Source organism: Ovis canadensis, chromosome 26, assembly GCF_042477335.2.
Source record: "Ovis canadensis isolate MfBH-ARS-UI-01 breed Bighorn chromosome 26, ARS-UI_OviCan_v2, whole genome shotgun sequence".
Taxonomy (NCBI): Eukaryota; Metazoa; Chordata; class Mammalia; order Artiodactyla; family Bovidae; genus Ovis; species Ovis canadensis.
Genome location: NC_091270.1, coordinates 21,185,212 through 21,329,390, shown reverse-complemented (window position 1 = coordinate 21,329,390; position 144,179 = coordinate 21,185,212). Strand labels below are relative to the sequence as shown.

At 41.6% G+C, this 144,179-nt stretch overlaps 1 pseudogene; it reads right to left on the bottom strand.

The window, feature by feature from the left end:
* Positions 1 to 64,560: 64,560 nt before the first annotated feature.
* LOC138430797 (ubiquitin thioesterase OTUB1-like) lies at positions 64,561 to 129,460 on the bottom strand (annotated as a pseudogene).
* Between the last annotated feature and the right edge of the window lie 14,719 nt (positions 129,461 to 144,179).

Here is a 144,179-nt window from a genome sequence, read left to right as displayed (position 1 = left end):
TGCTGTCTAGATTGGTCATAACTTTCTTTCCAAGGAGTAAGCGTCTTTTAATTTCATGGCTGCAGTGACCATCTGCAGTGATTTTGGAGCCCAAAAAACTAAAGTCTGACACTGTTTCCACTGTTTCCCCATCTATTTTCCATGAAGTGATGGGACCGGGTGCCATGATCTTAGTTTTCTGAATGTTGAGCTTTAAGCCAACTTTTTCCCTCTCCTCTTTCACTTTCATCAAGAGACTCTTTAGTTCTTCTTCACTTTCTGCCATAGAGGTGGTGTCGTCTGCATATCTGAGGTTATTAATATTTCTCTCAGCAATCTTGATTCCAGCCTGTGCTTCCTGCAGTCCAGCATTTCTTATGATGTACTCTGAGATCCATCTCATCTAATGTTTCATTTAAGACTTGTGGTTCCTTATTAATTTTCTGTTTTGATGATCTGTCCATTGGCCTGAGTAGGGGGTTAAAATCTACTGTTACTGTATCACTGTCAATTTCTCCTTTTATGTCTGTTAGTGTTTGTCTTATGTATTGTGGTGCTCCTATGTTGGGTGCGTACATATTTACAATTGTTATGTTTTCCTCTTGGATTGATCCATTGATCATTATGTAGTATCCTTCCTTGTCTCCTGTAATCTTCTTTGTTTTAAGGTCTGTTTTGTCTGATATGAGGACTGCTACTCCAGCTTTCTTTTGCTTCCCATTTGCATGGAATATATTTTTCCATCCTCTCACTTTCAGTCTATATATATCTTTAGGTCTGAAATGGGTTTCTTGTAGACAGCATATACATGGGTCTTATTTTTATATCCATTCAGCCAGTCTGTGTCTTTTGGTTGCAGCATTTAATCTATTTACATTTAAAGTAATTATTGACATATATGTACTTATTACCATTTTCTTAATTATTTGGGGTTGATTTTGTAGATCTTTTTTTCTTCTCTTGTATTTCTTGACTATATAAGTCCCTTTAACATTTGTTGTAAAGCTGGTTTGGTGGTACTGAATTCTCTTAACTTTTGCCTGTTTGAGAAGCTTTTTATTTCTCCATTAATTTTGAATGAGATTCTTGCCAGGTACAGTAATCTTGGTTGATTTTCCCCTTTCAACACTTTAAATATATCCTGTCTTTCACTTCTGGCCTGCCAAGTTTCTGCTGAAAGATCAGCTGTTAAGCATTTGGGGTTTCGCTTGTATATCACTTGTTGCTTCTCCTTTGCTGCTTTTAATATTCTTTGTGTTTAGTCTTTGTTAGTTTGATTAGTATGTGTCTTGGTGTGTTTCTCCTTGGGTTTATCCTGTATGGGACTTTTTGTGCCTCATGGATTTGATTTACTATTTCCTGTTCAGTGTTGGGGAAAAATTTCAACTATAATCTCTTCAATTTTCTCATACCCTTTCTTTCTCTCTTCTTCTGGAAACCCTATAATTCAAATGTTCTTGCATTTGATACTGTCTCAGAGGTCTCTGAGACTATCCTCAGTTCTTTTCATTCTTTTTACTTTATTCTGCTCTTCAGAAGTTATTTCCACCATTTTATCTTCCAGCTCACTGATTTATTCTCCTTCAGATATTCCGCTGTTGAGTACATCTAGAGTATTTTTAATTTCAGTAACTGTTGTTTGTATCTGTATGTTTACTCTTTAATTCTTCTATGTCTTTATTAATTGATTCTTGTATTTTGCCCATTTTGTCTTCAGGTTTTTTTTTTTTATCATCTTTACTATCATTATTCTGAATTCTTTTTCAGGTAGTTTGACTATTTCCTCTTCATTTATTTGGACTTCTGTTTTTCTATTTTGTTCCTTCATTTGTGTAGTACCTCTCTGCCTTTTCTTTTCTTTTTTTTTGAACTTATTGTGTTTGAAGTCACATTTTCCCAGGCTTTAAGGTTGAATTCTTTCTTTCTTTTGGTTTCTGCCCTCCTAAGGCTGGTCCAGTGATTGTGTAAGCTTTGTGTAGAGTGAGATTTGTGCTGAGTTGTTGCTTGTTTGTTTGTTTTTCCTGTGATTGGCAAGGCTGAGTGAGGTGGTAATCCTGTCTGCTAATGATTGAGTTTGTATTTTTGTTTTGTTTGTTGTTTAGATGAGGCATCCTGCACAGAGTGCTACTGGTGGTTGGGTGATGTCCTGTCTTATATTCAAGTGGTTTCCTTTGTGTGAGTTTTCACTATTTGATACTTATTTCTCTGGTAGTCTAGGGTCTTGGGGTCAGTGCTTCCACTCCAAAGGCTTGATCTATGGTCACAAGTGGTTTGTTATGGCATTAAGTGATATTAAAACAAAAATCCAAAAATAAACGAAAGGTGAGCCCTAGACAAATGGCAGTTACAAAATCAGGCAAATAATAATGAAAATAATGAAATATACACATATACATATACACAGATGAGCAAAGTCAAAACAGTCCAACAAAAATAAAGTACAGTAGATTGACCCAGTGAACAAAGGAAATCAAAAATTGTATTTACCAGTTAAGAATACAACTAACTAAAGCACGAATAGGAAAACAACACTAAAGTAAGGTGCCAAGTGGGGAATAAAGCAATGAAAACCAAACTAACAAATATGTTGAGAGGAAAGAAAAGAATGAAAGAATAGATATGCAAAGTTAAATAGACGTAGATGAAGAAGATGTATATACATTAAAGATTAACTTCAAGGAGAAAAGAACAGTAGAAAAGGCAAATAAAAGAATAAATGTAGAAAAAAAGTAATAGGTTTAAAAAATAAAATTATAAAAAAGAGAAAAGAAAAAAAAAAACACAGAAGAAAGAAAACAGGAAAAAAGGGGAAAACTCCACAGAACTGCAAAAGCCCAACATAGAGGCAGGTGTTTATAACAAAAATAAAAAACGTGACTGAGTACACACGTATACATGTACAACTATAAGCGAAATCAAAACGGTCCAACAAAAAGTACAATAGACTGAGTATCCAGTGCTGCCAGGTACTCAATAGAGTGACCCAGTGAACAAAGGGAACCAAAAATTCTATCTGCCAGTTAAGAACAAAACTAAGTAAAGTACAAACTGCACAACAAAGCTAAAGCAAGGTGCCAACTGAGGAATAAAGCAATGAAAATAAAACTAACAAATATGAAAAGAAAGACTAGATATGCAAAATTAAGCAGGTAGATACAGAAGATTTATATATGTTAAAGGTTAACTGCAAGGGGGAAAGAACAGTAGGGAAAGCAAACGAGGGAATAAATGTAGAAAAAATCATAGGTTAAAAAATTTAAAAAGGAGAAAAAAAAATCCACAAAATTGCAAAAGCCCAATGTAGAGACAGAAGTTTGTAACAATAAAAAATGTGACTGAGAGAAGAAAAAAAGCTCAAAAGCTTAATTAAATTTCATAGTGCCAATAAAATAGACAACAGAGGGGAAAAAGAATCTACAGAACAAGTCAAAATATAAGAATAATTAATAAATATTTTTTCTTGAGTCACTGCTGTCAGAGTCCTTTCCCTCCCTGGGAGTCACAGTCCACCTCCCCTCCCTAGGATGCCCTCCAACACTATGCTGGTCTCTGGACCTGCTGTGAGGGCAGCTCAGACTCTAATCTGGTCCTGCTCCTGTGTGTTCTTGCCTCCAATGTCCACAGCTATCAGAACTGATGTGTTTTCTTTTGTGGGAGCTCTCAGTGCCCTTTTATATATTCCATAGACGCAGAGTCTGCCTAGTTGATCATGTGGATTTAATCTGCAACTTTTACAGCTAACGGGAAGGTTTTGGGTCTTTTTCCTTAGCCACACTGCCCCTGGGTTTCAATTGTGGTTTTATTTCCACCTCTGCATGTGGGTTGTTCACTGGGGTTTGCTCCTGAAGCTGCCCTGAGGACTTGGGTTGGCCCCTGTGAGTTGTGGAGGTGGTGCAGCTGCTTGGGTCACAGGGGTTCTGGCGCACCAGGTACTCAGTGGGATTGGTGGCTAGGGCAGCAGGAAATACAGTGCTCTAGAAGAGTATGGCAACCAGTATTGGCCAATTCCAGTGTTCCTGCCTGGAGAACTGTCCTCCCTGACAGAGGAGCCTGGCAGGCCACAGTCTACAGGGTCGCAAAGAGTTGGACACGACTGAAGTGACCCTGAGCACAGAGACGCAAGAATTTTTGCCAGTGGCAGCTCTGCCACAGTGAGAGTTGAGTGTGAAGGTGGTGCAGCTGCTTGGCTTGCGGGGACCCTGGCGGCACCAAGTGGGCAGGGACGCAGACTGCCTCCACCACAGGAGTTATGGCCTTCTCAGTCTTTTTTCGTGGAGAAGGAAATGACAACCCACTCCAGTATTCTTGCCTGGAGAATCCCAGGGACAGAGGATCCTGATGGGCTGCTGTCTGTGGGGTTGCACAGAGTTGGACATGACTGAAGCGACTTAGCAGCAGCAGCAGTCTTTTTTCGAGCCTCTTGTAGCTGGCAATCACAGGGCCTCTTTGGCCAGTCTTTCTTTGTAGCTCCACCTGTTCAGGCACTTAGAGGGCTCCCCTTCCTGGGGTCCTTCTCTGTTGTTCAGTTTGTCAGGCACTTAAAGTAGCACCTTGGGTGGGGTCCTGCTCTGTAGTTCAGTGCGTCAGGCGTTTGGTGGGCCAGTCTCTCTATTGCTTAGCGGCCGATTCTGGCATGCTGGGGAGAGAGGCTATGATGGTGGCTTCACCCACTATGTGTGACTTGGCAGTATTGCCTTGCTTCCATGGCTGCCTGGTTCTCCTCCACAGACATTTCCCACCACAGTCTCCTTCTTCACCTCCCCTCAATCCATCTCTCCATGGTCAACAGTAGCCCTCGCCCTGGGATTTCTCCACAATCCCTAAGCTCCAGCTCCCAGCTTCTGCACCTTCCAGGGGACCTGCATCCCTGTCCAGAGTATGTATGGCTGCGGCAAGGACTGTCTGATTCTCATCCCACTGAGGCTTCCCCAGATCAGCTGTTTCACTCTTAGCCTTAAATATTTCTCATCTGACTCAGACAACTGCCCCGATGTGGGGATTGGACCCCTGCTTCAATTCCCCCACCTGCCAAGAGCAGGTCCAGTCCTAACACTCCTGTTTTCCCCCCTAGTTCCTTCATCCTTCCACATTTTTCATGGTTCTACATATTCTTTTCCATTGGTCAGGTACTCCTGTCTGCTCTCAGCTGGTGTTCTGCATGCACTTCTGTGTCTGAAGGTGTATTCGTGATGTATCTGTGGAGAGAGATGTACTCCACATCCACCTACTCCTCCACCGTCCCTCCACCGTCTTGTTCTCACTACTTGCAAGCGGATTCTTTACAGCTAAGCCACTGGGGAAGCCCAGTCTGTCTTATAAGTATGCTTAAAGACTTAAAGAAAAGAAAGAAAGTGAAGTCGCTCAGTCATGTCCGACTCTGCGACCCCATGGACTGTAGCCTACGACACTCCTCTGTCCATGGGGTTTTCCAGGCAAGAGTACTGGAGTGGGTTGCCATATCCTTCTCCAGAGGATCTTCCCGACCCAGGGATTGAACCTGGGTCTCCTGCATTGTAGGCAGATCCTTTAATTTAGAAACTATTAGAATAATATAATTAGAAAATAGATTGGGGGCCATAGAAGATAAATGAAAGTATCAAAAAAAATATTAAAATTCAGTAGTTTTACATACAGTATTTGAAATAGAAATTTTGACAGGTGAACCTGACATCATATTGGATACTGCTGAACAAGTTATTATTAAACATGTAGCCAGATAAAAATAATTCATTCAATAAGAAAAACAGAAGAAAAATAATGGGGGCTGATCCAGGGCTACAGTAACCAATGATTTATCATCTGTGTAATTGTAGGTCCATAGGAAAGGAAAGAAAACTCAGTGGATGTGAGTTTGAGCAGGCTCTGGGAGATGGTGAAATATAGGGAAACCCGGCATGCTGCACTCCATGGGGTTGTAAAGTTGGACACTGAGCAACAGAATAATAACAACACAGAAAGGAACAGAAACATGTGAGTCAGAAAAAATATTTTGAATTATAATAGGCCTATTATACTAAATTAAATTTCAAAAGTCAGTTTTCAAAGCCAAGAAGCTCAACTGCAATATATACAAAATGTAAATATGTCCAAACAAATAGAAATGTGAAATACAAAACTAAGAAACCTTGGCATATTTTAGTCAATTTGTTGCATGTAAAAGCTAAAGAGATAATCTTAAAAGCTGCAGAAGACAATTGACACATTTTATGCAGAAGAAAAATGATATAAATGATGGATGACTTTTCATCAAGAACAGGGATGCCAAAAGATATCTAAAGTGCTGAGAGGGAAAAGAAAAATAAAACTCTTCAAATTCCCTTTCTTCAAAAGTGAGAAGAAATATATACCTATTCAGTTAAAAAGTTAAAGAAAAAAACCTTGAGAGAATTTATTGCAAGCAATATACAGACTACAATAAATGCTAAAGAAAATTCCCAAGGACTAAAGGAAACTATACCATATGGAAATTACGGCCCAAATAAATGGAGGACACTGAAAATGATGAGTGGATGAATATAAAAGATTACTTTTTTGCTTTGAAAGACAATTGGCATATAACACAGATATAACATTTTATTGGGAGTACATATTTAGAGGTAAAGTATACAAAAATAATGACACAAACTATTGGGAAAGTAGAATTTAATATTATAAATCCTATAACATTTTACATAAATAATACCATGCCTAACTTAAAATAGACTCTATAAGGTAGAAGAGAACTAGGTATTAATACCTAAGCATTTTTTTGTTTGCTTATAAAGATGGGTAGTTCAAAAATCTATAAAGAAATTAGAATTACTATTAAGTTAGCTCACTTAATCTAAAAGAATGTGGGGAAAGAGGAACAAGGAGAAAAGACAGAAAACAAAGCTGGAAAACAAATAGCAAGATTGTAGAAATAACCCCAAATCTACCAATGACTGCTTTGAATGCAAATTTTCATTAAAAGGTAGAAAATTTCAGAAAAGGTACAAAAATCAAGCCCCAAATACATTCTGTACACATAGATGCTCTAAACAGAAACAGAGAACTGTGAAGTGAAATCACTTGAAAATACTTTATGCAAATATTACTGCTGTGCCTCCATTAATAAACTAGTTAGGTTTAAAAACAAGTATTACCAGCATAAAGAGGAAATTAAATGACAAAATTTAAGTAAGAAATAAGAGAAATCCACACTGGAAGTTATAATATTGTCTTTTAATATTTGACCTAAAGAATTATAAATACACAGAAAGTCTGTATACAGTGTTAACCAGTGTGCATGAAGTGTGTGTATGTATAGCACTGAGGACTTACACACCTGTTTTAAGGGCACATGGACTAGAAGCCATGATAAGACCTCATGTAGGGCCATAAGATACGTCCAAAAAATATCAAATACTGAGATACTGTGTTTCTTTTTGCCTATTAAACTAGTTTTTCAAGAAACAAACAAAAGCCCTAACTTGAAGTGTTGTGGATTCCCATGGCAAGTCCAATTTTAAGCTTGCTAAAATCCTGGAGGAGAAAATTGCAACCCACTCCAGTATTTTTGCCTGGAAAATTTCATGAACAGAAGAGCCTGGTAGGCTACAGTCCATGGGGTCACAAAGAGTGGGACATGACCTAGCAACTGAGTACATATGCACAAAATTCTGAATATGTAATAATCGTCTCAAATCAGAACAAACCAGCTCCTGCACGTGCCACTAATAGCACGTATACTAAAGCTATATAGTATATACTGTATGCTGTTATATATATTATATAACAAAACTAAATCATAAATCAACAAAACGCAGCAAAACTAAATTGAGAAAACAATTAAAAATAAGATGTAAAAATGATGCAAATAACTGGAAACTTAAAAGATACATTTATAAATCAGCTCTAGATCAAAATGAAAGGACAAGAGATTCATAAGTATTTTGAGCTAAAACATAATGAAAATTATAATGAATAGGGACAATAAATGTTGAGAAAAATGTATAGTTTGAAAAGTCCATATTAAAAAACAAAATCATTTAAAATCATTTATTTCTATTTTAAGAAGTTAGAAGAAAAGGTAAGCAAAGCGATTAATATATTGTAATTAAAGTAATTAGAAGGAAATAAATGGAAAAGATAGGAGAACTGAAAGAAACAGAAAATGGGAAAATCATAGAAAAAAATTTTAAAAAGCTTATTTAAGGAGGCCAGAAATGCTGTCGTTCTAAAGTTCTACAGGAACATTGCAAGGGAAGAAATTATAAATAAAGATCTTTCCTGAAGTTAGACACAAAAAAATGCATTATAAAATATTAGCAAGTCTAATCAAGCCATATATACCCAGTAGAGAGCATTGCAAGAAGACAACATTGGTTTAACATTTGAAAATTAGTCAATTCAACATAAAGTAGTTAATTAACAACATACAGTAGAAAAATCATATATATAAATAAATGCAGAAAAATTACTTGACAAAATTGAAATTACTCATGATAATATTCTTCACAAGCTAGGAACAGAAGAAAACTTCTTCAGCCTGATAAATAGCATCTACAAAATAACTCTTCCTATAGTAATCATTAAGGCTAATTACTGAACACATCCAAGCCATATGATTATCTCAATAGATGCAGAGAAGGCCTTTGACAAAATTCAACATCCATTTATGATAAAAAACTCTCCAGAAAGCAGGAATAGAAGGAACATACCTCAACATAATAAAAGCTATATATGACAAACCCATAGCAAACATTATCCTCAGTGGTGAAAAATGGAAAGCATTTCCCCTAAAGTTAGGAACAAGAAAAGGGTGCCCACTTTCACCACTACTATTCAACGTAGTTCTGGAAGTTTTGACTACAGCAATCAGAGCAGAAAAAGAAAGAAAAGGAATCCAAATTGAAAAAGAAGAAGTAAAACTCTCACTGCTTGCAGATGACATGATCCTCTACATAGAAAACCCTAAAGACTCCACCAGAAAATTACTAGAGCTAATCAATGAATATAGTAAAGTTTCAGGATATAAAATCAACACACAGAAATCCCTTGCATTCCTATCCACTAATAATGAGAAAGTAGAAAAAGAAATTAAGGAAACAATTCCATTCACCATTGCAATGAAAAGAATAAAATACTTAGGAATATATCTACCTAAAGAAACTAAAGACCTATATATAGAAAACTATAAAACACTGATGAAAGAAATCAAAGAGGACACTAATAGATGGAGAAATATACCATGTTCATGGATCAGAAGAATCAATATAGTGAAAATGAGTATACTACCCAAAGCAATCTACAGATTCAATGCAATCCCTATCAAGCTACCAGTGGTATTTTTCAGAGAACTAGAACAAATAATTTCAAGATTTGTATGGAAATACAAAAAAATCTCAAATAGCCAAAGCAATCTTGAGAAAGAAGAATGGAACTGGAGGAATCAACTTGCCTGACTTCAGGCTCTACTACAAAGCCACAGTCATCAAGACAGTATGGTACTGGCACAAAGACAGACATATAGATCAATGGAACAAAATAGAAAGCCCAGAGATAAATCCACACACCTATGGACACCTTATCTTCGACAAAGGAGGCAAGAATATACAATGGAGTAAAGACAATCTCTTTAACAAGTGGTGCTGGGAAAACTGGTCAACCACTTGTAAAAGAATGAAACTAGATCACTTTCTAACACCACACACAAAAATAAACTCAAAATGGATTAAAGATCTAAATGTAAGACCAGAAACTATAAAACTCCTAGAGGAGAACATAGGCAAAACACTCTCTGACATAATTCACAGCAGGAACCTCTGAATGGGAGAAAATAATAGCAAATGAAGCAACTGACAAACAACTAATCTCAAAAATATACAAGCAACTTATGCAGCTCAACTCCAGAAAAAATAAATGACCCAATCAAAAAATGGGCCAAAGAACTAAATAGACATTTCTCCACAGAAGACATACAGATGGCTAACAAACACATGAAAAGATGCTCAATGTCACTCTTTATTAGAGAAATGCAAATCAAGACCACAATGAGGTACCACTTCACACCAGTCAGAATGGCTTCAATCCAAAAGTCTACAAGCAATAAATGCTGGAGAGGGTGTGGAGAAAAGGGAACCCTCTTACACTGTTGGTGGGAATGCAAACTAGTATAGCCACTATGGAGAACAGTGTGGAGATTCCTTAAAAAATTGCAAATAGAACTGCCTTATGACCCAGCAATGCCACGTCCCCATTAAAATGAGGCATAAGTCAAGTATATCCCCTTCTCATCTCTTCTATTCACCAATATACTTGAGGTTATGGCCAGTGCAGTAAGGAATGGAAAAGAAATACAATATAAAAAATTTAGGAAAGGAGACAATAAAATAAAAATAAAATAAAAAAGACAATAAAATTGCCTTTGCAAATGACATATATATTCACATAGAAGATGGTAAGGTACTTACAAATACATTTCTATAGCTGATAAACAACCATACAAGAATATGTATATTTATTTATGCTGACTACAAATTAAAAATAATGTGAATGTTGATTTATAGCAAGCATGTTCAGTTCAGTTGCTCAGTCATGTCCAACTCTTTGCGACCCCATGAATCACAGCACGCCAGGCCTCCCTGTCCATCACCAACTCCTGGAGTTCACTCAGACTCATGGCCATCGAGTCAGTGATGCCATCCAGCCATCTCATCCTCTGTTGTCCCCTTCTCCTCCTGCCCTCAATCCCTCCCAGCATCAAAGTCTTTTCCAATGAGTCAGCTCTTTGCATGAGGTGGCCTGAACATGCATAAATACCTAGAAATAAAATTAACAAAAATGCAAAACCTCAATATTGAAGATTACAAAACTGTGAAACATTGATGAAGCAAATATAGACCTCAATAAATGGGGAGATACACCATGGCCATAAATTGGGATAATTCAGCTTTTTAAAAATCACTCTCCCAAATTGATACATAGATATAGTAAAATTCTTATCAAAATTCCAGAGAAATTAAGAAACCTGTCAAAAAATTACATGGATAACCTAATACTTGAACTTTTTCACTTCACTTTCAGTGAACAGAGTAAAGGCAGAAAATTCTTTGAGTTTCCTTTCTGAAACCAACTTGTGTGAATTTAAGCAAAGTGGTACTTTCTCTGAGTTTCACTGTTCCTTCTTTTAATTTGAATAGTATAAAATGCGTGTATTGACACTTAAATTAGATAATGCATATAAAGTACCACTATTATAGCTAAAAGGATCCAATAAATCATAATGCTAGGTTTATAAACATGTGTGTATGTATATATATATATGTATGTGCATATATATATATATATATATATATAGTCTGAAAGTCTTTAGCTGAGCTTAAATCCTTACTGGTGAGTAAAAAATTATAAGAAAAAGGATCTTGGTGTAAATGCTAACTTACTGCTTTGGGGCATCACTTTGCTGCTCTATAAAACATGGGGATTGTATGGTCTCCAGCTTTCATATCTTAAGAGTTTAAATGCACTTAAAACTGCCTTCTGAAGACTTGGCAAGTGAGTTATAGATTATTTCTCCAGGGTCCTATGGCAAGACTGTTTCAGAGTCAGCATTTGAACTTGGTGGCCCTCTTTCAAGTCGAAGTTAAGACCTCATCCTTTCTCCAACTTTTATAGCATCCACAGGAAATGGCTGCAGAGTTGCTTAATCAATCTCCTAATGAACCAAACACAAATGCTCAATATATTAATGTTCAGTTTCCTCCTGTGGCCCCCAAACTTTCTTTCTGTTATAAATGGGCAAAGTCTCGCTCACTGTTTTGGTCTGAATTAGTCTGTTTTGTCATGGTCCTAAAAGTATTATAAACACATCATTTCTGTCTTTCTCACTTTTTTTATAGTTGAGTTGAAAGTGTTAATTTCAAAGTTGACGTGTATGCCTTTAAAAAAACAGAGCTGATTGAGTGATTTTCCCCTTGAGTTCTTAAGTTCCTGTGCTTGATGCCAAGAACATTCACAGCTCTGAAATTGTGGGAAGGGTTTGCTGCAGTACACATTTAATAGGCTCTATGTCCACAGGGCTGAACCATTCCCTCATTAGATGTAAACAGCTTTAAATTGGTGTTCTAAATATCTCACAGTTCCCCATGAGACGGTTTGGTTGCTTTATGTGTGTGTGAAAATAATTAGTATCTTAAGTATCACAACTTCAAACTCCTGTTAGAGATGACATAATCACATCTCCCCTATTCCTGCAGTGTAATCAGAGGTGTTGTTTAGTAAGATACTTTTGTCTGGTTGCTAGGGGACGATCCTAACAGGTTCGTTTGGATATGATGTTTCATAATGCAGATATTTTCATATATTTTGCCATTCCATCAGACATGCAATGTCTTTTTATTTGTTAAAATTTGAACATAATTCTGACTCAGTTTTTCAGTTCTCTGACTCAGAGTGACTTCAAAGAAGCTTTATCAAACAGCTCAAACCACCTGAATCTGAGCCTGAGACTGGTTGTTATGGTGTGTGTGTGATGGTGGTGGGGAAAATTCATTGATTCCATTTTGTGACTGTTTTGAGGAATATTTGGTGTGTCTCTTCTTTACTGAGTTTTGTTTGTCCTTTTTATCTAACATTTCACACTTCTTGAAATAAAGTGGCTTATAATATCTTACTATCTTTTGAATTGCTGCAGAATTCCTAGAGATGTCCTATTTTTTTTTTTCCTGCAATTTCTGGTTTTGTCTTTCCTATTTTATTTTTGTGTCTCATCAGAGTCTTGTCAGTTTTTTAAAAAAATTTTCTCCATTGCTTTTGTTGTTTCCGGTTATTCTAACACACAGAGTCTTGTTTACTTGTGCTTGGATATCTTTGACTATGTATTGATTTGGAAAATAATTTTCAGAGATAATTTGAGGCTGAAGATGCAGATTTAAATTTTATTCTGCCCTCTGGTGTTGGGCAGGGGTGTGGGATGCTGAGAGTCGAGACAATCTGCAACTGCTAAATGGCAAATTCTCTGGACCAGTCAGTGGACACAATTTGGTGGTGTACGTTCACTCAAGCGCATGCTTACTTCTGGTTCTCTTTCGCTGTATCAACTAGGAGTAAGGAGAACAAATGATACTCTGATGATTTAAGAGACATCTGTCCTCATAAAGCCGTCGTCGTCAGAAGGGCTGGGGCAACCATAGGGAAGGCAGGACCTGGATTGCATGTGGAAATCAGGAAGTGTCAGGACTCCCTGGACACTGTTATGAGTGACGTAAGTCGCCTACAGCAAAGATGTAGGTACTTTCTGGGAAAAAGCCTCGCAGCTCTTGGGACTCTGGTACAGGCATTCTTTCTGCTGATTTGACAGAATCTAAAATGGACCCCTGCTGGATGAGAGACTCTTGGAAAAGAAATCTCCAGGTTTCCTGACTCTAAAATAAAGAGAAGAATGCAGAAAGGAATGAGGATGAATACTGCACACCAGAAGAAAGTCAGAACTCAACATCCAGCATGCTTACAATTGAGGGTGATCCCCCCAGGCACCCATTTAATTGGTGCCATATCATGATTCTTTCTAACTAGTTGCTTTCAATTTCTCTTACCCTGTTAAGTCCTCAGATTCTTTCTAGTTTCACTGATGTTTCTTCAGGAAAGGCAATTGCCTTCAATGCAAAAGAGAGGTGGAATTTACTCTCAGTTATGCCTCAGTTTTTCTGAGATTTGATTTCATAAATTTACCTATTTCTATAGCTCTTTGATGCTTTTACCTTTTTAAAAGTTTTTCTCAATGGAAATGCTAATATGAGTCACACATGCATTTCTTTACAAGTAGTGAAAGCCCTGCATTCTCTTTTTAAAGAGAGAAATACTATTCATTAATAGAAGGAGGAAGTCTAACTATGTTTAATCATTCTCTCAAATAGGTTAAAATGAAGAGAACATGAAAGTGATGGTGCTAAATACATTTCTGAGTTGAGAAGTCTCAACTGAAAATTGAGTCCAGTATAGGAAAACTCAAGAGTTTTGTTTTAATGAGCTCAGAATCTGTCGTCTTTTTTTTTTTTTTTTTGAGATGGAAGTGATCCAGATGCCTTCATTCAGCTTATTTTCTTCTTTAAAAGATGTTTCCCCAAAACTTCAAAATAAAAGCAAATGATGAGGAAAGAGATGGAAATAATAAAAGATGGTTGAGATTGGACTTAGCCAGAAAAAAATAATTGAACTACATAATAGAACAAAATTACTTTAAAAAGTAAAAATAAGACGATTAAAGCTGAAGCTCCAGTACTTTGGCCGCCTCATGCGAAGAGCTGACTCATTGGGAAAGACTCTGATGCTGGGAGGGATTGGGGGCAGGAGGAGAAGGGGACAACCGAGGATGAGATGACTGGATGGCATCACTGACTCGATGGCCATGAGTCTGAGTGAACTCCGGGAGATGGTGATGGACAGGGAGGGAGGCCTGGCGTGCTGCGATTCATGGGGTCGCAAAGAGTCGGACACGACTGAGCGACTGAACTGAACCGAACCCTTGGGCAGTCTGAAGAATCAAGCTGTCATTACACAAACCTCTTTGAAGAATGGCACACAAATATATGATGCTTTCTGCCTAGAGCAGTTCCCAAAAACATTTTAGAGCTTCTAGAAGAGTCATGAGAAAAGAATCATTGAACATTGAACCACATAGTTTCAATGCCAAATAGTTCCCAAAGCTGCATCATTTACAGCCAAAAAGGAACTTTAAATCTTCACAGAATCTGGTTCATTACCAGGAAAAAAATCCCCATGCCTAAAATAGTTCTGATTTTAAAAAATTCAGCCTACACAGAAAATGTCGATGATGAGTGTAAGACTCTGCAATATTGCATGCTATAGATATCTGGTTCAGGAATGCTACAGCACGTTGAAAACAGCTTTTCCTTTTTTAGTCTAGCCATGTGTTTTTTTGTAAAGTGAAGTGCTAAAATTAATTTTACAAAGTAAGAGAGATGAAAGAGTCAGCTCTGGAGAACAGAGTTTCCTTCAAAATTAAAGATATGAAATTAGTGGAAACGTGTTCAGTGTGTCTTTCAACAGCTATCTGTGAACTGCCTTCTATGTTGATGCCATTGTCTACACTGTGCTAAAGAAATGGAACTTGACACCCAGAAGGGAAGTAGCACAGACTCTACAGCTGCTTGCTTCTGTGCTTACATATTTGGGGAAATTGCAGAGTGTAATGGGATGTATACATGTGGAACCTGACCCAAACTTGAGGGATAAAGAAGTTTTATGTGAAGAAATGATGCATATTCTGAAATCTGAATGATGAGGGGTCCATTCTGGTCAAAGAGTGCAGGGGTGGGAAAAGTGAGCTGAAAGCATAGCACTTGCACTGGGACACTCAGATTACATTCATTTGGCTAAAATAATGCTTTATTTTCTCTTAAAAAAATGTTTACAACTAGAGTGCTGGTGATGGTTTAGCTCCTAAGTCACGTCCAACTCTTGCGACCCACCGGGCTTTTCTGTCCATGAGATTTTGCAAACAAGATTGTGGGAATGGGTTGCCATTTCCTTCTCCAATTTTACAACTTTATTAAGGCATAACTGACAGATGAAAAATCGCACATTTAATATATACATTCTGATGCATTTGGACATATGCATGTATCAGGGATAGCATCACCACTATCAAGGTACCAAGCATGCCCATCATCTCTTAAAGTTTCCTGTGTCCCTTTGCTCTGTGTGTGGGTGTATGTACATGTGAAGAACATGCAATATGAAATTATTCTCTTTGTAAATTTTTAAATGCATGCTATGGTCTGAAAGTTTGTTGTTGTTATTGTTCAGCTGCCAAGTCGTGTCCGACTCTGTGACTCCATGAACTGCAGCGCCTCAGGCTTTCCTGTCCTTCTCTAACTCTCAGAGTTTGCTCAAACTCATGTCTATTGAGTCAGTAATGTCATCCAACCATCTCATCCCTTGTTGCCACCTTCTCCTCTTGCCCTCAATCTTGCAAATATTTTCTCCTGTTCTGTACATTGCCTTTTCACTTCATTGTTGGTTTCCCTTGCTGTGCAGAAACTTCTTAGTTTGATGTCATCTTTCTTGATAGTTTTGCTCTTTGTTGCCTGGACTTTTGATGTCATATCCAAAACAAATCATTGCCCAGACCAATGTCAAGAAGCTTTTTTTCTATGTTTGCTCCTAGGAGTTTTATAGTTTCAAGTCTTATAGTTTCAATTAAATCTGATAAAGAAATCTTGAGAATGTTTGAGGAGGTGTTGGGACCAGATCATGAAAACACTTATAAATATGTGGTTCCTTTTATGCTATGTCCTGAGAGCTTTTGAAAACCATAAAGGATTTTCAAGGAAGGGAGAACATATTCTGATCCACCTGAGAAATAGCCATCATATATGGTGGATTATTAGATAGACACAGAGCCAGAACTAGGAACCCCATCCAGGAGGCGCTTCACCAGTGTAACAAAAAGTTACTGTGTTTGAACTAGAGTGGAGACAATTGGAATGAAAAAAAAAAAAAGATGGAATCTAGTAACATTTAGGAGATGGAACTATTAGGGTTGATGGTCACTGGATCTGCTGGACTCCAGAATAACTATTTCTGAGCTGATTACTATGTGGAGATTGTGGATGTGAGGCAAAAGACAAGGAGCAAAGCTGTGGGGGAGAAAGTGGGAACTTAGGTTTTTAGATTATAACTTTGAGTTTTCTATGAAGAGGCAAGGTAAGAATAAAGACCGCAGCTACACACGAGTGTGAATTCCAGGCAGGAAATCAGCAATGAAACCACAAATTTGGATGCAAGGGAACTGTGAATCATAGAACTGACTACAGAAATAGATGTGGGTACCTAGAAAGCATAGAAAGAGGCTTTAGGACAGAACCCCTAGCAACACTCTTCTGTGAGAAATGGTCCTGGAGGAGTAACCGGAAAGGAGGCCCAGTGAGAGGATGCTTTTCCCGTCTTACAGCAGATGGGTGAAAAATTTGCATCTAAAACTGGGGTCTCTCCAGTATTCCTTACACTTTCTCATGCTAGCCCCAGGGAACCTGCTCTTGAACAAGAAATTTAAATAAACAGGAAGACCACGCATATCTGATAAAAGAGCATGACCCAACAGATCAACCAAGCTGCTGTTTGAAACCAGTGACTGAGAGAATGACTCTTGGTACTCAATGAACATGAACTTGAGCAAACTTCCAGAGATAGTGGAGGACAGAGGAGTCTGGCATGCTGCAGTCCGTGGGGTCGCAAAGAGTCCAACAGGACTTAGTGACTGAATAACAATAACAAAAGTCTCCTTGAGTTGAGTCTTCTTACTTGTCAAAAAAGTACTCAATATATCTACCTGAATTGGTCACTGTGAAGTTTAAACAAGATAATCACATGAAAGTACCCAGTACATGGTTATAATACAGATGCAACCTGTGTTAAAACTGCATCTACAGGAAAAGGAAAGACATTTGGAATTGATCTTTCTATAACCATTCCCCCCCTGGCTCAGAAGGTAACGATTTTGCCTGCAGTGTAGGAGACCCAGGTTCGATCCCTGGGTCAGAAAGATCCCCTGGAGAAGGGAATGGCTACCAACTCCAGTATTTTTGCCTGGAGAATTCCATGGACAGAGGAGCCTGGGGGGCTACAGTCCATGGGGTCACAAAGAGTTGGACACGACTGAGCAACTAACACTTTCACTTTTCTGTCACCGCACAATAGCATTCAAATGCATCGACAGATGTTGTTGAAATACAGAAAGATTTTCTATTGGAATGGGAAGTTACATCTCCTGAGTGAGCCCAGAGAACAAAGAAATAAACAGCGAGGAGGAAACACCATGGCCAAGGCCAGAGAAGGGGAGTGTGGATGAAGTCAACCCAAGCTCTTCAGAATTCCAGGGCTGCTTTGCCTATCTGGCCACCATCATCAAAAGCAACAGGAGCTGTGGGATGGCAAAGGCGGCCTTCTGAAGGGCAGAGGAGACCAACTGCCACTGGACGCTGAACTGAAGGCCTCACGTGGATCCCATGGGCAGAGGGTCCTCCGAGCAGCCGTGCCCTAGCCCAGTAGGTTCATCAGTTTCCTCACCCTGGTTTGTGTTACAGAACCATTGCAAGCATTGTTGTTATTACCATTATTTTCCACTTAATTTGAGATGAATAGGTATGCCTAGAAGTGATTCTTTTAGTGGTTTTATGAATTCCCTGTTCCTTTCATAGGACAGGCACAGCATCTTTGGGTGAGGTCACCAAGGTGCAGTCTGTGATCCCAGAAAAATGAAGACTAGCTATCTCATCACCAGCTGACTGGCAGTGAACAAGTCTAAGTGGTAGTTTCAAGAAAATAGAATTTATAATTTATTAACTGAACTTGTTATTGGTTCTTACCATAAACTGAAGATAGATTATTAAAATGAAAACATGAAATTAAGAAAATTGTCAAAGAAAGAAAAAAGCCACCCTTTGAGTCCAAGTTTCTCTCCCTTGACGTGGTAAACAGAACTCTTGGGCAGAGAACCAGGTATCTCTGGGTTTTAAGAATTTTAACACAAGCAGATGGTGAATTTGGAACTGGTGGAATAACTGTCCATGGAGATCTGATGAATCATCGTGTCTCGATGGAAGATGTCCTCTAGGAAAGCTCCTCGGAACTCTGTCCTTTTCCTTACAGTACTTGATTAAAAATATGATGTAGGTTATTCAGCAAATAATTTTAGAGCTGATTTTTATACACTCTTTAGTTTGCTGAGCACTGGCTATTTGAAAGTGAATAAGGAATAGTTCTGAACCTCAGATATCTCATAGTTTATTGGTTTTATTAAAAGTGGACTGCGCAAATGCAGAGATGTTAAATATTTGGAATAACACGTGTTGAATATATTACTAGCAGTAATCAAAGAAATGCAAATGAGAACAAGATTTTTTTTGGTCTAACAACTTTTCCTAGCCTGCATCTTTTATCTTAATAGCATTATAGCAAAAAATAATATTATATAACATGTGGAGCATCTCATTAAAAACTGGTCTGTGAATGTTCAAATGGAGTCCTGTTGTTATACTATTATTGTCATTTAGATAAAGGATTTCAATGATTTGCTTAAAAAGCTAATTAGGATCAAAGCAAATGATACCCTTTTTGAAAGACCAGCTCATGACAGTAAACTTGATGCAAAGTTTTAGGCTGTTTTGAGTGTGATCTTAATGTCCCTGGTCCTCCATCAGAAATTGGGAAAGGGAGGGGGAGAAGGAGAGGGAGAGAGAGACTGAAAAGAGGGTGGAGGGAGGGGAGAGGGAGGTGGGGGAGGGGGAGGAGGAAAGGGAGGGGGAGGGGAGAAGCCACGTGTTGCCCTTCACATCTTTGGTGCGCCAGCTCTTGCATCACTCAGTGAGAAGCCATGTTTAGCTGTTTATTATTATATTTTTATTCGATGGTCATGACATTAAGATAGAGACACACTCACTGACTCCTGAGCTCCAGCTCAGCGTGGTTTCAGCGTCACTTCGTCCTTTGTTCCTTTGTCCAGTGTGTTTTTCCAGCACTCCTAAACTATGGAGAGAGTGAATGAGGCTGGGTCCAATACACAAACCTCTGTTTTTATGAATGAAACAAGATGGCCGTGAGTGAATCGGCTCTCTCTGACTAGACTCGTATTTCACAAGCTTTCTCGTCTGATTTGTTCGTAATTGATTTTACCAACTCGGCTGCGTTGCTTTCTGTGTCCCAAGACAGGGTCTGTTAGAAAGGGCTTGATTTGCCAAAGATGGGCCTGAAGTACTTAAAAAGAAAGTCAGAGGAAGTTGAGCTTTAGAATTTGGATTCCACTGGAGTTTACACTGAAATATGAGTACGCTTTCCCCTGGGACCAGGCGCATTTAGCTCAAGCCCGCCTGCTGCCGCCAGCGAGCATGCCCCACCTGCAGCGTCTCCAGACCTCACGGATGTTCTGGGACCGAGTGTGGAAACGGATCACTTCCTCGCTTACTGCTTTTCTGAGAACATTCTTTATTTCCCTGACTCTAAATGTCAGAAACATTTTTCCTACATCTAAGGGGAAAAAGTATCCCCATGGTTGTCAAAAAAAAACCCAAAAAAACACACACCAAAAAACCCAAACAAAAAAACCCCTCCTTTTTATTTTATACTGGGGAGTCTCAAAGGGAAAACTTTGCTCTGCTTCTGTGTGATGTTGTTGGCAAAGAGGGGTCAGGTGAGCCGTTCCTCCAGGGCAGGGACAAAGGTGCTCCTCACAGGAGGCTGGGCTCCGTCTCCTGGTCTCCTGGCAATGAGAAGAGCTGCCAATCATTTGTCTACCTGCGTGGGTCCAGGCCTTCTCTGCCCGTTAAGTAGGCCCTGGGCACTTTGAAATGTGAGTTATTTAAATATTGAATCTTCTGACAAAACTGCTGTCACTTTTTTTCTGTAGCGGAAACTGGAGTTAAGAGTTTAGATACATTCCCACGATCAGAGTTTGCAAGTTGAAGAACTGGGAAAGGAGCCCAGGTTTTCTGACTCCAGAACCTGTGTGCTGCGTGTCCCTCGGATTCGCTGATGACAGCGCCTTCTGCCATGATCTGAGGGCTGGCACTTGCTCTGCCTGCGTGGTTCTTGCAAGAATCTTTACCAGCAGTGACACAGCTCTCTCCCATTCCTTTACTCTATAAATGTTGGGTTTTATTTTGTTGTTTTGTGGTGCCCTTTTTAGAAAGCGTGAATGTTAGGGAATGGTTAAGGAGATACTGCAGTGAGTAGCTGCCCCTTCTGAATACTGTCTTTCCACACACACACACACACACACACACACACACACAGACACATGTACAGACATGCATGTACACACACATATGCATGTACACACACATACACACATGGCATAAAGGGTTCTTGCATGGTTTCTGGTGATGAGAGGAAATTGTTATAGTTGAATGTGAAATTAACTAACGTTACTAAATTTAGGGCTTTTCCATGTGTTTGTTTTACTTTGGCTATATACAACTAGCAAATCAAAATTCTTATTAATATAGCATCTAAATATTATTAGAATCCCCAAATATTATGATATCAACATTTGGATTGAAAATTGTTCCACATGGCAGGATGAAGGGAATTTTAATGGTATTTGGCAAGGATTCATGGTCATTGCCAAATTATACATGGGGCTCATTGCCCTGAGTTTCCTTGTGGAGCTGAAAGTACATATCACGTGGCAGGCATATGTTTTCATTTCAATTCATTTCAGTTGCTCATTTCTGTCAGACTCTTTGTGACCGCATGAACCGCAGCATGCCACGCCTCCCTGTCCATCACCAACTCCTGGAATCCACCCAAATCCATGTCCACTGTGTCTGTGATGCCATCCAACCACCTCATCCTCTGTCACCCCCTTCTCCTCCTGCCCTCAGTCTTTCCCAGCATCAGGATCTTTTCAAATTAGTCAGCTCTTCGCATCAGGTGGCCAAAGTATTGCAGTTTCAGCTTCAACATCAGTCTCTTCAATGAATACCCAGGACTAATCTCCTTTAGGATGGACTGGTTGGGTCTCCTTGCAGTCCAAGGGACTCTCAAGAGTCTTCTTCAACACCACAGTTCAAAAGCATCAATTCTTCGGCCCTCAGCTTTCTTTATAGTCCAACTCTCACATCCTTACATGGCTACTGGAAAAACCATAACCTTGACTAGACAGACCTTTGTTGGCAAAGTAATGTCTGTGCTTTTTAATATGTTGTCCAGGTTGGTTATAACTTTCCTTCCAAGGAGTAAGCGTCTTTTAATTTCATGGCTGCAATCACCATCTGCAGTGATTTTGGAGCCCAGAAAAATAAAGTCAGCTACTGTTTCCACTTTTTCCCCATTTATTTGCCATGAAGTGATGGGACCGGATGCCATGATCTTCGTTTTCTGAATGTTAAGCTTTAAGCCAACTTTTTCCCTCTCCTCTTTCACTTTCATCAAGAGGCTCCTTAGTTCCTCTGCCTTTTCTAAAACCAGCTTGAACATCTGGAAGTTCACAGTTCACATATTGCTGAAGCCTGGCTTGGAGAATTTTGAGCATTACTTGACTAGCGTGTGAGATGAGTGCAATTGTGCATTAGTTTGAGCATTCTTTGGCATTACTTTTCTTTGGGATTGAAATGAAAACTAACCTTTTCCAGTCCTATGGCCACTGCTGAGTTTTCCAAATTTGCTGGCATATTGAGTGGTATTTGCAAAGCCAACACAAATTCCCCTAATTAGTGCTGCGCATTTTGTATCTTTAACTTAAATATGGGAAGCTAAAAATACTTTTTTAAAGATAAAGTGGAAATATGTGCCCCTAGAAAAAGGGACTATACATCATCCTAGCAGGTAAGTCAGTAAAAAAACACCAAAAACACCTGAAAACAAGAACCTTGTCTTTGCAACCCACAAAATAAACATATCTCCTCAACACACACACACACACACACACACACACACACACCCAGTTGAGTAGTAATCAATTCATTGTACAGGACCTGGGTCTGCTCAGAACACTTCTGTGGTATGAGACACGTTCGGTTTTGGTCAGTCTTTTAATACTCAAACCTTCCTCTGTACAAATGGTGAATCAGGTAAATCTGCTACACTCTTTCAAGTGAAATACTCACAGTGATGGTTGGATTGTGGTGGTTTTATTTGATAAGAATTTTTATGTCTCTAGAGGAAAGCTCTAAAAGGAAAAAGAAAAAAAAAACCCATTAATAATGTTCCTTTATCTGCTTCAGACAGTGTAATGGCCTTGTCCACTTGAATTCTCTTGGAATTATCCACCTGAGTTCACTTTTTTGTTTTTCCAATAGGTCAGTGGTGGGTTCCCTAGACCAGCAGAGTTAGCCACACAACTGTGGAGAGTTCCAACAGGTCTCATTTCAGGCATATTTTCCTTGAAGCTTTTGATTCCACATTCTGATTGCATATGAGAGAGAGGGCCATCAATGACCCCTTTTATGCTAGTCCTGGGGAATATACCCATCAGCCAATCTAAGAGAGAGGGGTTCTATCTATCAGTTTCTGTGTAAAGAGACAGGCTCTTAAATGGGCTTAGTCCTGCCCTGACTGGTCAGTCTGGATACATGATATGTTAGTTTCTATAATTACTAGCAAGAAAGAAAGACCAATGACATAAGATATTGACTTGATCACAGAGAAGGAAAGTCTAGGTTTAAATTACACTGCAACAGTGGCTGTTGTTGGACTTCCTATTAGAAGTAAGAGGAGCTGAGAAATTAAACATCATTAGGAGAATCCTGGTCTGCAGTAACGATAGATCACTGTTTCTCTTGGCTGAGAGCAAGGTCGTCAGCAGAAGTCTCTAGACTGTGACTGAGGCTGTCTCTCTAATGACAAAGGCTCATCTGCACAAGGAGCACATGTGCTTCTGAAGAGAAAAGGACCAGCCTTCCTGTCTCCCCCACATGCTTGCAGTGTTGTGGCATGTTTGCAATGCATGTGTTTGTTTATGGGATTTAAACACCCACCATGGACTTGGAGTGCAGCCCCAACATCATCAGCTCTGTGGTGTGATTTTCTTTGCTCTCTTAAAAACCTCTTCCCTATGGAGTTTTACATCCCTCCAAAACAATGTAATGGCAATGAAACGTTCATGTGGCAGACAGTAGTTTTGACTTGGTGAACATGTTAAAGTCTGTGTTGTAGTTTTCTATTGCTGCTGCAAAATTATTGCAATGATAGCAGCTTAAAAGAAGCCAAATGCATGATCCCAAATACCTGAGCCTGAAATGTAATTTTGGGAGAGAAGGGGGGGATTTGACAGAGCACAGGGATTGACAAGGACAGCTTATTCCACCTGAAAGAGCTAAGAAAGCTCAGAAAAACTAGTACAAGTGAGTAAGTGGATGGAGGGATGGATGGGTGGATGTTTGGAATGGACGGGTGGACAGGAAGATGATTGGGTGGATGGATGGGTCGATGTGTGGATAGATGGATGGGTATGTGGATGGACAGAAAGATGATTGGATGGATGACTGCAGGGCTGAACCCTTGATCTGTGGAATCCGATGCTGTCTCCGTGTAGATAGTTTCAGGACTGAGTTCGCTATAGGGCCCTCAGCCCATATCTGAGAATTACTTGGTGCCGTGTGGGAAACCACCTCCAAACTTCCCACTTCACACACTCTTAGCTTGGAAATGGAGTCTCAGAAGCATCTTGTCCTCCTGTGTTAAAGTCACCAGATGAGTAGCTTTACTTCCATCCCACCAAGTCCTTTTTAACCACTGTAACCTGTTTACAGGGCCCCAAAGCTGTCCCCCACAGTGTGTGATGGAATGATTTCTGTTGAACTGATAAAACCCAGTCAGGATTGACTTCTGGATTGAGGAGAAATACAGGATAAATACAGAACTCCCATGGATCTGACAAGCCCAACGTTATGGAAGCTTCACTGGTTGCAGGCAACCCCGGGGCACTGCTGTCGGGACACCGTCTGTCCCTCTCCCTGGCTTCATTCACCCTCTGGCAGGGACACCATCTGTCTGTCGCCCTGGCTTCACTCCCTCTTTGGCAGGCTCTGCAGGGTGGCCCCATCACCCTCAGGCCTCAGCTCTACCCTCTGAGCAGCTGCACTGGACACTCATCATCCCGTATCAGCATCTCTCGTCCAAGTACCAGAATGCAGTCTCCTCGGAGATTCTTGTGGACACACCCCTTCTCGCCCTATTTAAGATGAAGGGCTGATGCAGTCTTTGAAAACAGCATGGGTCCCTCAAGCCTAACACAACCCACTGGCTGAGAACGAGGGAGAGAGATTTCCTGGAGAAAAGCAAAAGTCACAGTGATCAGAAGACACCAGAGTAGATGCCCGCCAGGCCAAGCTGGGTGTTTTGCAATTTTGGGTTTTGCCATCAGTTCCAGGGTCAATGCTGAGGACTTCTTTGGGGAGTGATTATGCAGATCAGTTTGGCACTGAAAGTATTAAAAAGTATCTTTATCTCTACCCCACCCATGAAGTCTCAATCCTGGCAGGCTTTACATTAAAGTACATGCATGTTTCTTTTACAAATCTCAGTGTCTGTCTTTAGAGGTGAGGACAGTGTATCAGGCTAGTTGATTTTGCCACAAGAACACATAACTAACTGTTTCCACTATAGCTCTTTTTTTTTTTTTTCACTACAGCTCTTTGTTCTGCTCAATTCTCTGTTTCCTGGGCTTGGCCAGGTGTCCCCCTGGGGCCCTCTGCTCTCTGAACTGCCTACACTCTGTGGTCAGATGTATTCCATGACATCTAGAAAATTAAATGTGCCAGCCACAGATTTCCCCAAGTGGCACAGGCCTCTTTCCCTTCTAAGATTTTCACAAAATGTGGTTTGCACCCTTGGAATACTGAGGGGTGGAGCTGACAATAGACAGAAAATGAAAAATAAATGCTCCTTGCCTTTGGTCTTTGATAGGAGTCCCTGGGTGTGCAGTACGTGAATGTGGCAACAGCTCCTCTGAAGGGGACTCTGGCGGGTGGAGCACGTTGGTGCCTCCCCTGAGGTCTCCCGGGAGCACTGTCACATCAGCAGGAGCCACTCACACAATTGGATTGGATCGGTGGGCAGGTGAGTCTTTGTTCCAAAGAATGACAGCCCTGCAGGGCCGCTGCGACTGTTCTCGCTTGCTGATGGGAGGCTGCTGCCGCGATGGGTGGGGTGTGCAGGCTGAAGGCAGTCACGTGGTGAGTGACGGCTGGTTCTCTGCTGGGTGCACATGGAGTCTTCCGCCATAGGGAGGCGGAAGCTCGCTTCTGCGCGTGCTGTGCCAACCTGAAATGATGAGGCCCGTGTGCTTGGAAGGAGGGACACGCGTGGATGTGTATATGTAGGCGTGTCTGTGCATGGCATGCACATATATACGGCTTCCCTGGTGGCTCAGATGGTAAAGAATCCGCCTGCAGTGCAGGAAACGCTGGTTGGATCCCTGGGTCCGGAAGATTATATATACATATGAGTGTGTCTCGTTTGTATGCTGTCTTATTATTCTAGATTTTTCTTCCTTCCTTATTGACATCTCTTTTAAGGACCCTTGCTCCACCACCTCTGGTGTGAAGACAGCTCCCCGCCCCATGCCAGGCTGTGTAACCCACTATTTATTTTTGTCTCCACAGGCATCATGCATCCCGTTGTATTGCCAGTCCCATTTTTATTTTAAAATCACGTCATGTGTTGAGCTGAGTCTTGAGACCAGAGGAGGCCCTCAGAATACTTGTTGAGTGAATCGCGTGTCAAGAGTGAATGAAAGAAAACCAGAACCCCTCTTCCTAGTGTTCTACCAGCTTGAGAAGTCAAGCTTACTACCTTCCTTTTCACCCTCAGACTTTGTCCTTAAGTCAGCACAATTTTGTGGCTGCATTAAGTACAAAGATAATCACTTTTTTAAAAAACATGTTTTATCTTAAGTACTTTTGTAGTGCTAGCCTTTCCATGGACCATTAACAAAAGTAAAGACAGTGCTCAGGTGTGTCTGCCTTCTCCAGCGCTTCCTGGTGGTCAGGCTGGGATCTCTGCAGCCCCTGCGGACCTGCTTTGTCAGGGAGAGGGCGGAGCTGGCTCCCAGGGTATCTCACGTGGTTCTCACATGGCTTGGGGCTGAGCCAGTATCATGGAGCTTTTTTCCTGTTTTCTGTTTGGAGTCTGACAGTTTCAGGTCTTGTGTTTAAGTGTCTAATCTGTTTTGAATTGATTGCTGTGTGAGGTGTAAGATAAGGGTCTCACTGTTTTTCTGTATGCACAAGTCGCATTTTCTCAGCACCATTGGTTGATGAGACTGTCCTTCCCCCATTGTGTGTTCTTGGTGCCCTTGTTAAAGATCACTTGACCTCATTAAAGATCAGTATATGCGTGAGATTATTTCTGGGCTCTCTATTCTCTTCCACTGGTCTATACCTTGGTCTTATGCTATTACCATACTGTTGTAATTACTGTGGCTTCATCATATATTTTGAAGTCAGGAAGTGTGAGGCTGACCTCCAGCTTTGTTTTTCTTTCTTAATATATGTTGGCAATTCAAGGTCTTTTCTGGTTCCACATGTGTTTGGGACTATTTTTTCTGTTTCTGTAAAAAATGTCATTGGAGTTTTGATATGGTTTGCATTTATCTCCAGATCACTTTGGGCCAAGAAGACATTTTAACAATATTAATTCTTCTAATCCATGAACACAAGATGTCTTACCATTTATTTATGTCATCTTTAATTTCTTTCATCAATGGTCTTGCCCTTGACTTATTGGATATGACACCAGAAGCACAAATAACAAAAGAAAATAAACAAGTGGGACTACACCAAACTAAAAAGCGGCTGCACAGCCAAATCAACAGGGTCGAAACGCAGCCTAGATGACAGTAAACAGAGCAAAAATGCAGCCTACCAAACAGCAGAATATATATACACACACACACATATATATCTGATGTATATATCTTATATAGCTTATAAGTGGTTAATATCTAAAATATGTAAGGAGAATATAACTTAAGAGCAAAAATATGAATAACCCTTAAAAAATGACTGAAGGAAGGAACTGAATAGATACAGAAAGATGCCCAAAGTCACTAATCATCAGGGAAATGCAGATCAAATGAGATCACCATATGCTCATTAGAATGGCTATTATCAAAAAGAGAAGAGATAACAAGGATTGACCAGGACTTGGAGAAAAAGGAACGCTTGTGTACTGTTGGTGGGAGTGTGAATTGGTGCAGCCACTACAGAAATCTGTGTACAGGTTCCTCAAAAAATTAAAACTAGAACTCCCACGTGATCCAGCAGTCCCAGTTTTGGATACATAACCAAAGGAAGTGAAAACAGGATCTCAAAGAGATCTCTGGACTGCTGGGTTTGTTGCAGCTTTATTCACAACAGCCCAGTTATCGAAAAACCCAATTATTCATCAATGGATGAACCGATAAACAAAATCATATGTGGTACGTTACATACATACAATGGACTGTTACTCAGCCTTAAAATAGAAGGAAACCCTGGCATATGAGACCGCATGGTGAACCTGGAGGATGTTATGCCAAGTGAAAGAAACTGGTCACAGAAGGACAAGTACTCCATACATGTTCCCAGTGATAGGACGCATCTTAAGTAGTCACAATAGAATCAGAGAGGAGAAAGCCGGTCCCCAGGGACAGAGAAGGTGGGGGATATGATGAGATTGCCGTTCAGCAGATATAAAGTTTCAGCACTGCAAGATGAGTGCAGTCCTAGACCCGAAGTTCACAAGGGTAAGAGGGTGAATCTCACCATAAGTGTGATCTTCACAATTCAAAATAATTGAAGTGAAATCAAGTGGCTCTGGAGACCTCCTTACTGGGTGCACCACCCCCTGGCCTCTGAGCCCCTCTCACCAGCAGTGTTTAAGCAAAAGGCACCCCCCATCACTCGGCAGTGATCAAAAGTGATCATCCCACTGCCTCCATTATAAATCTATGGGGAAAATTGAATTCTTTAAGTGCTGGCAAAACGTGGCAGCTTATTTCAGGGCTGCTGGCCCTGAAGGTATTAGAACGGGTGACGGTTTACAAGGCTTTCGCTTCTCACGGTGATGTCAGGGGTGGTGGGTGTATTAACTGATGAATGTAAACAGAGTATGTGACTTTATTTGGAAATAACAATGGCAGGAACAGTGATGACCACTCTATCCAATCAAATCATTTCACTGCACACATATTCTGTTTGCCCATTTGAAGGGAGGTAGGCAGGGCTCTCTTCCTCCAGCAATTAGGAAACTCAGGCTCAAAGACATCACATTAGTTAGGATCACACAGCACATGAATAGTGCGGCAGATTTTATATCTGGCTCCAAAGCCAAAACCCCTTCTCCAACCCTGGTGGCCTTTCTTACCAGGAATAGCGCTGCACGTGGCCATCAGCTTTACAGAGATCTCCTCTAAATAAAGGAGAATGTGGTGACCGTTCCTCCTGCCCAGCATTTCTGTAGGCAGAAATGCATGCTCTCTCTGAATGATGGCTTCAGGTTACTGCTCTGCCTTCTGGAATTGTTTCTGATTTTCTTTTCCTGGTCCTCAGTCCCAGGGCAGATCTGACTGTGTAGAGGAGGAGGTGAGGGGAGGAAACCCAGAACGGCTGGGTAAGGGGGTGGTTCTTCCAAGTCAGTGTGAGAAGAGGGGAGGGGAAAGGGAATCATCTGCAAGGGCATCATCAGAAAGTGACTAATATTCAGATTGTGCTTGAAATGGGCCCTGATGGCCTATGTGAGGCTCCTCACCTCCACTGCTGGCAAGTCTTGCTCCTTGGAAAGAAAGCTATGACCTACCTAGACAGCTTATTAAAAGGCAGAGACATTACTTTCCCAACAAATGTCCGTCTAGTCAAGGCTATCATTTTCCAGTAGTCATGTATGGATGTGAGAGTTGGACTATAAAGAAAGCTGAGCACAGAAGAATTGATGCTTTGGAGAAGACTCTTGAGAGTCCCTTGGACTGCAAGGAGATCCAACCAGTTCATCCTAAAGGAAATCAATCCTGAATATTCATTGGAAGGACTGATGTTGAAGCTGAGGCTCCAATACTTTGGCCACCTGATGCAAAGAATTGACTCATTTGAAAAGACCCTGATGCTGGGGAAGATTGAAGGCTGGAGGAGAAGGGGATGACAGAGGATGAGATGGTTGGATGGCATCACCAACTCTATGAATATGAGTTTGAGCAAGCTCTGAGAGTTGGCAGTGGATAGGGAAGCCTGATGTGCTGCAGTCGATGGGGTGGCAAAATGTCGAATGTGACTGAACTGACTGAAATCCGACTTGCTCTGTGAGGAAACTGAGGCTTGGAGAGTCTGAATATCTCTCCCAGGGTCACATGGATATTGAGTGACAGTGTCATCAGGGGGACTTGTGACTTCCAGTCCAGATTCCCTTCTATTCTCTGTCCACTCTCATGAAAGCTAAAGAATGACACCAGAAGAATGTTTCTCCTCAGAAAGGTGCTATGTAGCACGTCTAAGGCATTAGGAAATGCCCATTCATCAAAACAATCCAACACCACAGCCCCCATTTTGCATATATTTTCCCTGTAGGATTCTTCCTCAGATTTACACAGTATGAGAAGTGGCCCTCAGTGCATTAAAAAGGGCAAGTGACTTGTCATATAGCAGCTGATGAGTAAAATGTAATGCCATAGAAGTGTTAAGCTAATAGCATGGTTATTGTATTGCAATAAATAAGTTTATCAAACCAACAGGTTGCACAGCTTAAACCTTTTATCAAACCAACAGGTTGCACAGCTTAAACCTACACAGAGTTATGTGTTAATGACATCTCACTAGGAGACAGGGTCTGTGCATGACGGGGAGGCATTCAGATAAAAGAAGCATGCGTTTATCCTCCTGCTCTTTAGTGGCTGGTCCATGCTGAAGAATTCTTCCCTGAATTCTGCAAGGTGCAGATGGCAGACTCCACTACTTTAAATGCCCCCACCCCCCACCCCCGCATACTGACCTGGACAAATACAACTGCATCAATTAATTTGAAGTATATAATCAAAAATTTCAGGAGAAGGGTTTTTCCTGCCATACTGTCATACTTTACCATACCATACCTTTCTTTCAAATAGGCAACATCATACGAATGTGCTTGAATGACTTTAAAGGTCTACACTTCTGCAGTGTGGAGGGGAAATGAGGCTACTCATTAATTTGTCATGTAGAGATGCTCTGAGCTAAATGCGTGTTGGAAGACTTTTAAATATGAATGTTAGGCTACTCAAGTAAAACCAAGTGAAGTGATCTGGAGCTGTCGTTTTGGAGGCAGAGTTTTGGTGTGTCATCTGTTATTTGTACCATCAGATACTTCCACAGGCTATAGGGGAATTACGGAACAAATGGCAAAGGCTGTGTTCAGACTCTAAAAACATTTGCTGTGACTGAAACAGCTCCTTCTTTTGAGACTCTTTTTTTTTCATCTTGAATAGCTTTTTATTTTCTTATAATGTCAGAAAATTGAGAAATACTTAAAGGATACCATGTGAACAATTTGGAAGTAAATGTACACATAATAACTGTGTTTATCCATCTGTCAATCAATACCTGTCCCTAATCTTGACTGCTTTTTAGTACCGCATATAGTTTTTTGTTTAAGGCCAATTTAAAAGTGGAGAAAGGCAGCTTTTGTTATTAATTCTCTGCTAAAACTTCTAAGAAAAAATATTTAATCACAGTTTTGGGAGAAGGAATTCTGATTCAATCACTGATGATACTTATCTATACTGTCTCTTCCAACCTGCAGTTTACTGACCTTTGGCAGAGCTGTTTCTCCCCCTGCTATGTCAGATTTTTTTATTTTTTTCCTCAAATACCCATGGCCTCCTGACCTTCTCAATATCCTCTGTCTACCCTTTTAAGTTGGATGTCTGAAAAATTCACACTTCCTAAGGGGCTGTTATCCCCTCCTGTGGTTTATTGAATTTTACCTATTGGTCTAATTTGAATACACAGTCCCGGAAGCCTTCAAATAATGATGCGTTTTTTAAAAAAAGAGAGAAGGGATCAAAATAAAAGTGTGTTTGATTTTTGTTCCTATTGTTTTCAAGGCAAATTTTTTCCTGGGAACCCAGGTCCTCATCAAAGAAATCTTTCTTTCAAAGAGGCGACATCATACAAATGTGCTTGAGTGACTTTAAAAGTCTACACTTCCACATGGTGGAGGGGAAATGAGGCTACTCATTAATTTGTCATGTAGAGATGCTCTGAGCTAAATGTGTGTTGGAAGAACCTTAAATATGAATGTTAGGCTACTCAAATGAAACCAAGTGAAGGAATCTGGAGCTGTCGCAAGGAGCATGGCCTGATGAGGTTTTGAGGACAAGGTGTAGCTTTGGTCCACAGGAATCGGGGAGTTTTGAAACAGCCTGAGAGCCTCCTTTCATTTTGCTGATGGACAGGAGTGAGGTTGGTTTCCCTGGAGGCTCAATGGTTGAAAAAATTAAAACCCGCTCACCAATGCAGGAGACTCAGGTTTGGTCCCTGGGTTGGGAAGATCCCCTGGAAAAGGAAATGGCAACCTCCTCCAGCATTCTCGTCTGGAGAATCCCACTGAGAGAGGAGCCTGGCGGGCTCCACTCCATGGGGTCACAAAGAGTTGACAGGACCTAGCGACTTAACAACAGCAACAGGGTGAAATGTACCATATCTCATAATATACAGGCTGTGTACCACCCGGACTGCTGCAGGAACCCTGATCTGAGCTCTCAGGGATGGTGAGATGCAGGGATATGGTGACGTGGCACACTCAGAGATGGGCGGTACACAGGGTTTGGGGCACAAGGAAAGGAGGGTGGGGCCTGGGTGAATGGAGCAGAACAGCTGGTAACTTCCCTGATAAAATTTTCTCCTATATCTGCTCCCAATCCATCTCTGAACACTGCCACATGCAGCAGAATGAAAAGCTTCCTGTCCATCAGAAACAGATCCAAGGCTGCACTGAGAACACTGCCTTTGGTGAAGTGAACAGAAGTACAAGGTTGAGGAGAAGTCTTTTCTGCTATAAATACTTGTCTGAGGTCATATACACACTAAAGGGTATAGTCATAACATCCTCAACAGTAGTTGACTCAAACTCCTCGGGTGACAAAGCAGCAGCTAAGTGAGTCCTTTGGGAGGCAGTTTGAAAGGTGGATATTTATATTCATCCCTCAAAGGGCTTTCACCCACCTCTTTGATTTCTGGGTTGTTTCTAATTCTGATCCTGAAGCTGCCGGGTGAGTCTTTCGGTATGTGAGGCAACCAGTGGGTCAGGCTGTGTCTTTATTCTTCTGAATAGTCATTGCATGTCTTCATCCATCTCTGAAAAGCACACACAGCTGTCACGGTGGTTCTTCTCTGTGGCATTGTCTTCCAGAGCATCTGGTCTTGATGCTGATCTTATGGCTGTGGGATGGCACTATGCTTGTGGTTTTTGTATTTCGAGAATGACAGAGAAGGTGCTCTAAATGTGTGGGAATGAGTCCAGAAACTGAACGGGCGCTTCTGTTTCTGCGGGTGGACCACAGACACAGCTACATCTTTGTCTCCTGTTTGGGGGAATATTTTTAAGGGTGTGAGAGAGATTGCAGGCTGCCCATCCATGTGAAAGCAACAAGACTGAAACGATTCTGCTGCTGCCGGAGGTGAGGAAAGCCCTTTGATTGCATCTGGCTTCTTGGAGTTCCCAGGATGGGCTGGTCCTTCCTTTGAGGCCTCTGTAAGTGCTAGCATATGCTGGTTTATCATGAGCAATCAAGGAGTCAGAAAGACTGGCTGGAGACAGGTGGATAGTAATAGATTCTGCACAGGGGAAAGGAAATGTCCTAGAATATGAGGGAGCCAGAGCTTGAGTCTGTCAGCAGAGAGCTGCATGGGGCTGGGATGGTCCTGCCACAGAGGCTTCTCTGGAATCAACGCAGGGGTGCTGTTTCCATCTGCTTCTTCCGGTTTGTGCCTGTGCGTGTCTCAGTCCCTTTAGTCATGTCCAACTCTTCATGACCCCATGGACTGTAGCCCACCAGGTTCCTCTGTCCATGGGATTCTCCAGGCAAGAATACTGGAGTGGGTTGCCATTTCCTCCTCCAGGGGATCTTCCCAACCAAGGGATGGAACCCGTCTCTTATGTCTTCTGCAATGGCGGGTAGATTCTTTATCACTAGAGCCACCTGGGGTTTGCAAAGATGTAAAAGTTGGTTTCAGATGAGGTCTGGAAGCCACATCAGTTCAGTTCAGTCACTCAGTTGTGTCCGACTCTTTGTGACCCCATGAATCGCAGCACGCCAGGCCTCCCTGTCCATCACCAACTCCTGGAGTTCACTCAGACTCACGTCCATCGAGTCAGTGATGCCATCCAGCCATCTCATCCTCGGTCGTCCCCTTCTCCTCCTGCCTCCAATCCCTCCCAGCATCAGAGTCTTTTCCAATGAGTCAACTCCTTGCACGAGGTGGCCAAAGTACTGGAGTTTCAGCTTTAGCACCATTCCTTCCAAAGAAATCCCAGGGCTGTTCTCCTTCAGAATGGACTGGTTGGATCTCCTTGCAGTCCAAGGGACTCTCAAGAGTCTTCTCCCAACACCACAGTTCAAAAGCATCAGTTCTTCAGTGCTCAGCATTCTTCACAGTCCAACTCTCACATCCATACATGACCACAGGAAAAACCATAGCCTTGACTAGACGGACCTTAGTCGGCAAAGTAATGTCTCTGCTTTTAAATATGCTATCTAGGTTGGTCATAATTTTCTTCCAAGGAGTAAGCGTCTTTTAATTTCATGGCTGCAATCACTATCTGCAGTGATTTTGGAGCCCCCCAAAATAAAGTCTGACACTGTTTCCACTGTTTCCCCATCTATTTGCCATGAAGTGATGGGACCGGATGCCATGATCCTCATTTTCTGAATGTTGAGCTTTAAGCCAACTTTTTCACTCTCCGGCTTTTGAGTTCCTCTTCTCTTTCTGCCATAAGGGTGTTGTCATCTGCATATCTGAGGTTACTGATATTTCTCCTGGCAATCTTGATTCCAGCTTGTGCTTCTTCCAGCCCAGCGTTTCTCATGATGTACTCTGCATATAAGTTAAATAAGCAGGGTGACAATATACAGCCTTGACACACTCCCTTTCCTATTTGGAACCAGTCTGTTGTTCCATGTCCAGTTCTAACTGTTGCTTCCTGATCTGCAGACAGATTTCTCAAGAGGCAGGTCAGGTGGTCTGGTATTCTGATCTCTATCAGAATTTTCCACAGTTTATTGTGATCCACACAGTCAAAGGCTTTGGCATAGTCAATAAAGCAGAAATAGATGTTTTTGTGGAACTCTCAGCATCCAGCGGATGTTGGCAATTTGATCTCTGGTTCCTCTGCCTTTTCTAAAACCAGCTTGAATATCAGGAAGTTCGCGGTTCACATATTGTTGAAGCCTTACTTGGAGAATTTTGAGCATTACTTTACTAGCGTGTGAGATGAGTGCAATTGTGTGGTAGTTTGAGCATTCTTTGGCATTGCCTTTCTTTGGGATTGGAATGAAAATGGACCTTTTCCAGTCCTGTGGTCACTGCTGAGTTTTCCAAATTTGCTAGCATATTGAGTGCAGCACTTTCACAGCATCATCTTTCAGGGTTTGAAATAGCTCCACTGGAATTCCATCACCTCCACTAGCTTTGTTCGTAGTGATGCTTTCTAAGGCCCACTTGACTTTCCAGGATGTCTGGCTCTAGATGAGTGATCACACCATCATGTTATCTGGTTCATGAAGATCTTTTTTGTACAGTTCTTCTGTGTATTCTTGCCACCTCTTCTTAATATCTTCTGCTTCTGTTAGGTCCATATGATTTCTGTCCTTTATTGAGCCCATCTTTGCAGGAAATGTTCCCTTGGTATCTCTAATTTTCTTGAAGAGATCTCTAGTCTTTCCCATTCTGTTGTTTTCCTCTAGAAATAGATTAAAAGTCTGTTTTCCTTTTCCCCATGAAAACCCCCATACAGGGCTCTTTCAGGGCCCCAGTAGGAACTATAAGACTGTGGTCACTATCATGTAAGTATGTGTGTGGATTTTCAATTTAGTGCATTCACACCTGTCTGTAGGAAGCCAGGAGTGGTATGAAAGACTATTGTACTTGATCACATACTTGGGATGGCTCTTAAATCTTCTTTTTAAAATAATAGAACAAGGCACAGGACAGACGCATTCAGAGAGAGAATGGGAATTTATAAATAGATAATAGATTAATACGTATACACAACAGATATTCTGAGAAGAAAGCATGTTGGAAAGCGCAAGGTTTCCAAGGAAGAACTTCAGGGAACAGCTCCATATCTCCAGGAGAAAAGAGAGAAGAAGGAGGGAGGCAAGGACCACTCCTCTTCTGAGGCCAGATCCTCTAATTTCGCAGTCCTGAATCCTACTTAGGAGAACTTCCAGGACTGATCAGTGATATTGAGAAACCAATATTAGGATGTCAAGGGATATTGGAAGGCACTGTTTGTTGGGGGACAGAGACTTCAGATAACCCTTCACCCTCTGGGATTGCACCATCAGCCCCAACGTCCTTAAAAAATTGATTCATGAGATAAATCATTAAAGCATTATGAAGTGAAAGTGAAAGTTGCTCCATCGTGTCCGACTCTGTGACCCCATGGACTGTAGCCCGCCAGGCTCCTCTGTCCATGGAATACTCCGGGCAAGAATACCAGAGTGGGTTGCCAATTCCTTCTCCAGGGGATCTTCCCAACCCAGGGATCGAACCCGAGTCTCCCACATTGCTCGCAGATTCTTTACCATCTGAGTCAGGAGGGAAGCCCTAAAGCATTGTAAGTGATCCTATAAGTTGCATCTTTACTTACACAAGGTCCCAGTGCCAGGAAGGATGAGGAGAGACACAGGGTTACAGCTGACACTTCTGTCTCCAGGCATCGTGACAGTTCTAGTGATGGGTCAGAATCCCAGTTCTGCCAACTGAACCTAATGCTGCCCTTTGCAGTCAAGTAACAAAGTTGGTGTCTCTGGCACCTGACATTTATTCTGAAGCTAAAAGAAAACAGAGTGTTTACTGCTAAATGTTGATACTATTAAAGTAACACCCTATCTGTCCTGCAGCTTGGGGCTCACTAAGGGCCTGTTGCACCCGAACTCTTCACGGTTCTGGGCCTCTAAGGGCTGGCTCTCCGGACAACACTTTTCTGAATGTTTTTCAGCTGTATCCTCTGAGCTCTGCACTGCTCATCTATCCACTGGTCAACAAGGGGGCGGATTCTGGAAGTGACGAATCCTCACTCCCCTTTCTCGAAGGGGGATAGCTTCTTTATCCTCGTGGAGGGAGGAGGGTTTTATGGCACAAAACCAGGCAACTTTCTTGTTGACTCAAAACCTGATTATATCAGGACAGGTCAAATCTGGCCTTGTCATAACTTAGCTTGATGTTCCAGGCAGGAAGAGGTGTAGTGGGGACTTCTTGATGTAATTCACTCTCCTACAGGCCATTTTTTTCGGAAAACAATTCTGTACCTGTCTTTTGGTGAATCCAGTGAGGAGTCTCTCAACTATTTTGACCTCATCTAATGCCTTGGAGGGTAAGGTTTCATGATGAGATGATGGGTACTTTGAATAACAGTTTAGAGGAGGCTCTAACCTCCCACAGAGAGAGGAAGCAGCTAATCAAAGGACATAGTTTCTCTGCCAAGGGGCAGAATCTGTGACCGCTTACGTCAGAGGCTTCCCACTCTTGGCTGGCATTCCCAGACCAGTTCCAGGAAGGCTTCAGAGGCTCACGGCAAGGGAAGTGGCTTGGACTGAACTCACACCCATTCTACCAGGCAGAATATAAAGTCAGCCAGCAGCCATACAAATCCTCCATCTACCCTTGAAACAGAGAGGGAGGGATACGTAAGTTTAGAGCATCTATCTTTGTAGATTGAAGCAACAACCCTAATTACCACTCAGAGAGCCCTACATTGTTAAGGTGGTCTAGATCCACTGTGGGCTTCCCTGGTAGCTCAGCTGGTAAAGAATCCGCCTGCAATGCAGGAGACCCTGGCTCAATTCCTGGGTCAGGAAGATCCGCTGGAGAAGGGATAGGCTACCCACTCCAGTATTCTTAGAAAGACTCCAAAACAGTGAATTACTGCTTGCAAGGATGCCCCAGATTTTAGGCATGTGAATGGCAGGGGCACGAATGAAGAGTCCCAGATCCTGGTCTTGGTCAAATTTGCTTCCTGTAAACTTTTTAAAGGGCCTCCCTGGTGGCTCAGCAATAAAGAATGCCTGCCAATGCTGGAGACGCAGGTTCAATCCCTGAGCCAGGAAGATCCCCCGGAGAAGGAAATGGCAACCCGCTCCAGTATTCTTGCCTGGGAGATCCCATGGACAGAGAAGCCTGGTGGGCTACAGGCCATGGGATCACAAAAAGGTGGGACACAACTAATGAAAAGGTAACAAGTTATAAAATTAATTAATTAGGCTGCACCTGGTCTTTGTTTGGCCTGTGGGCCTTCCCTAGATGTGGTGAGGAGCCACTCACCAGCTGCGCTTGCTGAGCTCACTGTGGCGGCGTCTCTTGGTGCAGAGTGTAGGTTCTAGGTGTGTGGGCCCAGCTGCTCCTCAGCATCGAGGATTCTCCCAGACCAGGGATGGAACCCATGGCCCCTGCCTTGGCAGGAGAATCCTTAGCCACCGGACCACCAGGGAAGCCATCCCCCAGCCCCCACCCTGTAAGTTTTGTATGCCCCTAATATGTCACCTTTCCTGAAAAGGATGACCTGTGCTTCTTGGCTACTACATTAAATTCAGGAATTCCAACAACTTTGTGGAATAAACTTCAGGTTTCCTGGAAGGCCTCCACAAATGATAAAACCATTAATGTACGACTGTTTTAAACTTGATTTAAGAATTATTATGATTGGATTCAGGGAGCATGTGACCCAAAATGTATCTGATTTAACTGATGTCCTGGGAGAAGCAGTGGCAGGTTATTTATTTTTTATTTTTTGTTTTTCCTCCAACACACCAGCCTTCACCACTACCTGGAAGCGTTTCTTCATTCTACAGTCTTCACTGAACACTTACTCCTTAGGATTCCAGGCACAGTTCTAGACGTTGGAGTTGGAGGAGTGGACAAGCTTAAGAAAAAGTCCTTACTGTGGTGTCTTACATTTTATAGTGAAGAGGAAAAAAAACTGACAAATAGGCCAGTTGGTGAGACATATTACAGAGAAAAAATCGGGGGAAGAGGTGAGATCATACAGGGGTTGTGATTTCCAATGATGGGTCAGGGAAGGGCATAAAGAAAAGGGGATAATTGAGAAATGCTCTAGAGAAGGTGAGACAAGAGCTCTACTGGAGGGTGGAGGATGTATTCCAGGCAGAAGATACATAGAATCCAAAGACTCTGAAGCTAATGTGCCATTGTATTCTAGGAAAAATATGAGAATGTGGACTGAGTGGGGTAAGTGAGAGAGAGAGAAGTAGGGGGTGTGGATGCAGAGGTGCTGGGAGGCTGGTGGAGGTCAGATTATCCTGGGTCTTGTGGTCATAAATGCTGCTGCTCAGCTGGAGGATTCTGAGCAAAGGAACTATGTTATGTAAGGTTCATGCTTTTTAAAAAGATTATTTTTATGAATAGATTGTAAAGTGACAAGGAAGGAAGGGAAGTAGAAGGAAGACCGGCTCAGAGAGTTTTGTGGTAATTGAGGTTTGAGTTGGTGATGCCTTTAACAAGCACAGCAGTCATTGTGGTTTCAGAAATGGTTGGACTTGGCATAAATTATTCAAAATATTTTGAAAAAAACTTAACCCCCTAGAAAAGCTAAAATAATGTTACAGTGATACTCATAAATACCCCGTATGTATAGTCAGTAAGTTGTGCCGCTTTGCCACACATCTTGACTTTCTCTTTGTACACACGTGTGCATGTGGGTGCACACATATACACATGAAAACATGGAGATAGCTAGTTGAAAGTAGCTTCCAGACATCATGGTGTTTCAGCATCTATCTCTTGAGAAAATGAGCATATAACTTCCTTGCCCATACTGTTTACCATACCCATATAATATTAAATTCATGTTCAAATTTCCCCAATTCTATTCAAACTCATTTTTATAACTGTTTTATTATTTTTGTTTGGTTTTGATCCATGACATTTTTAAATTGCATGTGAAGCAGCAGCAAATGCTTCCAGGATTTTCAATATTTACTCAGATTAGCAGTGTTTCAAGATGGTGCTACCTCTGCAAAGAGGAAAAAGCTGCCCTTGACCCTTCATTTTAGAGAAGACTTGGATGATGAGATTTGCTGAAGAATTAAATATGAAGCATGAGAGAAAGACAGGGGTCAGGAGAGGTCAAAGTTTTTGGCCTTTGCCAAACTGGATGAACAGACTCACTGTTTGCTGAGGTTTCTATTAGATTCTGGAGTTCAAGGAGAAGTCTTAGTCAGAGATGCAAATTTGGGAGTCATCAGCAAATAATGGGTCTTTAAGGACAAGCAATTTGATGAGCTCTCCAAAGGAGTGTGTTTATCTAGAGAAAACATCCAGGGACCATGGCCTATGGCTCTTCAGAATTAACAAGCTAGATAAATGAGCAAAAGGCAATCCAAAGGCGTTGCAGACAGACATAGGATGGAAACTAAGTGAATGTGTCCTGATTTCTATGCGTAACATCAGAACAGGGATTCAAAGAGGAGTCTTCAACTGTTTAGACCCTGGCACAGTGAAATGAGGCCTGGAATTTACCAGTGAGAGGTGTTGGTATTACACTGGGGACAAAAACCCAACTTACACGGGAGAAAGGATAGGAGTGGAGGAATTAAAATCATCAAGGGATTTAGTTATAAATGAGAATTGAGAAATCAGACAGTAAACAGAGGGAGTGTGTGGGTCAAAATATTTTTTAATGGAAAAATTAATGCAGGACATAGGAAGTATATTGTTGGATCAATATTCTTCAGTAGGTATTATGGTGGTTAATTTTATTTGTCAACCTGGCTAGACCACAGTACCCAGATATCTGGTCAGTTGTGGTTTAGTTGCTCAGTCATGTCTGACCCTTTGCGATCCATGGACTGTAGACCACCAGACTCCTCTGTCCATGGGATTCTCCCACAGTTTGCTCAAAGTCATCTCCATTGAGTTGGTGATGCCATCCAACCATCTCATCCTCTGTTTCCCCCTTCTCCTCCTTCAATCTTTCCCAGCATCTGGGTCTTTTCCAATGAGTTGGCTCTTCAAAACATGTGGCCAGAGTATTGGAGCTTCAGCTTCAGCATCTGTCTTTCCAATGAATATTCAGGGTTGATTTCCTTTAGAATTTACTGGTTTTGATCTCCTTGCAGTTCAAGGGACTCTCAGGAGTCTTCTCCAGCACCACAGTTCCAAAGCAGCAATTCTTTGGCACTCAGCCTTCTTGATGGTCCATCTCTCACATCCATACAGGTTTACTGGAAAAACCATTGCTATGACTATGCAGACCTTTGTTGGCAAAGTGATGTCTCTGCTTTTTAATACTCTGTCTAGTATTGTCATAGCTTTCCATCCATTTCCAAATGGATCATCTCAAATCCTCACAAAACATTGTAAAGTAGTTTGTGGCTGTTATTCCCATTTTACACATGAGATCACTGAAGCTTAGCAATATTAAGCAAACTTCCCAAAGATGTGGAGGATAGTGAGTAGTTATAAGAGTTAGGGTTTTTCCTCTTCTATCACTTCCGCCTTTAAAGTAGATCAAATGCTTCAATCATTCAAACCAGTTCTTACTGTGCAAAAACTTTGAGCATGAGGAGAGGAGTAAGGAGGAGAAACACGCTTTACTCCAAGGGTGTTTGGGGGGAAAAGAGACATAGGAGGAGCTTCCCTGGTGGCTCAGAAGGTAAAGAATCTGCCTGCAATGCAAGAGACCCCGATTCAATCCCTGGGTCAGGAATTAAACCTGGAAAAGGGAATGGCTGCCCACTCCAGGATTCTTACCTGGGAAATCCCATGGACAGAGGAGCCTGGTGGGCTACAGTCCGTGGGGTCACAAAGAGTCAGACACAACTGGGAGACTAACGCTTTCACACTTTTCATCTTCAAGGAGTACTGTTTTCAGTAGTTAATTCAGTTCCTTGGAACAAAGAAAATCCTCTGGTGCTGCTTTGGGGGAAATACTCTGTAGGTGGAATCTGTAGATATAAACTGGTACATTCAATGATGAAATAGGAAGCACGCAAATCATGTTTATGTAAAGTAAGAAGGTATGAGCTCCCAGAAACACCACAAACATGACAGAAAGCCCAGGGTGGCATGGCCCTAGGAAGCCAGGTAATAATGTAGGTGGCCTGTTCAATGAGCACTTAGCCTGAGGTGTTTCCTGAATGCAAAGGGAAACAGCTGTGTTCATCACTTTTCTTTTGCCTTCTGCGGCAAGGCAACCTGACTTTCTTGCAGCAACCCTGCTCTTGTCCTATAAAAGTTCTCTAACTTATTTTTCCAGAAGGCCTTCGTGGCAGTGCCCTTTGAAAAGATTAGAAAATGTAGGCTTAAAAGAAACATATCTGATAGGGATAAATGTGGCTAATGAGATGTCTTATAATTAAACTGTAGAATTCGCTGCCATAAGTTATTAAGACTCTGGAATCTTCAAACAAGAATTAAAACAAGGCGAGCCTAGGCAATCCCATTAACTGAGATAAAATTAGACAGGAGATCAATCATTCTACTTTAGGGCAGCCTCTGAGGACCAGATAAGGTTGGGAAGACTTTTTTTTTTTTTCATGTACTAGGATATCACTTAAGCATTATAATTTCACCCATGAAACCCTTCGATATTCTTAAGCGTGGGCAATTTTCCTCTAATTACTCCCTTTTGATATCTATTGCATATTTACCATGAATTTACTGCTGTTTCTCTTTTCAATACTAAATGCATCCCCTTTCCCATCTTTCAAATGTTGCAGCATTCTGGCTACTTTTAGACTCATGCTGAGTTGAAGTCAAAATGGTGCAGTAGAATTATTTTTGAACAGGAAGCAAAGATGCCAAGTTTTACAATTTTTTTCCACTAGCGAATGATTTGCAAAATCTTATGTACTGAAAATAAAGATTAAACTTTGAATTTTTTTGTTTTAATTGTTTCTTTTTAACTCTCTCAATTCCATCTGTTTCAGGATTTGCATTTGAGGCTTTTTAGAAGGAAATCTGGAGAAAATATCTATATCTCATTTTTGGCTCAACTTTAAGCCAGTTAAGAGAGAGCAAGGCTACAAAGTTCACCATTTTCCATCTTTCTCCAAGATGTCCTAATGCTTTATACTTCTCCTTGAAACTGTTCTCATGCTACCCTAATTGGAAATCAAGACCCACAGGGTGATATATTAACCTGTTAATATTTACATGTAATTAGCACATAACTAGACTGAGTTCAGTTCAGTCGCTAAGTTGTGTCTGACTCTCTGCGACACCATGAACTACAGCATGCAAGGCCTCCCTGTCCATCACCAACTCCCGGAGTTCACCCAAACCCATGTCCATTGAGTCAGTGATGCCATCCAACAATCTCATCCTCTGTCATCCCCTTCTCCTTCTGCCCTCAATCTTTCCCAACATCGGGGTCTTTTCAAATGAGTCAGCTCTTTGCATCAGGTAGCCAAAGTATTGGAGTTTCAGCTTCAGCATCAGTCCTTCCAATGAACACCCAGGACTGATCTCCTTTAGAATGGACTGGTTGGATCTCCTTGCAGCCCAAGGGACTCTCAAGAGTCTTATCCAACACCACAGTTCAAAAGCATCAATTCTCAGCTTTCTTTATAGATTGAATACTTTGCAACTAAAAAACTCATTACTTGGTTTGTAATCTTTGGACACAGACTTGGTTAAAAAAGGTGAATAATATTGGGGAAAATTTTATTCCATTGTTAAACACTTTTGTTAGAAATGATGGAAGTCTGAAAAGCAAATTTTAACAAGACAGCTGAAATTTTAGGGTTATTCTTTTCCCTCTTGTTTTTGATAGAGATTCTACTCAAATTTAGGATCTAAAATATAAAGGAGTATGGTCATAGTTATGATTATAAAATACCAGTTAGAGTCATAGAGCATTCTTAGGTCTAGAAACAGTGTTAGTTTTAGTAGACTGTTTGTATATGCAAGACTGTCTTACACAGAGAGAATGCCTGGTATCTGATAGGGATCCAAGAAATGCCAGTAGCACCATAGCATCCCCTAGAGGAGAAGGAGGCGATAGAGAATGAGATGGTGGGATGGCATCACCAACTCAATGGGCATGAGTTTGAGCCAACTCTGGGAGATAGTGAAGGGCAGGGTAAACCTGGAGTGCTGCAGTCCATGGCAGGCTGGGGTCACAAAGAGTTAGACGTAAATAACAACAACAAATCCCCTAGTGACAGGTCGACCTAATCAACCTGAGGCTGCTCAGGTGAGAATACTGAGGGGAAAAATGAGTACCTGCTCCCTTAATGCCCACATGCCCATCCCAAAGTTGCCAGGACATCAGGGAGAGGCCTAGAGCGAGAGCTCAGGCCACTGGATTTCTCTTCCCCCCACTTCAGACACACCACGCTGCCTGCTCGGCTGCAGGGAGAGTGAGCAGCCAACAGCCCAAGTCCACGCCTGCCTGCAACCACAACAGACAAAGGAGAGCTTTCCAGGTCATTGCCACACATACTTTTTCCTCCGGCATCTTAAGTGCTCTTATCACAGCAAAGAATATAACATCAGTAGCTTACAGAACTGTTTTCCTCTATGAATAAGCGCGTGTATTTACGTTATGTACCCACGGCGCTACATAATCCCAAATAAAGAGCTGTCAGCAGAAAAGGGGTATTACCTTACCAAGGAGCTAAAGCCCCATGCATTTGCTGCAGAAACAATGGTTTGAAGGACGGTTGGAAAATTACTGCAATCTCAAGGCAACTGTAATGTGTGTGCCATAAAGCTGGTCTTATTTTGCTATTCAGTTTCCATGGCAAAGCTGACTTTCGGGAAGTAAGACAGAAACTTGAAAGATTCTTTGGGGTGACCTGTATTTTCATTTTCTTAATATGCCAATTATCTGTTGTGCTCAGTTGATGGAAGTATATATATATATATTCCCATTTTAGCATTTCTGAAGTATTACAAAGTCATTTTAATGTTTATAATTTTAAGGTCTATGTGACTTTTATCTAAAAATTCTTCTGTAGTCCAAATACATTAAACTTGTAATCACAGAACTGAAAGAGGGACAGTGTATACACATACACACTTTTTGTTTGTATTTGAGGATAATGGGCAGGGTGGTAGTTGAGAAGTGGATATTTGGTAACAAAATACAGATTGAAATAATTTGATAGCCTAGAGTTGAATAACCATCTCGTTAGTTCTTAGAATGTTTATCTTCTTTTCTCCCCTCCCTCCCTCCCTTCCTTTCTTCCTTCACAGTATTAAATAGATTCATCTTCCAGTACCCCAGGAAATTAAGACTTTAACTTGGAATTTTTCATCAAATTAGCAAAGACTGGAAAACAACATTTTCAGTATCTTGAGAGGTATTTTAAGGTATATCCCCTTGATTTTCTCTTTCTGATTCTTTTAAAAATTATTATCCTGAGAGAAAGCAATATATTGAAAATTCTAAGAGAGTTCAGGGAATTCCGTGGCCTGTTCCTTTGGACCATGATATCTCTGTTTCTTATGGAAAAGAAAGTAAATGCTCTAGTCTGTAGAGGTCATTTAGTGCGTTCAAAATAGTCTTCTGTTATTAGACAAAATTAGCTAGCTAGAATGCAGTGTAGTTAATCCATTTGTGATACAACACAAAATAGCATATGTGTGAAGGACTGGATTGGCTCCAGACCGAGTTCTAAAGTTAGCACAGGCTGGTGACTCTGGCAGGCTCTCTGGATACGCTGCAGACCTGGAAGTCAGGTCAGTGTTGTTGACAGGTGTTACCCGCAGATGCTGCGGTCCCCTCTGCTGTAACATAGCAAACGTTTTGCTCTGGATGACTAGAACAAGGCCAGTCGCCAAGTCTCCTAATAGCTGCACTTTCCTCTGACTACAAATCTGGGAGAGGATTTAAAAGGGCTCCGTCTTTTAGCAGTGTCTAAATTATTACCCAAAATAACACATACACGTGCATCAGGAAAGAAAACTGCTGCCACTAGTTTTCTCCCCAAAGTGCACACAGCTCGTCAGGAGCCATGACGCAAGGACGTGATGACAGCGCTTGCCGGTTACGTGGGCTGAGATGTGCGAGACTGCTGAGCAGAGCATCCCTTTAAAGATTTCCGTGACACTCCCTCGCGTTTGCCGTTAGCTGAAGTGTAGCGTGCATCACAGTTCAAATGCACCGTTGTTTGGTTCTGTATATTTTACTGTAACCATCTCGGGATCCTTCCGAAGTCACCTTCACAAGCTAACAGAAGAATGTGGATCTTGCAACCGACAGGCATCCTAGGACATCAGCAACTTCCGAGTCGTTGAGAGAGAAGCAATGGGTACCATTTATATTTGGGCAGACTAACGATAATCTTCTACCCAGCGACTGAAACACACTTAACCTCCTATTTTTAAACTCTATGAAAGCCATAGAATTTAAAGTACCAATTACAATTTGGGAAGATGATTTTGGTGAAAACTAAGTGCCTTGTAAAACCGTTTGAAAGCGTCAAGTGGGAGATTTTTGGAATGAATGCCAAGTACCATTGAGAATGAAATGAAATTTCTCGTCTAGGAGTTTGGTACAGTCTACATCCGTGAAGTGAGCCCAAATATCTGTCACCCAAGAATGCATTCTTATGTAAAAATTAAGACATTATATATCTATTTCTTTAAAAAGAAAATATCTTAATTAATAACATGATGTATGCTAGTCATGAGGACACCATTTGTATCAAATTACTTTTGATCTAAGTATCAAAAGTATCTGACTACTTTTGAAATAAGATGTTTTAGGAATAGCTCCTCATGTCTTAAATAAGAATTCCTGTTTCTCTTAACAAGTAGGGCATCATGTTATAATTAGAACTGCATCTATAGTAAGAGGGGTGAGATAGACCTTTTAATACTCTCTGCAGTGAAACCTGGTAATCTTAGCTTCTCAGTTCAGTTCAGTCGCTCAGTAGTGTCTGACTCTTTGCGACCCCATGAACCGCAGCATGGCCTCCCTGTCCATCACCAACTCCCAGAGTTTACTCAAACTCATGTCCATTGAGTCAGTGATGCCATCCAACCATCTCATCCTCTGTCATCCCCTTCCCTTCCCGCCTTCAATCTTTCCCAGCATCAGAGCCTTTTCAAATAAGTCAGTTCTTCACTGGCCAAAGGTGAAAGGTGGCCAAAGTACTGGAGCTTCAGCTTCAGCATCAGTCCTTCCAGTGAACACTCAGGACTGATTGTCTTTAGGATGGACTGGTTGGATCTCCTTGCAATCCAAGGGACTCTCAAGAGTCTTCTCCAACACCACAGTTCAAAAGCATCAATTCTTTAACACTCAGCTTTCTTTATAGTCCAACTCTCATATCCATATGTGTGAGACCAGATGCCATGATCTTAGTTTTCTGAATGTTGAGCTTTAAGCCAACTTTTTCACTCTCTTCTTTCACTTTCATCAAGAAGCTCTTTAGTTCTTCTTCACTTTCTGTCATAAGGGTGGTGTCATCTGCATATCTGAGGCTATTGCTATTTCTTCCGGCAATCTTAGCTACTTCTTCCTAGTATATATATCTTCCTTCTTTGTTCTTTCTTCCTTTGAATAATATTTATTGGATTCTAAGCACATGTAAGATACTGTTTTAGCCTTGGGATTACAGAATTGAATTGGATACAATCAGTTCAGTTCAGTCGCTCAGTCATGTCCAACTCTTTGCGACCCCATGAATTGCAGCACGCCAGGCCTCCCTGTCCATCACCAACTCCCGGAGTTCACTCAAACTCATGTCCATCGAGTTGGTGATGCCATCCAGCCATCTCCTCCTCTGTCGTCCCCTGCTTCTCCTGCCCCCAACCCCTCCCAGCATCAGAGTCAACTCTTCTCATGAGGTGGCCAAAGTATTGGAGTTTCAGCTTTAGCATCAGTCCTTCCAGAGAACACCTGGGACTGATCTCCTTCAGAATGGACTGGTTGGATCTCCTTGCAGTCCAAGGGACTCTCAAGAGTCTTCTCCAACACCGCAGTTCAAAAGCATCAATTCCTCAGTGCTCAGCTTTCTTCACAGTCCAACTCTCACATCCATACATAACCACTGGAAAAACCATAGCCTTGACTAGACGGACCTTTGTTGGCAAAGTAATGTCTCTGCTTTTGAATATGCTATCTAGGTTGGTCATAACTTTCCTTCCAAGGAGAAAGCGTCTTTTAATTTAATGACTGCAGTCACCATCTGCAGTGATTTTGGATCCCAAAAATCAAAGTCTGACATTGTTTCCACTGTTTCCCCATCTATTTCCCATGAAGTGATGGGACCAGATGCCATGATCTTCGTTTTCTGAATGTTGAGCTTTAAGTCAACTTTTTCACTCTCCTTTTTCACTTTCATCAAGAGGCTTTTTAGTTCTTCTTCACTTTCTGCCATAAGGGTGGGCATATCTGAGGTTATTGATATTTCTTCCGGCAATCTTGATTCCAGCTTGTGCTTCTTCCAGCCCAGCATTTCTCATGATGTACTCTGCATATAAGTTAAATAAGCAGGGTGATAATGCCTGCCCTCAAATGACATTTAATCCAGGAGATGTTTGGGATTCTTACTTCCTTCCTCAATGAAGTAGCCTTGGCTTCAGGGTCCAGAGAAATCAGAAAAGAGATGTTATCTGTTGGCTCTGAAAGTCAAGATTCAGACTTTCAGCTCCCAGGGTAACAGTGTTTTCTAGATTGTTTACCATTTCACACAGGAGAGAAGAGACTGCTTTTCCTGGCAGAGTGAAGGTGAAGAGGAAGTCAAGACCCTCCATTCCCGGCTCCCATCACTCTTCGCTGTCCCTGTAAGGGGCTCCCATCTTCCTGCTCATCCCTTCAAGGGAAGGGAGTCTAGTCTCAAACTCATGGTCAGGTGACTTTGAGAGACAGTGGTAATGTTGAAATGTAGCTTAAGTAATTACACCTGATATATTTGGGGGCGAGGGCTCAATTTTTAATCAATTTATTACTCTGTAAAAGCAACTCTATGCTAACTGGCATTTAGCCTGGTACTAAGTCAAGTCTGTCCCAGAAAACACTGCAATTCTAAGTCTCTGTCAGGGCAGAGAATGGGGTCATGCTGGTAGTAACTCCTGCATGACTTTTATACAATGAAGATGGGTTCCTCTTCCACCCTTCTTTTAGGTTTTTTGAGCAGAGTTTGAAAATAAAACTTTGGGCACAGAAATCTTATAATGTTAAAGTACATTAAAAGGAAACTAATAGTTTAGACTTTAGGATTTAATTCTTCCATTCAAATACAGTGGCTATTTCTTGAATTATTGAGAAACAGAAGATGGTGTGATCTAGCCTTCAGATTCACCTGTTAGTACTTTTCTCACTGGATGTGCTAGAAGGTAGAGGAACAAACTGGAGCTTCATGCGTCTTTTCTCAAAGGTCATACTTGCTTCCCCTGGTCCTTCTCCTCCTCTGACACCCACGGCTTCCTTTCCTCCTCCTCTGCCTTGACCAGCTCCTTTCCGGCGCATCAGCCCCTCCAGCAAGGCAGGGATGCTCCTGCCTCAGGATCTCTGCACCTGCTGGGGCTCTGCTGGCTTGTTCTTTGTTCAGCTAAACCTACAGCACATTCACTTGCTCTCTCCAGGTCTTTGCTAAGTGCTGCATAAAATTGCCAGCTTTACCCACTCTGCCTTCTTTATTATCATTATTTTGGCCACACCACATGGCATGCTGGACTTCTCAACCAGGGATTGAACCTGTGTCTTCTGCTTTGGAGGCACGGAGTCTTAACCACTGGGAAACCAGGGAACTCCCCTCTTTGTCTTCTTATCCTTCCCTCTCCTTTACCTTCTCTGTCTCCCCAAAGGGAAGGTGAAGTCCCTGAGAGCAGGGCCTTTATCTTGTTCACTTCTGTATCCTCAGGACTTAAAAAAGTGCCTGGCGAATCAGTTCTGTTGAGATGGATGAAACTGGAGCCAATTATACAGAGTGAAGTAAGCCAGAAAGAAAAACACCAATACAATATACTAACACATATATATGGAATTTAGAAAGATGGCAATGATGACCCTGTATGCAAGACAGCAAAAAAGACACAGATGGGTACAGCAGACTTTTGGACTCAGAGGGAGAGGGAGAGGGTGGGATGATTTGGGAGAATGGCATTGAAACATGTATACTATCATGTAAGAATCGAATCACCAGTCTATGTCCGATGCAGGATACAGCATGCTTGGGGCTGGTGCATGGGGATGACCCAGAGAGATATTGTGGGGAGGGAGGTGGAAGGGGGGTTCATGTTTGGGATCGCATGTACACCTGTGGTGGATTCATGTCAATGTATGGCAAAACCAATACAGTATTGTAAAGTACAATAAAGTAAAAATAAAAATTAAAAAAGAGAGAATACTTATGAAGTGAACCTGTGAATAATTTATTAGCACCTTGATGGAGAGATCCTTTTAGCACATACACAGGACAGTGACCAGTGCTAAATTCAAATTTAATAATGGGGAACCTACATGTCCTTTAATTTCCTTTATTCCAGTGCATCCCTACTGGGACTAAACAACTATGTGATTGCTTGAAGCTGTTAGTAAGACTTTGCCTTCTGTTTTGGGTAACTTGAGTCCCTGAACAGAAATGCCCATCTCTGCCAGCCTAACCAGAACAGTACATTTCTATATCTTCATATTTCAACTCAGTGTAGAAGTGTATGATGGTCAAAAACTTTGAAGCAAGTACCAGAATTTTATTATGTTAGTAAAGTAAAAATAGATTATTTTTTGTCAATACTTTTATTGGTATAGGAAGAACAAAAGCTGACTTAATACTAGTATCATATTGACAAGTTAGTAAAGATACTCTTAAAGCATGTCATTATTGAATGAATGAAAACCAGAAATGATGGTGTGATCCTGCCTTAACAGTCTCCTTTGTGCTATGATTGAGATCAGAGCAAATGGCAGAGGGTTGGGCTGGGTCAGCAAACCTCAGAAGTGACCCTCATGTTTCAAGAAGAAGCACAGATGTAAAATCAGAAACAAACAAGCAAAAAAAAAAAAAAAAACCTAAAAGCAAAGCCCCAGTAGTCCTCTATTTTGCTCTGCGAGTAATGTAAGTTTTGACATGAGAACCCATGTGTGTTAAAGGGCATGAAAAATGGGAATATTCTCCAGTGATGGACAGAGACAAATTCTTGTCGTTTTTTTTTCTGTAGTTCTGAGAGCTGGCTGTAGAAGAAGTAATAACTCCTCATCAGAGTATTATTTGGAACTTGAAGAAGGGAAGCGGAGCGGCCATGGAGTGTTCTGGGAGCCAGAACAGTCAGTTGGTTTTTGAAGCAGCGCTCAAGAGGCCCTGAGGTTGATCAAAGGTGGCAGGTGGTAACTTGGAGCCTTTGAACACAAAAACCCTAGAGATTTATAGGAGGAGGGGAAGAGGAGGCTGAAGAAAATAAAGTCTTCAGCTGCCCTTCTCCAAAAGGACATTTTCTATCTTGATCCAAATTGCCCTCTCTTTCTCCCTCGTGAAGTCACTCATTTAATTGCGCCTAGTGCTTCTTTGTATGATGCGAAAGAGTCAAAAAGTATTTTCTATGCAGAAGAAAGTTCTATTGGAATATCTTCCCATGTTATCATCTTATGCTCCACCCCACTGTGGCTTTTTTGGCACCTGCTTTTATTCAAGGCCTATTCTTTGCAATGCGTAGTCCTTTTGCAATTCAAGCATGCAGTGCTTAACAGTGAAGAAAGTTAATCTGGCTGTGCTGTCAAAGGTGCCGGGGAGCCAGGATGGAGCTGGAAGCGGTGCCTGAGGATGGAGGGGGGCCAAGCCTAAGCAGGTAGAAGGTAGGCAATGGGCATAAAAATGGAGGCCCTGAAGAGGTAAAACAAACTATATATGCCATGCGTGCAAGTGTACGTGTGCGTGTGCATGTAGCATCAACAGAGAGGTATCTACAGACGTTCAAGGATTTCTGGACGATGGTAAGGACCAAGATTGAGATGGTTACGAAAAAATCCAAAGAAGTGTTGGGACATTTAATTGTCACAGTTTGGTGGAAATGATAGATTTTGAAGCCCAAATAGTGAAGGAAATGTGGAGCGTCATGCAGATAAGTGGTCCTGGTCTTGACATAATACTAATAACTGCTACCTGGGATGACTCAGAGGAGTCAGAAACCAAGGATGTCAAGGAGTGTGGAGAAAGGTTGTTGAAATAATAGTGATTAAAAATTGATTGCATGTCTGCTGATGTGAGGGATTACTATGTTTGTATTTTTTCCTGGCCTTCAATTATGTGGGATTAGAAGCAAATTTGTCTCAAGTACTGGGAGCTGTAAATGTAATATGCGGTCAGTGTTTTCCATGCTTCAGCTCATATGTCAGAGAGGGGAAAGACGCAGGCATGAGAAGAGTGTCCGCGGCCGTCCCTGGTGGCCCAGTGGCTGGGACTTCACCTTCCAGTGAAAGACTGTGCGTTCGATCCCTGGTTGGGGAGCTCAGATTCCACATGCCTCAAGGCAAACCACACACACACACACACACACACACACAAAACAGAAGCAGTATTGTAAACATTCAAAAAAGACTTAAGAGAGGATGGATGTCTGCTAACAATAGGAAAATAAAGGTCAGAATAGAAAGTTATGTAGGATGAGTCAGAATTAGGAAGGAAAGTCCTCTGAAGTGGTAAGGATGGAGGTAATACGTCTTGAGAAAGGTCAATATCCTCGTCATGGTGGCAGACATAGAAGTGATGGGTATGGGCTGGGCGTTGAACCTGCTGATGTGTGATTCCAGGAGAGACTTTGGCGTCCATCTGAGAGAGTCAGTTCCGATTCTGGTGGAAAGTGAAAGTGAAACTCCCTCAATTGTGTCAGACTCTTTGCGAGTCCATGGAGTTCTCCAGGCCAGAATACTGGAGTGGGTAGCCTTTCCCTTCTCCAGGGGATCTTCCCAACCCAGGGATCTAACCTAGGTTTCCTGCATTGCAGGCAATTCTTTACCAGCTGAGCCGCAGGGGAACCCAAGAATACTAGAGCTATGCGGGGAGCCCCCAGTTCTGGTAGGGCGAGTTCCAATTCTAGTTTGGTCTGGCCATCAGGGTAGTGAAAGGTGCTCATGTCAGGGTTGAAAGTCATTTCAATGTCTTAGTTCCTTAAGAGAGAATTAATTGCTGAAACCATTGTTATTGTCATGGAGACCATTCTTTTTTGCCTGATGTAGATTTTTGGGGGTTTATGTTTAACCTAGACAACAAAAAGAATTTAATATATCTGAACCCTCTGTGACTCAGACAGAAAAGAATCTGCCTGCAATGTAGGAGATGTGGGTTTGATCCCTGGGTCAGGAAGATCCCCTGGAGAAAGGGAATGGCAACCCACTCCAATATTCTTGCCTGGAGAATTCCATGGACAGAGGAGCCTGGTGGGCTACAGTCCATGGGGCTGCAAAGAGTTGGACGTGACTGAGTATACATGCACACATAGCTAAACCACTTGTCTGTACACCTGAAAAACTACCACAACATTGTTAATCAACTATATTCCAACATGAAATACAAAATTTAAAAACTATAAAACTATTTAGCGTGACTATAATACAAATCAGAGCAGAGCTCTTACTGGAATTGCTGTGGCTTGGTGTGTGTTTGCCAGTCACACTACATCTTGCATCTTTGAGGAGGTGTGTGCAGTTGGATTTCCTCTGTCTGGGGCCGCCTTTCCACGAATTCCTTTCTTGGCATGTGTGGCTCCATATGATAACCATGAGCAGATGAACATCACCATCTCATGTATCAAAAAATAGGTTGGCTCCTGATTTCTCATAAGATGTTGAAAGCACCTAAAATTTAGTTTTGAAATGCAACCGTTTGATTCACAACACTTGTCATTTTACAAAGGCGACATTTTGTCCTTCCAGGAGGGAGCTGGGGAGATTTTTATGGTTGGGGGAGGTGGCCAGCACTTTGGTACTCTCACCTGTGTTGGAAATAGCATGGGAGTTGGGAGGCCAGATGCACACTTGGGAATGGTGGGCACTAGCCAAGAACTCACCTGTGCTGCCATCCTTAGCTTCCAGATCAGTAGCCAACAAACAATTACTGAAGATAAGAGTCACGATTTTCTTTTAACAGAGGTTGTTGCTTTCCACCTGCACGTGGGTGGAAGGGAATCATCACAGGTGGTGCAAGAGGCTTCCCTGTGGTGGGCTTGGGGCTCTCTGTGTGCAGCCAAGCAGGAGACAAGCCTCACTGACTCCATTTCTGACTCTTGCCTCTCTGTAAAAAGTGTCATCCTTCTGAGTCTTTAGGAGCTGAGTGGCAGCAACTCACAACCGTAGGTGGAGGGGGCTGGTTGTTTCTGGATTGCATTGATCTGATTTGCGTTCTCCAGGTGTTCTTGTAGGTGTGGCATTGTTTATAATACTGCTTCTTAGAGTTTCTGATGCTGAAGTTAAACGGAGTACTTAATATCTACCTCCCCAGCTCCAGGCTGCGTCCAAGATCTGCTGATTGTGAACTTTCAGGGTAGGAACCCGGGGAATTGTATATTTTATGGACACCTGCTTGTTGTACTCAGAAGAATTTGAGAAACAATGATTTTGTGAAAATTGCAAATTGATAGATCTCGCTAGTCAGATACTAAAATATATTTGCCCCTAAAATCCAGGAGTCAAATCTTGTAGCCCTAAGTTTAAGAAGTCCAAACCTACTTGTGCTTTTTATATCATCCTCTAAACAGACACCCCCACCTCTAACTTTTCTGGCAGTTCAGTTCGGTTCAGTCGCTCAGTAGTGTCCAACTCCTTGCAATCCATGGACTGCAACACAACAGGCCTCCCTGTCCATCACCAACTCCTGGAGCTTACTCAAACTCATGTCTGTTGAGTCAGTGATGCCATCCAGCCATCTCATCCTCTGTCGTCCCCTTCTTCTCCTGCCCTCAATCTTTTCCAGTATCAGGGTCTTTTCCAATGAGTCAGCTCTTCACATCAGGTGGCCAAAGTATTGGAGTTTCAGCTTCAGCCTCAGTCCTTCCAATGAATATTCAGGACTGATCTCCTTTAGGAGATCAGGTTGGATCTCCTTGCAGTTCAAGGAACTCTGAAGAGTCCCTCCAACACCACAGTTCAAAAGCATCAATTCCTCTGCATTCAGCTTTCTTTATAGTCCACTCTCACATCCATACATGATGCGGGAATATCTTGGATAATTGAAATCCAGAGGAAACCTAGAAAATAAACAAGAAAGTGCACCTCTGCTTCAAACTCCCTGCAGTATCACAGACATGCAGAGGCTCCACAAGCCCGCAGAGCTCTGCAGTCTGTGTCCTTGCTCTTACAGCCTCTTCTAAAGACGTGTGTGTGTGTGTGTGTGTGTATGTGCGTGTGTGTATGTGCGTGTGCGTATGTGCGTGTGCATGCTCAGACTTGTCTGACTCTTTGAGACCCCATGGATTGTAGCCTGCTGGGCTCCTCTAACCATGGGATTTCCTGGAATCCCAGGATACTGGAGCAGGTTGCCATTTCCTCCTCCAGGGGATCTTCCCCACCCAGGGATCAAACCTGTGTCTCTTACATCTCCTGCATTGCCAGATGGATTCTTACCACTGAGCCACTAGGAAGCCCAGAGAGCTACACACAGCCAGAACAGTGCAGAAAAGGAGTGAGAGGCAGAGAGAGGCAGTGTTGCAGGTTGGGAAGCATCATGGAGGTGAAGACCTGAACTCAGACCCCCAGTGGCCGCCATCCAGTCATGTCCCCTGAGCGAGTCTGCCGCTACCTTGTCAGTGGTGTGTATCATATCTACGTGCATGATTTCAGGTGGGGATGGAAGAAAATAATGCAAATGAATGCTGTGTTCTAATAGAATGGGTTATCCTTCATTTCAACCCCACAGCTCCACTTAAAATACACAATGAAAGCCTAATAGAAGTTGGCTCTACCCCCACTGTTTGAGGGGAACAGTCGTGTGCAGTGGAGCTGTTCTTGGTTCCCACCAGCTTCCGGGGGTTCCGGCAGACAGGGATGGGTTAAAGACAGTTGGAGACCTATGAGAGAAGCAGTGGGGACAGTGAAATACTAGTCAGCATTCGAAAGAGAGGAGCTGCAAAGCCACGAAAAGACATGGAGGAACCTCAGATGCATATTACGATGTGAAAGAAGCCAGTCTGAAAAAAGCTATGTACCATATGATTCCAATTTTCTGACATTCTGGAGAAAAACAGTACTGTGGAGACATTAGTAAAGATCGGTGGTGGCCAGGGGCTTGGGGAGGGAGGGATGAACAGGTGGAGCACAGAGGATGTTAGCCGGTGAAACTACTCGTTACAATCCTGTCATGGTGGGTACTTGTCACAGTCCATTTGCCCAAACCCATAGGATGTGCATTACCATAACCCAAACCCATAGAATGTACATTAACACAGAAACTCCTCTCACCATTGTTGAAAATAGCACGGGAGTTGGGAGGCAAGATGCACACTTGGGAATGGTGGCCACTAGCCAAGAGCTCACCTGTGCTGCCATCTGTAGCTTCCAGATCAGTAGCCAACAAGCAATTACTGAGAATAAGAGTCACGATTTTCTCCTAACAGAGGTTGCTTACCTCCTGCCCGTGGGGAGATGGGAATCATCACAAGTGGTGCGGGCTTGGGGCTTTCTGTGTGCAGCCAAGCAGGAGAGGAGCCATTGCTTTGCCAAAGAGACATTACTTTGCCAACAAAGGTCTCAAAAGTCAAAGCTATGGTTTTTGCAGTAGTCATGTATGAATGTGAGGGTTGGCCCATAAAGAAAGCTGAGCGCTGAAGAACTGATGATTTGGAACTGTGGTGTTGGAGAAGACTCTTGAGAGTCCCTTGGACAACAAGGAGACCAAACCAGTCCATCCTAAAGGAAATCAGTCCTGGGTGTTCATTGGAAGGACTGATGCTGAAGCTGAAACTCCAGTACTTTGGCCACCTGATGCAAATAACTGATTCATTGGAAAAGACCCTGATGCTGGGAAAGATTGAAGGCAGGAGGAGAAGGGGGTGACAGAGAATGAGATGGTTGGATGGCATCACTGACTCGATGGACATGAGTTGTACAGACACCAACTCCAGGAGTTGGTGATGGATAGGGAGGCCTGGCGTGCTGCAGTCCATGGGGTTTCAGAGTTGGACACGACTGAGCAATGAACTGAACTGAACTGAACTGATAGAATGCACCACTCCAAGAGCCCTAATGTACGCTGTGGACTCAGTGGTGATGATTTGCCCATGTAGGTTCATCGGCTGTGACAGATGTACCTCCTGGTGCAGGGGGCTGCTGATGGGGAAGGCTGTGCTTATCTGAAGGCAGGGTATGCAGGAGACCTCTCTGCACTCTCTCCTCAAGGTTTCTGTGGTTCAAAAACTTCTCTAAAGTGTCAAATTTACTAATTAAAAAAATGAGAGAGAATGGGGTGTGGCCACTGATGATCTGCTGTTTCAGGCAGACCAGTAGGCACAGCACACAGAATGGACGAGGGGTGGCAGCTAGCCCGGATGTCTCATGGTTGTCCTAAAAGAAAAAAAAAAAAAAAGGTCAGTTTTATATTAACTATCTTTTCAAATTAGGTTACTCCACTTCCCCCATATATACCAATAGTGAGGAACTAACAGATGTATTTCCTGTGGGATTTTTCTTTGGAAGAGTGGTGAAAATCTCTTTTCAATCCAACTCCACTGTCTGTCAGGAGGGAAAACATCAATGTGGGTCATACACAGGGAAAGAAACCTGAATTTAGCAGGTAGATTTACTCAGGAAAGTCCTTTGCTTTCATATTCTGGCAGTTAAGGCTAACTGTTGGAAAGTGAAGGGAAGCTGTCAAAAAAAGGAAAATGTTAAAATAGTTAAAAGAGAGAAAGAGAGATGAGGAGAGATTAAAAGTCAAAGTTTTGGTGATTAGGAAAGAAAAATATTAACGGTGGGTGAAGTAGTGAGATTGAGCAGGAAGAAGAATAATTGACTTGAGAAGTACATTTCTTTTGTGACCCCTCTGGATCACTTAGGCTATGGCCTGAGATGAACGCTCACCTGTTGAATTCTTCGGGACATTCACGTGAGCTGTTTTGCAGTTTGGAACCACTGTTTCTACAGCAGGAGTCAGCTTTCCCATGTCTACTTCCAGCTTTTTGGGGTTCTTTAAAAGAAAGGTGTGTTTTCCTCATGCAGTTTTTAAGCCCTTACACATATTGAAGTAATGAGTTAGTTTTAGACATTGTGAAAGTCCAGCATTATCCATGTATTTACTGTTGAAGAATGGATTTTTATTTGAGTCAAAATAAGTATTTGCTTCTTGCTTTCTTTAGCTTTCAACCTGTTGTTCTGAATTAAATTTGAAATAAAATTCAATTTTAAAACTCTGGACTATTGGAAATAATAGATTCCAAAGAACAACAATAGCTCTTAGTGGCAGTATCTTTTAAACATATGTATAACTTTGTCAACTTGCTGTATAGCAGAAATTGATACACTATTGTAGTTCAACTATACTTCAGTTTAAAAATGATAACAAATATATTTACAGCTGTTGACCCACTTTCTCCTAATGAGGGGATGCTCAGGCCAAAGGTTGTGGGGAGGAACAGGGGAGTGTCCATCTCAGATTTCCTTGAACAAATCAAGATGGGTGACACTGGGTCAAGGCTGAGCCAAAGATGGACTGTCCCAGTCACTTAGATGAATTTAGTCTTTTTTTTGGGAGGGGGGATATATTTTTTAAATTAATTTATTTTAATTGGAGGCTAATTACTTTATAGTATTGTAGTGGTTTTTGCCTACATTGACATGAATCAGCCACGGGTGTACATGTGTTCCCCATCCTGAACCCCCCTCCCCTCTCCCTCCCCATCCCATCCCTCAGGGTCATCCCAGTGCACCGGCCCTGAGCACCCTGCCTCATGCATCAAACCTGGACTGACGATCTGTTTCATATATGCTAATATACATGTTTCAATGCCATTCTCCCAAATCATCCCACCCTCACCTTCTCCCACAGAGTCCAAAAGACTGTTCTATACATCTGTGTCTCTTGCTGTTTCGCATATAGGGTCATTGTTACCATCTTTCTAAATTCCATATATATGCGTTAGTATACTGTATTGGTGGAGAAGGAAATGGCAACCCACTCCAGTGTTCTTGCCTGGAGAATCCCAGGAATGGCACAGCCTAGTGGGCTGCCATCTCTGGGGTAGCACAGAGTCGGACACGACTGATGTGACTCAGCAGCAGCAGCAGCGGTGGCAGCAGCACACTGTATTGCTGTTTTTCTTTCTGGCTTACTTCACTCTGTATAATCGGCTCCAGTTTCATCCACCTCATTAGAACTGATTCAAATGTATTCCTTTTAATGGCTGAGTAATACTCCCTTGTGTATATGTACCACAGCTTTCTTATCCGTTCGTCTGCTGATGGACATCTAGGTTGCTACCATGTCCTGGCTATTGTAAACCGTGCTGCGATGAACATTAGGGTACACATGTCTCTTTCATTTCTGGTTTCCTCGGTGTGTATGCCCAGTAGTGGGATTGCTGGGTCATAGGGCAGTTCTATTTCCAGTTTTTTAAGGAATCTCCACACTGTTCTCCATAGTGGCTGTACTAGTTTGCATTCCCACCAACAGTGTAAGAGGGTTCCCTTTTCTCCACACCCTCTCCAGCATTTATTGTTTGTAGACTTTTTAGTCTTAATAGAGAAGTGGGGATCCAGTGGAAGTCATTTAGGAAGAAGTGCTGTTATGATGGCTCACTGATGTAGAAGAAAGACCGTGAAGAAGAGGGCTGGGAGGCAGGTGTGAGCCTGACACCTTATTCTGTACCAGTCTATGTGTGCATTCGCTCAGCTCTTTGTGACCCCATGGACTGTAGTCCACTGGACTCCTCTGCTCATGGGATTTCCCAGGCAAGAATACTGGAGTGGGTTGCCACTTCCTACTCCAGGGGATCTTTCTGACCCGGAGATCGAACTCATGACTCTTGTGTCTCCAGCATTGGCAGGAGAGTTCTTTACCACTAGTACCACCTAAGAAGCCCCGATCAGCTCCAGAATCCCTGGTTTATAAATCACTGGGTCTCTTTAACTTTCCAGCCACATATTGGTGCTGTGTCATTTGGGTGCCATCTTTGATAACATGAGAAGCTCCTGTGCCTATTGAGCAGTTTATAGTGAAAGTGAACTCGCTCAGTTGTGTCTGACTCTTTGCGACCCTGTGGACTGTAACCTACCAGGCTCCTCTGTCCATGGAATTCTCTAGGCAAGAATACTGGAGTGGGTTGCCATTTCCTTCTCCAGGGGATCTTCCCTACCCAGGGATTGAACCCAGGTCTCCCACCTTGCTGGCAGACCCTTTAACCTCTGAGCCACCAGGGAAGAATTTTGGAAGCTTATCTATACCCAAATTTATTTTCATCCAAAACCAAAAAAAATTAATTTTTAAAACAGAAATTATGACCAATATGCATCAAAACATTATTTTTGTTACATTTAGCATTTTCCTTTGCTTCAGCCAAACCCCAGGACCAGTCCACCGCTCCCCTGCCTATGGTTTCCGGCCCCTTTGTGTCATCGTTCCCACAGTAGAAATCAGTGTGTTTGTGATTTTGTGGAGTGTCTCTTCTCTGATTCCTTCAGGATGTCTCAGTCCCTAAGAGATGCTCAGGAAATATTAATACATATTGAACAATTGAAATGTACTAGGCTAATGTTACTCTTTCATGGAAAATCCCATGGACGGAGGAGCCTGGTAGGCTGCAGTCCACGGGGTCACTAAGAGTCGGACACGACTGAGCGACTTCACTTTCACTTTTCACTTTCATGCACTGGAGAAGGGAATGGCAACCCACTCCAGTGTTCTTGCCTGGAGAATTCCAGGAACAGGGAAGCCTGGTGGGCTGCCGTCTCTGGGGTTGCACAGAGTTGGACACGACTGAAGTGGCTTAGCAGCAGCAGCAGCAGGCTGATGTTACAGAGACATTATCCATTGTGAAAAAAGAGAGTAAAAGGACCTCAGGGAGGCGACAGGTTGTGAGCTGGTTCTGTGCATGCCTGAGATGGGAACCGACTGCTGCCATTTATGGGTCAAGTGCATTTTATAAAATATCTCATTTAATTGAGTCCTTATGATAACCCTCTGCAGCAGGTTCTTAATCTCACTTTTAAAGGCTTTTTTTTTTTTTAACAGCAGTTTTTGGTTTACAGCAGATTGAGGGGAAGGTACGGCGATTTCCTGTATACCCTTGGTGCTCACATATGCACGGCTTCCTGCATTGTCAGCAGCCCCACCAGGCGAGACTGGCCTTAAAACCTAAGAACCTCGCTGATGCACCACACTGCTGTCAAAACTCAGCCTCTGCTCAGTGATGCCAAGCAGAATCATGGTGACAAGTTTTACATGAAGTACAAAGAAGTAGCTTGATTGCTTTGTCAGGCCAAGGGGGCCACATCAACATAATGCCCTCAAGACTGTGTGTCCCCTCTGGAGCAGGTAGTGAGGTGTCTTACAATGTTCAAGGAGCCCCGTGTGGTCAGCTCGGGGATGTTCTTCTGATTGGCTGGTGGTGAGATAGTTGAGAGTCAGCATCATCAACCTTCTGGTTCCAACCAGCCTGGGGCCTGTCTGGGGTCTACGTGCTTGTGGGCAGCACACAGTTAACTTCATCTTCTTGGTGGGGGCTTCAGAATCTGGAAAACAGCTCAAAGGACATGACTCAGAATATTATGTGCAGTCCTTGAGGAGGAGCTAAAGTTCTTTGGATTTGTTTCATGGCTAAAGTTTTATTATTTTTTGTCTTGCTTGACTGTTTTCCTTTCTTTTGGCATTCTCTCACTTTCCTAATAAAATTTTTTCTTTGAAGTTTTTCTACAGACAAAAGGCAGGCAGAGGACGTGGGTTATGAACCCACAGTTTGCATCAGGGTTCCCTCTTAGTATTGTACATTCTATGTCTATAGACAATTGTATAATGATGTGTATCCATCTTTATAGTATCATATAGAGTAGTTTTTTGTCCTAAACACTTCTATGCATGACCTATTGATCCCTCCCTCCATCCTACCCCGGGCATCCACCAGTCTTTACTGTCCTAATAAGTTTGCCTTTTCCAGAATATCCTATGATTGGAATCAGACAGTATGTTTTCCTCTCATATTGACTTTTCACTTAAGATTATGCATGTAAGTTTCCTTCATATCTTTTCATAGCCTGATAGCTCATTTCTTTTTAGGGCTTAGCACTAGTCCATTGTCTGCATGACCAACATTTGTTCATCCATTCACCACCTACTGAAGAACATCATGGTTGCTTCTGAAAATGAACAATTGTGAATAAAACTGCTGTAAACATGCATGGGCAGGCTTCTGTGTGAGCATTAATTTTGAACTTGCTTGGGTGAATACCAAGGGTTATGAGTTCTGGATCACATGAGAGTATGTTTCAGTTGTGTAAGAAACTGCCCAACTATCTTCCAAAATAAGTATCCCATCATGGGTTCACCCCCCAGTGGATGAGACTTCCTGTTGCTCACCAGCACAGTGTCATCACTGTTCTGAATTTTGGCCATCTAATATGTGTGTAGTAGTTCGGTCTAATTTTTCAGGTCTTCCTTTTGCTTGGATAAGATAAATGAAGCGTGGAGTGCTTAGACAACTTACCTGAGGCCACACGCTGGTAACTGAAAAGCTGGAATCTAAATACACTGGTTGGGATTGCAACCACATAGTCAGGGCTTGCGACCTCTTCTGAGCACTGTATCCCACCACTTTCCCTGGAGAGACAGGTTGCCTCAGATTTGAAAGTGCAAGACCGCCCTGTTCCCTTTATGCACTGGTTTATATTGAAGGTAAAAGGAGATAGGGTATCTGTAAGTCCTTTGAGAATTGCAGAGCACTATGAATGTGCTCTATCTATCAGATCTAGTCCCTTAAATCTATTTCTCACTTCCAGTGTATAATCAAAAGACAGGGATCAAGACCATCCCCATGGAAAAGAAATGCAAAAAAGCACAATGGCTGTCTGAGGAGGCCTTACAAATAGCTGTGAAAAGAAGAGAAGCGAAAAGCAAAGGAGAAAAGGAAAGATATAAGAGATAAGAAAGCCTTCCTCAGCAATCAATGCAAAGAAATAAAGGAAAACAACAGAATTGGAAAGACTAGAGATCTCTTCAAAAAATTAGAGATACCAAGGGAACATTTCATGCAAAGATGGGCTCAATAAAGGACAGAAATGATACGGACCTAACAGAAGCAGAAGATATTAAGAGGTGGTGGCAAGAATACACAGAAGAACTGTACAAAAAAGATCTTCATGACCCAGATAATCATGGTGGTGTGATCACTCCCCTAGAGGCAGACGTCCTGGAATGTGAAATCAAGTGGGCCTTAGAAAGCATCACTATGGACAAAGCTAGTAGAGGTGGTGGAGTTCCAGTTGAGCTATTTCAAATCCTGAAATGCTGTGCAAGTGCTTGCCCTCAATTTGCCAGCAAGTTTGGAAAACTCAGCAGCGGCCACAGGACTGGAAAAGGTCAGTTTTCATTCCAATCCCAAAGAAAGGCAATGCCAAAGAATGCTCAAACAAACACACAATTGCACTCATCTCACATGCCAGTAAAGTAATGCTCAAAATTCTCCAAGACAGGCTTCAGCAGTATGTGAACTGTGAACTTCCAGACATTCAAGCTGGTTTTAGAAAAGGCAGAGGAACTAAAGATCAAATTGCCAGCATCGCTGGATCATGGAAAAAGCAAGAGAGTTCCAGAAAAACATCTATTTCTGCTTTATTGACTATGCCAAAGCCTTTGACTGTGTGGATCACAATAAACTGTGGAAAGTTCTGAGAGAGATGGGAATGCCAGACAACCTGACCTGCCTCTTGAGAAATCTGTATGCAGGTTAGGAAGCAACAGTGAGAATTGGACATGGAACAACAGACTGGTTTCAAATAGGAAAAGGAGTCCATCAAGGCTGTATATTGTCACCCTGCTTATTTAACTTCTATGCAGAGTACATCATGAGAAACTCTGGACTGGAAGAAACACAAGCTGGAATCATGATTGCCAGGAGAAATATCAATAACCTCAGATATGCAGATGACACCACCCTTATGGCAGAAAGTGAAGAGGAACTCAAAAGCCTCTTGATGAAAGTGAAAGAGGACAGTGAAAAAGTTGGCTTAAAGCTCAACATTCAGAAAACGAAGATCATGGCATCCGGTCCCATCACTTCATGGAAAATAGATGGGGAAACAGTGGAAACAGTGTCAGACTTTAGTTTTTTGGGCTCCAAAATCACTGCAGATGGTGACTGCAGCCATGAAATTAAAACACACTCCTTGGAATAAAAGTTATGACCAACCTAGACAGCATATTGAAAAGCAGAGACATTACTTTGCCTACAAAGGTCTGTCTAATCAAGGCTATGGTTTTTCCTGTGGTCATGTATGGATGTGAGAGTTGGACTGTGAAGAAAGCTGAGTGCCGAAGAATTGATGCTTTTGAACTGTGGTGTTGAAGACTGTTGGGAGTCCCTTGGACTGCAAGAAGATCCAACCAGTCCATCCTAAAGGAGATCAGCCCTGGGATTTCTTTGGAAGGACTGATGCTAAAGCTGAAACTCCAGTACTTTGGCCACCTCATGCAAAGAGTTGACTCATTGGAAAATACTCTGATGCCGGGAGGGATTGGGGGCAGGAGGAGAAGGGGACGACAGAGGATGAGATGGCTGGATGGCATCAATGACTTGATGGACGTAAGTTTGAGTGAACTCCAGGAGATGGTGATGGACAAGGAGGCCTGGCATGCTGCGATTCATGGGGTCACAAAGAGTCGGACACGACTGAGCAACTGAACTGAACTGAACTGATGAATGTGCTTGTGCTTTTTTAAAATCACCACCTGCGTCCCCTTTAATAAAACACGCAAGGTCGTGTGACAGGGAAGGGGGTGGGGCAGTGAAATGTGACCATTTACGACCACAAAATCCCCTCTGTACGCTAGTGCCTGGCAGAGAGGAGGGCAGCCCTATTTGTAGAAGGTGTCTTGGTGTCCAGGCCAGCAGAGAAGGCAGATCTTGGGCTGGAGCCCTCGAGGGGCATGGTGCCACCCTTGCCACGATCCATGCCCTCCACCCAGCTGGAGACGCTGAGCGCCTGGGCCAGAGCCAGGATGAGAATGCGACCGCCCCCCTAGCATGAGGGCTCCACCTCTTGCTGGCAGAGTTCCCTGATGGTCCACCCATGCTCGATGCAGTGCTCCAAGAATTTGCTGTTCTGCTGCAGGTCGCCCGAGGGGAGCAGCCACAGGTAGATCACCAGGTGGTCCACGGTGCTCTGGTCATTGAAGGAGGCCAGCAGGTTGGCTGCTGAGGCTGCTTCTCCACCCACTCGTTCAGGTCCATGAACGAGTGAGCTCAGGGAAGCCCTGGGACACCAGGTCGTCTTCGCTCTTGTCAGACACAGCCTTGAAGTGCTGCGATTCCTTGCTGTCATCCAGCAACGCCTCCAAGTGGGAGAGTCCGAAAGCGCGATAGAAGCAATTTCCACCCGCCCTGGTCTTGCGGATGTAGGAGTATTTCTGTGGCTGTCCTTGACCTTCTGTTGATGGATGTTGTCATCCTCTGCACACTCTCTGTGTAGGACCGAGAGCTCCAGCCGCTCCCAGACCAGCGGGTTCTGCACAGCGATCTCTTGCTGAATTAGGTCCGCTGGGCCATGATGGCTTCATGGGCAAGACAGTGAACACTTTCCCTGTCGCTGCCCAACGGCTCCTGCTTCTGCTCTGAGATTCCCCCACTGCCATCCTTAAACAGGTGGTGCTAGTGGTACAGAGCCCTGCTGCCAGTGCAGGAGACATAAGAGATGTGGGTTCAGTCCCTGGGTCGGGAGGATCCCTGAAGGAGGGCACGGCAGCCCACTCCAGTATTCTTTCCTGGAGAATCCCATGGACAGGGAAGCCTGGCGGGCTACAACTCAAAGGGTTGCAGAGAGTTAGACATGACTGAAGTGACTTAGCATGCGTGAATATAGACAGTAGCATATGTACATGCAAGTATATAAAATAGGTACACAACATGTGATGTATTTGGCAAAGGTGAGATCATGTGAGTACCAGGTGTAACACCGAGTACTTATGTGACTTACGATCAATCCCTATACCTTTGATTCCTGATCTAGAAAATAAGATATGGCTGCATTTTAACCATTACTATATGACAAGTGAATGTGTGCTATATGTGAACAACAGAAATTGCAGTGTTTGTGGCTCCGTAGATGGGCAGAGGGTAAAAGAGTCTTGGTGGGTGGTAGCTGTCCATGCAAGAGGCAGGATACAATGGGTCAAATGCAAAGGCATGAGGGTAAAGAATAAAAGTGGGATGCTAAGTGAATATTAGTTCAGTCTGTCCAGAGGAAGCCATTATGATGCTTATCATGACAAACTCTACCAGAGGAGAATGATGGCTGAAGCCAGTTGGAAAGACAGCCTTCTCCTACCTGACAAATAACTGTGCCCGCCTGTAATCAGGGAGAGTTCCCACCAAGTGTGCAGGTGCGGCTGGAGACACTCCAGGTGTCTTCATTGTTTAGCAGAATGTCTTTTTTTCTTTTAGTTTCTTAGAACAAAATTATGTAACGCATTTTTATAACTATTATAACTAATCATATTGACTATTCATTGAGTAATTGTATAGATCAGTTATCTTGGTAGATGCTGGCAATGATCCTTTTGTTTCCCCTTGACGTTTATGGAGGTTCTGTATCTGTGTTGGTTTGCAGCTCTGTGGGCTTCCCAGGTGGTGGTGGGGCTAAAGAACCCGCCTGCCAATGCAGGTAGATGTAAGAGACGCGGGTTTGATCCCCGAGTCAGGAAGATCCCCTGGAGGATGGCCTGGGAACCTATTACATATTCTTGCCTGGAGAATCCCATGGACAGAGGAGCCTGGCAGGCTACAGTCCTAGGGTTGCACAGAGTCAGACATGTCTGAAGTGACTTAGCACGCACACATGCAGCTCTGTATTGGATCACTGGAACTTTATAGCAATGAAATCACTCACTTTGAAACTGATGATGTGCTATAGATGAGCATTTGTGTACATCTATGAATTCGATAGTAGCTTATATTTCTATGTCTCATTTTCATCATCCATAAAGGTAAAACCTACCATCAATTTTATGGGGCAATTTTAAATACAACCTTTTTTGTGTGTGTGCTGTAATTCTATTATGTGCATTAGAGAAATGTTTTCCTTACTCCGTTTTCAAAGAGGTTACTTTACAAAAAAAAAAAAAAAGTTATTTTGATAGAACAGAATGCTGTGTCAATAGCTCCAAGTCTGGTACCACCGAGATTCCAGAAGCACCATTATTACTAATGTCTTAGACCATTGATTCTAGACAGAAAAGCTCAATAGGAGCAGACAAAGACATTGGCCTATTTTGAGAACACACACAGAAGTCCTTGGCTTGGGGAGCTGGAAAAACAAAGCAGTGAGGTGAAGGGACTCAATGCTCTCTTCTGAATAAAGGACATTTCCAATGGCTTTAATTGCACCAACAGCAGATGCTTCCTATGGAAGGTTAATTTGCACAAACACGAAATAAAATAAACCTACTCATGAACATTTTCTCGCCTAAGTCCCATTTAAAATTGAGCATCAGAGGACACTCAATTGATGCTGTGGGGATCAGGAAATGATGTGTGTGTTTTCTGCAGAGTTGTTTTATTGAAGCATCGCTTGATGGTTCACATTCTGATGGGCAGCCGGACATCCATTAAGATTTCTTCCCTAAAGGGTACAATTGCACATTTAAATACTGATCAATAAGACAGTAAAGCTTTTATTTCACTCCCAAACACTGTCAGGTCCGCCATTTGCCATGTGTTATCTGAGAGTCCTTTGCGTCGTATTGGATCTAATAATTGCTGGTGTTATCAGGTGGAATATTGTAACAGAGAGTTCATGAGTATCATGCACTGAGCTCCTGAGAGACAGAGAAGGTAGGTTTGGGAAACCACAGACACTTTGCTGTCGGCTGCCAAATAGTGTTTTTGGCGGATCACTGTCACAGAACTCTGTCAGAATTACTCTTTGGTGGACAATAAAAAATTCAAATGGCCATTCACTCATGGAGTAATGCTCGCTTTGGATGGATTGTAAAACGTAACGTGTCATAAACATTAAACGATCAGCCTTATTTACATGGCCCCAGCTTCAGTTACTCACTGACTATTGAAGGTGATTTTCAGAGGGTTGTGTAGACGTGTTTCTTGATTGTGTGTTGCTGTTGTGGGTGATTGAACCTTGTCTTTCCTAGATATGGAGGGTATAGCTTTGAACACTGCCATATCCATTCAAGAAAGGATGGTGCCTAGTTGACACGGTTGCTGCTGGCAGGACCCGTTTCAGAGGATCAGGCACCTAGGGCAGCTGGGCCAGACCAAAGGCATGAGGGCTGCTACCAAGCAGACACCACTGCATCAGATTCAGGGATTTCTCGCTGTCTGAGATCCCAGACCTCTCATCCCGGTCAACCTCTGCTAATTTCACCCACATGCGCTCATGAACTCCAAGTCTGTTGTCAGTCTGTTCAAAGAGGAGGTTCCCTCCACACCAGCATCTGGCTTTGAACTTCCTTTCCCATCTCATGATTGCACCAGCTTGGAACTGATGACCATCCCTCATCATATGGACTCACAGCTCAGCCTGCCTGTGAGTTGCCCTCTGCATTCTGCTCCTCCCAACTGCTGGGCAAGAGTTTGCTCTGGCATGTTGTCTAGACATGTAATTATGTGTGAGTGACACATCAAACCATTGCACGCACTTTGGTCATTAGAGCTGACCCAATCCAGGCACCTATAGGAAGAAAACTTCCAGTTGAACTCATATGGAACCTGTTTGCAAATTGTGGGGCAACAAGAAAGCTCTTACTTGATACAATGTTGCTGCTGCTGCTGTCGCTTCAGTCCTGTCTGACTCTGTGCGACCCCCTAGACGGCAGCCCACTAGGCTCCTCTGTCCCTGGGATTCTCCAGGCAAGAATACTGGAGTGGGTTGCCATTTCCTTCTCCAGTGCATGAAAGTGAAAAGTGAATGAAGTTGCTCAGTCGTGCCTGACTCTTAGCGACCCCATGAACTGCAGCCTACCAGGCTCCTCCATCCATGGAATTTTCCAGGCAAGAGTACTGGAGTGGGTTGCCATTTCCTTCTCTGTATACAATGTTAGGGAAAGGGAAAAAAAAAAAAAAAGGCCTGACCCAGTCTGAAGTTTCTCAGTGAATAGTATTGTGCAGGAGTGAGCAAGCCGTGGAAGCTGTTCAGGAAGAAAAATGAAGTGATTTTGCAGAACCTTTAAAACAGTTTTGATGCTGTTTAAGGTGACATCCAGGAGACCTATCTGGGAAAAACTGCTGTCATTGTTTGTAAGTCAAGAGGGTGAACAGTATTTTGTGTGTGTGTGTCTTAGCTTTGCCCAGCAGTTTTCCCCTATGAACTTGGAGGTCTTCGAGAAGTCCCCTGGCTTTAATATTTCATTTCTAAGCACTCATTTTCCTCAACAAACCCATAAGTGAGCCATTGATTAGGGTACAAACGGTTTGTTCATAGGTCTATTCAATTCTGAATTCTGTGCAATAAACATAAAAGGAAGACTATTCTCCCACACGTGAGACAGCTGAGTGCACTAAGCAATTCAGTGCTTTCTGGTAAGCAGCTGTGACTTTTTTTGTGTGTGTGTGTCCTTTTTGAGTATGAAACTCACCAAGTGCCCTATTGTAATGATAAATACCAAATAAAGCTTCCTTCACAAGGTGAAAGTGGCTGCAGGGGAGCATCCTTATTTTTGAGACATTTGACATAGGGTTAAATTTTCACTGGCAATAAGTCATAATGCCTTTTCTCCTATACTGTGAGGTTAGGCACACCTGTTTGAATAAGTCGTATAGGTGCTAAGCCTCTAGGTCAGCTTCGAGAAACTTTTTTTTTTTTCTATTCTCACAGTGAAGATCAGCTCAGAAATGGAGGTAAGGGAAAAACAAGGCTTATGGGAAAAATAAAACATTTAGCAATAGGAAGGGAAAAACATCCTTTCTGCATCTTATGAGGTACTTTCTTTAAAGAGAGAAAAATGTTTTGTGTATGTGTCTAAGAGTTAAACCGTATGGAGCTTTCATTCTGCATTGTAGAATTATCAGAAGAGAGCCCCACTCTAATGAGAAATCGAAATCTGATTCTTTGTAAAGAATTTGCTTTTTTTTTTTTTTGTATGGAAAGATGGAAACTTCCAAACTGAGTTTCCCTGCTCCTGCCGAGGCTGGAATTGAAATTTCTTTTCACAATGATGGAGCTGCGGGAGAGGTATCAGCCTCTCAGTCTGCAGACTGAGGGGAGCAGCATGGCGCTGACTCAGACTGACTTGCTATGGATTTCCTTTCAGCAAATTAAAATCTACCTCCCTGGGCAAGTCGAAAAAGAGGATGCCCTCACATTTTGCTGTATCTTACCAGAGTACCACTGGCATCCACCTCTCTCAAAACAATCCTTTTCAAAAGATTTTTTCTTTTCTTTTTTTTCAGATTTAAAAGATTGTTTTTAAGGTTTGTCTGCGTTTCAAACTTTCTTTCCTGAAAAAGGAAAAATCAGCTTGCAAGGGTCGATGAAGGGCAGAATTGAAAACGGCAGTTTGTTTTCTGGAGAGAAAGATCTTGGATTGTGATGGTAAAACTGGTTCACCATCTCAAGTGGAAGAAAAATGGGATGGGGGTGATTTAATTGACACTTTCATGTCTTCTGCTCCGTTAAGTCATCTGCTGTGTGTGGCTAGATGCTGGGGCAAAGACAGAAGTGACTAAGGGGAGATCCGGTGATGATTAATTTTATGCATCAACTTGACTCGTCCATGGGGTGCCCAGATAGCTGGCTAAACTTCATTTCTGGATGTATGTGAAATATTGACATTTGTCTCTTTGTTTTCTTTTTTTTAATTTCTGATATTATGTTTATTTATTTTTTCAATCTTTGATGTCATCTGCTTCCAGCATTTAAAAAAAATTTTACTGGAGCATAATTGATTTACAAAGTTGTGTTAGTTTTAGGCATACAGCAAAGTGATTCAGTTATACACATTCTTCTTCAGATTCTTTTCTCCTGTAGGTTATTACAGAATATTCAGTAAAGTTCTTTGTGCTGTACGTTAGGTCCTTGTTGATTCTCTATCTCATGAATAGTAGTGTGTATATGTTAATCCTAAACTCATGATTTATCCCTCCGCCACATTTCCCCTTTGGTAACCATTAGTTTGTTTTCTATATATATTAGTTTAAATAAATTCATATGTATCATTTTTTACATTAGATTCCACATATGAATGATACCATATGATGTTCCTTTCTCAGAGATAGTAGATAGTAGATAATAGATAATCTCTAGGTCAGTTCGTATTGCTGCAAATGCCATTATTTCATTTTTCATGCTGAGTAATATTCTTTTGTATATATGTACCACATTTTCTTTATTCATTCCTGTCAGTAGGCATTTAGGTTGCTTCCTTGTCTTCACTATTGTAAATAATGCTGCAATGAACACTGGGGTGCATGTGTCTTTCAAATTATTGTTATTATCATTATTTTTTCAGATATAAGCTCAGGAGTGGGATTGCTGGGTCATATGATAGTTCTATTTTTAGGCTTTAAGGAACCTCCATACTGTTCACCATAGTGGCCTTACCAATTTCCATTCCCACCAACAAGCTAGGAGCATTCCCTTTTCTCCACACCCTCTCCAGAATTTATTGTTTGTGGACTTTTTAGATGATGGCCATTCTGACTGGCATGAGGTGATATCTTTGTAGCTTTGCTTTGCATTTCTCTGATAATTGGTGATGTTGATCGTCTTTTCCTGTGCTCTTTGGCCATCTGCATGTCTTCTTTGGGAAAATATCTGTTTAAAACTTTTGCCCATTTTTGATTGGGTTGTTCATTGTTATTGTTGGTGGTGATTTTTTGGATATGGAACTGCGTGAGATTGATCACTTACTGTTTTGAAGATTAATCCCTTGTAGGTTTCTTCATTTGCAAACATTCCTCCCATTCTGTGGGGAGATGGGCTTCTGAATGGCTAGACTCAGGAAAGCACAGGGCACTCCCCACAGCAGGCGGGCTTTAGGCAGCCTCTTGAGAGCCTGCACAGGATGGAAAATTGGAGGAGAGCTGAACTCACTCATGCCGCCTGACCATGGAGTGGAGATGCTGACTTTCTCCTGCCTCAACCACCCAGCTCTCAGATCCTTGGAACCACAGCACCCGCCTCCTTGAGTCTCCAGCCTGTGGCCAGCAGACCATGGGATTTCTCAGCCTGCATGATTGGCTTCTTTGCTCTGCAGATCCTGTCTAGTACAGACCTGCTCCAGGTCTCAAAGTGGGGTTAGGTACTGCTCGTGATGTGGAAAGAAGTCCTTGTGATATCTGCATGTAGGAAGCACTCTTTCTCTTGATAGGAAGGAACTCTGCTTCACTAGATTCTGCCAATTGAAATCTTTATCAAAACTATTATGAAAATCAGAAGGGATATAGCATGAGTGTTCAAATACAAAAATAATGATAATAACTAATATTTATTATATGAAGTCTATTTATGTGTGCCATAAACACTAAGTGTTTTAGAAAATTATTTATTAAGGGGTCTTGCCATCTGTATGGCACTTTCATTGCTAAGGAAGAGATGTTTGGTTTTGAAGACACCATTGAGCAGGAAAGAAAAATCAGCTATAGGTGCCCTTGGATAGACGGTGAAGGCTAGAGATGAGGTGACTACTTGGCTAGGAACTGGGAACGAGTCTCTTCCATGAAGGTCGCTTCAGTTTCAGCTTTTTCAGAGATCACTGAGAAGACAAGTGATCTTGTCTTGGAAATGTCTTCAGTGGTGATGTGTGATATTGATTGTCAGATAGTTTTTAGTTTGAAGCCACCTTGGTGCTTGGTTAAATGAATAACAGAAGAGAAGGAAAAGATGAAAAAAAAATGCTAGAAAAGGCATCTCTAGCTCCTGGAGCTTGAAAGCAAGGTCAAAGATTTTATATTTGGCAGAGTGTTTTGGAATTGGGTTGGGGAGAGTACAAGAGTTTAATTAACAGGGATTATTAAATTGCATGAGTGTAAGAGATAAAGAATCTTAAATTGCATTGGGGTGGCGAAATGGAGAAATAGGCAAAAAAAATGTGCCAGGGAGAACAAAATATAATTTCCTCGGCTTTATAATCAGTGAGCCTAAGAGATTATTTCAGGGACTTGGGGTCTTCAAGGTAATTAGGACACGGCAAAAAGATAAAACACAGGAAGGCTCTATGAATTTGTAAGGCTATCAGAACATTGCCAAAGAAGAAAGAAAGAAAAAGTGAAGCCACTCTGTCGTGTCCGACTGTTTGCGACCCCATGGATTGAAGCCCGCCAGGTTCCTCTGTCCATGGGATTTTCCAGGCAAGTGTACTGGAATGGGTTGCCATTTCCTTCTCCAGGGGATCTTCTCAACCCAGGGGCTCTTTACCATCTGAACTACCAGGGAAGCCCCAAACATTGCCAGCTTCTAGGAAATATGTATCCCTCATGTCATCCTGAGAAGCAAGGATGCTGTGTTTTCTCCTTCACCTCAGAAATACCTTTTGCTTTCCACAGAAACCACTCTACTGTTTCTGAGTGAAAAAAGGGACTGGAAAGAGTGAATTAGTCAAAGTCACAATACAAGTGATAAAAATGTGAAAGAAATTATGTGGGTGCATAGTTTAAAGTCTAAAAGTTCTTTGCAGCTAGAGAAAAAAATATGTGAAAAAAGTTAGTGTTAATCATTCAGTCATGCCCTACTCTCTGCGACTCCATGGACTGGAGCCCACCAGGCTCCTCTGTCCATGGAATTCTTCAGGCAAGAATACTGGAGTGGGTTGCTATTCCTTTCTTCAGAAGCTAGAGAAACCCTTAGCTAAAGAGCTTAAGTTCTCATTGATAGCTAAAAAGCCATGAGATCAGAGTGTTGTCACTGTAAATGATTGTACAGTGCTCACCTCTACTTTGTATAGTTGTATTTTGACCATAATCATTAACTGCACTGTAAAAGTATTCTTTGCCTGTATAATATTAGTTTGTTATGATTTTCATACTCTTCATTGATATGTTACCAACATTTTGTTAGTAAAATGCCTGTTTTAAATAATGAAAATGGAACAATCGGATTATCATACAGAGCAGAGAGTGCCAAAGAGGAGGCAGCTTCTTTAATAGGGAAGAATTGGAGAAGAGAAAATGGTTTTGTGGGGACAAAGATGTTTTGTTAAACTGTTCGGAGGGATGGAAGGGCATTTCGAAGTGAGAATGACCATTAAATAATAACCTGGAAAATGTACAGAGCACTTCAGGGGATTAACATGCAGTTCAGCAAGGCTGGGTGGTAGAAGATGATACTAGGAAGGAAGATTAGAGTTAGGTTGAGTATTGGTATAGAAGTTGGAGCGATAACCTGTAGAAATGTGGAGACTTTGAAAAGTGCTTTTGTAGAATTACGGAACAGTATATGTACTTATGGGGCTTCCCCCGAGACAGCACTAAGGCATCCACCTGCAATGCGGGAGAGATAGGAGACTCGGCTTTTATCCCTGGGTCTGGAAGATCCCCTGGAGGAGGAAATGAAAATGCACTCCAGTATTCTTGCCTGGGAAACCCCTTGGATAGAGGAGACTGGTGGGCTACAGTCCTTGGGGTCCCAATGAGTCAGACACGACTGATCATGGATACATATGCATACATATATGTACTTAAATTGCCCAAAAAAGCATACTGTATATCTTTCCCATCTGCTCAGCTCGTAGTCAAACTCCAGCATCCACAGGTAACCAATTTTATTTGTTTTTCATGGATATCCTTCCAAAGGCTTTTTATGCAAAGATAAATGTACATTATTATTTCCCACCCTTTTACACAAAAGGTAGCATGTAGGAAACTTTATACACGTTTCCTATTTTGCTTTTTTTTCCTTAAAATATGCATTTTGGAAATTTTCTGTATTTTCTAAAAGCTAAAGGCTATGGAAGTGCTGTAGTTTATTTTACTGGTTTCCTGCTGTTATTTTAGTGGCTTTAATCTTTTACAAACAATGTAAATCTGTCACTTTGCATGTAGCAAGGAAACCTCAAGAATAAATTGCAAGAACTAGGGTTGTTGAGTTAAAAAGATATTGAGTTTCTAATTTTGATAGTTATCAAGGATTGTTACTTGTAGGAATTATGTTCACTTATATTCTTCATGGTACTTCTTCAATAGTTTTACCAACAGTGAGAGATACATCTTTTAAATTTTGACAGTCTTATCCATGAAATAAAGGAAGCTGGGAGGAGTTTAATAAGCACTTTTTTTTTTTTAGGAGTGGATTAGAGCATCTTGTTTTTATATTGAAATTCTTTTGTATTTTTTCCCCCATAAACTCACTATTTACTACTTTTGCCTATATTTGATTGGGTCATTGTTTTTTTTTTTTTACTTATAAATTTAAAGGCGTTAATTATAAATTAGTTATAGAAATCTTTAAAAGTTGTGTGGGTTGCAAATGTTTTTTTAATGGACTGTTTGCCTTTTGACTTTTCTCATGATGTTTGTTTTGTTTTCATACACTAGTGTTTGGAAAGGTCTGCATTTTTCCGGGGTTACACAAACAGTCTACCGTTCTAAGCCTTCTGTTTAATACTGGCTTTTAATCTTTGTTCCATTTTTTAGTTTATCTTGATGCAAAATGTGAGATAATATTACAGGTCGTACTTTTATGTCTAGTCAATTGCCTCCAAATATGCTCTTTCTTAATAATCTATCTTTCCTTAATTGACTTGTATTTTGTCACGTATCCAAAAGAGATGGCAGTTCTGTCTCAGTTCAGTTATAAATGTGCTGCAATTCTGAGTTTAAAAAGCAAGGTTTATTAGGCTTATGCATTTGTTCTCAATATTATGGGGAAGAAAATGTAAAAAGTAAAAATAATAAAATCCAGGGGAAACACTCAAAAACATGAAAAATGACAATAAAAACAAGAAAAAGGCAAGGGAAATCGCCTTCTCACATATCACATGCATATTATCAAAGTCCAACAATAAAGCCACATAGTTTTTTTTTACCCACATGAATAGATTTACAGCCCAGTGAACCAGTAGGGCTTCCAGTATAAAGCCTTTTCAGGGGCGCCAGGTCCTGTTGTTTGCAGCGGTGTTTATGCTCGACCTTTGTTTTGGATCTTGAAAGTCTCCCATGTTTAAAAGGGGCACCAGGGCGGGGGAGGCAGAAAGGGGAAGCGCAGGCATGAGGCTGTGTTCTCGAATGTTAATGAGCAGAAGCACCACCAGGGAATCCTGCTGCAGCAGCTCCTGAGTCGGTGGGGTGGGCCTGGGTGGGGCCTGGGGTTCCGCACTTGTGGCAGGCTCTCGCGGTGATGCTAATGCGGGCTGAGGGGCCAGGCGTTGGCAAGGCTCTGGTCAGACCGGTCGGGGTGGAGGCAGTGTCTGAACTAGGGCGTCAGTCTGGGGTATGGAAAGAATGAGGTGAAAGAGCATCCCTGCGGGCTCATAACAACCATTGACAGATTGAATGTGGGCGATGAGAAAAAGGTGGGAAAAGATTCAGAGTTTTCTAGCTGGGGAGATGCTTTCAACCTTTAAGAAAAAAGAGGAAGATAACCAGGAAGCTTGGCAGATGTTGAGTCTGAGTGTTTGATTTTGAGAGAGATTTGCCTGGGAATCGATATCAGACCTTAAATGTGGCAACGGAGTGACTGTCCAGACAGAGATATTGTTCAGTCGCTCAGTCGTGTCTGACTCTTTGTGACCCCATGGACTGCAGCATGCCAGGCCTCCCTGTCCATCACCAACTCGCGGAGCTTGCTCAAACTCATATCCGTTGAGTCGGTGATGCCATCCAACCAACTCATCCTCTGTCATCCCCTTCTCTTCCTGCCTTCAATCTTGCCCAGCATCAAGGTCTTTTCCAGTGAGTCAGCTCTTTGCATCAGGTGGCCAAAGTCAGATTAGAAAGCAGGAAAATAGTAGGACCAAGAATAGAACTTTGAGACATATCTGCATTAAAAATGGAGTTATGCAGAATAATCAGGGGTAGGAAAAAATGCAGAGAGAATTACTGGGTGAATACAGGGACCTGGGAAATCGACACCACCCTCTGCCATTTTTTGGGCTGTTGATAAGTGGTGTGACTGGGATTCCCCAATCTGTGAATGAAAAAAGGAGGAAACCTAAGAGGGAGCCTGTGTTGTTTAGGGTGCAAGAGAGGAGCCTCCAAGTGTGGAAAGAAAAGCACAATTGTTCCCTGATTTCCGTCAGGAAATCTACTTAAATTGGCCAGAAAGGTCCATCTCTTACCTTTCTGGGACTTAGAATACTTCTGGTCGTAGGTTCACATTTGCAGGAACCAGCTTTGCTTTTGCTCATCAGTTTCAGTATTTCTTCTCTGTAAATTAAAGTTCAATTAAAATCCAATCCACCTCCCTTTGTCTACAATCCCTTGGTTGGTTCTGCTCTCTGAGGTTAGTACACAATCAGAGTAATAAAGACCATGGGATCGACCAAGAAATTGAAAGTGATGGCTCTTTCCTCCAAAGGCTCGAGCTGAGAACTGGCAGATCAAGTTTCAATAAACCTGGAGTTAATCTGAGGATTGGTTGACTATTGCACACTCCCATAATAAAGCCTTTGAAGTGGGAACATGGAAACTCTAACAAGATCAGTCTAAATCAGGGATTGACATCATTTCAGAAATAGGTTGCCAGGATGCTGAGCCCCTTCTTTTTCTGTCGTGCGGGGTGTGGAGCATCGTTTGCCGACAGAAGCTTTCCCCAGTCATCAGGGTAGCATTGTCCCAGGCCTGTTTCTCCTGGCATCTCACGTGATGATCAGTTATTCGGCCTGAGGAAGCATCAATAGTGTCCTCAGGGAGTAAGTGAGGAGCAGCTTTAGAGTACCGAACATTTTCAAGAGGGAAAATAGGAAGAAATTACCTCAGAAGGGGTCAACCGAAGTAGCCAAATTTTGTTAACTAGAAAGTGAAAGAGAATCGCGAGCCATCTAGAAGTTGGAATTTGAAAGGGCACAGAAAGGAAGGTGGGAGATTACAGGCTTTGATTTGTCAAATTTTTTTGGCAAATAGCCCTTTCTGATACCTACTTTAAGCAAAAATAGTGAGTTGCTTAAGGTCGTTTTATATCTGCATGAGAGTCTAAACATAATAGAAGGATTTTAAAAATGTTTTAATGCTTTACTTACCTATATAGTATGTATATCCTTTTTTATTTTCTTTCTTTTTATTATTATTTATTTATTTGCTAGAGGCTAGAGTTCAATGCTGTCAAGCGAATCACTCCTTTTCATTCCCTTTGCCTTGCTCTTTTTGCTTTTCTCTTGTCCTTTTATTATAGGCCTGTTTACTGTCTTCCTCTTTAATAGTAATGGTAGATAAATAAGATTTTGAGAGTGTATTAAGTGCAATCAGTCTATTTTGTATAAATCCAAGATACACAGAAGCATTTCAACACATGAAAGATAGAGCTGAATTGCAAGTATTCTTAGGATTAGGTACATTTCCTTTTGTTTTTGTTAGACTTATCAAGTTGTTCCTATTAATACAATGCTCTCATGCATTATGTAACAGCTGAGAGCATGATCTGAAGTTTGAGAGTCCTGCATTTGAGAAGCTGTGTGTACCGAATCCCCACCTGCCACACTCTAATGCATCTGTGATCTAAGGGTGGTGCAAATTGCCTGATTTCCTACAGCAACTCATATCAAAATATTTCATCAAAGTTAATTAAAATTTTCAATATTTCTTGAGAGAAGCGCAAGGTATTGTGATCTTAAAAATAGATCTGTAAACAGACAGAATAGAGTTTGGGAGATGGAACTTTAATGAAATAAGAACGGGAAAAATACGTGAAGGAGAAAATCATGATGAATCATAAAATGTTAGAGTTTAAGCAGTCCACAGACATTATCTGCTCCAAGTCCTCATTTTAGGATGGAAGAACTGAGGTCCGTAGGTGTTATGTAAGGTCACAGAACATTGTAATGACTCCGATTCCTGCTCTGTGAACATAACTGTCTGGGAGAATGTCAGGCACTTGTGAATATTTCATTCATTTTTTTTTTTTTCCACTCACTAGGGTACTCTTGGGTGCTTTGAAACAGTAATTTCCCCACAGTAATCTCAAGCACAGAGGCTATCAAACTGTGTAAAAATTAAGCTGGGCTTTAGGAATTACTGAAAATGGCCTAGGGTATGGGATACCCAAGCTTGTAGCTCCAGAAATTCAATTTTAACTGCTTACCAAGAAATGATCAGGCATTGGGGAATGGTCAGATGCAAAACTGACTTATGTACCATAAATTTGAATGTGTTCCTGTAGGAAAAGTTGGAAACGGCGAGTGAATGAACTCTGTAAAACGTGTGTGATTCTGTGTATGGAATCGCATTGGTAACAAGGAGAATAAGGTAACTGTAATTGTTGTTTCAGAGTTGGGTCCATGCAGAAATCTCGGTTATGTGTAAATCATCTTCATTAATGTGATGGCCTGACATGACATCCGTATTTTCTTTGGGGCCAAATAAACAGTTTGTAGAAACCACCCTCTTGGGAGTAGTGGGGAATTCAGCCAACCCTTGCTGCAGATAGTCTGGTGCAGTGGAAAGCAGTCTGATTTAAAACTCCCAAGACATGAGTTCTAGTCTGAGTTGTACTGTTGTGTAAGCCCTATAATCTTGGGAAGGGCAAGAGATGGCCTTAAGCTTTAACTTTCTCATCTCCGAAATTCAAAAGTGAATCTCGGTGAATTCCAGTTGTTTCCCATGCTGACATTCTCCAGCCTCAAGGAGCTTTCCTGTTCTAGACACCACAAGCCCTTGTCTTCACATCTTCCTGCCTTGTGCAGACACCAGTCCTGACGTGACTACTCACTGATCGTAGTTTAATGATACACAACGATTTCTAAACCAGCTGTCTTAGTCAAGACAGAAAGTGGTACTGCAGCAGCTGTGTCCTCGAGTGTCGCTGCAGGCAGACTGCATGGTGCTGATGAGACCTGCTTGCTCCACACAAGGCAAGTGGCAGGCGTTTCCAGGAAGGTGCCAGGAGAGCCCATGGCTTGGATCAGTCCCCCTGAGGATGAAAAGGGTGGAGAGTCTCATCTCTAGGTTGAGTATTTGGTTGAGTTTCACTGCTACGAAGACCTGATTGTGTCAGTACCTCTCAGCCGACACTGAGCGAGCCGGGAAGTGATCACAGGCCATCTATGACCATAATGGACGGTGCTTTGGGGCAGGTAGACCCCAGTGTGTCAAAGCTCAAGAATCCTAACAAGAGTATGGGTGGTCATGATAGTGTCTGATCCAGCAGGGATTACTGAGAATAATCTAAAGACTTTGATGATTCAGGAAGCTTGTGTCTCACAAATCCACAGTGTGCACCTCCTTCCCACACCCCTGGGCTCCCTTTCTGGTGTGCGTGCTAGAATAGGGGTCTCGGTTCTTTTATTCCTTTGGGGATGAAAGCACTTTCACTCCTTCCCTAAATAGTGTCAAGGTTACGACTCCAACCCGGTGATGGACTCTCCCCTTCCTCAAGCTCAGGGCTGGTTGGTACCTCCTATAAACCTGGGCTAAAAGAGTAGTGATCCAAACCACCATGCCCATTGCTGTCGCTGGCCTGAGGCCAAAACTGAAATCCATCTTCCTTCTCCTTACTACCTCTTCTAGGTTTTCCCGTCTGGATTTACTGCCTTGTGGTGTGACCAGACCTTGAGCCTGAGGGGTTAGTTTATCTCCCTTTGTTAGGCCGTAGTTGTTATATTTTCCCCTCAAACAGTCACTGCCAGGACATGGAAGTACACAGAGGTTCCCACGTGGCCTCCACCTTTAATCCTCCCCATCTGGCTCCGCAGCACTGGGGCAACACTGTCTCTTACAGGGAATGAGGACCAGTGTCCTGGCCAGCGCAGAAGCTCCATATATGCTTGTGGGTGCTTTCCTCTGAAGGGCCCCTACTGCTTTTGAGTAGACGAGCAATCCTGCTGCAAAGTTTTCTCTTAAGAACCTGCTTTTTAGAAGCACTCTGGCACCGATGGTCTTAGCCTGGGTCTCCCATGGAGCAGAGAGCAAGCGAAACCTCAGTCTGTTCTCAGTTTACTTGTGAGTCCCAAGGATAAGGGTGTGGATGCAGGGAAAGTGTGAGAGAAGAAAACGCCAAAGGCTGGTCCTGTTGTTACTGCACTGGCCACCACTTTATCAAGAGCCGAGAGAGGCACTGGATTTGTGGACAGGTGTGTTCTTGGAGTGTGGGATTGTGAATGTGTGCAAGCGGGGGCCCTCGTGCAGCTCAGAGTAATGCACAGAGCGGGGAAAGAAGGATCCTCCTGCGCTTGGTTTCTTCTCATCTCTCCTCCCCACTGGCTACATCCCCAGGGCAGCTGCTTTCTCCATGACCCTTCTACTGTGCTGTCCGATGCTGTTGGGGGCCCTGAGGATGCCACATGCCACCCTCTTGGCGGGGCCCTTTGCCTCCTCCCAGCAGAGCAGGGTCGGCATGTGGGGCATGAGGGTCCTGAGACCCAGGGGTCGGTCAGACTGTCAGCCGTGGGGAAGCATGGCAAGATGTGACGGGGCAGACGGTGCATTTCTAGACCTGAGAAACAAGGCAGACTTTGAGAAAGTCTGAAAATGCACTTGGCCTTTTTGTCTGCTCAGATTTCATGTCCCAGAGATCTACTGTTCAACGCAGAGCCGATAGTGAGACCATGCTGTACAGTGAAAAATGTGCCAGGAGGTAGATCTTTTGTTGTGTTCTTATCACAAAAAATAAAGAGGACAGGAGGAAATGTTTGGAAGGGCGGCTGCTTATGGCATAGATTCTTAGCGGTGGTTTTGTGTGTGTGCACACATCACATGCACACTTAGTTGCTCAGTCACCTGGCTCTTTGCAAGCCCACGGACTGTGGCCCACCAGGCCTCTCTGTCCATGCGGTGTTAGTGTGTGCTTATCCCAAACTCAGCAAATTACATTCATTAAGTATGTAGAGCTTTCTGTATGTCAATCATATCTTGGTAAACAGTTTATTGTTATCATTGTTGTTATTTTCAATGGATTGTAGTTAATGGAGGAATGTAGTTAATGGAGGTATCTCATCACATGTCATATCTCATTTGATTTGACCTGGTGGCAGGTAATCCTGGTTAGTTCTGTCAGAAGATGAATGTTTGGCTGCCTAGTGTGAAGCTGCCTTTCTGACCATTTCTTTCCTTTCCTGAAAGGGGAATAGCAGATAATGACCACCAGAGTAGAGATGTGAAAGCTAGGAGGTAGACTTACCTGTGAGGTCGCAAGGGTCAGCAAGAGTGAACATTGACATTCTAGGAATCAGCAAACTAGAATGGACTGGAATAGGTGAATTTAACTCAGATGACCATCATATCTACAACTGTGGTCAAGAATCCCTTAGAAAAAATGAGGTAGCCATAATAGTCAACAAAAGAGTCTGAAATGCAGTACTTGGATGCAATCTCTGAAATGACAGAATAAAATATGGTCATTTCCAAGGCAAACTATCCAATATCACGGTAATCCAAGTCTATGCCCCAGCCACTAACGCTGAAGAAGCTGAAGTTGAATGGTTCTGTGAAGACCTACAAGACCTTTTAGAATTAACACCCCCAAAAGATGTCCTTTACATTATAGGGGAATGGAATACATAAGTAGGAAGTCAAGAAACACCTGGAGTGACAGGCAAATTTGGCCTTGGAGTACGGAATGAAGCAGGGCAAAGGCTACTACAGTTTTGCCAAGAGAGCGCACTGGTCATAGCAAACACCCTCTTCCAACAACACAAGAGAAGACTCTACACATGGACATCACCAGATGGCCCACACTGAAATGAGATTGATTATATTCTTTGCAGCCAAAGATGAGAAGCTCTATACAGTCAGCAAAAACAAGACTGGGAGCTGACTGTGGCTGAGATCATGAACTCCTTATTGCCAAATTCAGACTTAAATTGAAGAAAGTATGGAAAATCACTAGACCATTCAGGTATGACCTAAATCAAATCCCTTATGATTATACAGTGGAAGTGAGAAATAGATTTAAGGGACTAGATCTGACAGACAGAGTGCCTGATGAACTATGGATGGAAGTTTGTGACATTGTACAGGGATCAAGACCATCCCCAAGAAAAAGAAATGCAAAAAAGCAAAATGGATGTCTGAGGAGACCTTACAAATAGCTGTGAAAAGAAGGGAGGCAGAAAACAAAAGAGAAAAGGAAGATCTATCCCTCTGAATGTAGAGTTCCGGAGAATACCAAGGAGAGATAAGAAAGCCCTCCTCAGCAAGCAGTGCAAAGAAATAGAGGAAAACAATAGAATGGGAAAGACTAGAGATCTCCTCAAGAAAATTAGAGATACCAAGGGAACATTTCATGCAAAGACAGGCTCAATAAAGGACAGAAATTATATGGACCTAACAGAAGCAGAAGATATTAAGAAGAGGTGGCAAGAATACACAGAAGAACTGTACAAAAAAGATCTTCACGACCCGGATAATCACAATGGTGTGATCACTCACCTAGAGCCAGACATCCTGGAATGTGAAATCAAGTGGGCCTTAGAAAGCATCACTACAAACAAAGCTAGTGGAGGTGATGGAATTCCAGTGGAGCTCTTTCACATCCTGAAAGATGATGCTGTGAAAGTGCTGCACTCAATATGCCAGCAAATTTGGAAAACTCAGCAGTGACCACAGGACTGGAAAAGATTAGTTTTCATTCCAGTCCCAAAGAAAGGCAGTGCCAAAGAATGCTCAAACTACCACACAATTGCACTCATCTCACACGCCAGTAAAGTAACGCTCAAAATTCTCCAAGCCAGGCTTCAGCAGTACGTCAACCATGAACTTCCAGATGTTCAATCTGGTTTAAGAAAAGGCAGAGGAACTAAAGATCAAATTGCCAACATCACTGGATCATGGAAAAAGCAAGAGAGTTCCAGAAAAACATCTATTTCTGCTATATTGACTAAACCAAAGCCTTTGACTATGTAGATCACAATAAAGTGTGGAAAATTCTGAAAGAGATGGGAATACCAGACCACCTGACCTACCTCTTGAGAAATCTGTATGCAGGTCAGGAAGCAACAGTTAGAACTGGACATGGAACAATGGACTGGTTCCAAATAGGAAAAGGAGTCCATCAAGGCTGTATATTGTCACCCTGCTTATTTAACTTCTATGCAGAGTACATCATGAGAAACACTGGGCTGGAAGAAGCACAAGTTGGAATCATGATTGCCAGGACAAATATCAATAACCTCAGATATGCAGATGACACCACCCTTATGGCAGAAAGTGAAGAGGAACTAAAGAGCCTCTTGATAAAAGTGAAAGAGGAGAGTGAAAAAGTTAGCTTAAAGCTCAACATTCAGAAAACTAAGATTGTGGCATCTGGTCCCATCACTTCATGGCAAATAGATGGGGAAACTGTGGAAATAGTGCCAGACTTTATTTTTCTGGGCTCCAAAATCCATGCAGGTGGTGACTGGAGCCATGAAATTAAAAGACGCTTACTCTTTGGAAGGAAAGTTATGACCAAGCTAGACAGCGTATTAAAAAGCAGAGACATTACTTTGTCAACAAAAGTCTGTCTGGTCAAGGCTATGGTTTTTCCAATAGTAATGTAGGATGTGAAAGTTGGACTAAAAAGAAAGCTAAGCACTGAAGATTTGATGCTTTTTGAACTGTGGTGTTGGAGAAGACTCTTGAGAGTCCCTTGGACAGCAAGGAGATCCAACCAGTCCATCCTAAAGGAGATCAGTCCTGGGTGTTCATTGGAAGGACTGATGTTGAAGATGAAACTCCAATACTTTGGCCACCTGATGCAAAGAGCTGACTCATTGGAAAAGACCCTGATGCTGGGAAAGATTGAGGGCAGGAGGAGAAGGGGACGACAGAGGATGAGATGGTTGGATGGCATCACTGACTCAATGGACATGAGTTTGGGTGGACTCTGGAGTTGGTGATGGACAGGGAGGCCTGATGTGCTGTGGTTCCTGGGGTTGCAGCATCAGACACAGTTGAGCAACTGAACTGAAGGGTCAGCATCCTTCATGGTGTCTTGTTGCATCAGTTGCAGAAGCTGAAGACCCATGTGTTTTCTTCAGACTCAGCATCTCATGTATCCTTGCCATGTGGACCTGGATGCTCCTGACTCTAGAGTCTGACTTTTTTACTTTAGGTCGAAGTCTGTTGATGGACTGAATAAAATGCTTGGTTTTCTTAGAACGTTAGCACATAAAGGGATCTTAATCCAAACCCTTCATTTGAGAGAGGAGGGGATTGAGGGACATAGAATTTCTGACTATTCCAAACATACACTGTGCTTCTCTTAGAAAATCCTTTTTTTTTTTTTCTTATTGTTTAGGGAGGAAATATACCAGCAACTTTCCCCAAGTAGCATCGCATCACTAGCAGAGGATAAGCAGTTGTGTGGGAAAGGCAATAATAAAGAGGATATTTTTGTTTTTAAATATGAAATGTATCTTGTATCTAAATATATCCTTATGTATTAATCCCTAAATGATAAGGACATTGTGTGTGAGGATTTTAAGAGTAACATAAAAGATGATATCATCCAGATAGCACTGAGTGAAATCATAGGAATGGCAAAATCTCATCTCCAGGTCTTCCCAAATTACCTTTCCTCCTGGTAATGGACTCAGGACTGAGTTGGATGATTTTGAAGAAGACAAAAATCAGATAAAGCCATTCTCTTTCCAGCAAAATATCTGTGTATTTCATCTGGCTGAAAATTCCCATCAGCCAATCAATTTTGCCAATATCAATATTGATAAAAAGAATATTATTCCCAAATTCTACAGTTCTAGAAAAGGAAAGTGTGTGATGTTCTGACGAATTGGTTTTTAGGGCTCTACACACAGTGCGTGTGTACGTGTGTGAAATAGGATTTGATAGACCTGTGTTGCTATCTCGAGACAGAAGGGAGATGAAGAGGTGGTGCACCTAGGGTGCCAGCAGTAATGTCATCAATTAACAGGATCTGGAGTTTGAACATGATCTTAGAGGTCATCCAGATGAATCGCCCGATTTTGATGGAGATCAAAGTGAGCCTTGGAGAAGTGGCCTGATAATTAGGAACAGACACACAACGACCATTTAATTTTCGAGTCTTGAAGTCTTCTGTTTTCATTTTGGCTAGGGTGTGAAAAGATAGTCACGCATAAAGGAAAAATTAATTAATTAGCAAAGAGAAAGTCTCCATCCAGTGGAAAAATAGAGGCCTTTACTCTGCCCGTGTTTTGTAACTTCTTTCTCTGGCTCCTCCTGTTGCATTATTTCGATGGTGGAAGCTATCTCCCTAAGAGTTGGTATATTGAATTCCCCTGCATGTGTTCTGAGAGATTGAGTTCATTTGACTGTTGATTCCTTAGTGCAGCAAGGTATCTCAGAAAGAGATGGTGAGGTAATTTAATTGAAGACCATAGCATCCATTTCAGTCCTCCTTTTCAGATTCCCACGTCGTATTCCAGCATAGCCGTGGTATCCTGTGGACTCAAAGTGAAAAGTCTATTATCAGAGCTCACAAACTTTATACTCACGCAGTACAGTTTTATAGCAAGGTTCAGTGATCACAAAATAGAAAAGGCCCAAGCAATACACTGGAGAATGATATGACTTGAAACTGTAACCATCAGGAAGAAAAGTGCACAGATAACCACCAAGGTGTGGGAAAGAGTGTCTTGCCGAGTCAGGCTGTCTTAGCAGGAACTCCCGTGTGTCTCTGTGCTGCTCTGCTCAGAATATTCTAGGCCATGTCCTTCTGCTCTGTAAAGCCCTTTTGTTGATGACTCAGCGCTTACTGATTTATGTAGATCAAGTGATCTATATAAATATTGGTTTATATAGATTTCAGTTTAGTGCTTTGGGGGCTTCCTAAGAGGCTCATTGGTAAAGAATCCACCTGCCAGTGAAGGAGACCCAGGTTCAGTCCTTGGGCTGGGAAAAGCCCCTGGAGAAGGGAAGGGGTATCTTAGCAACTAATCCAATAACAAAGCTGCTGTGCTTTGTAGCAGCTCCATCTTTTAAAAAATACTTTTATATACACATATATATGTATGACTGAGTCCCTTCAGTGTTCACCTGAAACTCACATTGTTAATCGGCTATAGTCCAATATGAAATAAAAAGTTTAAGGAAAAGAAAATACAGTCAGTGCATTTGCTATCACTGCTGGCTGCTGCAGGTTGCCCAGAGCTACACTTGTAATAGCAACTTCTGAACTGGAAAGAAAATAAACTATACTCCCTGAAAAAAGGTACTTTTAGATACATTTATATGTGTATGCATAGACCATGCCTACATGCACCTATATAATTACGTACAAACATATATTTATATACACATACATACACAGATGAACTAAGTCAGCTGTGCTGTGCTGTGCTTAGTTGCTCAGTCATGTCTGACTCTTTGTGACCCTGTGGATTGTAGCCCGCCAGGCTCCTCTGTCCATGGGGATTCTCCAGGCAAGAATCCTAGAGTGGGTTGCCATTCGTTTTTCTAGGGGATCTTCCCAACCCAAGGATTGAACCCAGGTCTCCTACATTGCAGGCAGATTCTTTACTTTCTGAGCCACCAGGGAAGCCCAAGAATACTGGAGTGGGTAGCCTATCCCTTCTGTAGGAGATCTTCCCGACCCAAGAATTGAACCTGGATCTCCTGCATTGCAAGCAGATTCTTTACCAGCTTAGCTACCAGGGATGACAAAATAAACCAGATGATTCATTCCTTGAGTACATTTGAAAAGTGGTAACCAAGATGTTTCTGAAGTCAGGGCGATGCTGACTCCACCACAGGGCAAGTCCAAAACCATCTGTGGGAGATGACAGACTTGGCTACTGGGGACACCAAAGAGCTTGAAACTTTGCAGTGAAATGACTAATTCTTACTTCCCCACTCGTTGGGTTTCTCCTCTGCAATTGCGGCCCTGCCTGGAGTGTGTTCAGGTCACAGTCCCTGAAGTGAGGCTGGTTACGACAGCCTGCAGGAAGCTATGTGGACTCCCATCCCTGCAAGCCCGGTCTTCACACCTGTGAACCACTGGTCCACAGATGATGCTCTTCTGCACCATGGAATCCCCCGGAGAGGCCACTTCCTGAAGATGGGTTTCCATTCATTGACCTTTTCACAATATGTGTTTGGGGTAGGTCTATTTAAAGAAAGACACTGTGAGTCCCAGGGTCCCTCACTGGAGGACAGGAGCACGTGCTGTGCTTTCCGCTGGTGTCAGGCAAGTAACAGTGCTTGTCCATGTAGGCACTTTGGGATAACAGTTTCCTAGGAAGAAGAAGGATGGGGAGCAGAAGTCACTCACAAGTACGAGCCACAGTCTGAGGCTGTTTGAGTGGTTAAAGCCACTGTTTTAGGGCAAAAGAGGTTTCCAGGAAGGAATAACAATAAGAGGGAATCAAGGAGGATGGGAGAGGACTGATCTGGAGCTGTGCTGGTGGTAGTCAAGCCAGGACTCATAAAACCAGCAGTGCAGACCCAGAGTCGGCCAGCAAGACATAAATGTGTTTGCCTCAAAGTGAGGCACTGAAAACAACCATTAAAATGAAGTTCACATATGGATGTGAGACTTGGACTGTGAAGAAGGCTGAGCGCCGAAGAATTGATGCTTTTGAACTGTGGTGTTGGAGAAGACTCTTGAGAGTCCCTTGGACTGCAAGGAGATCCAACCAGTCCATTTTGAAGGAGATCAACCCTGGGATTTCTTTGGAAGGAATGATGCTGAAGCTGAAGCTCCAGTACTTTGGCCACCTCATGCGAAGAGTTGACTCATTGGAAAAGACTCTGATGCTGGGAGGGATTGGGGGCAGGAGAAGGGGACGACTGAGGATGAGATGGCTGGATGGTATCATGGACTCGATGGACGTGAGTTTGAGTGAACTCCGGGAGATGGTGATGGACAGGGAGGCCTGGCATGCTGCAATTCATGGGGTTGCAAAGAGTTGGACACGACTGAGCGACTGAACTGAACTGAACTGATATCTACATATAAATGTAGATATATATATATATATATAGTGTTAGTTGCTCAGTCATGTCCAACTCTTTGCAGCACCATGGACTGTAGCCTGTCAGGCTCCTCTGTCCATGGAATTCTCCAGGCAAGACTACTGGAGTGGGTTGCCATTCCTTTCTCCAGGGGATCTTCCCGGCCTGGGGATCGAACCTAAGTCTCATAAGTTTCCTGTATTGGCAGGCAGAATCTCTACCGTCTGAGCCGCCAGGGATGTGCATACACACACCTAGCTAGTTCATTCATATGCAACACATGTATATACACACATTTATATCTGGCAATTTTATTCATTGCCTTATTACTTTATAGTGTCTTATTGATCATATTTATCACTAAGTAATTTCATTTTTTAATATACTTGAGATTATATCAATTATCCCACTAAGAAGAATGAATTAACGCACTTCTAACATTTTCTTCTTCTCCAACTCCAGACTTCCTGTGTGCAGCTATTTCTACCACGTCCGAGCGCATCGCATTTGCATTTTGTACTGTGCTGTAATCAGTGCTGTGATGTTTTGTGTGTAGATCGCAGAGACAGAGCACAATTGACTGCATTCCAGCTGTGTAAACATTGTTTGTCAGAAATTCTCATAGTGTGATTGGGCCTGTAGACTGTCAGATGCAGTTCAGCATCACCAAATCTCTGATGTTTAATGCTAAATAGCTGAGAAAAAGCTCACAGTGGTGTACTTGATTGGCTGCTCAAAAGCCCATCACATTTTAGATTTAAAATAGTGGCAACAGTAACAACAGCAACACTCAACTGTGCCTAACTGAGCCTCGTTTTGAAGAGCAGGCAATTGAAAAAATAAAGGCTGTTCTTACCTGACTCCCTCTTGGTTAAGTTCTGGATGCTTTCCTGTTGCCATGGAAGCTCCTCTGAGAGAAGGGGTCCTTGCTCACTTCCCTGGGATGCACATCATCAGTATCTACTGGACATTACCCGCATCCATCCCCATGACCACAGTGACTTCCTTAGTCACCAGACATAGGACTTTCCACTCCACTGGCCTAAAACATCAAGACCGTATTTCACGAAGAAGATCTCATTGACTCCCAATGCAGGTATCTCGCTGTTACTTTGTTCCTCCGTGAAGAAGAACTGAGGATTTGTGCAAACTTTTGCTGAAAGATCTCTTCTTCACAATGTGCTCTGAGAATCTCCTGAAGTTGTCCTGTCCCAAATCAGGATCGTGGACAGGTAAGCAGTGAAAGCTGCAAAAATGCCAATATTAGTGCCCAAATAGGAAAAAAAAAATCCTATGAGGAGAGCTGGGAGAACTGGAAATGGTTAAGAAGTCAGTGCCTGTTTGTTTGTTTCTTCTCTTGTTTCAGCTTATAGTCAGGAATGAAACAGGCAAACAGAATTTAAAATGTCAAGGGTCCATAAGGGGTCTCTTCCTTGTTCCATCAAGCAAAGCAAGGCAGATGCTCCTTTTTCCTTATAAAATGCACATTCATTTTACAAAATACATAAAATATGGATAAGCAAAAAGACATGAAATACCCCCAACACCCACCATGCAGAGATAATCTGTTAATATTTTAATTTAATGATAATGTCCGTTGATTTGCTCTCACAATAAGAGTCCATACTACAGATTTTGTCAATATGGTTTTTCCCTTAAAAATGCCATTTGATAATTTTCAGGACAATATAATTTCAAATTAATAACTTAAATTTACTCCTTCAATTTGTAGTCTAATAAAAATAGGATTCTATTCTATGTATATATCATAACTTTCAACCAATACTTTATTATTGGACATTTCATATTTAATAGTACTTAAAATGCTGTCATGTAACATTATTTTCTATATATACATACAGTTCAGTCGCTCAGTCATGTCTGACTCTTTGTGACCCCATGGACTGCAGCATGCCAGGCCTCCCTGTCCATCACCAACTCCTGGAGTTTACCCAAACTCATGTCCATCAAGTCGGTGATGCCATCCACCCGTCTCATCCTCTGTCATCCCCTTTTCCAGCCTTCAATCTTTCCCAGCATCAGGGTCTTTATCAATAAGTCAGTACTTTACATCAGGTGGCCAAATTATTGGAGTTTCAGCTTCAGCATCAGTCCTTCCAATGAATATTCAGGACTGATTTCCTTTAGGATTGACTGGTTGGATCTCCTTGCAGTCCAAGGGACTCTCCAGGGTCTTCTCCAACACCATAGTTCAAAAGCTCAATTCTTTGGTGCTCAGCATTCTTTATAGTCCAACTCTCATATACATGCATGACTATGGAAAAACCAAAGCTTTGACTAGACGTATCTTTGTTGACAGATTTATGTCTCTGCTTTTAATATGCTGTCTATGTTGGTTATAGCTTTTCTTCTAAGGAGCAAGCATTATTTAATTTCATGGCTGCAGTCACTATCTGCAGTGATTTTGGAGCCCAAAGTCTGTCACTGTTTTCATTATTTCCCCATGTATTGGCCAGGAAGTGATGGGACCGGATGCCATGATATTTGTTTTCTGAATGTTGAGTTTAAGCCAGCTTTTACACTCTTCTCTCTCACTTTCATCAAGAGGTTCTTTAGTTCTTCATTTTCTGCCATAAGGGTGGTGTCATCTGCATATTTGAGGTTATTGGTAGTTTTCCCGGAAATCTTGATTCCAGCTTGTGCTTCATCCAGCCCGTCATTTTGCATGATGTACTCTGCATATAAGTTAAATAAGCATGGTGACAATATATAGCCTTGAGGTACTCCTTTCCCAATTTGGAACCAGTCTGTTCTATGTCCAGTTCTAACTCTTGCTTCTTGGCCTGCTTACAGAGGTCAAGAGGAAATAGAGGAAAACACATACATTATAGTTTCCTTAAAGAAATTCCTGTAAGTAAAAATTCTAGTTCATAAGTTTTTGCCATTTTGTTATTTATGTATTTTGAAATGACTCTTGAAATTTTATTTTTATCAATACAGTTTGTTTCCGTTTTTATATCCTTCCTAATGGTGGGCATTGAAAATGTTTTTTTATACAAGAAATATAGTTATGTTTTATTTGACTAGTTCTTGAAGCTAGTTTTAATTTGTTGTCTAGTTTTCAAAACAAAAAGTGGTATTAAAACCTTATATTTCAGCAATGATCATTACAGCATAACTCAAGAGGGGTAAAACTTTGAAATGCAGCTTTAATTTTGTACTAATATTCTCAGTATTGTTCCTTAGCCTAATTCTCCCTCACCCATTTTTTTTTGGGGTGTATGTGTGTTGGGGAAGGAGTGCATCACTATGCCACACAAAATTCAACACTCTCAGATTCTGGAATAATCCTGTAAGTCCATCCACAGGGATGAAGCCTTATTGAATGATAAGCCTTTATTTTAAAGTTATTAGCGTCCATGTTGTTTGCATCTCTTACCAGTAATGTTTGCATTTTTAAGAGACAAACAGAGGGCTTAAGCAAATGAAACTTATCAAGAACAATTAAGTCTTAGGAAAGTATTTATTCTCTAAAGCCTTATGATCAACAGTGTATGTAGCTGCAGTTCCAGGTCCCAGCCAGGCCAACCCTCTTCTGATTTTGTTTACAGAGGGGTTGTCAGGATCTTGTGCGTGTGTGCACTGCTAAGTTGCTTCACTCATGTCTGACTCTTTGTGACCCCACCGACTGTAGCCCACCAGGCTCCTGTGTCCATGGGATTTCCCCAGTAAGAATACTGGAGTGGATTGACATATCCTTTTCCAGGGGATCTTTCCAACCCAGGAATCAAACCCACATCTCCTGAGTCTCTTGCCTTGGCAGGCGGGTTCTTTACCACTAGTTGCCACTTGGAGAAGGCAATGGCATCCCACTCCAGTACTCTTGCCTGGAGAATCCCATAGATGGAGGAGCCTGGTCCATGGGGTTGCTAGGAGTCGGACACGACTGAGCGACTTCACTTTCACTTTTCACTTTCATGCATTGGAGAGGGAAATGGCAGCCCACTCCAGTGTTCTTGCCTGGAGAGTCCCAGGGATGGGGGAGCCTGGTGGGCTGCCGTCTATGGGATCGCACAGAGTCACTTGGGAAGCTTGTGTCCAATCAAATAGTCTGAACAGCAGGGGGACGTAGGACAAGCCAAAAATGACAAAGCACCCACTCAGCCAGGAGTTTGAAAAATTATCCTCAGACTCTTCCCTAGATCCCTCTCTCTCTCTCTCTCTCTCTCTCTCCCTCTCTCTCTCTCTCTCTCTCTCTCTCTCTCTCTCTCTCTCTCTCTCTCTCTCTCTCTCTCGGTTATTTGAAATACTTTGCTATCCCTCATCCGGCCATGGACCACATCTAAAATACCCTGCTCTAGAGATTGTCCTGTCTGTATTTGAATGCCACCTGAAGGGCAGGAATAATAACTCACTGAAGGAATATATTCTCTTGCAGAAAAAATTATTTCAAAAGTTGTACTTGTATTGAGCTAAAACTGCCTAATAGCATCCAATCATAAATGTAAAAGTTACATTAAAAATTAAATTACATCAGGCACTATTCTAGCCTAGGTTCTTTGCCTGTTCCATTTAAGTTGGTTCTGAATAGGGAGGGCCTATGATCCCATTTCATAGAAGGAGGACTGAGCCACAGAAGGTTTGAAACTTTGTCCAAGGTTATTGCAGTTGGTGAATGACGACTCCCTTCAAGCCCAGGTAGTCAGACTCCAGAATCTGTGTTTGTAGACTGCGTATGCTGTACTGCTTCTTTCATGCTTTAGGTGCTGCAGGGAGGGCTTTCCACTGGCCAGAGCCGGAGACATGAGAGACCCAGGTTTGATCCCTGGGTCGGGAAGATCCCCTGGAGGAGGGTGTCGCCACCCACTCCGTTTTTCTGCCCGGAGAATCCCATCGACTGGAGCCTGGCAGCCTAGAGTCTACAGGGTCACAGAGTCGGACACGACTGATGTGACTTAGCACATACACACGCATGCTTCAGAGAGAGGCCTAATAGAAAGATCTTTTCCTTAGGAACTGATGATTTCAGTCTTCATTAAAGCCTGGGGCGTGGCACTGTCACCAGCGTGGGGACAGAGGATCGTCACACATGAGCGAGGCAGACCTTCTGAACATGTGAAAAGAGTGTCAGACCTGATTCAGCCCTTGGCTTCCTGACTCGGGAGTTCTGAATGACATGGTTGATTCATTAGCTTCTGGAACTGTGTATCAAGGCTACCTGATGAGCTTATAACCAGGGCAGATTATTAAATCGTATGTCCTGGAGACATTGATTCTGCAGACCTCAGCCTGGGTCAGGAATCTGCATTCTTACCAAAGCTCCGTGGGGGAATCACACAGACTCTGGTTTGGAAACCACAGAATTTCCTAACTTGTTCTTTCTCAAATTATGGTTCCCAGAGAGCAGCATGAGCATCATCTGGCACTTGTTAGAAGTATGAATTCTTTGTCCCCCGCCTGGACTTAAGGATTGTGGAAACCTGTTTTAACAGACCCTGCAGGTGACCCAAATGCTTGTGAAAGTTTGAGAACCTCTGCCCTAACTTAACTTTACATCAAATCCTCAGGAAACACACAGCGTTAGTCTAGACAGCAACTCCCTAGAGAATAATATCAGTGCTCAAACGACGTTCAACATAATCTTGTATTACAGCTTTTTCTGATTTTCTTTTTTAAATCATGCTTCAATATTTGTTCCCTCTGTGCAAAAAGGAAACCAGGTTGCATATATTTCTCCAGGGTAAAAGTGAAGAGAAAAGAAAACCTGCTTTCCTAGAGGATGGAAAAAAATCAGTAGAGCTGTTTCTGAATCATCCTTGAATTATTCAGTCCTTATGGATAGAAGTTATCCTTTTGGTAAAAATTCTTTTTTTATTTATTACTAAAATTAAACAACACTTGCAGTATCAGGCACCATTTATCATTCTTTTTCTCTAAGCCAAGGTATTATAAACTCTTCACAAATACTAATTAGTCTCCTTTCCATTTTGGGGAGGTTGAGGTCAAGGATGTAGCCTTCATTGTACGTGGGATAAAATGAAGGCAGGTGAACAATTGTCTCCCAATTTGTATTCACTTGTCAACAATTCAATAACAGTGCTCTTTCCATTTTTAGCTGTCTGTATAGTAACACATATTTGACTTTCAGTTACTAATTTCTTATATTTTTGAAAGCATTCATTTGTAATTAACCTTTGGACACATTTTAGTGTGTCATTTGGGCTTATAGCTCATAATAGGTTGTACCTAAGAATAAAATACTGTTTGTGCAGTAATTTAAAATAAATGACTTACTTGAAAATGACTTATCACTTGTCAGTGACCTTTGATCATGTATCATATAATCAGCATGTGCTTTTTAACAAACAAAAGGCCCTTCTAATCATCCAATGAAAACTCAAAGATGCCAGCATTCTAGTAGTCAGAAATTTTAAGTGTTTTCCCTAAATATATCCTTATTATCTAGTTTTTGGTACTATTAATGTACAGTGCTACACTGAAAACTTAATTCATGTTAATAAATCTACATATGATTATACATCCTCAGCTATTAACAGATATATAAATAAGTTGGTGGGTAAATAATAGGTAGGTGATTGATACATTGACCAATAGGTGGTGGATAGAGCTAAACCTGGAGAAGGCAGTGGTACCCGCTCCAGCACTCTTGCCTGGAAAATCCCAGAGGAGCCTGGTGGGCTGCAGTCCATGGGGTCGCTAAGGGTCGGACACGACAGAGCGACTTCCCTTTCACTTTTCACTTTCATGCATTGGAGAAGGAAATGGCAACCCACTCCAGTGTTCTTGCCTGGAGAATCCCAGGGACAGGGGAGCCTGGTGGGCTGCCGTCTCTGGGGTCGCACAGAGTCGGACACGACTGAAGGGACTTAGCAGCAGCAGCAGCAGAGCTAAGCTGACCGTTTCACAATGTTTATTGGGCGTAGAGTACGTGTGTGTTGGTGTGTGCGTGTGTGTAAAAATTTCAGGTCAACCACTAATTAGATCTGCATTTCTGGGCCCTAATGCTAAGTTCAAGTCAGGGTGCTTAATTTATTTGGGCCTAACCCACGCTCCACACTGGCAAGGTTTCTCTGGGATTTTCGGGCAATTTCCTGAGTTGTGTCAAGTCCGCTTGCATCCATTTTGGTTTCTGCTGGTTTTGATTTTTCAAAAACCGTCTTATCATGGAGGCTCTTCCTTTTTAAAAAATTAATTTATTTTTAATCTGAGGATAATTGCTTTACAATATCGTGTCGGTTCCTGCCATACAACCATGAGTCAGCCGTGGGCGTGCACATGACCCCCATCTTGACCCGCACCCCGACCCCGTGCTGTCGCACAGCGCTGGGGTTTGGGCTCCCTGCGTCATACGGCAAGCTCCCCTGGCTGGCTGCTCTGCATGCGGTAATGTGTATGTTTCCATGCTGCTCTCTCAATCCATTCCACCCTCCTCTTCCCCGGGTGTGTCCACAAATCTGTTCTCTATATCTGTGTCTGTCACTGAGAAACTCCTCTCTGCATGGATTCATGTGATTGACTTTTATTCAGCACCCATTATTGACCATCCACTGTGCGAAGTGCTGAGCATTAAGAGATCCAGAGAGATCAAGCTATGGTTTGTTCAGTTCAGTTCAGTCGCTCAGTTGTGTCTGACTTTTTGTGACCCCATGAATCGCAGCACACCAGGCCTCCCTGTCCATTACCAACTCTCGGAGTTCACTCAGATTCATGTTCATCGAGTCAGTGATGCCATCCAGCCATCTCATCCTCTGTTGTCCCCTTCTTCTCCTGCCCCCAGTCCCTCCCAGCATCAAAGTCGTTTCCAATGAGTCATCTCTTCGCATGAGGTGGCCAGAGTACTGGAGTTTCAGCTTCAGCATCATTCCTTCCAAAGAAATCCCAGGGCTGATCTCCTTCAGAATGGACTGGTTGGATCTCCTTGCAGTCCAGGGGACTCTCAAGAGTCTTCTCCCAACACCACAGTTCAAAAGCATCAATTCTTTGGCGCTCAGCTTTCTTCACAGTCCAACTCTCACATCCATACATGACCACTGGAAAAACCATAGCCTTGACTAGACGGACCTTTGTTGGCAAAGTAATGTCACTGCTTTTGAATATACTATCTAGGTTGGTCATAACTTTTCTTCCAAGGAGTAAGTGTCTTTTAATTTCATGGCTGCAGTCACCATCTGCAGTGATTTTGGAGCCCCAAAAACTAAAGTCTGACACTGTTTCCACTGTTTCCCCATCTATTTCCCATGAAGTGATGGGACCGGATGCCATGATCTTCATTTTCTGAATGTTGAGCTTTAAGCTAACTTTTTCACTGTCCTCTTTCACTTTCATCAAGAGGCTTTTGAGTTCCTCTTCGCTTTCTGCCATAAGGGTGGTGTCATCTGCATATCTGAGGTTATTGATATTTCTCCTGCCAATCTTGATTCCAGCTTGTGATTCTTCCAGTCCAGCGTTTCTCATGATGTACTCTGCATATAAGTTAAATAAGCAGGGTGACGATATACAGCCTTGATGTACTCCTTTTCCTATTTGCAACCAGTCTGTTGTTCCATGTCCAGTTCTAACTGTTGCTTCCTGACCTGCATACAGATTTCTCAAGAGGCAGGTCAGGTGGTCTGGTATTCCCATCTCTCTCAGAATTTTCCACATTTTAACCACCATCAAAAATCAAGCCCACAGACTGAATTTCTTTTCCATAGTTCATCCTTTCTTGCTCATGACTATCCACCTTAGTGATGTGGCATTAATGTGGGTCATTGCTTAGGAGCCAGGCTGCACTGCCCCACCCCTCAGTTCTGTGGCCTTGGACTTCCCACATACTGTCTCATGTAAAATGAGGATGATAGCAGTAGCTACTCCACAGGTTGTCTTAGGGGTTTGCAGAACTAATGCATCCAGCACTCTCGCCGAAAGCTCCGGGAGGGTTTCGTGAAATGGCTGTGGCTGTTCCGTGAGGAAGCCACGTGCGTGACATGTGCGTGGAGGACCAGGCTGCCGGCTGCACTGAGCGCCCCCAGCTGGGGGCCACTGAAAGGGGCAGAGCTTCCTGCTCGCCGCTCAGGCTCCTTTAAAGCATCTTTTAAAGTACTCTGCCGCCTTGCTTCCCCAGAGGAGGTCCCCCTGGTCTTCCTTCTAGAATGCACATTTGTTTTGTGTTGTTTTTGGAGAAGTGCTGGTGGATTTACACTGATTCTGGGAGGCTGTTTTGGGCAGGGTTGAGGGAGCAGATTTTTCCTAGTGAAAGTGTTAGTCGCTGAGTTGGGTCTGACTCTCTGCCAACCCCATGGGCTGTAACTGCCCCTAGGTTCCTCTGTCCATGGAATTTTTCTCCAGGCAAGAATACTGGAGTGGTTTCCACTTCCTCCTCCAGGGGATCTTCGGGACACAGGGATGAAACCCAGGTCTCCTGATTGCAGGCGGATTCTTTCCCATCTGAGCCAGCAGGGGAGCCCCATCCCCGAACTTTTTTTTTTCCCCAGCAAGCAGATAAAAGGCAGCACAAATCCTGGTCCCTTTACATCACATGGTAAAATTCTCTAAAAAGAGAGAGTCACCATCCTTAAAGTCCACGTATTTCTATTCCCTCTGTTTCATAAATGATTTCCAAACTGTGCTTTGCCAGTCGTGCTGAAATAGCCGAGCTCCTTGCACTGACATTGAAGCGGTTCTAAGGTATGCCCAGACCAGCATCTCCTTTCATGCATCGCAGGAAGCTCCATTTTAACTCCTGAGGAGTCCATCTTCACTGGCTCAAACTATGAGGAAAAAGGATTGCTGGGCCCGGCCCTTGCCGGGGAGACAGCTCCCACAGGTGGCCGGGAAGCCTGGGGAAGGCAGAGCGCATTTGTCTCAGGATGCAGTGAATCTGAATTTCAAAATGAAAACATGTTAAGGCAAACTGGGAGGAGGGAGTTGTGTTTGGCTTTAGTCGTAAGCCCAGAGTGAAGGCTCCTGAGCAAGTCCATCCTTCCCTGGCTTCTCCCTGCGAGGGCCCCTGCCTGGGCTTCCCTGGCCGGTGTGGTGGGTGTCCCCGCAGCCCTTCACACACTCTGTACTCCCAGCGAGGGCCGTGGGAAGGGAGCTGTCAGCCCTGCGAACACGGATGCCCCACTGCAGAAATTAATTAACAAGTAGGCTGTTGTAGCCACGCGTTCCGGGAAGCTAACTCACTCAGGAGGACAGTGCAGATAGTGGAGTGCAGTTTATTACACCGGCGGCCCGAGGCAGAGTCTCCTCTTAGCCAAGGACCCCGACCAGTTTTTGTGTAAACCTTTTATACCCTAAGTGTACTTGCTCAAACCCCTCTCCCCAAATTCCTTGGAGCTAGTCTGTACAAGGTAAAAGAGAGATACGATCAGAGTTAACCCAAGATTCAAGCATCATAAGCCTAGATAGCTAAACAGTGGACATTTATCAGTAGGCCTGTGGTCATGCCCCGATAAGCATAATGGGATTTACGACTTTGTTCTGTTACAGAGATAATTAGCATATTCTTTTAGGGGAGAGAGAGTCTAGGTAGAAGCCCTGGGGCTCTTCCATCTGGGGGTCTGGTTTTCCATTGGTGTGTTGTTTCCATAGATACTGGGCATAGAGCCCAAAGTCCAGGGTCCAGCCCAACATGGAGTCCTGCTTTCAAGATGGAGCCTGTTCTGTCTGTTTCGTCCCTCAGGGGAGCATGCCCTGCTCCCCACAGAGTCATCCTTGCTGACTTGGTTCAAACCGTCTCCCCTTTTCACCAGGCTGCACACTCGTTTTGGAAAACTATGGTCCATGTAGGCAAGACTGCGGGGGCAAACGTGGACTTCCCGAACCTGCAGCTTTCTGACGCCTCCTCCGTGTTAGAAGAACATGAAAGTTAGACTGTTCTCTTTCCCCCTTTCTGAGAGAAGAACAATGTTTGAGTGGCTCATCACTTTTGACTGTGGTTCCATAGGGGCTTTTATCTGGGCTTTCATTGACTCGTAGCTCATTTCTTCCTGCCTGATGAAGGATGGGGGAGCGGTGAAAGGTTTCTGCAGCGTCCCTGGTGGGAGGTCGTTGGAAACGCCTTCACCGGTTAGGATACGCCATTCCCTAAGCCCCACCTCCTGTCCTCACGGCCTCACCGTCCTAAATACTTTTCCCTCTCATCTCACTGGGTCTGGGTGACCCCCACAGACAGGGGGCAGGCGACATGGTAGCTGAGCAGGTCTGGAACCAAAGTTTGGAGTCTCAAAAACTTGTTCAAGGTCATACAGCTGATGAGGAGACCTCCCTGATTCCTAAATGCCTTCATGTACAGTGTGCTCTGAAACATCTTTTGTTTTGTTTCTGCCTGAAAATTTTTTTGTTGAAGTGTAAGACACCCTTTCCCTGAGTTGATCCTGCCCACCTCCATCGTCGCTTTCCATTTGGTCTTGTCTCCTTGAGATTTGTCTTTCTTGCTGTTCTCTCTAAATTGATGATCTGAAGTTTGTATGGCATCAGAGTCCTTTTATTGCATTCCCTCTTCCCCAACTCCAAGAACTTTCTCTTGTGGAATGTCTCATATTCTAGCCAGAGGGGTTAATTAGGAACTATTGATAGTTTAATTTTAAATATTTAATCATGTATAATGATATATCTGTCTAACCACACGGAGTGGAAATCACTCTGGTAAAAGGTTTGATCTCCTGTGGAACTCCAGATTCCTTATCATCAGAGTTTTTTTTTTTTATTGCTTTACTGTGTTGAACATTCCCTGTATATACCTGTTGATACAGGTCATTGAATTGTGTATGTTAAACTTATATGGTGTTAACTGCCATTTATATCTCAATAAAGCTAGAAAAATATTAACAGAGGAAAAAGAGGTTTTTAAAATATTGTGAATAAACCAAAGATCCACATCACAGAGTCTGAAGTTTCCAAGGAATTTGAGACGATGGCTATATAAATTTCATTCTGCATTTGGTTTGGTTTTCTTTGTGATGTGAAATGAAGTCCTTTCTGTGGAGCCAGCCTTGTCTGCATCTTCTTCTCCATAGCATCCTCTCCTTTCTTCTTCCTTGGCTTGGCTTGTCATCATGCCAACCCTCTCTCTGTTGATGTCTTCACCTCTGCCTCCCATCTTCCTCTGTGTGTGGTCCACCCTCTGGCAGCACCAGTATGATATAAACTGGAAGATTAATTATTTAAGGACTGTTTATCACAGGCTACCCTGGGAGCTTGCAATTCACATCCGTACTTTTACTATCCCAGTTTTTAACCTATGTCAACGCCCTTTCTTTTACGCTGCCGACCTCTGAGAGATCTTTCTTAAGGCTGGTCTGTTTATCAGTTTTATCTGTTAGGAGCCTGGCTGAACATCCCCTTGTGGCAGAGTGAGTGGCAATCTCATCCGCCTTGTATTACCCGGAGGACAGAGCTGGTGTTCTGTTTATCTCTGTGTTCTCAGAATCCACTGTGGCTTTGTTTGCTCAGTAAGAATTATTGAACTGAATCCTTACTGAGGTATTACTTTTCTCATGCATGTTTGAATTTTAATGGGAAACTCGAAGGGAAAAGGAGAAACAAAGAGGAACAGGAAGGAAAAAGAGGCAGAGAGGAGAGAAAGATGTTAGCTTAAGGACTGATGCACTATGGTTTTAAGGAATTAATGGTAGAATTTATATCAGGGGATGTTTTAGGGAGGGCACTTATCTTTTTAAAAGATTGTATTGATGTAGCTGTGTTTGCTGTAATTGCTTGAAACCTAAATTCTCTCTCTTTTAAACAGAAGTTGGTGAATTCTTATGGATGTTCATCAGTGATGCATAGTAAGATGAAATCTCTCGTATTCTAGGGAAGGAGGGAATAGCATTGCTCTTGGCCTATCTCAGAAATCTCAGAGGCCCCTGTGATATCAGCGAGGTGTGTGAGGACCACTAATAGATTCATGCATTATGTAATTTTCGCCTTAAGAGATTCAGTACAAATGAATGTTTTTGAAACAGAATTTGAATATTAGCTCCAATTTAAAGTTCCTATATAATCTTGGGAAAGTCAGTTTTCTAATCTGCAAATTAGAATGAGGCAGCATAGGTCAAGTGTTCTGGATTCTTAAGGCATTGCACTTTCTAGATGCATTACTAAAAAAGGGTTTTATGTACAAAATCTTAATGCATTGAGAATTATTTGTTGAACCCTTATTCTAAGCATTGCCTGGAATCCAGAAATCAATCAGACATGGATCTTGCCCTGAGGGAGACTTATGTACCAAGGAAGATTTTGTTTTTAATGTAGATAAGTACTGGTAACTAAGAGTGTATCCCATTTTAATTAGCAAGTTTAGTTGTTGTTTAGTCGATAAGTTGTGTCTGACCCTTTACAACATCATGGACTGTAGCCCACCAGTCTCCTCTGTCCATGGGATACTCCAGGCAAGAATACTGGAGTGGGTTGCCATTTCCTTCTACAGAGGATCTTCCTGATCCAGGGATCGAACCCATATCTCTTGAATCTCTTGTATTGGCAGGTGGATTTTTTTTACCACTGAGCCACCTGGGAAGCCAAGAAAGTTTAGGGGAGGTGATATAAGGGCAACGAGAAAAAAAGATTTTCCGTGGAATTGCAGAGTTCTTCTGAAATGCTTTTTGAGAGGGTACTGGAAGATGGGTGGAATTTGAGCATGGGAAGCTGGCGGGAGAAAGGGGTATAATGAGACAGAAACAGCATAAGCAAGATTTGAAGATGGGAAAGTGTGGAGTTTGTGAATATGTGAAGCATGGACCATAGTCCTGGGCCTCACGGGGGATGGCGCAGAAAGAGAGGAGCCCCGGGTGAGTGTTCATAGTGGAACTGAATTTAAAATCCCCCGTTAGAAGATTAATCAGACCACAGGAAAGGAAATGTGCTAGTGATTGAAAAAGTGTAGGTGAGTCATTAGAATGCCCTAACGAAATGATGGGAGAAAATGGGTAAGTAGATTACTGAATAAATGACAGTGTCACTGACTTATGATAAATGAGTGATCATGTAAATTAACAGGACTTGTCATATAAATATTCTAGACCTATAAAAGTTTTCCTGCCCTTTAAAAAATGTGTATATATATATACATATATATGTGTATATATATATACACTTCTCCCTTGTGTGGAAGAAGTCCCTGATATAACAAGCCAGTTTGAGTTCATAATGTGGCAAATCCATGCATGAGAATTTGGGGTACTCAGCAAAAATGGTGAATTATTAGAAGAACTAAGCAAAAGAAACCACTTTTTAATGAAAACCTTGGGGAGTTGTCCTCAGAATTGTGCACTGATTTTGGTTTGAAGCAGTGCCATCGTTTTTGGGTTTTTATTCGATTCTTTATTAAAATGTGTTTACATTTCCCATTTTAAATGCCTGTGCATCCCCTAAATTATTCTTTTTCCCTTGGAAGATAGCGTACTCCCAGCTGAAATTCTTCTGAAACTGACAACTAGAAGACTGTAGACCTGGATCTAGTAATAGCTGAAGTTTCCAAACTTCATATTAGATGAATTTTCAGTGTTTTGCGTAGGTCTACTTTTTATTTTTCTTTTCTTGCACTATTACACCGGTCAGATTATTGCAGTGCCCCCTCTAATGTATAATGAACTAGCATGCAAATCTATAAATGTTGCTTTTTGATTGGACAATAACTATTTGATAAGAATGAGAGAAATGAGGAATAAATGAGGAATAAAGCTGCTCTCCTAGGTGACACTGATCCCTAATTGTTACTTTGCTGAAAAGGGGAGCCAATGGGATTCTTAGGATGAAGAGCAACTTTGTTTCCATCTCTATGCTTGTGTCTTCACATTCCTAGCTCAGAAATGTATTCAGTCTTCAGTTTCATTTTCTTTAATTTGACACATTGGATTTAAAATCCTTTTAAACAGAATATGATGAAAATAGAGCACATGTATAGTGGGAAACAGGGCAATATATGATTTAAATGTTAATAATATACATTTTTAAAGATGGATAAGGATAGTCGTACATTTCTATCAAATGCTGGTTCTTGATGAAAAGTAAAGTTAAAAAAGAGAAGAATGAGGAGACCACCAGAGATTCTCAAAGACTCTTGTAGATATTTCCAAGAATGTTCATGTTCCCTGACATTGTTCTCATATTAAAAAAAAAATAAAATTAGAAGTCTACTGTGAAAAAATGATTTCTATAAAGTAGAATGTTTCCCCCAATTAAAAACAATTAGCCAGTTATGTACCATTCCAATTTTTTCATGTATATTTATAAGTAACTCAGGATTTGATTCATATAGATCAATTTCTATTGCTATTGCCAATTCTAATATTCTGTCAACATATGTAACTGTTTTTTAAGCCAGTTTGGATCATAGCATAGTGAAAGGGAAGTGAAAGTATCGGCAGCGTTAGCTGGTCAATCGTGTCTGACTCTTTGTGACCCCGTGGACTGAAGCGCACCAGGCTTCTCTGTCCATGGGATTCTCCAGGCAAGAATACTGGATTGGTTAGCTATTTCCTTCTCCAGGGGATCTTCCCGACCCAGGGATTGAACCTGGGTCTCTGGCATTGCAGCCAGATTCTTCACCGTTTGAGCCACCGAGGAAGCCCCTATTGGTAAAGCCCCTATGAGGAAACCCCTAGCAGTAAAGTAAATTCAAGTGGGCCAAGGCATACGCGGAGCAAAAAGCAGCTTTGTATAAAACGGATTAACACAAAACACTCAAACTTGAATATACGTGGTGTAATTTCACTCATATGTTCAATTGGAAATATTTTAGCAGGAAATAACCAGAGATCATAAAAAATGATCCTTAAATTATCATGCCTATTGTTATTTGACCTGTTAACTCATTTTGTAATGTTTGATGTACATCATTCTTTATCCACATACACATCCTACCTTATTCTTTTTAGCAGCTGCATAAAGTACCATGATATTGCTAGACTTCCCAGGCAGCACAGTGGTAAATAATCTGCCTGCCAGTACTGGACATCCAGGAGCCACGGGATCGATCCCTGGGTTGGGAAGACTTCCTGGAAGAGGGCATGGCAACCCACTCCAGAATTCTTGCCTGGAGAATCCCATGGACAGAGGGGCCTGGCAGGGCTACAGTCCATGGGGTCGCAAAGAGTCAGACAGGACTGAACGTGCACTGACTATACACTGTGATATTGCTGAACCACATTTTAGCCATTGTTTTATTGAGAAAACTTAGATTTCCTAGTGCTACTGTGATGAACAGCATTCACTGTAATTCATGCACACGTTTATTTTTCCACATGGCATTACTTAGGGTGAATTTTGATGAGTGCTACCAAAAAAATAATCCCTACTGCAGCAAATAACACTCTTCGTATTTGGTATGAGAGGGGTATTGTCTTGATGTCAGTAATGTAAAGCCTTTTAATGTTTGTTGAATTCACCAAACTTCTCAGTAAAAATTGATTTTATTGTTATATTAATCTGTGATTCCTTCTGTCATGTTCAATGGGCATGATTCTCTTTCTGAGAAATGCCTGTTCATTTGTTTTGCCAATTTTTTCCTTCCATGTTAATTTTTTAAATTGATTTTTAGAGGTATTTTCTATGTTGTGATTTTAAGAATGCTAAGAATTTGCCTGGCATGTAAGATATTTTAGTATTGGCAGTTGTTCTGGCCCTGTTGCTTGTCTTTGAATTTGTTTATATCATTTATAACTTCATAAAAGTGTCTTGACTGTGAAAAAGATTATCCAAGTTTAGGAAAAAGCATGAGCTGAGGCTTGATGATAGAATGACTATGCAATTTCTACTATTATAGGAAGAACGGAAAAATAAACCAATATGGCAGATACAAAGAAAAACATTTGGTCCCTTATTCCAAAAGTAGTATATATAAAATAAACAAAAACCCCCACATTGTCAATATTTCAGATCTGTTTTACTTGCCTGGACACATATAAGCAAAAATATTAACTGTATTCAAAATGCTAATTTGGCCTTTAAAAATCTGACTGTATTAATTAGGATGAATTAGAGCAACCTTGTCTGTCAGACTTGCCATTTAATATGTATGACAATTAGATTTAAGCCCAGTTGACTGATGAAAACATTAGCACACAGTAAAATGGTTTGAAACAAATACTCTTCCAGCTTTGTGCTCAGGATCTTGACTGTGGCTGCATACCTTACAGAATTGTTGCCATACTCTAATCATATTCATATGTTAGCAGTTACCATTGAAATACATAGTAGAGTTCTTTTTACATCGTATACTCTGAGAGGACATCTCGGGTGGGTGAAATGAACATTTAGGCTATGTATTTTTTTCACTGGGCTTCCCAGATGGTGCTAATGATAAAGACTCTGCTTGCTAAAGTAGGAGACACAAGAGACATGGGTTTGATCCCTGGGTCCCTGGGTCAAGAAAATCCCCTGGAGGAGGGCGTGGCAGCCCACTCCAGTATTCTTGCCTGGAGAATCCCATGGACAGAGGAGCCTGGTGGCTATAGTCCATGGGGTCACAGGGTTGGATATGACTGGGCACACATTCAATCATTAGGTGATTTATGTTATGGCTTATAGTCTAGGAATTTTTCTTCATCTACATGATATACTATAGAATCCTAGAACTGAACATGACAGGAGATTTACCTTGTCTTTTTTTAAAAAAATCACCAGTGATAAGGCAACAAATCCCTTCCTATAAAGGACAGAAATCAGGTGGGAGGAAGAGACATACACACAATGAGGTGTCCTGGTTGCCCCCAAGAGACATCTTGAAATGTCAGGGTCCGACTGTCGACTCTTTGCCTTCTAAGTGTAGAAGCTCAGTCTTTCCTAGTCTCTTCAGAGCTCCCCAGATAGATAAAATAAGATAGCTGGAAAATTGCTGTGCTTTTTGGGATCTCCTGACAGTTTGAAATATTACATGGTAAGCTAAATTCCATGTGAAATTAGGATTACCATGTGAGTATCAGAGTAAAGATATTTAGCTGAAATAGCGTGAAAGCAAATGCTTGTAATTCTGACACCTTGGCATTCCTCAGTTCACTTCAGTTCAGTTCAGTCGCTCAGTCATGTCTGACTCTTTGTGACCCCATGAATCGCAGCATACCAGGCCTCCCTGTTCATCACCAACTCACAGAGTTCACTCAGACTCACGTCCATCGAGTTGGTGATGCCATCCAGCCATCTCATCCTCTGTCATCCCCTTCTCCTCCTGCCCCAATCCCTCCCAGCATCAGAGTCTATTCCAATGAGTCAACACTTCGCATGAGGTGGCCAAAGTACTGGAGTTTCAGCTTCAGCATCATTCCTTCCAAAGAAATCCCAGGGCTGATCTCCTTCAGAATGGACTGGTTGGATCTCCTTGCAATCCAAGGGATTCTCAAGAGTCTTCTCCAACACCACAGTTCAAAAGCATCAATTCTTCAGCGCTCAGCTTTCTTCGCTGTCCAACTCTCACATCCATACTTGACCACAGGAAAAACCATAGCCTTGACTAGATGGACCTTTGTTGGCAAAGTAATGTCTCTGCTTTTGAATATGCTATCTAGGTTGGTCATAACTTTTCTTCCAAGGAATAAGTGTCTTTTAATTTCATGGCTGCAGTCACCATCTGCAGTGATTCTGGACCCCCCAAAATAAAGTCTGACACTGTTTCTACTGTTTCCCCATCTATTTCCCATGAAGTGATGGGACCAGATGCCATGATCTTCGTTTTCTGAATGTTGAGCTTTAAGCCAACTTTTTCACTTTCCACTTTCACTTTCATCAAGAAGGTTTTTTGTTCTTCTTTACTTTCTGCCATAAGGGTGGTGTCATCTGCATATCTGAGGTTATTGATATTTCTTCTGGCAATCTTGATCCCAGCTTGCGCTTCTTCCAGCCCAGTGTTTCTCATGATGTACTCTGCATAGAAGTTAAATAAGCAGGGTGACAATATATAGCCTTGACGTACTCCTTTTCCTATTTGGAACCAGTCTATTGTTCCATGTCCAGTTCTAACTGTTCCTTCCTGACCTGCATATAGGTTTCTCAAGAGGCAGGTCAGGTGGTCTGGTATTCCCATCTCTTTCAGAATTTTCCACAGTTTCTTGTGATCCACACAGTCAAAGGTTTTGGCATAGTCAATAAAGCAGAAATAGATGTTTTTCTGGAACTCTCTTGCTTTTTTGATGATCCAGTGGATGTTGGCAATTTGATCTCTGGTTCCTCTGCCTTCTCTAAAACCAGTTTGACCATCTGGAAGTTCACAGTTCACATATTGCTGAAGCCTGGCTTGGAGAATTTTGAGCATTACTTTACTAGCATGTGAGATGAGTGCAATTTAAGGCACTAGATCTGATAGATAGAGTGCCTGATGAACTATGGGCTTAGGTTAGTGACGTTGTACAGGAGACAGGATCAAGACCATCCCCATGGAAAAGAAATGTGAAAAAGCAAAATGGTTGTTTGAGGAGGCCTTACAAATAGCTGTGAAAAGAAGAGTAGCAATAAGCAAAGGAGAAAAAGAAAGATATAAGCATCTGAATGCAGAGTTCCAAAGAATGGCAAGAAGAGAAAAAAGCCTTCCTCAGCGATCAATGCAAATAAATAGAGAAAAACAACAGAATGGGAAAGACTAGAGATCTCATCAAGAAAATTAGAGATACCAAGGGAACATTTCATGCAAAGATGGGCTCAATAAAGGACAGAAATGGTCTGGACCTAACAGAAGCAGAAGATATTAAGAAGAGGTGGCAAGAATACACAGAAGAACTGTACAAAAGAGATCTTCATGACCAAGAGAATCACGATGGTGTGATCACTCACCTGGAGCCAGACATCCTGGAATGTGAAGTCAAGTGGGCCTTAGAAAGCATCACTACAAACAAAGCTAGTGGAGGTGATGGAATTCCAGTGGAGCTATTTCAAATTCTGAAAGATGATGCTGTGAAAGTGCTGCCCTCAATATGCCAGCAAATTTGGAAAACTCAGCAGTGGCCACAGGACTGGAAAAGGTCCGTTTTCATTCCAATTCCAAAGAAAGGCAATGCCAAAGAAGGCTCAAACTACCACACAATTGGTGTTCCTGCTGTTCACTAAAGAAACACCAGGCAGGGTCCACAGCCCCAGCTACCTTAGATCTGCTCAGCACAGGTGGGAAGTGTGTGGTTCTCACTGCTCCAGATTCTGAAGAATATACTCTTACTACAGTGACTCCATCTCACCCTTAGGGATTAGGGTTCCGAAATCTGCTGTGGGTAAATAAATTGAGGAAAAAAATGCTTTCCTTTTTAAGTGGGGCTCAGAGGAAAGTATATCACAATCAAATGTAGTAAGACCCTAATATTAAAAGATAATAATAATAATGAAATAAAGCAAAGGAATAGCGTTTCTTCATGTTAACCTTGTAAGATTAGGAACTCTGCCATTAATTATGTCTAGGGCAGAGAGCCAGTGGGAATTTGCTGCATGATGCACTGAACTCGTACCTGATTCTCTGTGACAACCTAGAAGGGTGGGACGGGGTGGGAGGTGGGAGGGAGAGTCAGGAAGGTGGGGACTTATGTATATCTATGGCTGATTCATGTTGGTGTATGGCAGAAACCACTACAATATCATAAAGTAATTATCCTCCAATTAAAAATAAAATGCAATTAAAAAACTATGTCTAGGGCATAAGGAGACATTTCCACTGTGGTATAGAAACTATTACCTAGAAGAACCTTGCCACGCTTACTAGCCTTTGACAAGTTGTCAGTAATTTTGTTTTTTTATTTGTACGTGGATGAGCAATAATTATCTACCTCAGAGATTAATTATGAGTTTCAAGTGAAATGCTTCATAGAAGCACAGAGAAGTTCTCAATAAAAGTTAGCTATCATTGATAGCTAATTATTATCTTATTATTTTTAAAAAACTTATTGATGTCATCTTTATTCTTTAATATGGACCATGAACACATGCAAGAAAGCTCCTTGTAGAGTAAGAAATTCCCTCTTTGAAAAGTCTCTGCAGTTGTGTGTCATTAAATTCTGTACAAATTTGAATTGTAACCCTAATTTTCCTGGCCTTCTTCTTCCATGTTGTTAGTTGAATGTCATTAAAGTCAGCTCCAATGGATACAAACCCACTCCTCTGGTTTGTCATGTAGGGGGAACACTTCTTTTCAATTACATCTGTTTTCCAGTTTTCAACTTGAATTAAGTCCTGCCAAAAATCACTGCATATGGTGATTGCAGCCATGAAATTAAAATACGCTTGCTCCTTGGAAGGAAAGTTATGACCAACCTAGACAGCATATTAAAAAGCAGAGATATTACTTTGCCAACAAAGGTCTGTCTAGTCAAGGCTATGGTTTTTCCAGTGGTCATGTATGGATGTGAGACTTGGATTGTGAAGAAAGCTGAGCGCCAAAGAATTGATGCTTTTGAACTGTGGTGTTGGAGAAGACTCTTGAGAGTCCCTTGGACTGCAAGGAGATCCAACCAGTCCATCCTAAAGGAGATCAGTCCCAGGTGTTCTCTGGAAGGACTGATGCTAAAGCTGAAACTCCAATACTTTGGCCACCTGATGCGAGGAGTTGACTCATTAGAAAAGACCCTGATGCTGGGAAAGACTGAGGGTAGGAGGAGAAGGGGACAACAGAGGATGAGGTGGCTGGATGGCATCACTGACTCGATGCACATGAGTTTGGGTGAACTCCGGGAGTTGGTGATGGACAGGGAGGCCTGGCGTGCATGGGGTTGCAAAGAGTCAGAGAGGACTGAGGGACTGGACTGAACTGAACTGAAGGCACTGATTGCGTTTCTACAGCCTCATTCTGGACAGTGTCCCTCACAGCCCGTCTCTTCCGCAGAGTGTAGGTGGCACGTGTAGCAGTGGATCGCTCTGTGTTTGCAAGGTGCCTCTCTGCTTGAGTCCAGCCGCGTTCTTTGCTTTGGTTTCATGTGTATGAAGACACAGCCACGCAGTTACCTCCGTTTCTCCATCTTCCATCAACTCTGATCCGGGAGCACTTCACAGGATCAGAGCTTCTCTGATTAGGGTCTTCTCTTTTTTCAGGAAAAGCCAGGATTTTTCTCCTAGGCTATTGCATCATGGTTCCTTCTTGATGTATCTTTACTTGTGGAACGCCTTTCTGCTGGTCTTCAGGTCACTTGTCATAGAGCTGCTCTGTAAGTAGTTGTGGTTTGGGTATGCCCCTGGTCGGGGGGAAGCCCAGCCTTTCTGCTCTTGTGGGAGCTTTCTTCTCTGTAGGTCTAGAAATGCTGGCACTTTGTTTTTCCTATACTGAGATCACTGTGCAAACTGAAAAAGGGTTTTGTTGTCGTCTTTTTTTTGGTCTTTTGCTTCATCCTAATCTAAGATGGTAATGAGTCTCATCTAGATGAGACTTGAGTCTTGACTCTCATAATCCTATTAGCCAGGGCTGCTGAAGCATCCTATGAGGATTCTGTAGCTGGATGTGGACACAGTGGGAAATAGTATGGCCTTTGGTAAGTCACCAAGATAACAGCTTATACTCTCTATATGGTAACTCATATCATGACTATTTTTGTTTCTGCCAGAAAAATTTTTTGACTCTAAGATAATCTTTCGAGACAGTCTACCATGTATTGATTTTACAGTTCAGTTTTCATAGTTTTGAAGATATTACTTCTAGTCCTTAAAAAAATTAATCAATCAATTAATGTATGTGAAAGTATTTTATAAGCTACAAAGTATAGTTAAAGAGCTATGACAATAATTCTATGTATTGAATCTCTTCACAAAGAACAGATGTGTACCATGGTTATTCTAGTTGTCATCTGTAGGTGTATATTCTATTTTCATGTACATAAAGTTAGACTGTCTTTTTTTTAAATTTTACTTTATTTTACTTTACAATACTGTATTGGTTTTGCCATACATCAACATGAATCTGCCACGGGTGTACATGAGTTCCCAATCCTGAACCCCCCTCCCACCTCCCTCCAGAAAATCTATGCTAGACTATCGTAGACTGTCCTTTACAGAGTTATTCCCACTGTATCATTATAACTGACAAATTTTGATTGTCAGAAAGCATTTTGGTATTTGAAAGCTTTAAATCTTTGTGAATAAGCAATATGAACAAAACTAAATAAAAGTTTGTTTACTAAGGGCTCTAACACCCTTCCTAACAGGGATTCCCTGTGGCTTAGATGGTAAAGCATCTGCCTGCAATGCGGGAGACATGGGTTCAATCCCTGGGTTGGGAAGATCCCGTGGAGAAGGAAATGGCAACCCACTCTAGTACTCTTGCCTGAAAAACTCCATGGACTGTCTGCTGAGGAGCCTGGTAGCCGTCAGTCCATGGAGTCGCAAAGAGTCGGACACGACTGAGTGACTTTCACTTCACTTCACTAACACCCTTAAGTAGCACTATAGCTGTCTGAGATATTTGCTTCATTCAAAATTGTGTTTAGGTGGATAGACAGGTAGATGGCATGGAACTTCTATTCCTTTTTGCCTTGTGACAATTTTTTTTTAGAAAACACACAATTCATATGTTTTGTATTATTTTGTAATATCTCATATAATAAATCTGAATTGATATTATTATTCTTACTTGAGAATACACATTTGAATAAAGAGTTTGATTGTAGACAGACAATCTTACTGAGGCTCTGTCTGCTTCATTAAGGACTCACTTCTCAATATAATTCTAAGAAATAAAATGGCCCAGCTCTACTGTCAGATTACATAGAAAGTACTCTTACTTAGCTGCTCCTGAATTATTTTACCTCATGGCAGGAATCTGTAAACTAGTTTTGAGTTTAAAATGCAAGCCTTTCTCAAAGCCTTCTGCCGCATTGTGTAAAACTACCAATTAATAAGATCGACTTTCCCCGTGGATCATAAATCACCACCAGATTGACAATGGATTTTATTCACCTTTGTAGCTTCTGTGCTCCTTGGAGTAAATTAAACTGAGTTTACCTATCAAAGCCTTTGATCCTGGAGAAAATTCATCCTGCTTATCTCAGTACACTTTGCCTTTTTTGGAAAATTCATCTTCTTTGCATGTTCTTCTGTAGCTTAGAAAAGGCCCTACCTTAAACCCCAAGATCTGGGTTCACGCCTCACTCTTCCCGGAGGCAGAGGCTAGAACGGTGATGGGAATGTGGGGCCTCCGTGGTGCCCTCTGGGGATTTCTGTCCGTATCACTTACCTGGACACTGCCACGTCGTCCTGGGTATCTGGAACTGACGCTTTATGGCTTTCTCCTTCCGAGTAATCTTTCGAAGGAAATTTTGTCATGAGAGTCTCTCTTTTTTCTAAACATCTCAATGACATTTTTTGTTGTGTTTGCTTTGCAGTACCTTCGAACAGTGAACACACAGCAGAAATCAAACATACAAATGACTCTTCTCCTGAATATAATTGCAGAAACTGTGTGTATGTTCTTTCAAAAAACCATAGTGTGTCTGGGCAAAGACCAATCCGTTGCAAGTACAGTGCCAGCTCTCGATGAAGATGCTGCTGTGAGAGCATTTTAGTCTGGGGGCATGAGCCTTGGTGGGGCTCATGGTAGGACTCTCTAAGGCATGGCGCGTGTCTACAGTGTCAGACTGTCGCCGGTGCCTGCCACACGGCCGGTAGGACTGTATGTCTAAGATAAACATGCGTGTGTACACGGATGTGTGCACACGCACACACACTATTCAGTCAATATCATGGCTTTTTATTGAGATAATTTGTTAGAGCCTTTAAGAAACATGGCAAAATTGAGGGAAAGGCAAAGAGATTTCCCATATATCCTCTCTCCCCACACACGCGCAGCCTCCCCGCTTTCCAGCATCCTTCAACTGATGATCCGTTGTAGTTCATGAACCTCCACTGACACATCGTCATCACCCCAAGTCTCTAGTTTACCTTAGGGTTCACTCTTGATGTGTTTGGACAAATATACTGTAACATATATCCGCCATTACTATGTCTTACAGCATAGAGTCACTGCCTTAAAAACCCTCTGTGTTCTGCCTGTTTATCCCTCCCCAATCCCAGCCACGGTGTTAAGTCCATGATTTAATAAGGGAAGTTTACTGGGGAAAAAGCATATGGACCAGAAGGAAGTAGCCAGAGCTATGAGAAATGAGCTCTGCTTATAGGAATTAGAAAACACATGATGAAATAAGTAATATTTGATTTGGACCATTGAGAAAAAGAGAATTATTCCAGGTACTAAAAGCTGGGGCATTCTAGATTGGATACACATGTAGAATTTTAAAGTGGCACACTATGCTGAGGGAAGTGTGAAACACTTGGTGTAGTTTTGTGCAAGAGAAGAGACGGTGAGGGGTCAGGATGGGAAGGTGATTTAGGGCCGCGTTGCTATGGATCTTGCGCCCCATGTGAAAGGACTGGGATTTTATTCTGATGGCAGTGAAGAGGCGGTGAGAGGCTTTAAGGATGTGGGATGGCAAAATTAATTGTGGGTTTTAGAGTGACAATTTTATGGGAAAACTGAAGAATTCAGAGGAATGGGAAGAAACCAAACACAGATGATCAGATAGAAATTATTATAAGGGAAGAGAAATGTTGTGCAAGAGACAAGGTCACTCCCACTGTGTTAATTATTATTTATAAATATCTTCACGGATTAAAAATAGAAGCATGGCATACAGTGGACACAATATTGAGTATTTGATGGTGGGTTTTCATCTTAACTTCCTCCATATTTCTCTGCTCTTCACATGCACTCCACAAATAGTTACAGGAAGTATTTATGAGACAAGATGGCTTTAGACTTTAAAAAAAATGCAAGCAAAACAAAACCAAAACCATCTAGAACTTTGGGATATACTCTGACATGATTGAAGGAAAAATTATAGTCTGGTTTCACCCCTTACTGTCTTTCTGATTGTGAATAAATCATAAGCCCTTATTATAATGACTGAGACAATAAACTATAAACTCTATTTCTTTATGGAAAAGTTTAGGATAGCTCTCTTTTTTTTTTCCCATCACTGGTGCCTTCAGGTTGGATGCAATACCTGGGACTAAGGTGAGGTCTTGTAGAAAGTAAGAAAAATGGGATCATTTAGGTGTAACTTAATATTATCAGTTTAGGGGCTTGTGGTCCATTTCACTTCTCTAGGTTAGGAGAGCAGAGAAATACTTGAGCCTGATGAAAGGTTTGTGTCTATAAAGAAAGTGCAGTTTCCTGAAGTACCCCAATTGAACATATTCTTGAGAAAATAAGACCAAAGTTTGTTAAGAAGTCAAGTTCCCTGGTGGCTCAGATGGTAAAGAATCTGCCTGCAGTGCAGGAGACCTGGGTTCAATCCCTGGGTCATGAAGATCCCCTGGAGAAGGGAATGGCTACCCATTCCAGTATTCTTGTTGGAGAATTCCATGGACAGAGGAGTCTGGAAGACTGCAGTCCATGGGGTTCCAGAGAGTCGAAAGTGTCCTATAACTGAGTGCCTATAACACTTTCACCTTGAAAGTATGATTTAGGTCTTGTGAAGAACTAATGGGAGATCCTCTCAAATGCCCTGTGTTTCAGTCCTGCTAACACTTGGATTATCATAACCGAAGCCCCTCTGCTTGTTAAGTTTAATGAATCAGTTCTTGGATTGCATGTCTTCTCAGCCTGTTGGAGGCAACATCGGAGCCTAATGTGTTTATCTTTGATTCTTCAAGGTAGTAAGGAACAAGTATCCTTGTTCACACTTTATTAATCATATGCTCAGTGCATGCTCAGTCACATCTGACTCTTTGCAACCCCATAGACTGTAGCCCCCCCAGGGATTCTCCAGCAAGAATACTGGAGTGGGTTGCCATTCCCTTCTCCAGGGGGTCTTCCTGACCCAGGGATCAAAACTGCATCTCCTGTGTCTCCTGAATTGGCAGGTGGATTCTTTACCACTCTGCCCCCTTGAGGCCCTATTAATTATATACCGATTTATTAAGTAATGGTTTCCTTAATTATATACCAAGTCATTAACTAATGGTTTCCACTTCTCAGAAACTCTGAAAAGAAGCAATTCTTTAAGTAAATTAGTAATGACCTTTTTTTCTCCACTCTCAATGGAGCCAACTAGTTGCACTGACTTGTTTAAGAGGTCCCACAGAACTGGGTGGGTTTGCTTGCCTTTTGGTCTCCTAGAGCCCACACAGATGAAGACATTGGGTAAATTCCATGAGAGAGAAGATCATCTCTCTGAGTAAAAGATGTAGTCTGGTCTGAAAAGATCATTTGTAAAGTGCTAAAGTCAGGCTGAGGTTTAGCACCAATGAGTTCTTTTAAGTTGGTGAACAAATCCATTGCCAGGACTGGAAAGAACTGGCTGTTTGACCATTGACAGTTTTCCATACTAGTTAATTTCTGGCGTTGGAACTAGTCTGCCCTGCCCGTTCAGAAGTCACCTGGTGTCAGCAGTTCTGCGGGCACCTGATTTATCCTCGATGTGAAGGTTTGCAGGGGAACTGATTCCACAGCCTTCATTGCTAAATCATTTTGACGTTTAACAACCTTTCCTGCCAGGACGCTCTTTCTTATACCTTTGGGGTCAGCAGCCTCTGGCTGGGGTTCTCAGTCTTTTGATTAAGAGGAGATTCTTTTGATGTTGCAAAGCTTTAGGATAACTAGAAAGAGGAAAAGAGGGTTGTAAAATGCCTTAGATACAAGGAGGTATTCACTTTTCTCTGGTGGGAATCCTAAGAAACCTCTGGAGGTGTTTCAACACGAGTGTATCTGAAAGGGGAGACGTGCGTGCCCAGCAGGTTTGTCTGGGCTGGAGGTGCTGGCAGTGTGAGTACCACTCACTGAATGTGGCTGGTAAAGAGATGAGTATCAGATGCTACGGAAAAGCCATAGAGAAAATGAGAGCCAAAGGAAAAACATTACCAGAACCAGCTTCTCAGTATTCACTGCTCTATTCTATTTTCCCTTCCCCCCCGCTAAAGTATTCCTTCAGGTCTCAGTACCCCGGTGACTCCCCTTTAATATGAGCTGACTGGAAAGGAGTCAGTTTCTGACAACCACAGGAGTATTCCGATTTTCAGGCTGCCTCCTTGAAGCCCGAACAATCATTTCCAACTCAGCCTGCTATTCCCTGCCTTTCTTTTCTGCAGCCTTGTCTTAATGACAACACAGAGAGTGAGGCTGGAAACCCATCAGAATTCCACTGAGAAAGTTGGATACCTTCTCTCCTGGGAGTCCACCCGTGCGGTATCTGTCTGTTACCATCACTTTGTCTTATTGCTTTCTTGGCTGTGGAAACTGGCCGGATTTAAATAGCTTTTAAAATGACTTATGTAAGATGCACTCATCTCCAACTGTGTGGGGAGGTGAGTGGATTCAGATACAAAGCCATCATCAGCGCTGTCACGGAGACCCGCTCTCGCAGGCTGGAAGCCTGCATCTTCCTGGTGTTTTATCGGGGAAGCCGCCCAAGACACAATGAGGTGATCACTGCTCTCTGATCACAAGCCAGCGGAGTATCCCGTTACCTTGTCTCTGTGTTTATCTGTGAAGACCAGAAAAGGCTATCGTGACACAGATAAAACGTTCTGCTTTTGGACGGTCACTGAATCCGTGATTCATTCTGCTTTTTTGTGCTCTTTTTTGAGAATATTCCTCAGGTTTGTTTTCTGTCCTCTCAGGATTCCCAAGGGATACAGAATAAATACACGGCCTCGCTCTGTCTTCAGATAACTTTCAGTTTAGTTGAGAGAGATCACTAATCCACAGGAGGTGGAATTGGAATGCAGGCTGCGGCAGTGAATGAGTAATGAAGGGCGTGACACAAAGCACTTGTTCTGAGAGGGAAGTCCTCTGAAACGTTTCCTGGAGAAGGTTGAAGTCCAGTCTCAGGTTAGATTTGGTGAAAGAGGAAGAGGGCCTTGGGGCCCCCACTCACCTCTACTGAACCATGTGGGCTAAGCAGTCAGAGGCTCAGGACATCAGGAAAAAGCTGTTCAGAGATTTCTTCAGCCAGTCCCTCTGATTCTGGATGGACCTGGATGAGGCTGGCAGAAAGCAGCCAGGCACTGATAACGCTGGGGATGAAAGCAAGTCTCGAAAATATTCATAACTGGATTCAGATGCTGTGCCTTGATACTATGCCTCCAAGTTCATAGCTAAATGCTCCTGGTCCAGAAACTCGGTGCTTCTTGGTAGGATGTTAGGGAAACCTCCATTTCTGCATTGCCGAGTTGCAGCTTCTGCATCGTTCGCCCGCCTAGTTTTCGCTGCCTTCATCCTCACGTGGCCTTTCTCCCCTGGGCTCCTCTCTCTTCATATTATTGGGGCCCATTCCACTCCTCATCTCAGCTAGCTGTTAATACATATGCAGAACTCCACTTATGACCAAGGTCACGTTCTGCGGTACTGGGGGTTAGGACTTCAACATATCTTTGGGACGGGGCACAATTAAACCTAAAATACGGAATGCAATTATATTACCTAAAAAGAATTACACTGCTTCTCTGGCTTCAATTTGTATACCTCAACATTTTTTACGGCTAAATGACTGGATGACAATCTTGGCGAAAATGTTAAATAATGTGATGATAAAGGATTTAATCTTTGTCTTTAGAAACGGGTATACCATTTAGGTTGCGGACAGTATGTTTAAATAGATTTTTAACAGACGGTAAAGCGTCTGCCTACAATGCGGGAGACCTGGGTTTGATCCCTGGGTTGGGAAGATCTCCTAGAGAAGGAAATGGCAACCCACTCCAGTATTCTTGCCGGAAAAATCCCATGGATGGAGGAGCCTGGTGGGCTACAGTTCATGGGATCGCAAAGAGTCAGACACGACTGAGCGACTTCACTCACTAAGAAGAAAAAACAGAGAATTGGTATCAACTGAGAGAGCGTCCTCTACTGGCCGTGCTCAGTACTGTGTCTGCTCTCTGATGCTATTTCGGATGGTATGGAAACATAAATACTTAACTAATATAGGACCTGTGATTCATATTTAGTGTATCAGTGGCAGCTGGTTCTAAGAAAACATTAAAGTCATAAAGTCATTGACTTACATTTTTGAAAGATTGAGCGTGGGTATGCTTAGTTGCTTCAGTCGTGTTCAACTCATGGCGACCCTATGGTCTGTAGCCCACCAGGCTCCTCTGTCCATGGGATTCTCCAGGCAAGAATACTGGAGTGGGTAGCCATGCCCTCCTCCAGGGGAAACTCCTGACCCAGGGATCGAACCCGGGTCTCCTGCATCTCCTACCTTGTAAGCAAATTCTTCACCGCTGAGCCACCAGGGAAACCCTTTAAAAGATTGACCTTATCGTTTGTAGAGAAGATATTCTTGGCTATCAAACAGTGTAGAAAAGCAGAAGCTTTTGACATAGCTATCAAAATTTTATTGTAATTCTAAATTGATATAAATAGAATATTAAGGATATTATCTAATTGTTAGCTAGATAACCTACTAAGGACATTATTAATAAGTGTCCTTAATAAGGACATTCAGAAAAGGGTTTAGGGCCAGAGACAGCTGGCCAAGAAAGTAAATTTAATAGGTAGGCTAGAAAGAGCACAGTAATTTGAATTCTGAGGCCATTTCAGTTGCTATGACGGCTGTTGTAGACCCAGGACACACAGTCGTGGGAGGCAGTGGGAATGCTGATGTAATGCTTCTAAAATCTGACGGTCCACAGAGTGTAGGGGTTAGCCCTCGAAAGCTCAGTGGCATTTGTAATCAATACGCTTCTTTCACTTCATCGTGTCTCTTCCTGATGGTTTTCTTTTATCCCACCACTAGTTACAATTGTTGAGCCAAGCGCTACCGCTCCAAATGAGATAACGCATTTTAGCTTCCAAAGATATTTTACAGCTGTATTTGTAAATTAACAATGATTAGCAAAATAGTTAAACCTACCTGAAGGCTGACAGCTGACATAGATGCCGGACCCCAATAGATGGCGCTGTTGAAACTAAAAGCACAATTCAGTGTTCCCTTGTCATTCTAAAAAGGCTTTAAGGGGTAGTTTTCCACTATCTTCTGAAGACGGAAGATCTCTTGCATATGAACAGAAACTGACAGTGTTTGCTCTCTATTAAGAATAGCTTCTTTCCTCACTCCTGTATTAGTAAAAGTTCTTAGACCAAAATTCTTGGTCTAAGATGAAGTGTGGATTGTATTCTTGACTACTGACCAGCCTTCAAACCAATTAAAATACTCATGGATGTTAACTATTAAGAATTCAATTGCTTCCAAAAATTCAATGTTAGCACACTAATTCTGTGGTAATGCTATACTGTTATCACCCTAGAAGTCTATCTAGAATATAGATTATTTTATAGAATTGGAGAGTTTCATTGGAACTTAAGGAGTTGGAATCTATGCAGGAATTTGTCCAACAGTGCATTTTCATTTTTTCCCCTTTGCATGTCTGTGTCCTCTGGGCTTACTTCTCTGGTTGCTATTTGTCCACCGATCTCCCATTACAGCATCGTTTGTGTTCTTATTAGACTTTCTCTTTGTATACAGACGCCCTTCATCCCTTCATCACTATCTTTTTATGTCAGATTTAGTATGCACTCACCCTGTTCCTGATCTATGCCTGGAGAAATGAAAAAGAATGAAATGAGTAATCAAATAGAGTCTCAGCCTTGAAAGATTTTGTAAACCAGCAAAGGGGATAAAAACATCAGAAAGTGGGCACAAAGGTAAATAAACATGGACTGCCTTCCCTTTCCTGGCCTTTTGACTGGAATATAGGAATCGTCCATAAATTAATGATGACGAAGACGATACCTTGAAAATCTTGCTACTGAAACGTATAAAGTGTGTTAGATTTTAGAAACGGGCATTTTGTGAATGGGGATAGAAGGGCCACAGTCTGCTATAATGACAGGCTTGAGCGAAGCTGTTGCATGAATGGTCACAGGATATCGCTGCCGCTGCAAGCCTGTCTCCCGGGCAGGACCTCTGTCAGGCCTCTAATCAGATGACTCCCTGAGAAGGGCTTATGCAGATGGAGGTTTGGGCTGTTCTGTTTCTTCTCTGGTAAGCAGGACTGTCTTCATTTATTGTTTGGCTGGAACCACACTGAGTTCCAAGTGTTCTTTGTATTAATAAATAACAAGTTGATGACGCTCCTGTTATTTTTGTAAGCTGATTAGGCAACACTTAATATTAACTATTCTTGACTCACATTAATACATAGAATTTGCAAATTAGAGTCAACTATGATTTGCAAATTGAAGTTAATTAGAAAGTCCTAACACAGTGCCTCCTAAAAAGGCCAAAACACTTTGCATAGAAATAGCCAATTTAGAAGTCACAATTTTCCAACTGCTTTTGGCAAACAATTATTCCTCTGAGCTGTCCTCAACTGGAGTGAAGAGATGAATATTCACAAAATTGGTGAGAATTTAGAAGGTGATTACAGGGCCATTCTTCTTGAGCGCTGGGGACTGTGTTCCTCCACGGCTCACTTGTTGCCCAGTGACGAAATTTGATAATTTGAAAAGCTGTAATAGCTCATCAATAAAAAGAGGGACGATCTAGACAAGAGTTTCCAAATACTAAACACACGATAATCTGTTGAGATTCTTGTGTTATATTGTTAGACCTTATTCTTCTTTCTTATGGAATTTCAGAGTGTTAAAGAAAAGCAGAGTTACCTGTGACAATAAACTTAAAACTGATAGAAAAATTTTTTTAATAGAAAATATCAAGATTATGAATAGGTACCTTGAAAAATTACATCAAAATACATCAAAAAATACTACAATGTAATTTACCACATCAGTTGAATTAGGGAATGACAGCCCTCTCAATGCCTGCTGAAAAAGTATTTGATTTGTTATCCATGATAAAGGTTCTCAGAAATTGAAAATGAAAAGCAGTTTCATTAATGTTACAGAGACCACAAAAGTATCCTATAGCAAGGGGCCTGTGTAGTACAATCATTTTAGACTCCATATTTCCAAAAATTTTTCAAGAATATTTTCAACACCAAGCACAAGGAAAGAATGTTCAACATAGAACCAGAAGTTCTAGGCAAAGTAATAAGACATGGACATGAATTACAGAGTAGAAAAATGAAAAAAGAGAACAAAGAGACAAATTCAATAATTTGCAGGGAACATGATTATCTGATTTTGCAATTAAATATAAATAGCAAAATATTAAGAGATAAGTTCTTAAAAAACTGGAAGGAATTAGATAAAAACTTTCTGGATACACAGCAGTTTACAAATAGAGTGTATGTATGGGTCGCATCATGTGCAGATATTTTCTGCCATTCAGTAAGTATTGTTTCGCTTTGTCAGGGGTGTCCTTTGTTGTGTAAGAGCATTTAAATTTAATTACATCCTAGTTAAAATTTTTGCTTAATTTATTTTTTGCCATAGGAGACAAATACAAAAAATGTTGCTATGATTTATGTTGAAGAGTCTTACATCTGTGTTCCCTTCTAGGAATTTTATGGTTTCTGTTCTTACTTTTAAGTCTTTATAAGTCCAGTACTTCTTTTAAGTAGTATTATATCAAAGTCCTTGGAAATTTTAGTAGGTCTATAGTTTTCAAGAGAAACATAATTTCTATTTTGTCTATTACAATAGAAATTGCATAATTTATATTAATATTTATAAAAAGTATTTGCGAGTTGCTAATATTACGATATCGCTCACCCAACATCCCTTAAAGACTAATGTGGTCTTGATCACCTTTGCACATCTATATGGAATTTGGCTTGGTAGAAGATGCATTTAAAAGTTTGGAAAAGTAGGTTTTGATCAGTTTGAGATTTTGAATTTTGGTAGGAAAAATACTAATGAAAGGAAATTTTTTGTAGTTAAAATTTTTGTTAAGCAATTTAGATAGCATTTTGTGTCAAATTAGAAATCTGAGATACAGAAAGATTGAGTTAGGCCCATTTAAAATGGGTAATTGTTCTGAGCTAAGTTCCCCTCCTGCCTCAGGTAATCATCAGAGAAGCCTGGTTTTATTAGGCTACCTTCTAATAGAGCAAGTGTCCCTTTCTCTGAAGCAACATATGAAGAGAATAAAATACAAATTAGTAATATTTCTGAAATTATCCTAGAAGTTTATTTTCAAGGAGAAAAAGCTCAGTATAATTAGTATTTTGCCCAAGATGTTCCCAGGCTACACTTATCTTGAAAGGGTCTCTAGAATCATTCCATATGAAATGTGCAAGCTCCTTTGGGGTGTTTTTAGATCAACCTATTCTCTTACTATATAAGGAAACTGGGAAATAGGGTGGTCACGTAGTGACGTGAACCAGCTTGTCTTGTAAGATTTAAATCTATTACTAAGGCCCACGATTTTGTTGTCACACCATTTGTCCCTAAATTAGGAAGAACTGTAACTCCATGACTAATCTCCGTGACCAATAAACTTTTGCCAGATTTCACCTAGGAACCCTACCATATATGTTAAAGTGGCCATGTGGTTTATCATTCTAATCAGGTCATTTTGAAAGGAAGAGGATGTACTAGATGAAGCCCACACCAAAATCCCAAAGAAAAGATGAGACTGCCTCTGACCAACCAGAATCTATGTTCACCCTCTGTTTGTGGACTTAACAGCATTTCCTCTCAAGACAGAATCGTAAATTGATGATCTTGAAGGCTAGTAACTAGGGCAAGAATACAAAGAACAGCTTTAATCCTCAAAAAGTCGTATTATCTTTTATTTAAGTAATTTAATAATTTGGGGGCTCAGGATAGAAATCAGACGTTAATTAAGAAGGATTTAGAGAGGCTTATGCTAAGCATTTTGAAGACATTTCTTTCGTATCTATGTCAGGGTGAATTGCAGGCTTCGTGGAGTTGATGTTTTGATTGTGGAAAGACGAGTATAATAAGGTAATGAGATCTGTAGCTTGTCCTTCCTCAATAAATTTAGAAAATGCTTTACTTAAATGCAACTCTACTATTACACATCAGTTGATGAAGTAAGAATAAAATTAATGCAATTTAAAAATTTTAATAAAGGTTATAATTAATATTCAAAATCACTCTTTGGAATGTACCCACCTCTAAAGTTTTCAAGGGCATGATAGCTAATGTATCCATAGAATTTATTGTTTCTTCCAGTCCTACCTGCCTTTCTGTCTGTTCAGCCATGCTTATATCTACAGAAGGAAGAGAAACTGACCTTCAACACTCCAATCTATTTATTTGGTTAATTCACAAAATTGTATTAAATATTTGGCCAGTACCAGTGCCAAGAGTCCTTTATATTCGACTTTATCCTTTGGATTTTTTCCCTTTATTACTGTGTTGCTGTTGTCAGTTGCTAAGCCGTGTCCTACTCTTTGCAACCCCACGGACTGCAGCTTGCCAGGCTCCTCTGTCCTTCACTATCTCTCGGAGTCTGCTCAGACTCATCTGTTGAGTCGATGATGCTATCTAACCATCTCATCCTCTGTTGCCCCTTCTCCTTTTGTTCTCAATTTTCCCCAATATCAGGGACTTTTCCAGTGAGTTGGCTCTTCGCATCAACTGGCCAGAGTATTGGAGCTTCAACTTCATCATCAGTCCTTCCAATGAGTATTCGTGCTTGATTTCCTTAGGATTGACTGGTTTGATCTCCTTGCAATCCAAGGGACTCTCAAAGAATCTTCTCCAGCAGCATAGGTTGAAAGCATCGATTCTTTGGTGCTCAAGACTTCTTTACAGTCCAGCTCTCACATCCGTACATTACTACTGGAGAGGTAGAAAAAAAAATCACTAATTGACAAGCTACTTTAAGCATCCTTATAGATTTCATGTTGTTTAATCCTAAAGTTCAGCATTGCTTGGGCTGGCTAGATTTTAGTAGGAGATAAGTAATTAGAGACTGTGGGTGGTCTTGATGCTACACACACAGGTAGTCACCTTTATTTTCTTGGTTGATAAATCACCTTTAAGTCAAGGTAAGGGGCTTCCCTTCTCTCCTAGCATTGACAGCCGTGAAGTCTTTTGTGTTGCAAAATGGTGGGGCTCTGGAGAAGATTAGAATAGAAATCCTGGACTTTGAGTAGCTATGTCTCTCTTTAGGAAAGGGGATAATTGGATGCTCTATTTTGAGGACTGGATGTGAAAATTCCCTTTTTCTCAATGTATGGAGAGAAGGGATAATTTTCCTCTCTGTGTCTGTGTGAGTTAGATATGTGTGTGTCTGCATCATTTCTGGCAGTTCTTGTGACAGTTGTGTGATATCATGTCAGCATAAATTATTCTCAAATCTTTTGGCCATGCACACTTTCCAAGAGCTAGTGCACGTATCTCTGGGACACAGACACTATAAGGAAGTCCAAGATACGGGGAGCAGCTCACAGAGGTCTGTGAAAGGCACTGACTTTGTCCCTGTTACTGGCCGGATGGCAGTCTTTATTTTACTTAGAAACTGTTAGACTGTAGTCACATTACAAATGCCTCATACACTCTCCTTGCTTGACTTTGGGGTATCACTGAATTATAATACAGAGGAATAATGCCTGTAATGAGGATAAAGAATCACGTTTGTATAATTTGGGTTTGCAATGGACAGGTACTATTGTGTTGGGACAGATTTCCATTCAAATTTGTAGCAAAAACAATTAGCTCTTAAAGTGTAAATCTTTGATTATTATAAAGACAGTATCCACTTAAAAAATCTATCTCAATCCGTCATCCCCAGAGAAATCTTACATAATTTAAACTTTAAATATCAAAAAGTAATTTTAATATGCTAGAGATCTTTAAAGTAACTCAGTTACTTAAATGCAAAAATAATGCAAACATACAGTCTGTTAAAAACAGTCCTTATTTATTTAAAAAATTTTATATAGTATTTTCTGTGGTTTAACTTGTTTAAAGTATAATTATATACATAGTACTTCATAAATAGAAACAATCAAGATACAGCTAAGCAAAAACAAGAAAACAAATTCAATATTAATTTCACCAGCCAGCGGCAATAACTATGAACACATATGATGCACTTTCTTACAGAATTACCGCAGATAGACCCCCACAAACAAGCACACTGACGTTTTTAAAGGAATTTCTATACTTTAGGGGCTTTAAAGGGATTACTGTACTAAACTTTTTTGATAACGACACTTTTCACTAATCACTATATTATCAGTGTAGAGTTTTTTTTTTTAGTTACTTTTAAAAAATGGTTCTTTATACTTTAAGAAAATAGATTGTTTTTTAAGAGTTATGCATTTATTTGTTTGTAGATGTCAGCCGTATTGTTTTAGTCTTTATTGAACTCAGCATACTTGGATATTCTGGCTTGAAAGCAGTCCATACAGGCCGAGTGTGCTTGTGCAGTTATTCTGAATTCTCGCACGTGAGACATGGTTAGCTGCTTAAGACCTAAAACTCACATTCAAAACGATAGATGCAATTGTTTCTGAAGTAAGTTGCTTCACTGCCGTTCTTGCTTCTCTGCTGGAAGAGGATTTTTGTTGTGGGAACTTTCTTTGGGTTTGCAACTGAGCCACCCCTAGGAGGTGCCAGGTTGGCATCCCGCCAGAGGCATTTGTGAATCCCACCCTCGCGGGCTCTGCTGGCTCCTGGCGTGCTCGCTTCTGCTTCTGGGAAGTCACTGTCGCTTTGTCAGGCCCTCTCAGGCCAAAGCGGCGTCTGCACTGAGATCGCCTGTCCCTTTTGCAGTTGGTTTCTGAGGACCTTACGTAACTCTTCGGTGTTGTTATTGCTATGTCAGTGTTACATGTTATAATGCATTGGACAAAATATTAAACAATTCTCAATAATAACACATCACAATGGGAAGGTGTGTCTCTTGCCAAACCGTGGTGTTGTCAGATTTGATGAGCCATGTATTAAAATTACAGGAATTTAAAAATATCTGTCATACCTCATTATATTTTGATTATTTAACAGAACCAAAGGTAGAGATCATTCAAAGTTAATCATTCTAGAGACTGATAAGATAGCTTAATAATATCTAAATTTTCACGAAAGATATCCTTTTAAAACAGTGAAAATGACATCAAGGTTAATTAAATCCCAACTTTATTCCTATTTTCACATAGTTTCAGAAAGTCTTTCAGATTTCAGAATCTGCTTAAGTGAAGAAATGGTATTAATATTAGGAGTCAATGACTTTTTAAATAATTGGTATTTTTTAAAATTGTAACAATTTCTGTGGAAATTGCTTTTGGTCGATTGTAATTTTTATTTTTAATTAAGGTGGAATATGATAGGTATACTGTATAAAATATTTATTTTAAAATGCTAGACAGTAGTAACATTTTGAACAAACAGATCAAATCACAATGTAAAAAAATCTAACTTCAAATTCTTCTAAGTTGGGACTTGCTTCTTTTTGAAACAGATATTATAAAATAAATGAGACAGTTGCTGAAAATATCTTCCTTTTTACTTGATTTAGGAGTTAGTGTTCTTGAAGCTTTGTGAGCCTGGGACCTGAAGCGTGCAAAGCATCACATTTAATAAACTCCATAAGACGTTCATGTTATTGGTTCTAATGGCAGTTTACTGAGATAGATGCATTACTCAAAATCACATGTCTATATTTAGAGGATGTACAGATTAAATATGACAGAATTTTTTCCTCCCTGTGATGGATGGATTAGCAAGTAGATAGAATTGTTTTGGACCCAAGAAGACAGGTTTGATTGCATGCCACCCTCTCTCAGATATTGGCATTTTTTTCTCAACAAGTAAGGGCAAGTGCACGTCCATTTTGTTTATTGGTAGTTCAGCATAAGCTTGTGTGCATGTGTGTGTCTGTGTGTGTGCGGTTAACAAGGGTAAATACTAGGTAAATTTAATATGGGGGCTCAAGTAGCAATCCCTTCATTTTGTTTTCTGCTGTTGAAAGGAATTAATGGATAATGTGTTATCAATAATATTTGAATAGGGAGAAAACAAACCGCAAAGAGCTGCAGCACATGCGTATACACATCCGTCCTGGATTTCCTTCCTTCATTAGTTAAGCCAGTGCACTTTCTAGTGTTTCTGGTCTGTCTTATATTAGACAACATCCCTTGATCTTTATATGCTTTTAGCCTAGTAGGGAAGATCGTCAAACATATTCCTGAAATTAATTGTAGTAGGCCAAAAAGTGAGCATTTCCACTTGGCTAAGGAGGAGGTCGGGGAAAGCTTTAATTCAAGGAAATCTTGGTTCAGCTGAGACTTAAGGCATGAGGTGTCTGTCAGGTGAACAGGCTAAGTCGCTGTGTTCTGGTCAGAAGCCATAACATGAGCAGACACCTGTGGGTGGCTGCCAAGGGGCTGCGCGGTGTCCTTGTGGCTAGAAGAGGTGATGCGCAGAGTGTAAGTCAGTTGCGCGTTCCATTCAGTGACTCACGGAAACTTACCAGAAAGAGGGTGCTTTGTTTCCTCCTGTGACAGCTCAGGAGAGCCAGTTGCTAAAACTGAGTCAGAAGCGAGAATGTCAAGGTATCCGTCCCCCATAGTCTCTGGGAGTTACCCACGTGAGCACAAGAGGTCAGCCAATTATTTTTTTCTTTCTCTTTTAGCTTTGTCTTTTCCAGAATATTTCTTGAAGATGAATTCAATCCACTCCAGGAGATTAAAGCTGTTAAATGTTCAGTCGTTTGATCTCAGTAATAGGAGTAATAAGCTTTCCTGATGGCCCAGAGGATAAATTATTTGTATGCACAATAGGACTCCCAGGTTCGATCCCTGGGTTGGGAAGATCCCCTGGAGAAGGGAATGGCATCTCACTCCACTATTCATGCCTGAGAATTCCACAGACAAAGGAGTCTGGTAGACTCCAGTCCATGGGGTTAAAAAGTGTCAGATACAACTAAGCAACTAACACTTTCACACTCTTTGAGGGGTTTATCACAGCTTGGGCCGGAGTGCCCTTGCAGAGTATTGAGGAACCCATTAGAGGGAAAGCTAAAGGAGAGGGGCTGTAGATGTCTTTGACTGTGTGTACTTTGGAAGATAGAAGACCAGAGGATTTTGGCAGGATCAGATGTCACTGTGATTTTCCAGGTGAGAGAATAACATGATTCATGCCCTGGTCAGCTGAACAACACACCAGTTACTGAGATAACTGTGTGTGTGTGTGTGTGTGTGTGTGTGTGTGTGTGTGTGTGTGTGTGTGTGTGTGTGTGTGTGTGTGTGTGAAATTCACTTGTCGCAGACCAATACAATTCTTATGTGTTAGTCATGCAGTCGTGTCTGACTCTTTGTGATTCTATGGACTGTCGCCCCCCAGGCTCCTCTGTCCATGGGATTCTCCAGGCAAGAATCCTGGAGTGGGTTGCCGTTTCCTCCTCCAGGGGATCTTCCAGACCCAGGGATTAAACCCAAGTCTCCTAGCGCCACGGGGGAAGCCCCCATGCCACACTAGATTTTAGCCAAAAGCTGAGAAGCAAAGGCTGAGAAGTGTTTACTGTTTACCAGTTGGTATTGGTGTTTTTGATAGAAAAAATCACTTGGGATTATGTCATTAAATAAGCATTTTATTTTGGAACAGTTTTAGATTTATAGGAAAATCCCGCGGCACACAGAGTTCCCATGTACCCATCGCCCAGTTTCCCCTCTAATACCTTCCATTGCTTCAAATCAATGATTGGTTCTAATCAATCATTTGCTCCAGTCAGTGAGCCAGTAATGATGCAGTGTTACTAACTAATGCCTGTATTTTATTGCACCTTGTTCAGTTTTTGTCTAATGTACTCCTTCTGTCCCAGGACCCCATGAAAATAGGGAATATGCTTGTCCTGCCCCCACTGAGACACCTCTTGTCTGAGGCAGTTTCTCAGACTTGCTTTGCTTTGGGGGCCCTTGCCCATTTGAGAACCAGTTCTAATGATGATGAGGCGCTCCATCATCTGAGACTTGTCTGGCGCTTTTTTCATCACGTGACTGGGGTTGTGGATATTTGGGAGGAAGGTCATGGAGGTAACGTGCCCTTTTCATCTTGTTGTATCAGGGGGTAAACTGTCAGCCTGAATCCTCGCTGTAGATGTTGAACTTGGTCACTGCCTGAGGCAGCGCTTGGAAGGTTTCTCTGCTGTAAAGTTCCTCCTCCTCCTCCACCGACTTCTTCTGTCCCACATTCCTGGGACGAAGTTACGACACACAACCTAAGGAGTTATGGTCATCTTCTTAATTGCAGAGTATAATTTATATTTCAAATACAAATTATTTGAAATTGTACTGCATGAGAGATTTGTCTCTTCTCTATTTTAATTAATTAGTTCATTTGTTTATGCAAATACAGACTCCTTGGTGAATTGATATATTTTACACTATTGGTTATAGTTGTACCACTGTGTTTTATTTATTTGTTCGTTTCTCAAATCATTCCATCTCTGGTTGTCGGGAATTCTTGCAGTTGAATCCTGTGCCTCTTCACTGGGTATGTAAGCTGGTACTCCTTTGCTTTCTAGCACTAAACAGTCTCAAGATTCACCGTGTGTATTTCCTGCACCCGTCTGTGAATCAGTCAATTATCCAAGGAACCCTGGTTCACTTGATCAGAGTAGGTGTTAGTAAACAAAGCCTGGGGACTGGGTGTGCTCATTACTTCTGGGGTGTCATAGATTTTAGGTCCCCTCAACTTAGAGAAGGAAGTGGCAGCCCACTCCAGTACTCTTGCCTGGAAAACCCCACGGACAGAGGAGCCTCGTGGGCTACATTCCACGCGGCCGCAAAGAGTCGGACACGACTGAGTGAGTGACTCACTATCACTTTCAACTTAGAAACATATATGTGCCTATTAATATATATGTGTATACATATATTTGTTTATTCATTTATCAATATTTCTCTGTGTAACTATCTGTATCCCTATTAAGCACCGCACGAATTCACAGATTTCTCCAACTCTAATACACCACCACCTGCATTGTTGTAACCGTATTTCCTTGTTTACCTGTAAGCTCCCACTCTAAAAGTGAGGAGCCTGCCTCCCATTTTCTGCCATCCATTTAATTGATTAATCAATTTCAGTATACATGTATAGCAACATGAGAACTGTTAGCTGTAACCACGTGGGGTACAATATTAGTGACTATAACATGCTGTTTATGTCCCATGCCTTTACTTTTGGTTTTACGTACTGTACTCCTTCCCAGAGTTAATGTAGGTGAACATCTTCTTTTCCTTTCCTGCAGGTGTTCGTACGTGTATGGTGTAGTTAGAGTGTCTTTTCACGTTCTGCAGTCCTCCCCAGGATTCTCTTATCTCCTGATGGTTTTAAAATTTGCATTCATTAAGATAATGTTTGGTTATAAAGATATATGGGTTTTGACAACTGCATAATGTCATCTATTCTCAGTGACAGCATCATGTGAAACAGTTTTACGGCCCTGAAATAGTTCCTGGCTTCATCTATTCAGCCTTCCCCACCTCTGCTACTCCTGTGGAAACCACTGCCAGTCCTCTTTCTATACCTTCACCTTTTCCAGAATGTCATATAAGTGGAGTCACACAGTAAAGTACCCTTTTCAGATTGTCTGATTTTGATAAGCCATATGATTTAAGATGTCACACATGTCATGTCATTGCTTGCTCACCCATTTTTTATTACAGAGTAGTGCTGTGTTATGTGAGTGCGCAGCGATTTCTTTGTTCATTCACGAATTGAAGGATGTCTTGTTTCGTATTTAATAATTGTGGCTCACATTGCTGCAAACATCTGTAACATGTTTTTGTGTGGATATTCCTTTTCACATCTGTCAAGTAAATGCTTAAGAGTTTGACTGCTGGAATGGGTGGTAAGGACGTGTTTGGTTTTGTAAGAAACCACTAAACTGTCTTCCAAAGTGGCTGTACCATTTTGCATCACTAGCAGTGAGTGAGAGTTCCTGTTGCTTCACATCCTTACCATCCAGTTAAGAGACCCTTAACTTTTTGGATGTGAGACATGCTGATAGGTGTGTTAGTCGCCCAGTCGTGTCCAACTCTTTGTGACCCTGACTGTAGCTCGCCAGGCTCGTCTGTCCATGGGATTCTCCAGGCAAGAATACTGGAGTGGGTTGCCATGCCCTTCTCTAAGAGATGGTTTGTGGTTGTATGCCATTGTTATAATTTGCATTTCTTCTATTTGTTTTAAAATTTTTTTTGCATATTTTATATACAAACCCTACATTAAATAGATGTTTTGTAAATTTTTTCTCCCAACCTAAGGCTTATCTTTTCAGAGAGCAACAGATTTTAACTTTAATGAAGTTCAATTTATCAGTGTTTTCTTTCATGGATTGTGTTTTTGGTGTTTATTTACAAAGTCATCACCAAACCCAAGGTGATTTGGATTTTCTCCTGTGTTTGCTTATAGAAGCCTCATAGTTTTATGTTTTACATTTGGGCCTATGATCCGTTTTGCGTCAGTTTGTGCAAAAACTGTACAATCTGTATTCTTTTGCTTATAAATGTCCAGTTGTTGCAGGGCCACTGGTTGAAAACACTTCTCTTTTTGATTGAATTGCCTTTGCTTCTTTGTCAAAGAGAAATTAAGCCAACGAACAATATTTCCATAGGTTTATTTATATATGAGTTCTCTGTTTGTTACGTTGACATGCATCTGTATTTTTCTCTAAGATTGGTTAAGGAGATCATGGACAGTTAATGCCATTTTCCCCTAAAATGTTAGGAAGAATTCATCAGTTAAATCATATGAATACCATACTTTTAGTAGGAATGGTTATTAATTACTGATTAAACTTCATCAATAGATATAGGCTGATTCAGATTATCTCCTTGTTTAAATTTTGGTAGTTTGTATCTTTCATCTATGTTGTCAGCTTTGTGGGCATAGAGTTGTTTATAATATTCCTTTATTTCACTATTATTACCGCAGGATCAGTAGTGATGAACTTCTTTTTCATTTCTATTATTAGTAACTTGCATCTTGTCTGGTGTTTTTCTTGGTTAACTTGGCTAGAATTATATCAATTTTATTGATCTTTTCAAAGAACCAGCTTTTTGGTTTCATTGATTTTTTCTCTATTGTTTTCCTGTTTTCAATCTCATTGATTTCTGCTCTAATTTTTATTCTTTCTTTTCTTAGGTATGTTTTAGCCTTATGTTTCTCTTCTTTTTCTAGTTTTCCAACATGGAAGCCTAGGTTATATATTGAAGATCTTTCTTCTTTTCTAATATGTGCGTTCAGTACTGTAAACTGTACTCCCCTGCTTTTGCTGCATTTCACAAATTCTGATAATTTGTCTTTTCAGTGTTATTTACTTCTGTCTCTTTAGTTGCCTCAGAGGATAAAGCATCTACCTGCAGTGCAGGAGACCTGGGTTTGATCCCTGGGTCAGGAAGATCCCTTGGAGAAGGAAATGGCAACCCACTCCAGTATTCTTGCCTGGAAAGTCCTATGGACAGAGAAGCCTGGTAGACTACAGTCCATGGGATTGCAAAGAGTCACTCAACTATTCCAGTGTCTCCTGAGACTTCTTTGACCCATGGGCTATTAGAAGTGTGTTGTTTAAACTCCCAGTATTTTGGCATTTTCTAGCTATTTTTCTGTTGTTAATTTCTAGTTTAATCTTATGATGACCTGAGAAAATATTTTTGTATGACTTCTTTTAAAATATACCTGTTAAGACTTGCATGATGACTCAGAATGTGGACTATATCAGTCAGTGCTCCAGGTGAGCAAGAGAAGCACGTGTGTTTTGCTGTTTTGAGGATATGTTTCCCCTAAATGTTAATTATATCAAGTAGATTCATAGTGCTATTCTGATCAATTGTACACTTCTTGCTTAGCTACCTGTTGAATCCCTGAGGCTTCCCTGATAGTTCAGTTGGTAAAGAATCTGCCTGCAATGCAGGAGACTGCAGTTCCATTCCTGGGTTGGGAAGATGCCCTGGAGAAGGGAAAGGCTACCCTCTCCAGTATTCTGGCCTGGAAAATTCCATGGACTATATAGGCCGTTGTGGTCGTAAAGAGTCACACAACTGAGCGACTTTCTCTATAACCACTGTATCGTCTATCAGTTACTGGAAGAGAGGAGCTGAAGTCTCCAGCTATGGCCATGGGTCGATTTCTTCTTTCAGTTCTTTTAGCTTTGCCGTGTGTATTTTGATGTTCTGTTGTTAGATTGCTGTGTCTCCTTGCAGAACTGATCCCTTGACCACTATGAAGTCCCCTTTTTATCCCTGCTAGTTTTCCTTGTTCTAGGTTTGTTTATGGTCTGAAGATAATGTAACTCCAGCTTTATTTTGATAACTGTTAGAATGGTCTATCTTCATTCTTTTAAGTATATCTGTACTTTTATATGCAGAATTTTTTGGCAAAATATGATTAAGTCCTCTGTTTTTATCTGCTTTGAAAACCTCTGTTAGTTGGTTTATTTACACTATTTCCATTTAAACTGACTATTGATATGGCTGAATTAGTATTTACCATGTTTATAACTATTTTCTATTAGTTGCATTTTTTCCCTTGTTTCTCTTTGTTTTCATTTCTGCCTTCTCTGGTTTTGATTAAGTTTCTATTGTATTTCATATTGTCATTTATCATATCACATATACTTCTTTGTTATTTTCTTTGTGGTTGTCTTAGAGATTGCAATGCACAATTTTATGTAACCTCAGGCCACTTTCAAATAACTGTCTACTGCTTCATAGTTAATTCTGGTATCTTACAGTATTCCTTAAGACTTTGCTGACATTCATTTCATGGATCCATCTACTATAATTACCTAATGCATTATTACAATTACTACTTTGAATAAACATGTATTTTTGATCAGCTGAGAATTTAAAAATATTTTATTTTAGCTTTAAAATTCTTCTCCAACAGTCTTCTTTCATGTAAATCTGAATTTTTTTACTTTTATCATTTTTCTTGTCTGAAGAACTTTTAATAAATTTTCTCACAGGGCACAGCTGCAGTTAATGAAATCTATTTTTATTTGAGAAAATCTTTATTTTTCTTTACTTTTGAATGATAATTTCATTGGATAGAATTCTAGACTGGTACTTTTTCAACACACAAAACATTTCACTCCACTTTCCTTGCTTGCAAGAAGATTTTCTAACATAAAATCCAACATATTAATAAAGCCAGTGAAGGCATTTTTAAATTTATGTTGATGTTTTTTACTGTAAGCATTTCCTCCTTATAGTTTCTGTCTCTGCCTTTATTACCCATCCATTTTGCACATTGTCTTCTTTGTCATTAGAACTCTTAATATATTAATCAGTCACTATAAAATCTGTGTCTGATGATAAAAATTTGTATATATCTGTATATATATACACACACATAAACACATGTTTATATAGTGTCTTTATATATCTAAGTATGCTTCTGAAACTTGCTTTTGTCCTGAGACTGTGTTTCCTTGACCTTTATCATGCTTTGCAAGTTTCTGTTGACAAGCGGATGTGATGTACCAAGGAGTGGGAACTGAGGTAAACAGGCTTTGGTGGGAGGCTTTGTGTTTACTTGAGAGGGAGTCTGGCTCTGTTCCACGTTTGCTCTGGCTGTTGGTGCCCGAGGCTTCTGTTTCCTCCCCTGCCTATTATGGCCTCCCATGTTTTCTTTTAGCTTATCTAAGATAAAGTCCTTCTCAGATAAAGTTGGTGCTGCTGCTGCTCCAGCTGATATCTGTGCTGTTTCAGTGAAATCCTGCTGGTGTGGTAGGCAAGTGCAGTGGGCAGATGGATTCCATGGCTTCATTCATGATTAAGTCTCACTCTTTGGGCTTCCCTAGTGGTACAGATGGCAAAGAATCTCTTGCCTTCAACGTGGGAGACATGGGTTTGATCCCTGGGTTGGGAAGATCCCCTGGAGAAGTGACTGGCTATCCACTGCAGTATTCTTGCCTGGAGAATTCCATGGACAGAGGAGTCTGATGGGCTACAGTCTGGGGAGTCGCCAAGAGTCAGATACGACTGAGCAACTGAGCATGAGCAATGATTGAAACTAAAGAGGGGTAAGCCTCATAGGCCTGGGTAGCTGCTTCCTACATATCTTGGGCATTTTCTCTCTAGTTTGGTTGACACCTGTTCTGTTGTTGTTGTTCAACTGTGCATTCACGTTCGACTCTTTGTGACCTCATGGACTGTAGCACGCCAGGCTTCCCTGTCCTTCACCATCTGCCAGAGCTTGCTCAAACTCATGTCCATCAAGACGGTGAACACAGCCAATCATCTCATCCTCTGTCATCCCCTTCTCCTCCTGCCTTCAATCTTGCCCAGCATCAGGGTCTTTTCAAATGAGTCAGCCCTTCGCATCAGGTGACCAAATATTGGACTTTCAGCTTCAGCATCAGTCCTTCCAATGAATATTCAGGATTGATCTCCTTTAGGATGGACTGGTTGGATCTTCTTGCAGCCCAAGGGATGCTCAAGAGTCTTCTCCTCACCACAGTTCAAAACTGTAAATTCTTTGGCACTCAGCCTTCTTTATGGTCCAACTCTCACATCCATACATCACTACTGGAAAAACCATAGCTTTGACTGTACACTTTTGTTGGCAAAGTGATGTCTCTACTTTTTAATATGTTTTCTAGGTTGGTCATAGCTTTGCTTCCAAGGAACAGGTGTCTTTTAATTTCATGGCTGTAGTCACCATCTGCAGTGATTTTGGAGCCCCCAAAAATTAAGTCTGACACTGTTTCCACTGTTTCCCCATCTATTTCCCATGAAGTGATGGGACCAGATGCCATGATCTTAGTTTTTTGAATGTTGAGTTTTAAGCCAGCTTTTTCACTCTCCTTTTCACCTGCATCAAGAGGCTCTTTAGTTCCTCTTCGCTTCCTGCCATAAGGGTGGTGTCATCTGCATATCTAAGGCTATTGATATTTCTCCTGGCAATCTTGATTCCAGCTGGTGCTTCATCCAGCCTGGCATTTTACTTGATGTACTCTGCGTATAATTTAAATAAACAGGGTGACACTATACAGCCTTGACATATTCCTTTCCTAATTTTGAGCCAGTCTGTTGTTCCATGTCCAGTTCTAACTGTTACTTCTTGACCTGCATATAGGTTGCTCAGTAGGCAGGAAAAATGATCTGGTATTCCCATATCTTTAAGAATTTTCCAGTATTTTTTTTTTATCCACACAGTCAAAGACTTTAGTTCCTATATCCTGAGTCAAATATTCAAACATTTCTTTTTATTTTCTCTAATTGTCTCAGTAATTTACTATTTTCTTCATCCCATAAAATTCCCACTACTCTGTGTAAATATTGTCAAGGAATAAATGCACCAGATAATATTTTCTAGATAACAATATGAACACACTGTTTAAAATTCTTATTCATGTGTGGTGTTTACATTTATAAATTAATGTCTTCTTTTCAACTTAATTGCATGTTCTTTGAAGGCAATGAGCTCAGGTCTTTAAAACTTTTGTAATACTGTAATGCTCCTTACCTTAAACCATTCTTCAGTACGAAGACCAGATTATAGCACTCCTCAAATGTCAAGAGGTTTATTTAAAGCAAAGAGCCCTTGAAGATTAAACTCTTATATTTATCTGAATGGATCTTTAGGCTTACCTGTTTAACTGACAGTATCTTCAAACCTAATAGGCCAAAAGCTGATTATACATTCTAGAAATCATGTGATGAGGAATTTTATTGTACTTTATGTAGATGGAAGATACAATGACAATCTAGAAGCATTTTATTCAGTTACTTCTAAGTGTAAGCTTTGGAATTCAGTGAACTGGGTTTTGAAATCCTGCTTAACCTTCTGTTATCACCCTGCCTAGCAAAATGTTTTTGGGCTTCCCTGATAGCTCAGTTGGTAAAGAATTTGCCTGTATTGCGAGAGACCTGGGTTCAATCCCTGGGTTGGGAAGATCACCTGAAGAAGGGAATGGCTACCCACTCCAGTACTGTGGCCTGGAGAATTCCATGGACTGTATAGACCATGGGGTCACAAAGAGTCGGACATGACTGAATGATTTTCACTTCACTTTTGGTCTTTGCATCTGTGAGAGATAGATATATAATTATAAATTGTTTTGGTCTTTGCATCTGTAACAGATATGTAATTATAAATTATAGAAAAATATTTTTATAAGGATTAAAATATATAAATTCTGAAAAGCACCAAGCATATTGTATAGCACATAGGAAACTTGATAAAGGATAGCTGTTCTTATTGTACCCAATTTAATGCTCCAAATGGGTCTAGAAAAGTATCATGTAGCCTCCATGCGTGTGTGCTCAGTTGCTCAGTTGTGTCCGACTCTTACCCTGTGGACTGTAGCCCGCCAGGCTCCTCTGTCCATGGGATTTCCCAGGAAAGAATACTGGAGCCGGTTGCCATTTCCTTTCGCAGAGACTCTTCCTGACCCAGGGATCAATCCCACGTCTCCTGTATCTCCTGCGTTGGTAGGCAGGTTCTTTACCAAAGCCACATGGGAAGCCCATGGAGACTCCGTAAGTATTCTTTTTTTAAAAGAAAGAAAGTTTGGCCAAGTCTCAGCATGTGGGATCTTAGTTCCTCCACCAAGGATGGAACCCGTGTCCCCTGCGCTGGAAGCCGAGTCTTATCCACTGGAATGCCTGGGAAGTCCCTCCGTATGTGTTTTTATTCTACCAAAATATTCTTCAGAAACGTGGAGAGAAGACAAACATTTGTTTTTCCCCCATTTGTAATAGAAGGTTAATTCCTATTGGATTTTCTAAATTGCTTGTCAGCAAAACTCTTTGAATGAAAGATGGATGTTTCCTGTAGATAACCCAAGGAAAGGAGAACTTCAGGATAGGCTGTGAGAAGAAGGGCTGGTCTATAAGGAGAATGTATATGAGGACAGGAAGGCAGAGGGGGAGTCGTGGGACCCGGGGGCACGTGTGGGAAGAAATCGAGGCGGGGGCCAGTCGTCGACGTTCAGGTGGATCCGAAGGACTCCTGACTTCCTCATGATCAGTGGTTAATTCATTTGACTCTTTGTTCATATTCTCTGAATAAACCGAATTGAGGCATAATTCATACTGGATAAACTACACCAGTTTTAAGTGTAGATTTCAATGAGTCTGATGCCCTGACACACCCATATAACCGCCCCACCAAACAAGATACATAATATTAACTTACCTTAATTTGTTCTTTTTCTACCTACTTATGGAAAAATCCTGGTTTGTTGATTTTAGATCTTTCTTCTCTTCCTGTAGAAGCCTTTATATCTATACATTTTCTTCTAAGCATGACTTTCACTACATTCAATGAATTTTGATATATTCTGATTTTTACTCATTGCAAATATTTATTTTTTCTTCCGATTCCTTTTTTGATTCATATCCTAATTGGAAATGTGATGTTTAAATGCCAAATATTTAGATATTTCCTAAGTCTTCTCTATTCATTGATTCATTCATTCTAATTTGATTCTACTGTGGTTATAGAACCTGCTGTCTGTTATCTCAGTGTTAACAATTTAGCAATACTTACTTTATAGTCTCAGTTCAGTTCAGTCGCATCCCACTCTTTGAGATCCCATGGACTGCAGCACACCAGGCCGCCCTGTCCATCACCAACTCCTGGAGTTTACTCAAACTCATGTCCATTGAGTTGGTGATGCCATCCAACTATCTCATTCTCTGTTGTACCTTTCTTCTTTAGCCCTCAATCAGGGTCTTTTCCAATGAGTCAGCTCTTCTCATCAGGTGGCCAAAGTATTGGAGTTTCAGCTTCAACATCAGTTCTTCCAATGAACACTCAGGACTGATCTCCTTTAGGATGGACTGGTTGGATCTCCTTGCAGTCCAAGGGATTCTCAAGAGTCTTCTCCAACACCACAGTTTAAAAGCTTCAATGCTTTGGTGCTCAGCTTTATAGTCCAAAGCTCACATCCTTACATGACTACTGGAAAAACCATAGCTTTGACTAGATGGAGCTTTGTTGGCAAAGTAATGTCTCTGCTTTTCAATATGCTGGTCTAGTCTATGGTTTATATTGGAGAATACTCCACGAACACATAAAAGGTGTTTGGACTCTGCTGGTGTTTGGTGGAATGTTCTACGGAGGTCAGCTAGATCAAGATTCATGATCTATATCTTTATCTCTCCTGATTTTGCATCTTACTGTCTTATCCATTAGTAATAAAGGAATATAGAAATATCAAAGTCTAATGGCTAAATCAATGATTCTTCCTTTAGATTCTGGCAGATTTTGCCTCATGTATTTTGGGGATCCATTGTTAGGACTGTATACATTGATTATTGTTATGTTTTTTAATGTATTGACTCAAGACAGCATAGTAATTCTAGTGGCTTCACAGATTTATATTACCTGCCAATTCTCTGAAGGGGTGAAGGTTCTAGAGGGTGGTTCTTTAATGCATGGCCTCTGGTTTAGTAGCTTCCACATCACCTGGGAGAACTGTTGCCAAGTTTGGCAAACAAAAACCCAGGACACCAACGTAAACTTGAATTTTGATTCATGAAAGGAAATTGTATATATTTCATTGAGTACCTAAAATTCATATTTACCTGGTTACCTGGTTTTTTTTTTTTTTTTCAGCCCCACCTGGGAGTGTTTTAGAAATGCAGAATCAAGAATTCCATCTCATACCTATTGAATAGGTATCTGCATTTTAATGAGAGCTTCTGATAAGTTCCATGAATATTAACGTACCAGAAGTGTTGGACCGAGTTTGACTGAAGGCAGGAAGGGTCAGGCGGAGTATCACAGAGTGATTGCTTAGCTATGAATTCAAAGCAGCAATAGGAATACACGCCTTTGAAGAGAGTTTATGATTGCTGGTTCTGCTCATTTCTGCAAATCCCCAATTAAACAATTTACTGGATTTCCTTAATGTCATGTGTAATAAAAGCCATTTCCAAATTAGTTGTAGCTCTTGGCTTTAAGTGTTATAAAGCAATAAAAGGAAAATAATTCAGAAATGTAGCCATTGGGATATTATATTTTGAATAAACTTTCTGTTTTAATTATATTAAAGACATGTGGCCAAAGCCGTTATGGACTTTATAAATCTCAAGGCATTTAGAAGTGGTAATGGATTGTTCTCCATCACTACCACCTCTCATCCTAAATTCATGTCCGTTTAGACTTTCATTTCCCTAATGATCACATTGTTTACTATAACTGCTTTTTAACAATCATTTCAGCTATTTCACCTAAATATATCTGCACTGAACATTTACCTATAAATTAATTAGCCTTTATTAATTGGACTGTACATGTGTAATAAAATGTACTATTTCTATTATATGTTACATACATATATATATGTGTGCCTGCGCTCAGTTGCTCAGTCGTGTCTGACTCTCTGCGACCCCATGTACTGTAGCCCATCAAGCTCCTCTGTCCATGGGATTCTCCAGGCAAGAATTCTGGCGTGGGTTGTCATTTCCTCCTCCAGGGGTTCTTCCTGACTCAGGGGTCGAACCTGTGTCTCCTGCATTGGCAGATGGGTTCTTTACCACTGGCACAACCTGGAAAGCTCCAACGTATATTTATATCTATTCTGCAATATAATTCTAGATATCAGAAATTACAATCCTTAATTACTTTTTAAAAATAACAACAATTAAGTAACACTGCTTTTTATTTCAGAGATTTTTGTGCTTTTTTTCTCAGTTTGGAAAATCCCATCATTTTATTTTTGTTCTCTGTCTTTTTTAAAAGTTGAAGTATAGTTGATTTAGAATTTTGTGTTAATTTCAGTTTTCAGTATAGTATAATCATTCAGTATATAATTGTTGTTGTTCTTCAGTTGCCCATTCACGTCCAACTTTTTACGACCCCATGGACTGCAGCATGCTAGGTCTCCCTGTCCCTCACCATCTCCCAAAGTTTGCCCAAGTTCTTATCCATTGGATTGGTGATACCATCCAGCCATCTCATCCTCTGATGTCCTCTTCTCCTTCTGCCTTCAATCTTTCCCAGCATCAGGGGAAGTATATAATATATTCCCATCTATTGATATGTATGTATCCTATTTCAGATTTTTCCCTTATCCGTTCAATCGCTCAGTTGTGTCTGACTCTTTGCAACCCCATAGACTACAGCACGCCAGACGTCCCTGTCCATCACCAATTCTCAAAGCTTGCTCAAACTCATGTTCATTGAGTCAGTGATGCCATCCAACCATCTCATCCTCTGTCGTCCCCTTCTCCTACTTCAATCTTTCCCAGCATCAGGGTCTTTTCCAGTGAGTCAGTTCTTTGCATCAGGTGGCCAAGGTATTGGAGCTTCAGCATCAGTCCTTGCAGTGAGTATTCAGGGTTGATTTCCTTTAGGATTGACTGGTTCGATTTCCTTGCAGTCCAAGGGACTCTCAAGAGTCTTCTCCAGCACCACAGTTCAAAAGCCATGTAGTCCCCTGTGCTATACAGTAAGTCTTTGTTGGTTATCTATTTTATATATAGTGGTGTGTATCTGTTAATCACAGACTCCTAATTTATTTCTCCCCTCTTTCCCCTTTGGTAACTATGTTTGCTTTTTATGTCTGTGAGTCCATTTCTGTTTTGTAAATAAGTTCACTTGTATCTTTTTTTTTGGTTCCACATAAAGTTGTGTGACATGATACATATCTTTGTCTGGCTCCCTTCACAGTGGAATATTACTCAGCCATAAAAAGAACAAAATAACGCCACTTGTAGCAACCATGGATGGATCTAGAGATTATCATCTTAAGTGAAGTAAGTCAGACAGAGGTTTTGTCATCGAATCACTGGAAGCAGGAGCTGCTGAATAAGGGTGAATTGTGACAGCCCCTTCCAGCCACACCACTCTGCTCCACTGTGACCCTTGCATGATTATGTCAGCTCTCCCCCCCGCTGCTTCATCTTTGAAATGAGAATTCCGAATAAGGGTGAATTGTGACAGCCCCTTCCAGCCACACCACTCTGCTCCACTGTGACCCTTGCCTGATTATGTCAGCTCTCCCCCCCTGCTGCTTCATCTTTGAAATGAGAATTCCGTCCCACTTACTTTTCCAGTGCTGCTGTGTGGGCCAGATTTGAAGAGACCTACAATTAAAACATTGCTCACCTTAATGTCCAGGGGTGCACTGATGATCGCTACTCCAAATATGCGGCTTATTCTTAATACTCGTCGTTATTCTCTCCATGGAGACTTTTATGAAAACATAATTCTTCTGAGGAATACATGTTATCTGAATGTTTCAGTAAGGGAATTCCCTGGCAGTCCAATAGTTAGGACTTGGTGCTTTCATTCCTAGGGTACAGGTTTGATCCCTGGTTGGGGAACTAAGATCCTGCAAATCATGCAGCCTCCCCCCCAAAAAAATTAATGATATGGTTTATTTTGCTTTAAATAGAGTTAAGCACAGGTGTTGGTAATTATTAGCAAGGGAGCAAAAAGGGAAAGCAGCTTGGGTGGCAGACCAGTGGTAGCCATATGGAAAAGACAGATTTAGTGAAGATAAATAAAGCCAGGCTCAAGCTAAGCCCTGTAATTAAACCCTTTCGTCTACTCTAGGAATGCAGCTGATGCAAAATATTCACACGTGTTCCTCACATCAAGAAAGAATGTATTAATATATGTGTCATAACTGATCCTGTCTATATTTAAGCATTTGTTGACTCCACGTCACTTCAGATCCATTCAGATATTTCTGAAGTTGTCTTGGAAGTTATCATTTAGTCACTGCATAAATGGCTAAAGAACTTCTTGCCAGTCTTACTGGTTCATCTTCTTATGTAAGTGCAACTTTGTCCTCATCTTTACTCTGGGGAGTTTTATGATCATGAAGCTGCCATGCTTTTTATTTTTTAGGGTGATATTGTTTGACCAGCCTTTATAGAATGCCACTGAGATAACCTGGCTTTAGGGGATTTTCATAGTCTTTTCATTATTAGGCTGGTGAACACATGAGCTCTCAGGCAACTGGTCACTATTTCTCGGGATATTTTTTGTTGTCGTTGTTAATAAGTCATCTTTTAGAGCACTTTCAGATTTCTAGCAAAATTGAACAGGAAGTGCAGAGTCCCCATGTATGCCCTTCTTCCTCCTAACACAGTTTCTGCAGCCATTAGCAACTTACATTGGTGTGGTACGTAGCATCTGTTGCATTTCATGAACCGATATCAGTACTTTTTTTTAAAACTAAAGTCTATAGTTGACTTTAGGATACACTCTTTTTGCTTCCCAAGTGGTGCTAACGGTAAAGAACCTACCTGCCATTGCAGGAGATGTATGAGACATAGGTTCAAATGCTGAGTCAGAAAGACCCCTCGGAGGAGGGCATGGAAACCCAGTGCAGATTTCTTGCCTATAAAATCCCATGAACAGAGGAGCCTGATGGGCTATAGTCATGGGGTCGCCAAGAGTTGGGCACTACTTAGCTAAGTCAAAACGACTTAGCACACTTCTTTGTTGTATATTCCCATGAGTTTTAACACATGCCAAACGCCACCTATTCATTCTCACACAGTTATTCAGAAGTCATTGCCTTAAAATTTCTGTATGCTCCGCCTAGTCAACCTGCCTCCCTCATTCGGAACCCCTGGCAACCGCTGACATTTATACTGCTTCTGTAGTTTCATCTTTTCCAGGATGTTATCTGTTAGGGTCATGCAATATATAGCGTTCCCACATTGGCTTCTTTTACTCAGTAATACGCGTGAGCTTCTTCCATGTCTTTTCATGCCTTGCTAGCGCAGGTTAATTACCACTGAGTAATATCCCATTGTCTGGATGTACCGGTTTAT